The following is a 119,853-nucleotide window of genomic DNA, read 5'->3' on the forward strand; positions in this document are numbered from 1 at the left end:
TCGGAGTAGTATTTTTCTTATAGCCTTCAGGACCTTCTTCGATTCGGTATTTAACTTCACTCGTGTCAAAAGTACGTCCCCGCGTTGGCCTTTTGATTTTGACGAGAAGCCGAATCAGGCGAATACGGTGGTTAAGGACCGATATGAGTCGAGTTATTGGTAAAAAAGACGCGAAGAACCAATGCAGTATGCCAGGACCAAACGCGAGATGACATGTTTGAGACACAAAACATTCTTCAAACATGTTTCGGCTGAGCTAAATTATATTCTAACATTATCAGTGAGGTCTCTAATGTCAATCGGTGACTTTCAAGCATCAAATCCTTGATTTTTGGACGACACTGTCGTCGGTAAAGGTTGACGATCGTCCAGAGTGCGTTCTCCGCCCAAAACTGAACTCGTTGTACAACTTGTAAACGTTGGTTTTTGTGCCATAGTTGAGCACCAAAGACTTTCCCCAACATTTCCAACGTGTCCGCACAAAAATATTTTTTTACAGCAACCAAAATTTGAAGTAAATCCTTTGCTCAACAAAATCAATCCTTGTAAAAATCGAAAATTTATTTTTGATTGTTTGCCAAAACACGTGTAATTCGGAGATAAATAGTTTGACAAGCAGACACTTGACAATTGTTATAGACAATCCTACCAACCTATTGATGCTCGGCAATTTTAAATAAAAATTGCCCTTATTTTCCGATCAGAATAATACATATATTAATTTAAAAAGCAAAATGAATCTATCGGAATTATACGAAGCGCACCTATTAGAGCTGCCTCCGCCACGATGTCAAAATCGTGCTTGGCGGCTTTTACGCCAGGGTGGGCAAGGTATCAACCAGATCGATCATCTTGTGATAGACCAGTGTTCTAGACGTGCGAACGCTCTGAGGTCCTAACGTCGACTCAGATTCGCACCCGCCTCTGTGCATTAAAAAACGGACGTCAACAAACACAAGGAGAGTTAAACGTCGAAAAACTGAAATCACAACAGACAGCAGAACGATTTTCTACTCGACTTGCACTCCTGCCCTCTGAGAGCACTCGTCAACAACTCGTTATAAGAGAACTGTGAGACGGAATTTCAAACTCCTTACGTACAGCTGCAACCGAAACCATTCGTTTTCAGAAAATGCAAAAGAAAGGCTGGTACGATGAGGAGTGCCTTGTCTCAGTGAAGAGACATGGCACAACGTTACGATCGGTCACAACACGTGCGGAATGGGATAGATATCGAGAGTTGAAGAGGGAACCGAGACGCATTTGCAGACAGAAAAAGAGAGAGGCCGCCATGTGTGAGTATGAAGAGCTTGACAAGCTGGCCGACAGGGGTAATGCTCGAAAATTGTACGTAAAGATGCGGCGACTAACAGAAGGTTTCGAGACCGGAGCATACCCTTGTACAAGTGGTGATCTAATGACTAATGCCGAGAATCTGCGCCAACTACCGTAGGATAAGCCTCCTCAACATCGCCTATAATGTTCTACAGATGGTATTGTGTGAAAGTTTAAAGCCCACCGTTAAAAAACTGAGTGGACCAAATCAACAACCGACCAGATATTCGCCATCCGCCAAATCTTGGGAAATACCCGTAAAAAGAGAATCGACACTCACCACCTCTTCGTCCATTTCAAAGCTGCCTTTATGCCGCGATGTCTGAATTTGGTATCCAGCCAAACCAATACGGCTGTGTAAGCTGACGTTGAGCAACAGCAAAAGCTCCGTCAGGATCGGGAAGGACCTCTCCGAGCCGTTCGATACAAAACAAGGTTTCAGACAGCGCGACTTTCTTTCGTGTGACTTCTTCAACCTTCTGCTGGAGAAAATAAATCGAGCTGCAGAACTAAACCGAGAACAACGTCAGCCTCGAAGAAGTAAAGTCCTCTCTCGACGAACAAAACCCAAAACACTATAAGTCACTCATTATTATCGTTATGGTCATTTACGCGTTGGCCACGACGAATATCGCATCCGATCGAACGATGAGCTGTATGAGATATACGACGACATTGACATAATTCAGCGAATTAAAAGACAACGGCTACGCTGGCCAGGCCATTTCGTCCGAATGAACGAAAACACTCCAGCTCTGAATATATTCGACGCAATATCCCCCGGCGGAAGCAGAGGAAGAGGAAGACCTCCACTCCGTTGGAAGGACCAAGTGGAGAAGGGCCAGGCTTCGCTTGGAATTTCCAATTGGCACCACCTTGCGAAAAGAAGAAACGACTGGCGCGCTGTTGTTAACTCGGCTGTAACCGCGTAAGCGGTTTCTACACCAGTAAAGAAGAAGAAGAATTGTACGAGTATTTATAGGCTTAAAAATAAATTATATGCTCAACTCTTATCGATAACATTATGTCAAATATTACAATATGTTTTATTATTCCATAAAAAACAAACGCTTTTTGTTACGTGATTATCTTAAAATTCCACTTCAAGTATTTTGACTGGGATGGTTCATCGATTTCATATCAATTATTTACAAATATTTGTTTTGACTGGAGGAGGGTATTAAACCACAGATATAACACATATAAACTACTGACGTCAGATATCATCATCTACTGTGAACGATAGTTAAAATTCTTTATTTAATTTTGCAAGAACAATTTCTAATTTTACCTTGGTAAAATGTTCGAAGAAAAATCCTATGCATAGCAATATATATTTAGTGTGCTAGTTGATTTCTGACAAGCTGTTATGCATAACATTTTGCAAATGGGTCTAGTAGTTACTGAGGTATATGATTTCAAATCGAAGTGGGCGCTACCACGCCAATATTCCATTTTTACACGGTTTTCTATGAAGCTCTTTCATACCACCTTTGTAAATTATATCTTTGAAATTTTTCTCTAAATAGTTAAATCAATTTCAGTGGTTTCAATATAACTGGTGGGCGGCGGTATCTGCTGATTTCAGCAATTTCCACACAATTTGGGGAGGTGCTGGTAGGATTCGTCCTTGGTAAGTTTGGTTAATATATCTTTATGAGTAGTAGTATGAGAGAGATATGTACATTGAACCTCACAACGGGGTCGGGCCACGTTCATTTTTGTTTGGAATTTTTAAACAGTAATTGACCCTACTGCGATTGCTAGCACCGAATTACAGTTTTGTAAGTATCATAATTTGTATTTAGTTAAACCTTTTTATAGTTTTTTGTTGGTCTTGCTACAGTCTGATTTCGTCAACCTCTTTAGGGTGTCAAGGAACAAGTTATCTTAATTTTTACTCAAGGTATCGTACTTCAACTGCTTTTGACTTTAGATCTGGTGGTCACCTGATTTTTCAGCCGAAGATTGCAGGAAGCTGCTAACTTATATCCGATGATATGTTTCACACAGTTCCGAACTCTTAGATTTATTTCAATCTGCAAAAAATATTTGACTGTCAGTAGCAGTTATCAAGACGAAAGATTTGCGATAAGCCAAAGAGCGCACTGAGCTAATGAAACAAAGTACTTAAGTATACAACATCATAGTTCTTTACAACAGCAATCACAATAACAGTTTTATTACCATTACTTACTATATTTATGTACACACTCTATGTGAATATGTGTATTATACAAGTATTTTTAATCAGTAGTAATTATCAACTAAAACACACGTGGGTGAAATTTGCTAGGTGATTCGAATTATTTCGAAAAAAATTATAGACAAAAGATGCTGCTCGACGATGTTTGACGCTCTCCAACTTTCTGTAAGGTATTCGCAGATCAAGTTCTCCAACTCTGATCACAAACCGTAGTCCAATGGATAGAAATCTGGACTTCCAGAAGGTCAATCATCTGCAGCTATGAAATCTAGAATATTGCTTTAAACTCACTGCTGGGGGTTTTTGCTTTGTTTGTTGGAGCGGAATCTCTCTATCAAAGGATGCTCTCTATGTATAAAATGAAGAATTTGTTAATTGCTTCACCACGGTGTCTAAAGCAGCCTGGTGATACACTTTTGTGACAGTTTTAACCGCTTTTTATAGAAGTTAAGAGGTGCAAAGCATTTATAGGTGACTTACCACCTATTGTATTACACATTGTGACCACATTGTTCTTTTGGAATAACTTATTTTTCGTCTTTGGAAGTTTTTGCGTAGATTTTGTTATTTTACACAAATAAACCACATGTGGATATTATCTCGACTAAGTATTGACATTGACCATGTCCCAACACACATAATGTGCATTATTCTCTGTTTACTAATGAGATTTCTGCGAATGCGTTCGCGTATAGTTTTTATAACTGAATTTATTCGAAACACGCGAGGACGACCACTCCTCGAGCAAGAACACTCTCTAAATTTGCTGCTTACGTCTATAATTTTGTTCGTGTATAAACCTACATAACATATGTGTATTATAAATTGGCTTAAGTACAACACACATATAGACTTACGCATGTCGAGATTTGCATACAGAATATATCTTTATAATTGTTTGTTAATACCACATAGTGTCAAAAGTGTCAGCTAGTCAATTTTGCAAATTGCGGTTGATATAAACACACATACATACATACATACATAAGATGATTTATACAGAGTCAAGTGGCTGATGTGCCACCATGTTCTTAAGTCTAAAAGCTAATAACGTCTAACCATTCCCTGATGCTATTATCAACATTAAATTCATTTCTTTACACTTGATTGTCTTGTTTATGTTTGTTATTGCACGCTTGAGTTTCTCTACAAGCACAACAACAAGCAAGCACACATCTATAAATAAAGTTATTTTGATTAGGGTATATGATTGTATATACATACATACACAGACACACATACAGTCAGTCACACGAAGAATCAACAACATCAAAAATAGATAGTAGAATCAGCTCAGCTGGTCGGTAGCCCTCAACACCCAAGTCTACAGTACTTTCAGCCCTAGCGCGATATCGCTATTTCACTGATTAATCGTCCCCGTGTGCTATCGCCTTTCATATCGTCATCCGCTCCGCGCTCTCTGCTCGACAAAGTAATGAAAACTTGTCTGTCTGTATGCACGTTAGGGAGGAGTAGTAAAAGCCTTATCGCAAAACTGTTGAGTCCCTGTTAGGCCTTTAAGTTAGTTGGTTGGGAAATCTCGCCGACATCGGTTGCGCGTCGCACGTTTAGGATCGTCTTCGGAAAACTACACATAGTTAACGGTATTTCGAAAGATAAACTACAATTAAAAACGCAGAAAGGAGGCTGGTTCAACATGGTGGATAAAGCTCTAATGAAGCGTCCAGCCAAGCCGACGCACACTCCACCCAGTTTGGGTGTATATCATTACTACCACTCGGACTTTTACTACTCCATGCCGAATATAAGCAGTAAGTACGCCTTTCTCTGTTTTGTTTTTTTTTTTTCTTAAGCAGTTCGCAAGTACGCATTTTGTTCTTAAACAACAATAACCAATTTTGCATATTTTCCATGACATGATGTGATAAGTGATTTATAAATTTGTATATGTTTGTATGCTTTAAAAATGCTTTCTTTTAAATCTGCGAGTTAGTAGATAAACAAAGTGTTATTCCAAGTCAAGAACGTCAATCACCTCAGAGTGTTTGATTAAGACTTTTAGGTTTGAAATACAAAAAATATCTTTACCGATCGCTACTATAATCAGATAAATTGATTAATAATCATACAGCCGATATCATAACGGTGTTGTTTAAAACTACCAAACGTACGATCACACTCTTAAGAATAATGCTAAGAACGTAAAAATTATTAGCAACATTGGTGTAGTGTACGAGGGTTGTCTTTTATACTTCGTGATTAGAGTATAAAAACAATTATTAATCATCGAATACAGCTTTATTGTTTTAAAAAATATTCTCCACAAAGATATACTGAACGCTATATAGAGCCTCTTAGTTTATTTTTTACATACGGGAATAAAAGGAAGTCATTGGGTACCAAGTAAGGATTCAACGGTAGATGATTCATCAAATCCTTGTTTTCAGTGCTCAAAAATTCGAAATATTAAACGCAACCTATGCAAACCTTTGTACGAATTCTTCTTCTTCTTAATTGGCGTAGACACCGCTTACGCGATTATAGCCTAGTTAACAACAGCGCGCCAGTCGTTTCTTCTTTTCGCTACGTGGCGCCAATTGGATATTCCAAGCGAAGCCAGGTCCTTCTCCACTTGGTCCTCCCAACGGAGTGGAGGTCTTCCTCTTCCTCTGCTTCCCCCGGCGGGTACTGCGTCGAATACTTTCAGAGCTGGAGTGTTTTCATCCATCCGGACAACATGACCTAGCCAGCGTACCCGCTGTCTTTTAATTCGCTGAACTATGTTAATGTCGTCGTATATCTCGTACAGCTCATCGTTCCATCGAATGCGATATTCGCCGTGGCCAATGCGCAAAAGACCATAAATCTTTCGCAGAATTTTTCTCTCGAAAACTCGTAACGTCGACTCATCGGTTGCTGTCATCGCCCAAGCCTCCGCACCATATAGCAGGACGGGAATTATGAGCGACTTATAGAGTTTAGCTATTGTTCGTCGAGAGAGGACTTTACTTTTCAATTGCCTACTCAGTCCGAAGTAGCACCTGTTGGCAAGAGTTATCTTGCGTTGGATTTCCAGGCTGACATTGTTGGTGGTGTTTACGCTGGTTCCAAGATAGACGAAATTATCTACAACTTCAAAGTTATGACTGTCAACAGTGACGTGAGTGCCAAGTCGCGAGTGCGACGACTGTTTGTTTGATGACAGGAGATATTTCGTTTTGCCCTCGTTCACTACCAGACCCATTTTCTGTGCTTCCTTGTCCAGCCTGGAGAAAGCAGAACTAACGGCGCGGGTGTTGAGGCCGATGATATCAATATCATCAACATACGCCAGCAGCTGTACACTCTTATAGAAGATGGTACCTTCTCTTCTTAGTTCTGCAGCTCGAACTATTTTCTCCAGAAGCAGGTTGAAGAAGTCGCACGATAGGGAGTCGCCTTGTCTGAAACCTCGTTTGGTATCGAACGGCTCGGAGAGGTCCTTCCCGATCCTGACGGAGCTTTTGGTGTTACTCAACGTCAGTTTACACAGCCGTATTAGTTTTGCGGGGATACCAAATTCAGACATCGCGGCATAAAGACAGCTTCTTTTCGTGCTGTCGAAAGCAGCTTTGAAATCGACGAAGAGGTGGAGTGTGTCGATTCTTCTTTCACGAGTCTTTTCCAAGACTTGGCGCACGGTGAATATCTGTTCGGTTGTTGATTTTCCAGGTCTGAAGCCACACTGATAAGGTCCAATCAGTTTGTTGACGGTGGCCTTTAATCTTTCATACAATACGCTCGATAGAACCTTATATGCGATGTTGAGGAGGCTAATCCAACGGTAGTTGGCGCAGATTGTGGGGTCTCCTTTTTTATGGATTGGGCATAGCACACTTAAATTCCAATCGTTGGGCATGCTTTCGTCCGACCATATTTTACAAAGAAGCTGATGCATGCTCCTTATAAGTTCTTCGCCGCCGTGTTTGAATAGCTCGGCCGGCAATCCATGGGCCCCCGCCGTTTTGTTGTTTTTCAGGCGGGTAATTGCTATTCGAACTTCTTCATGGTCGGGCAATGGAACGTCTACTTTATCGTCATCGATTGGGGAATCGGGTTCGTCTCTCCTGGCGTTGTGCATTCACTGTCATTCAGCAGGCTGGAGAAGTAAGTGTTCCCTTCTTAATTTAAGTATGCTCTGGGCATCAGTGACTAGATCACCTTTGAGGGTTCTACAAGAGTATGCTCCGGTCTTGAAACCTTCTGTAAGCCGCCGCATTTTTTCGTAGAATTTTCGAGCATTACCCCTGTCGGCCAGCTTATCCAGCTCTTCATACTGACGCATTTCGGCCTCTTTCTTCTTCTGTCTACAAATGCGTCTCGCTTCCCTCTTCAACTCTCGGTACCTATCCCATCCCGCACGTGTAGTGGTCGATCGTAACGTTGCGAGGTAGGCAGCCTGTTTTCTCTCCGCTGCGACACGGCACTCCTCGTCGTACCAGCTGTTCTTTTGCACTTTCCGAAAACCAATGGTTTCGGTTGCAGCTGTACGTAAGGAGTTTGAAATTCCGTCCCACAGTTCCCTTATACCGAGTTGTTGACGAGTGCTCTCAGAGAGCAGGAGTACAAGCCGAGTAGAGAATCGTTCGGTTGTCTGTTGTTATTGCAGCTTCTTGACGTCGAACCTTCCTTGTGTTTGTTGGCGTGCGTTTTTTGCTGCACAGAGGCGGGTGCGAATCTTGGCTGCAACAAGATAGTGGTCCGAGTCGATGTTAGGACCTCGGAGCGCACGCACAACTAAAACACTGGAGACGTGTCTTCCGTCTATCACAACATGATCGATCTGGTTGGTAGTTTTTCGATCCGGAGACAGCCAGGTAGCTTGATGAATTTTTTATGCTGGAATCTAGTACTACAGATAACCATATTTCGGGCCCCGGCGAAGTCAATCAGCCTCAACCCATTAGGGGATGTTTCGTCGAGGAGGCTGAATTTACCGACCGTAGTGCCAAAGATACCTTCTTTACTCACCCTGGCGTTAAAGTCGCCAAGCACGATTTTGACATCGTGGCGGGGGCAGCTCTCATAAGTGCGCTCCAAGCACTCATAAAAGACATCTTTGGTCACATCGTCCTTCTCTTCCGTCGGGGCGTGGGCGCAAATCAGCGATATGTTGAAGAACTTCGCTTTGATGCGGATTGTGGCTAGACGTTCATTCACCGGAGTGAATGATAGTACTCGGCGACGGAGTCTCTCTCCCACCACGAATCCAACACCAAACTTGCGCTCCTTTATATGGCCACTGTAGTAAATGTCACAAGGACCTACTCGTCTCTGTCCTTGGCCCGTCCATCGCATTTCTTGGACGGCGGTGATGTCGGCCTTAATTTTCGCGAGGACATCAACCAGATGGGCAGCGGCACCTTCCCAATTAAGGGTCCGGACATTCCAGGTGCATGCCCTCAAATCGTAGTCCTGATTTCGTTTGCCTTGGTCGTCATCAAAAGGGGGGTCTCTCGATCCGAGGCTGTCGTTTAGATTTCATTGGTATTGTTTTTTACGCGGAGGGTCCCAAACCCAGCGCACAACCCTATATAGGGGATGTTTCGCCTTCGAACGGATGTTCTTAGGCTACCCAGAGGTTACTTGGTCAAAGACCGGAAGTAGTGAGCTCACCATGTGTAAAAGAATCGTTTCTAGCCACTCCCAATTGAATGGCGATCAGAGAACTTTCCTCACTTGCGTGAACTTCTACACATGACTCCATCCTCCGATTTACTCAATTTACTATCAATTTCCTCAAAAACCGTATTGTGAGAATTTTGGAACTTCAGAATTTGCATGGCTTCTAGTTCCTGAATTTTATATACTTAATATCGAAGATATTTTGTAAAAATTCACTTTTGTTCGAACCACCTCTTGAGACTTGTAGGTAGGTAGATAAAGGGGGGCGGCAGAACATCCTTGGCCCCGGGCGCCCGAAGTTGTAGCTACGCCACTGCCAGTATGTACATATAGTTGACTTTGTACCTCAAAATCAGTCAATGTTCGAGATATAGTGTTCATATGTATATGAAATTCAGGGATAATTTTTCGGCCAACATGTGAGTTATGTGAATGAAATTGTGAGTTCATGGTTTACTGATAACAGTGAATCCTTTCTGGATAAAATTGGTCGAAAACTTCACCTAGCCCTCGTATAACAAACATATAACATCCGGGTGACTTTACTCCATATGAGTGGTAATGGTACCTTAATGAACCCCAGGAAATATTTTATTAGTGTGTGACATATTAATAGAAGGTAGTATTGGCAAAAATAGATTACATCGTGTCGATATTAATTTCAGCTCCCATATATTACATACATACATATGTACTATATAATGATTTTTGTTTTTCTAACAAACCTTTTGCCGAATATGTCGGTCGGAGTATTTTTTATGTAACTACATATGTATGTATGTATACTTCCAGTCGAACTTCTATAACTCGAACTCTTGAATTGGCAATAGAAGTCAAATTTCATACAAATTTCCTTCCATAACTCGAAGTTCCTCTAACTCAATGTTTTTTTGGATTATGGTGATTTGAGTTACGGAAGTTCAACTGTATATGGATTCCGATCCTCTGGTTGACGGTTTGCATCTTAAGGCATTTCCCTGGCTTTGATTATTGCAGCTTGCAAGAGTATAAAATGTTCGGTTGCACCCGAGCATAACTCTTCTTTACTTGTTTTTAATTATATTTATTATTTTTATTTTTTGATTTTCGACAACGAATTTCTTGTAAACGATTATCTTAATAGAAAAATTATAAAATATCATTTTGTAGAGCTGTGAAATACCTAGAGCTTATTCTTGCAAGAAATCTTTGGAGGCCAAACATTGAGGAGAGAGTAAGGAAGGCTCTACGAAACACTAATCAAGCCAGTAATGTTCTTGGGTTCAGCAGACTACACCAACAACATTTTTAAACTAAGCACCCGTTTACTCTGCCGCCACGGGCGTCGCAGAAGCCACTCGTGGCGATTTTTTCTCTGCCCACATATTACACATTCGAGGGATTTGTTGATGGAGAAAAGTCGCGGGTGAAGAGGCGAAGTGAGCTTTTTCATGGATGTGTCGAAGCTAGGAGGGAAGACTGAAGGGGGAGTTTTCTGTAAGGAGCTCTCCGTGAATCTTAGGTCTAATCTACTGGACCAATGTGGTATTTTCAGGAAGAAGTGGCAGCAATTAAAGTGGCGGTAGACGTATTTCTACGAAGGGGTGCCTATTTCAGGAAGAGGAGCATTCACTCCGACAGCACGGCGATAATACTAGCGCTAATCCCACCAACTGTGCGCTTAAAGATAGTTAAGTCTGTTCTAGAAATAGGATCAAGCTAATTCATCTTGAGACTCGTCTGGGTGACTGGTCACAGCGGAATCTCCGGAAATTGCAAAGCCGAGAAGCTAGCTCGAAGGACCACCCTTGTTTCGCTCACATTTGTATGTGAGTGGGATCTCCATTGACATCTTGAGTTCTAGCACTGGGCATTGCACTTCGCGACACGCTGATATGCAAGATCCTTTTGTCCTAGAGTGGAATACAGGAGATCTTCTAAATTACTTTACCGTAGCATAGTTCATCTTGTCTTACTGCATATCTTCCATGCAGCAAGATTAAAAATCTTGACGGATGTAAGTTATCAAAGTTGTATTGAGGATGGTCTGGTGGAAACATCCAGACACTTTCTCCTCCATTGCCCAGCATTTTCAAGATGAAACATCAGCCGTAGCTGACATTGGCTGAATCCCAACTCGGGATTAATACAGAGCGAACACTTTCAATGTTATTCTTGACTTGTTAAGTGACCTAAAAGAAAGTTGTTTGGTATACGAGGTAATAGACGTATCTACAATTTGGTTCTAGAGTCCCCATTAGACGGGCATGTCATCAACAAATTGACACCTTTACATCTTCCTTTGTCAGTAAATCAGAAAATCTACTAAATAGTCCAACTGATTTATGTCCAGAGCAGGAAATTCTGATGCATTAGAGTGTAAGGACATAATCAGTTAATTCGCTGCAGCATAATCAGACTGCAAACCATTTTAATCCGACACTGCTCAGGACATCTCTATTCGGGTAGAAAATGGTAGAGTCTGAGCAGCATATTAAAGATCTTTGAAATCTTGCTGATTACGTTTTCAGGTAACGATTTAAGGACTAGCGCATTAATTAACTCTGTCATGGCGTGGTCATTTATTGTTTGCCAACGCTTGGATCTCCTCCTAAACCACCTATTTCGGCAATCGGTAGCTCTATTTGAGGAGCAACGTACAAAAATTTGCTTAATTTTGCGCTGCTGAATCACTAAACTTGTTAGGAGTAAATTTATTGTGGAAGTGTGCGGCAAACTCATAAGCTTTCTTTTCATTGGTTTAGCACCAGAGGCCTCTGCGGTTCATAATTAATGGATATCTGAATTTCGGATATTTGCATAGTCGGGTTTCAAAGATTCTCCGCATGGTTTTAGGAATTTGTTGCGCACATTCGAGAGAACCTCCGTCAGTTTCTTTCTGGAACAGCGCAGTAGATCTTTGTCGTCAGAATTCCATCTTTTCCTGATAACACTACTTTCGTCAGCCACAATTTTTCTTCCGACTGATTTTATACCGCATATATCGATCATTATTTAAGATATCTTAAATAAAGTATGCGTAGAAAATCGGGTCAATACTTCCCCTAGCTAAGTTATTTTGTTTGATGACAACAGCTGATCTTATTGAATATTTTCGCAGCCAACTTCACACTTAACCGTTTTACCGTTACATATATGTGATTGGCTGATATAATAAGGCTTGTTTGTACAAAATTTTCTTAAGTTATAGTAGAAATAGTTTTTGTTTGGTGCCTAATTGAAGATGGAAGATCGAAAACGGCATTTTTGACATATTTTACAGCTTTACTATCTAAAAGGCAATAAATGCAGTTCAAGCAAGCCGAATATTTTGAAGTGTATGAAAGGATGTGTTAACCGAACGCCAAAGCAAAAATTGGTTTAAAAAATTTGGTTCTTGGAAGACCTTTCGAAGCCGATGTGGATAAAACAAAGTTGCTGGTTGATGCAAATCGTCTAATAACAATTCGACAGATTGCTGAAAGATTAAACTTGTCTAAAGCGACCGTTCACAAGCACATAAAGCACAAAAGTCAAAGTAGGGATCCATTCGTGTTGCGCGTTTTTAGTGGTGACGAAAAGTGGGTTACGTACAAGAAAATAAAGCGCAAGAAATGGTGAACCAGCTCAAAGCACTTCGAAGGCCGTTGTTAACCAAACAAAGGTTCTGTCAAAAGCTTTTGTACTACTACGACCACCAAGTCTAGATAATGGACTTGGCACCTTCGAACCATTACTTCTTCCAGTCTACCCAGAATTTTTTGGATGGTACCTAAAAATCTGGACAACTTGGACCAGTTTTTTGCCTGCAATGATAAAAAATTGTATGAACGCGGATTCAATCTTTTGCAAGAAGACAGCAAAAAATAAAGGGTTGAAATGAAGAATATATAATTTCAATAAAACTGCGGTTAAATTGAACTAAAAAATCGAAATTACTTAGTGAACGACCCAATACATATCCAAATGTAGACCAACCATTTCTATTAGTGCCATACCGTTTTCACGAAATCGAAACCCAATTACAATGAATTTTTTAATTTAATGATTTCTTTGGACTCATTTATACAGCATTTTTCCATTTATATACCCTTGACAGGGTATATTAAGTTCGCAATGATGGTTGTAAGAGCCAGAAGGAAACGTCAGATACCCTATAAAATATGGCACATATCTAAATGATTAGCGCGACAAGCTGAGTCGATTAAGCCGTCTCCAACCGTCTATATATACGGAACTATTTCTTCAGTTTCTAAGATATCGATTAGAAGTTTTGCACACGTTCCTTTCTCCTCATGAAGTTGCGCATTTGTGGGAGCCATCAATATCGGACCATTATAGCAATAGCTACCCCAAACACAGAACGATTGGAATCAAGTCCTTGTATAGAAAACTTTTTCACCCCAGTATTTATTGTTGTCTTTTGATCTAACATATCAGTAAATTTTTTGGATATTCAATTGAAATCTTTCCTGACAATAGTTATTCTGTGTAACAAAAATGAGTTGAATCGGGTCAACACCTCCCTGAGCCCCCATTTACCTAATGTGAAGATTTTCGAACATCCTGGTGACTTTATACTGCATATATCGGCCAATATTTAAGATACCTCAAAGAAAATTACTTAACGTATTTTGCTCATAACATGTATATTTGTGCCTAAAATAGATAAATTTGGACGGAAGCTTGACCTAGCACCCATATAACTAATATCAGGATTTTCAAACATCGGGCTGACTTTATAGGTAGGTAGGTAGGAGTGCAGCCCTATCGGGCTCAATTAACACTTGATGTGCCATTTTGATGCACTGTTCGTAGAACCTCCTGTATCTGCTATTACGTTTCATCTTCTCTCTCAAACCATTTTGAGGTTTCGATGAAACTACTTATGTCCGATATGCTTTTGGTGGAAATCCATTCAAGATTTGGTGCTTGGTGGATTCCGAGTGTTTTGTGTCGGATCTGTGCTAGAGCTGGGCATTCGCAGAGAAAATGGAAGATTGTTTCCTTGTTCCCTGCTACTCCGCAACCACGGCAGATGTCGTTGTAGGGCATACCCATTTTGGATGCGTGTTCCCCAAATGGCCAGTGCCCTGTTGTGGTAGCTGTTACTCTGTAAATACTTTTTCTTGACCTATTTAGTAAGTCGTTGGTTCTTTTCCTGTCATATGTTGGCCATAATTGTTTAGTTATGACGCATTTTGTGATGTTTTTCCAATTGTTATTTACAATTTGTTGAAATTGTCTATTGATCTCTCCTGTGATTGATCCTAGCGGACTTGGTATTATCTCCGCCTCGGATTCGTGGAGGAAAGCTCCTGCCTTTGCCAACTCGTCTGCTTTTTCGTTACCGAAAATCTTCCTGTGGCCGGGAAGCCAGATTAAGTTTAGTTGGAGCTTGTCTTTTATTGAGCTTAGTGCTATCTTGCAGTTGTGTACTGTGCTGGAGTTTGTCATGGGTGAAGACAAGGCCAGGAGCGCCGCCTGGCTATCCGTAAATATAGTTGCTTTAATTATATTCCCGTGGTTTTTTAATAGAGCTTCGCAGGCTTTTTCTATGCCTAGTACTTCTGCTTGGAAGATGCTAGCCGAGTTTGGTAGACGTATAGAGAGAGATATGCCAAGATCAGCGGAGAATACCCCCGTGCCTACTCCGCAGTCCATTTTGGACCCGTCGGTATAGACTGAGATGGTATCCTCCTCTTCTATTGAGCCTCTTCTCCATTCTCGTCTTGAAGGTATCCTTACTTGGAAGTGTCTATTGAAGTCGAGCTTTGGGAGAATGCAGTCTGATTTATTAATGGTGAGCTTGTTTATGATTACACTATGTCCATAGTTCTGCTGGTTCCAACTTCCCAATTCTTTTATTATTGTCGCCGCAATAGCTGCTGTTTTTTGAATAAAAATGTCTATTGATAGTTGATGCAGGATCATGTTGGCGCATCAGTTGGACATGACCTGATTGCCCCAGTAACACCCTCAGATGCTGCTCTTTGTATACCATTTAATTTTTTGATGTTGTATTGTTTGTTTACCGCTGGCCACCATACCAGAGCTCCATATGTAAGTATAGGTCTTATGACCGCCGTATACATCCACATGACTATACTTGGTTTGAGGCCCCAATTCTTGTTGACGATTCTCTTACAAGTATAGTAAGCCATGTATGCTTTGTTTATTCTTTTTTCTATATTTATTTTCCAGGACAATTTGGTGTCAATCTCCACCCCCAAGTATTTAGCTGTGGGGGATAAAGTGAGTGTTGTACCGTTTAGTACCGGAAGTTGAAACTGAGGTATTTTGGTTGTGCTTGTGAATAGCATCAGTTCTGTTTTGTTCGGGTTAACTCCTAGGCCATTATTTTTAGCCCATAGGTTTAACCTTCGAAGTGCTCTTTCCATAATCTCGCTGACTGTTGAAGGAAACATGCCTGACACCAACAACACTATATCGTCTGCATACGTCACTTTAGTTGGAGGAGTATTTCGTTCAGCGCTACAACCCATAGGAGCGGAGAGAGGACCCCTCCTTGAGGCGTCCCTCTACTCACATAGCTTGTTTGTGTTGCAGCGCCGTTTGAAGCTATAATCTTCCTATTCTCAAGCATCGATAGTATCCATCTGCACAGTGTCATCTATGCCACCATGTGCCAGAGAGTTAATTATCGCATTTACTTCTATGTTATTGAAGGCGCCCTTTATGTCTAGAAAAGCAGCCATGGTGTATTGTTTGTGGTGTAGTGATTTTTCAATTACACTTATCACCTCGTGAAGGGCATTTTCGGTTGATCGGCCCTTTATGTACGCATGTTGGGACTTCGATAACTTCTCCGCCATTATTGTTCTTACGTGTAGATCTATTAGTCTTTCCAGTACCTTCAGCATAAAGGAGGTGAGACTTATAGGTCTAAAGTCCTTGGCATTTTCGTGTGTTCTTCTGCCAGGTTTTGGAAGGAACACAACTTTACTTCTTTTCCAACTTCTTGGGATGTAGGATAATAGAATGCTAGCTTTGTATTTATTTTCAAGTCTTTGAACCATTGGTTCTACCAGTTTTTGCAACATTATGGGCATAATCCCCCCAGGACCTGCCGCTTTAAATGGTGCAAAACTATTTATGGCATACTTGCTTTTGCTTTTGTCTATTATTTGGCTTTGATAATCAGCTGCGTTCAACGGTGGTTCTGGTTGAACCCTCATTGAAGGTGTTTGCTGACTCCCGGGGAAGTGTGTTGTAATTAGTACCTCCAGAGACTCTTTTGCCGAGGAGGTCCAATCACTTCCCTCCGTCCTAATGTAGGCAGTGTTAATATGATCTTTGGATAGCATTTTGTTCAGCCTAGCGGTTTCTCTGCAACTTTCAATCGATGTGCAGAAAGATCGCCTAGAGTCGTTTTTTGCTTTCCTGACTGCTTTTATATGGCTGCCATATTTTGGTTCTAAAACTCTCATTGAAACCTTTCCTTAGTTGTGTTCTGAAATTCTTGAGTTCACTGTTCCACCAAGGGGGAGACTTTCTCTTTTTCAAAACTGTTAGCGGAGTAGATTTATTGAAAGTTGTGGTTAAGATTTTTTCCAACTTCTCTACTTCTGAATCTAGTTCTTGAGGATTTCTGATACTCTTATTGCCTCCCTTTTCGAGGCCTTTTGTTGCTATTCTGGTATATTTTTCCCATGCTGTTCTTCTAGGGTTCCGGTATGTGAGAGGAGCACTGTACTTCCCGCGGATGCTGAAGAGTATCCAGGAGTGATCCGACATGGAAGGCTCATCTGATACCCTCCAGTTATCCACAACGAGACTGTCTGTGTCTGTTGATAGCGTGAGGACAAGCACTTCCTCCCACCCGGGAAACCTATCAGAGATTGGTAAAATAAAAGTTGGCTTATCAACCTTGTTGCATATACTACTTAGATTACTATTTAGAATATACTGCAAGAGTGACTCACCTCTGGTGTTTATGCTGGAGCTACCCCATACGGTGTGCCTTGCGTTTGCATCACACCCTATTAGGACATCTTCCTTCCTGTTCTCCTCTACTAGTCTGGTGAGCGGGGTCGGTGGTATGTCTTCGTCATGGGCCAAGTAGGCCGAGACTAAGAAGAAGGGCTTTTCCTTCTGTTCCACCTTTACCACTATGATATCTGCTGTGCTGTAATTAGGACAAAGAAATGCATTTATACTTTTATTGATAAGAATGCATGCCCTAGGTTTATCTTTGTTCCGTGTGTAAAACAGGTTATAGTTGCTGCTGTTTAGCCCTTTAATGGTGTCTTCTTTGACCCAGGGCTCCTGTATTAGGCTGATGTCGATGCTCCCCTTGTTCATAAGGGTTATCAGATTCGCTGTAGCACTCTTCGAGTGCTGCAGGTTTATCTGTACGCATCTAAGGTTGTTATTGGGCATCTCGGGTTTCTTCGATGCCCACATTCCTTAGCAACTGGCTGGCGTCGTCGACCTCTTCCGTGTCGTCTTCGTCAGCCGCTTTGTCGCCTTGGAAGATTTTCAACCTGGCCTTTCGAATTCCGAAGCTGATTTTGTAGTCAGTCTTCTTGAGAGCCTCAATGGACTCATCGCAAATGGCCACTAGTATCGGTCTGCTAGTTTTGTTTGGTTTTTCTTCCTTTATCAGCTGCCACTCATCTATACCAGGTATAGATTTGTTCTGCAGCTTGATACACCTCAGGTGTTTTTTGCCTGGCTCCTCTAGTGGGGGTAACAAAATGCGAGCACGAGGTCTCTTTGGAATGTCCCTGGCGGGTATAAGCCTCAATTGGAGGCCTACAAAGGCGTTGCTGATTTTAGAAACACTATCCATCAGGAAATCTAGGGAGGTCTGGTCCGCGCACTTGATGACCCTGTAGCCCCTGAGGGTTTCAGAGGAGTCAAACTCCGGGTGAGGACCCGCTGGATTGTCGAATACATAGCTTAGCACCATACTCGACAATCTGACGTCGATCTCCACCCATCTTTCCTGTACCGTGCTCGGTGAGGAGGAATTCCCATCTACCATGGCCACTTGCAGGCTATCTCCGGCTACATCGCAGAAATGCCTTCACTCCGCCTCGGTTTTTTAGGCAGAGTTTCGGGTGTTTCTGTAGTAGAGCAATTCTTTTTTTGTGAAGTGCTCTCCTGTTTGTTCTCTACTAGAGGTTCTGATTGCTTCCTTTTCAGGTAGCTTTCATATTCCTCCACTATTGCTTTGAGGCGCTTTGTTTCTGCCTCATCAACTGGGGTGCCGGCTGCCTGGTCTTTGGCTATCTTCCCTAGAATGAAGACTGCCCTCTGGTACCGGTTTTTCCTCAGCTGATTCTGGGATTTTTTGCGCTTCTTTTTGATTTCCCCTTTGGCCGCCAGTGCACTTTGGTTGGTGCTCATGGCAGCTTTGGAGGTGGACGCTTCCTCCCTTACGTTCGCTGTTATCACTGCTGTATCTGACGGTATACTTAGGTTGGTATGTCCGGCAGTACCTTTACTCGTCTCCTGGCTGGAGGCGAGTAATTCGTCTTCGTCGGATTCCGTAATGGGAATCCTGTAACTCGTCTGTTGTCGTCAAATTGGTTGCTGTAGTTGTTGTTGTTTTGTTATTTCCGTTCATTTGTTGGTCCCACGAGTAAGCCGGAAAGGGTTGGTCACTCGTCCGCAGAGCCGGTATGCGGAGAGAAAGCTTTTATACCTCCGACCTCGCCCGGGCATCGGAGGGTACCGTTCGTGATCAGCTATTTATTACCCCCCCCCCTGACCATTGGCTTAGGGTGGTTTGACTTTATTCCCAGGGAACATTTTTTAGTATGTGGCATAATAATGGTCAATAGATAAAATTGGATCGATTTTCGTTTTTCTAACAAGCCTTATCCTGTTGGTCAGTATTTAAGTTCTATATAGTGTATCCCTTGAGCCATTTGCCTGGCTTTGATTGATGCAAGTTGCAAGAGTATAAAATGTTCGGCTACTTTTTATACCCTGAACAGGTTATATTAAGTTTGTCACGAAGTTTGTAACACTCAGATAACAAACCGAGCGTCGGAGACCCTATAAAGTATATATATGTATAAATGATCAGTATGTTGAGCTGATCCGTCAGTCTGAATATATACGAACTAGTCCCTCAGCTTTCAAGATTTCGTTTTGAAATTTTGCAAACGTCATTTACTCTTCAAGAAGCTGCTCATTTGTCGGAACTGCCGATATCGGATCACTATAACATATAGCTGCCATACAAACTGAACGATCGGAATCAAGTTCTTGTATGGAAAACTTTCACATTTGACAATGTATCTTCACAAAAGTTGGCATAGGTTATTTTCTAAGATAATAATGTAATATACGAAGAAATTGTTCATCTCGGCTTACTATAGCGTATAGCTTCCATACAAACTGAACACATAGTTACTAAAAGAAATGCACCTGTGAAGGGTATATTAGCTTCGGTGCAGCCGAAGTTGTCGTTTTTTCTTGTTTTATATTTATGTATATTTGTTTTGCTTTCTGATGATTAAATACTTATGTATAAAGTTTCCCGAGTTTCATTACAAAATGAATTGATGGAACTCAGTATATTCGTCAAATGGATCCTAAGGAAGATAGAAAATATAATATTAATTATTTGTTATTGTCGATTATTTTCATTCACTTTTTTGGCCGTTTCCTTAAGAATAAATTTTATTCATATTATTGCTCCATTTTTGTTTTTTAAATTCATCTCATTAGAGGGTTAAAGGTTACAGTTGGACCGGTAGCTCAGCTGAAGAAACGCAGCCAACATCAATACGTTGATTTCGGTTTGTTTTCTATTAACGTCAATTGTTTATTTGACATTACGCTTTATTGTTTTCTTCGTTATTCGGTTTGTTATGATTTTTCACGAGCAACACAAAAACAAAAGAGCAAGAGCGGAGTACGCCTACAGTGGATGATTTTTGTTTTTGAGCGCGACGGAAGCAAATAACACTATTGTTTCTAAACATTTTGAGTTTGTAGTTTGCTGAGTGCGTCGTGGTGTTTTCAATAATTTTAGTATTTTTTCTAGGCACGTGTAAGCATGTGTGTATGTAAATCCATATGTAGTAAGTAGTACTTTTACGAAAAGAGAGAATTTTCTGCCGTCTGCATTGCATGCATTTGGTCTGAGCATATGTATGATAAAAAATTACGAACAGTTGTTGTGTTTTTATGGCTGTGAACAGGTCATGTTTGCACATTATCTCGTTGGGGGAAACGGTGGACTTTTAACACAATGCAGTGCGGATGCATTGAGGTGTAAGGAAGCAAATTGAATTTTCACGCCATTAAATTGAGTTCAATGTAGTGTGATAGAAAGTGAAGTGAAATATGATAATTTCGTATGAAAAGTGTGATTAAAATTCTTGTAACGTAATATCAAATCGTTTGCCAACCCCTGAGTTTTATTAGAAAAAACGAAACGTTATTAGTGAAGCTGCAATTAAGAGCAGTGGTGTACGTGAGTGGACCAACTTCCGTGTCAACTAGACATTTGGTTTGCTATCTGTACAAAATTATGAATTATAAATGAGTATTAAATGATTGTTGACAGAACTAAATGTAATGAAATCAGCGCACATTACACCCTTGTCTCCACAGTATTCATGCAAATGCATACACACATATGTATGTATGTATGTATATATGGCATGTCATGAAAGCACTGCAATGCATTGTGGCAGATGAGACAAAAGCGAAGTTGATTGCATAGAATATTTAAAAAATTATTTTATATTTATGTATAACTGTGAAGAGTCTAGTGTTTTTCCATGCCATGCACTGCAGTCGTGTCTTAACTACAACCCGCCATGCTGACCCTCAACACACAACTCTTTACTTGAAATTTTAAAATAATAAATTGAAAATGTGCTTTTTAAACTTAAAAAGAAATAAAATATTCAAAAAAAAGTCTTTTGACTCTTACAAATCTAATTTTTAAAATACCTCATTCATTTCACTGCTAAAATAAAACACTGGATAATTGTGAAACTAAGCATAACCACACTTTCAGTCCGCCAAAAAAAAAAAATAATAAATAAATACGAAAATAACCAAACAAAATAGAATCGTTGCGCCATAACTTAGCCACCCAGCCATCCATATGTATTGCTTATATGGCCGACGACTTGTACGCAACAAAAACATCAAGAAATATTGCGATAACAGAAAATTAGCGATAACACAAGCAAAAACCACAACGAGGGCGACAACAACAATAGCTCGATTTAGTGACAATCGTTGTACTTAGTTCTAAAGCAACGACAGCAAAAACATTGTAAGTATTAAGCACCTAAGTTACATCAAATGATGTGTATAATATTTACTAAGTCGCTAATGATAACAAGCAAAAACAAAAGTCTTCATTAGAAAACACCCTTGCGTTTTCATTTCACAACACCAACCGCTGTTTAGGCACCATTTGAAATTCATAACACACTATCGGTGACTTAACATTTTGTGTAATGAAAATTAAAGGCGTTACACTTATAAGTGTGCACCTGTCCATTAGGGTGGGGCCAATATTTTTATTGTATTTTATATGGTTTTCGATATCGGCGCTGCCGACAAATGAGCAGCTTCTTTGGGGATAAGGACATTTGCAAAAGTTCAGACCATAACCCCTAAACCTTGGAGAAACGGGCAGACATGACAAAATTGACTCAGCTCGTCGTGCTGATCATTTGCATATACTATATATTATGTATGTACATTTTATAGGGTTTCCGGCGTTTTAATCTGTTATTTTCAATGCTACTAAATAAAAGAAAGTTATTGTTAATTATATTTGTTTACTGCAAAAATAAGTTCTTCTATGATAAAATAGGGTTTTATTGACATACATAAATAATCGGGAATTGTGAACCGAAAAGACTCGAACCTAGAAGTGTTAAAGATTGTTTATTTAGAAATACACTTGTGGTCAATAAAAACGCACCACCACTTTTGTAGACTATATAACGGTAAATTAAAAACAAAATCTGTTAGATCTAGCAGGCAATGGAAAATAAATTATTTCTTATGAAATTGGGTTTCATACTGTTCAGTTATAGTCACGTTTTGATTGTGTATTTGAAAAGTTGTTCAAAATGTCAAATTATCAGAAGAAATTATCGCGTGACCAAAAACAATCGTATATTGGCATTAGATGTCAGCTAATAGGGTGATCCATTTCGAAATACCCTACATTTTTAAAGAAAACACACAAAAACTTTAAATTTAATGAGGTATGTTTATTATCATTCGAAAGCACATTCTTTAGGATTTTTTTTGAAGATTATCTCTCTCGGACGGTTATATCAATCGACCGGCTCAAAACGTGAAATTATCTGCTTACCGAAGTGTTCTCTCAATAAATTCATTCATGGATGCGATGTGTGGGAATTGGCGCCGTCTTGTTGAAATAAAATGTCGCTGAAATCACGAACTTCAATTTGAGGCATCGAACAGTTGGTTGCCACAATAACGGTTGCCATTGACGGTTCTCACCGGCATCATTTTTCTGTATGAAATGACAGCTCTTGAACCTCTTCAGTTTGCTCTTCGTCCTAAATGCGGCAACTTTGCTTGTTTACATACACAGAAATGGGACTTATCACTTAAGAAAATTTGGCTTTTTAAGAGCCCATAGACCGATGCGATGTTGCTTGGGAAAGGCGAGTGGCTTCTGTACTTCTACAACCTGTATTTTGCACGCTTTCAATTTAAGAACTGGACGTAAGATGCGCCAACTCATTCCATACGTCAGTCCGAGTTGCTGCGCACGGCGCCTAATCAATTCTCCACGTTGATTATTATCCAATAATGAATACTGGGTCTCAAAATGGGTGATGGTGTTGCGAATAGTACGCAGAGTAGTCGGATTATGTGGACCAAAAGTTGAGCGAAATGCACGAAACCCATTCTTAACCGAACGTGAATTTTCGTAATAAACTTAAACGATTTGTAAACGTAGATCATACATTTCCATAGTGAAATGCCAAACAACACTGTACAAAACTAACAAGACAGATTGACACAACTCACGAGTGAATTGTCAAAGAAAGGAAAAAAGGTATTGAAAAAATACCTCTACCTAGATCACCCGTTAAAATTGGTTGTAGCCATTCAACTATTGTTCGTCTTTTCCAAAAAAAATACATAGTGATGTGTTGGAGCATGAAAATGGTTTAAGTCGTCCCCGAAAGTCAACTGAAAGGACAGAGAACTGACTGCAGCGGTTAAATTATAGTGTACTTTCTAAAAGGGTGGATATGCAAATCTTTCACCAAGTGAATTTAAGTATCGAATTCATACGCCGATGGCTTAGAGATTTGGGTTTATATGGAACACGCCTTGACAAAAATTACACAATAATTAATACAAAAAAAGAAGACTGCACAAATTTATTGGACTAGAAAGTATCAGAATTGGAATTTATATGATTGGCAACAGATTATGTGGTCTGACGAGAGCAAATTTAGTTTACTTAGGGGCGAATTCGCAGTTATTAGTTAACCGTTGGTAAACTAAAATGTTAACTAGTACTTTGTATTCACAGTGTAGAGTTTAACTAATACTTATCTTAATGGAAATATATGGATTTCAATGTTGCTACCACTATATAAAATTATATATAGATTTTATATTTATGTAAAATTTAACCAAGTTGTTATACATAATATATGTACATATACATGTACATAACCAAGTTGTCATACATTGGAAAAAATTTGGACGATTACTAATTTTTTTTGCGAGGATCTATAATTTTATTCCAATTGTCATCGATGTCAATATTGCTTTGAATGTCAGATTCAATATTATATTCGCAAGCCATTTCAACAAATTATCAGTGAAAGCAATTATACTTGTACATCATCAGCTGTTATTTGACTAGTAGTTAACCAATCTCTGTTGGGGGCTTAACTGATAGCTAACTAAGCATTGTTAATAAAAAATTGGTGGTTAAGCCGTTAGTGTTGGTTAACTAATCACTGTGAATTCGACCCTAAGTTAAATTTGCGTTTACGTGCGCCATTCAGGTGGTGAGAGGTTCCATGATAACTGTGTAGGTAAGTAGGAGTGCAGCCCCATAGGGCTCAATTAGCACTTGATGTGCCATTTCGATAGGATAACTGTGTAGTAAAGAAAGTTAAGTTTCCTCAAAGTCAATTGATTTGGGACCTCTTAACCTTGATGAATGCACTAAAATATTACCCTTTTTTATTATCCGCATTTGAAGAGCATTATTTTTGTACGGAACACCTATTCTTCCATGATGAGCGCCATGCCACAGTGCAAAAGGAGTAAGTTTTGATTAGAAATAATTTTTGTATAAAACAAGTATACAAAATTGGTGTATATGATCCTATTCAGCTCGAATATTTATTTTTTTAGTTGGTTACATTGGCCTGGAAATTCGATAGTTTTAAACCCAATTGAACACTTATGACAAATAATGAAATATGGAGTTGCTAAACAGAACCAAACAAATAAAAATGGCCCTATTATTCTAATTTTATTCAAAAAATTAATCAGCTGATCTTATTTCAATTATATTTGGTGGTGCGGATTAATTGACCGCAAGTGTATGTATCAATCCTCTATAAATAAATACAAATTATCTCTATTTCAAACTATTTTTCTACATTGGTCTTTTCTTTAATTTTTGTCTATTTCCAAATCCATATATTTACCTTGGAACATGCGTTTATTCTCAGTTCCTTATTCATCCTTATCGGGATATTTCTCATCATATTGGAATTTTTAACATTGCTATAGGTTATACCTACCCTTTATTAGTAAGATTTCAATTATATGATTTCCAAAATTTTTCTGTGTTTGTAGCATAATATTTTCCGTTCAAATGTTGCACCCTAATGTTTTTTTATTTGTTTGATCAGTTGGTGGTTTGTCTAATTAGGTTGGTTTCATGCTTACACACCTATTAATGTCTATATAAATTACAAGTATTTTCGCAATTTATCGACAATTTAGTGACGCAAGGCGTGTGCTCTATAAATATAAATATATATGTATATACATATATACATATACATATACTCTATGGACATGTAACAAATGAACAATGACTCGCTAACACGTTAGAGTGAAATGTCACACATCGCAAATAATCAGGTTTTTACTTATGTAGGAAAAGGGCAAGTTAACCTTGAATGCGTTACTTTGTGGGTGTACTTCTTACAGTCATTGTGTTAATTATGAGATAGATGACAGTTGAAATGGAAGCGTTAATCTGAATATAACCAAAAAACCAGTCGATAATTTAAAGTTTTAAACTCACTCAAAAAGTATCAATGAAGGTCCAGCACTCTGCTTAGCTGAAAGAATCATTAAGAGATATGCCAAAAATGTTTAAACAAAAATTATGTTGCAGCGGTTATGTATAAACATTTTATGCAACTTAAGTAAATTTTTATAACCTGAGCAGGGTATATTAAGTTTGCCACGAAGTTTGTAACACAAAGAAGGAAGCGTCGGAGACCCTATGATGTATATACATATATAAATGATTAGTATGTTGAGCTGAGTCGATTTAGCCATGTCCATCTGTATGTCTGTCCGTCTATATATATACGAAGTAGTCCCTCAGTTTTTAAGATATCGCTTTGAAATTTTGCAAACGTCATTTTCTCTTCAAGAAGCTGCTCATTTGTCGGAACTGCCATACAAACTGATGATCGGAATCAAATGATTCCTCATTTGACGATATATCTTTACGAAATTTGGTATGAGTTATTGTTCATAGAAATAATGTAATATCGGAAGAAATTGTTCAGATCGGCTCACTATAGCATATAGCTGCCATACAAACTGAACACATAGTTACTAAAAGAAATGCACCTGTGAAGGGTATATTAGCTTCGGGGCAGCCGAAGCTAACGTTTTTTCTTGTTTTCTATAACATTTACAATGACGGAATTAACCGAACCGGAGGTTAGTTAAATAATCCTTTTGCAAACAAAATTGTTATTCCATGTTATGGTAAAGTTATCTTTGGTTATAATTTACGATATCAAAAGAAAACTGCTCTAAAGCGCTCCTTTTTCTATATTCCACGAGTTTATTTTAGATTTATTATCGTCTAACGATTTACCGACGATTATGCTGTTGTTATCGGTTCCTTGATTTGTAAAATCGATAGCTAAAGAGTAATGAAACAACCACCAGATTGCTTTTCCTGCACTGATTAGGGTTTTTCTTTTTGTATTAGTTGCAATTATTAATCTGTAAACACCACCTTGAACTCATGTTTAACTTTATATAAAGATGAGTGCTTTTGATAAGTTCCTCTTAAAATAAATTTCATATTCAAAACTTAATTAATTAACAGTATTATTATTATTCGCTGGGAATATATAGATACTTAACTCTTTAGTGGCTGCTGAATCACTCAATAACACTTAAGAATAAATAAAGCGAAGTGGAATGCAATATAATTACGGTTACACAATATTAATTTAATTGTGTGATTAAACCTGGAGATTTATTGAATATGACGAAAACAAACTCTTAATATACGTAAGGGGCCGGTTTCGCGGTTACCAAACGGAACCAGTTTGAGGTTTCACTTGAACTGTACTTACTTTGCATATCTACATAATGAAAAGTGCATTCAGTAAATTGATTTGCGTAAGTTTGGTGTTAAGCTTTTCAAGTGTTATTGGTTTCATTCATCTTTTAGACTGTGCTCATTACATAATACTCGTATCGACATGCTTGAAAGTAAAGATGTGTTCACATTACACTCAAAATTACTTTGTAAACAAGGAAAAATGTGAACTTCAGTTTCACCGAAGCTACAATACCGTTCTCAAATATTGCTCACAGGAACAATAACACATAATTTTGATCGGTTAGTTTGTTGTTGTCAGCTATTGCCTTAGTAGTCCGATCTGAACAATTTCTTAACAGCATCGTTGCCTTGCGCAACAATACAAGCCAAATTTGGTGAAGATATCTCGTCAAACGAAAAAGTTTACTACATATTCTGTGTTTCAGTTCGTTCAGTTGATTATTTATATAAGTATATTTATTTAATAGGTCGACGTTTCTTTTGGGGTGATACAAACTTCTTGGCTAACTTAGTACACCCTATTCTAGGTATAATAACTTATTAAATAAACAACATTATTTAATTTACATTGGAGCCCTGCAGAATCTATGACGCACTAATTTCGTTGAAGAAATACTCATTTACGCAATACTCGAAATCACAAAAACGACTAACGATGCCACGATCGCATCTTTGTAGTATAATGTATGTACATATGGACATCAAGTAAATCTTTAATTTTGATAGGTTTCGAAATTGTATAGAAGCAAACAGGAAAAAATCACAAAAAAGTAATTGATTAAAAATCGAAATAAGTTGGAAATGAGATAAGAAGTTACCTGAAAGTCTCTCGTTTTCATTCAAAATAGTACATAGTTAAAAATAAGAGGGATGATGAGACAAGTTATGCGAAATATCTCAATGAACGTACAGGGTTTGTCCGGAAAGTAATAGGACTGAGTCGATTAAAAAAAAAATTTTGAACAAATTTTTTAAAAACTTTCAAAATAGGCTCCTTTTGTGTCGATACAGCGCTGCCAGCGCCATTTTCAAGCATTGAAGGCGTCACGGAAGGCATTCTCTGGAATAGCCTTGAGAACCAAGATGCGTGCTGCGTGGAACCCCTCTGCCGGCATGTGCCACTCGGAAGAGTGCCTCTTTGTCTCGAGATCATACTCAAGGATCCATGACTAGTCACCTGTGATTACGTTATTCAAATATTGGAGTTCACTTTCGCACATGTTCAAATTTTCTTGGCAACTTCCACTCGCCGCAATTTCTGGTCGTCAGTGAGCACTTTTGGGATCATATTCGCGCACACCTTGCGCATGTTCAAGAGCTCCGTCACAATGTCATGAATCACAGATTTTGATAAATTTAACTGCTGGTCAATTAAACGCATACTTAGTCGACGGTCTGAGTTCAAAACTTTACGCACACGATTTATATTGTCGGTGTTTGTCGAAGTCGCAGATCTCCCAGAACGGTCTTCATTAGCGACCTCTTCCCAGCCCTCCAAAAAGGCCTGGTGCCATCGAAATACACCACTTCTTGCTAAAGAAACATCTGGGTAAGCCTGCTGGATCATATCAAACGTCTCTGTCGCAGATTTCCCGAGTTTCACATCGAATTTAATCGCGTAACGAACGCTGCATGTTTGCATTTTCGGCTTGCACCACTCACAGAAACACGCCGCGCGAAAACGTTTGTCCTGATTCTCCAGGTGCTCGGAAACAACTGACCAGCCGCTCGTTCATTAGCTAGGAACGCCCTTTACCGAATCCAGTCGGTGCGCGCATACTCCGAAGTACAGTAGCGGCGGAAGAAAATCAGTCTTATTACTTTCCGGACAAACCCTGTATTGTAGATGAACGAAATTGGACTATTGCCACGCCGTTATTGAAAAGTTATAAAGTGTTATAATTAGCCCTAAAATTAAGCTATTCATCTGTAATTTGGTAAAGGAAACCGAAATAAGGGGTTATCTGTGTTTTCCTATGTTTACCCAACTTCCTCAGAACCAATCCCAACCTCCATAGTCTAACGATCTTGTTGAAAATTACAAAAAATGTGTTAACTCACTAAAGAAATACGAATTTCAAAAGCATTTAATTATAAAGTAATGTGGGCACTGATAAGATGTATAGGAATCGGGGAATAAATTGACGATAGGCATCTCCAAGTTTTTCCCGAATTCAAAATTTTAATAACACAATAGACAGATTTCTACCAAATTTTTGGCTTTCGGTGACAATTGCTTGTCGCGAGCAAGAGCAAATGTGTTTCATTGATACAAACTATTCAAAGAAGGCCGAAAACGCGCGAACCACATTTAAGGCGGCCATCAACAACTGATGATCAAAACGTCAATGAAATTGGTGCTTGAGAATCGATGACTAACAGTCAGAGATTTTACTGGCATCGTTGGAATATGTAAAGGATTAGTGGAAACCATTTTGAAAGATAATTTCGGCGTAAGAAAAATTCTAAAATCACTAAGTTTTAAAAATAGTATCGCGTTAACATCTATGAATAAATATTTTCCGGCTACTAGAATATCATGAATGGCGATGAGTCTTGGATCTATGTTTACGACCCGGAAACAGATGACTAATGAGCCAAATATCGTGGTGAGCTGAAGCCGAAAAAGCTACGTCAATGTAGATCAAAAATCATGGTTATGTTGAACGTTTCTTCGATTGTCGACGTATGGTGAACTCCAAATTCCTTCCGACCGGGCAAACTGTCAATAATGAATACTATTTGAGTGGTATGCACTAATATAATATGTGAAATATAATACAAGGTGCGTTTCAAAGTAAACAGGACTTAAAAAAAAAAACCGAACAAATGGGTTTTTCGGCAAAATCAATTTATTTTATTCAAAATAGTCTCCTTCTGCTTCAATATAGCTTTTTGCAAAAAGCATGTCGAACGAGTGTTTTAGCTCGTTGGCCAGTATGCACGGTGCCATATCAGGTGAATACGGGGAGTGGTTAATGGTTAAAATGTGATTTTTGGTTAAATAATCGGTCACAAGCATCGAATCGAAAGTTGGATTCAGAGCAATTTTTGGTCGTCAGTCAATTTGTGCGGAATAAACCGTGCACACACCTTTCGTAAGCCCAAATGTTCGGTCAAAATGCGATAAATCGATGTTTTGGAGATGTTCAATTTCATTTCCATGAATTTCAATGTTGATTTCGGCTGATTTTTGATAAATTCACTCACAGTTTCGATTGGATTTCCGGTAATCACGGAATTTGATTGGCCCACATGTTGATCGTCATTTATGTATGTCCACACGACCACTTTGCAAACGTTGAAACCACTCGTGCACTCTGCTACGGGATAGTCAATCATCGCAATAAACTTGTTTTATCAATTGAAATGTTTCGGTAATAGTTTTACTATTTTTAAAACAAAATTTTATGTTGGCTCTTTGTTCGAGGCTCATTTTCGCACCGATAACATAAACATACTGACACTTAAAATGCAATAACTTCACTTCCAATCAATGAAGTGTCATGAAATTGGACAATCGATAAAGTTAGCAGAGTCGACATATATGTATGTATGTAGATGGCGCCACCAGGGGGCGTTAGATTCAAAAAGTCCTGTTTACTTTGGAATGATCCTTGTAATACTACACATAAATATTAATGACATTCAGAGAGCCTCTTTTTTGCTTACCATAATATGTCTTTGTGCCAAACATGGACAAAAGCGGATCAATACTTCCTTCAGCCCCTATATATGTATGTATACTCGTGGCCACGCAAACCTTACCACTATATTTTCTTAAATTTTTTTTCGGACTTTTTCGTTCGTTCGGGATTTCCTTAAATTTTGTTTTATGTTTTTAGTAAGCATAAGTAAACTAAATTATATTATCCAATTATAATTATAGTTTTTAATTTATTACGGTTAATGAGTAAAACACAACCAGCTTTTCTGTGCTTATACAAAAGCGGTTGATTTTATTGTTTTTAAAGTGATACACCGACTAAACTTCGTGTTTCAATTAAAAAAAATTAAATAAAATATTAATTTCAATTATAGTGTAAATGAAATTAAAGTAAAAAATAAAATGTTTTGATCGCATGTCAGTCTCTTACATTTCGAGCTCATTTTGTAAAGCTCACTATCTTTCAATTGATTTATCTATAGCTGATTGTGTTTTTGTTTTTAAATTTTAATATTTTTGATTAAGAACATGTCTTTAACTTATTTCTAAATAAAAAATATCTATACCGCAAAAGGTACCGCTATAAAGTATGTATAGTCAAATATGCACAATACTTGAAAATTTTTAGTGGTAAGATTTGCGTGGCCACGAGTGTACCTAATATAATGATTTTTGCCCAAGGCAACGCTAAATTTTCGAAGAAGTTTTTAGATCGGACCATTATAACATACATAAATATATGTATCTGCCATACAAGCTGACCCATCAAAAGCAAGTTTTTGTATGGAAAACTTTTTTTATTTGTGAAGGGTGTGATAGTTGAGTTAATGCTGTTTTTTTTCCTTAATATTCATTTTGTCTTATCAATTTATTTTGATTAAATGATTTAAACACGTGACAGCCCTCAAAAATAATTTTAACTCTATATTTTCAACGCTCTTTTACTTCCGCACCGTAATTTTACATTGACTTTGAAAAAGATCAATTAACTCGATTAATAATTCAAAGCTTCCGGCAGTAAAATATGCTCTTTATACTTTTCTGGTAAATTTTTTTATCATTTGTGCCCACTCAAACTTAGTTCTTTCTTCATATAAGCAAATGAGTTTACTGAGCGTAGCCACAAACTAGTTTTAGACAGAAAAAATTGCTTGAAACTAAAGGGATAAGTCTCTTAGAAAAGCCGCGCACCTTTTATTTGTTCTTAATTATTTATGTGTCTTTGCCGTTTTTAATTTCTATATAAAAGTGATCACGTTTTTAGCCCGCACACATGCACACACTTAAGTACGTCTTATCAGTTTCGGAGGTCGTAATTTAAAAACACAAGTTTTATTATACTTGTACCATACATATACAGTTATTGTCCAATTTCAGAAACGTTTTGCAATAAACAGGCATTGATCGCGTGAACTCGTGTTTTGCTGACCATAAATTGTATTTTTTATTTCTAATTATACTTATTGTTTTTGTTGCTTGATAAGGTATTTATAAACATCTCAGCTCTTAGTTTCAACCAAACTACTCTATTTCGCGCTGCTGATTAAGTGTCAGCCAGTTTTTTCCACTGAGTGAGATCTCAATATTAAATTAAAGCAAACATATCTACACATATGTGTGTGTATGCTTGTAAGAATGTATGTATATGTGCAGGTGCTTATAAATGTGCCAATGCTGAGGTAAACAAACGGATGTGTGTTTGCTCTAAAATTATTCATAGAATTCTAACTTGTTAATTATAAAGTAAATATTGTCAAAGAGCGAAAACGAATATTATCAGTGCCAGCCTTAACTAAGCACAAGTACACGCAGTTGTTTTTGCTCTGTTTTTTTTTATTTGCGAGACAATTTTGATTTGATTAAAGGGAAGAATTTGATGAAGCTGCGCAAAAATGCTATGTATTTAAATGTGTACGTATGTATATATGTATGTATGTATGAATAGGTGAAATGTTTGCAAACAAGAGCAATAGATAAGGCACTCACGTTTTGCCTCTCAAGAGATAATCTATGCGGACGGAAAACGTCATCTTTATACATACTTATGTTTGTATAACAAATTATAATAATTATTATTATATTTATATGCCTGTATGTAATATAGATAAAATTGTCTCAGCTTGATAGGAAAACATAAGAAACGAACTGAGCTGAAATTCAAGAAAGGGGGCCGTCGCCTCGGGCGCAACGTCTTGGGGGCGGCAAAATGGTATTTAAAAACTCCAATTCAGGCAAAAATTCCTGCAAATTGTGTCAAAAGCGTACAAGATATAGGAAGAAAATGGGTTTTTTCTATGGCTTTTCATAAGATGTCTTGTAAATTTACTATCAATTTCCTCAAAAACCGTATTGTGAGAATTGTGGAACTTCAGAATTAGCGTGGCTTCTAGTTCCTAAGTTTTATATACTTAATATCGAAGGTATTTTGTAAAAATTCACTTCTGTTCGAACCACCTCATGAAACTTGTAGGTAGGTATATAAAGGGGGGCGGCAAAACATCCTTGGCCCCGGGCGCCCGAAGTTGTAGCTACGCCACTGATGTATACACAGATATCCGGATTGAGGGACACGGTCGTCACACTGATGACTTTACAAACTTCGAGGGAAATTTAATATACCCTGTTCAGGCTGTTGTACCCTGATTCTCATTTTATAAACAAATTATTTAACAATACTCCTTAATAATTTTCTACAGTGGACAGTGGAGGAGAAAATTCTTAGTTGTTTCTACCTTGCTTTATTTCCAACGCACTAACAGCGAACTCAAGGCCATCCATGGCTAACTGTGTCATCATTAAAATCACAAATAATGTCGGGAAAATACTAAATATTGAGTAGTCGAAAAAGTCTTTTCGTATTTCTAATCTTCGACATATTTTTTTTATATTTACACCAATAAATAAATGAACAAATATGCACTATTTTGGTCGACCACTTTTTGCCGTTTTCCCGCTAGAGACATTATTCCTTCAGTGTAAAACTTTCATCAGTGTAAGTCGAACTTTCGAAATTTCCAGAACGGAAGCGAGCGAACCATTGTTGTGCTGCACGAACTGATACAACATCGTCTCCGTAAACTTTATAAATTTCGTTTGTGGCTTGCGTGCCATTCTTCCATTTTTTATACAAAAATTTCAAAATATTTCGAATTTCTTCATTATTTTCATTCATTTTTGCACAGCTGTAACTTCTTCTGAACTTTCTCGATTTTTATTTTTATTTTTTGGTTAAATGAAACTTAAACTCTCACTTTTCTAACGACTGCAACGACATCTATTGACGAAACACGAAAAGACTTTTTCGACTACGCAATATAAAACGAAATAATTGAAATAAATAGTATAAAATAAGTAAGCTATAAGTTTTTTATTACAATACATATGTATGTATAGTTTTTCTCCATACTTTTAAATTTCTGTTAAAAACGTCTAATTGTTCAAATAATACATTTGCTGACCATCTCACTAGATTTAGAAAGAAGTTTTGGTTTCAAACATATGTTATTAAGTCCCCTATTAAACCCACATATAGATTTGGGACCTTACATTACACACACTCTTTCACATGATCCATCGAAAATTCGCTGTCAAGCAAAAAATTTGCAGCGCATTTCTTCGTTTGGCATTGCCGGGTCTCCTTTAGGCGTATAATGACATTAGCCGAGCCTGTGTTTATAACGCCTTTGATTTTTTAAATGAAATACATACCTGTGATCTTATTAACATACATAGACACATTCCTCGTAACTCACAGCCCGTGTTTACTTACTTATGTGTGTGTGCACGATTTGCTGCTTAAGAGGTATGCCTGTTTGTAGAGATCTACGGTGTGAACTAACTTCTATACCCTCTCAGTGGTAAACAAAAGTTGTTGCTGGTTTCTTTGTTGTTGTAGTTGTTTTTGTTGTTGTTGCTGTTGTTGTTGTTGTTTTCAGACTGATATAGTTCATAATTTGATAACTCTTTATACTTGGTTAGTACTAATCGGACTTTTGATGATAGTCGGCGGAACTTTGCCGAACAACGCACGCTACGGTTCGCAAAGGAAAGAAAATCATTGCTTTCGTGCAAAAAAAAAATAAAAATATATTGAAATTTGTAAAAAATTGCTCAACAGTTAATTTCGTTTGGTTTCTGTTTTGTGACTTACAAGCATCAAAATGCAGATTAACGAATATTACTTTGAAGGTAAACAAAATATGGGTGAAAAAGAAATTATTTGTGAAGATAATTGCAAAGTTTTACTTGTCAAAAAGAAAAATCTGTGTTCTAAATTTTATTTAGGTTTCTTAAGACAACTTAGTAGGCCTACAGCAGCTTGAAACCCACCCAAAATAAACAAATAAGATAGAGCAAATAACTCAAAAAGTTTTTTCAGTTGTTTGTATATATGTTACTAAGTAAATAAATACAAATATTTAAAATATATTAATATTATTTACGAAGTCAATGTTAGACGGATGTGTTACGGATGTTGGTATACAAAAAAAATCATAAATATTAAATTATGAATATGAAGCTCGTTGATACTGCAATAATTCGTTTAATTTCGTGAAGCTTCATAAACTGATGCCGAAATTTAGTTAGATATCAGTTTAACAGCGGCCACGCCCATTTCTTTATCTATATAGCGTTTTGTCACTTATTTCTAATCTATATTACTGTGGGTCGCTATTTGAAACTTGGATGAATTCTTTGTGGAAATCTTACTTAAAGGATCCGAGAACAGCGAGCAAATTCGAAAAAACCTGTTTCGGGCCCACAACTGGCGGCTCTATGTAATCGGAACAGATCCAAAACTAATTGGAGACAATTTTCTGTCGCTACAAAACAATGCAAAGTTACACAGGAAATTCCTAGTTTACAAGCATACATATATTTCTACGACAATATGCTTAAAGTCGCCTTAATGAATTTAAGCGAATAAGGATGATTTAGATTACTATATGTGACCATATTATTCGAAACTCGACGTTCCGTTTTCTTATAAATATCGTACAGTTTTAACTATAAATAAAACTAACTTAAATCAACTTAAACTACTTTAAAATTAGAGTTATATATAATTTTCTGTTAGGGGTTGCATGACTTCGAAAAATTGAAAATCTTACCATAGGAATACTGTACTAGCGTACAGAACCAATTATTTTTCGGCTGGTATCCCCACACCTAACTCTGTTCGTCGCGACGCTCGCTGCCTACTCAGATGATATTCAAGCAATTCCAGATTAAGATACGATAAGATACGGTTAACACTGTATCACAAAATGGAAAAAGAATTATTGAAGCACACGAATTGCAATGTCATTTTCCAATAAATATATCATATAAGCCCCTCACACCGACGGAATTTTAAATGCCGATTCCCATAGAAATTTCCTCGCTTTGATTGACAATTCATACTTTAACAACGAAGCGAAGAAAGCAAAGGGTATGTCAGAATACTGAACTGGGACTTATTGCAAAGCATCTATGTGACGCATCATGAGTAATCAGTTTAGCCCCTAATTTACACCTTTGGTTTGAGATTTATGTATATCCAATACATACTAATGTGCCCAACATTGGGTGACATTGTATTTATTTTGAAACTTCTTTATTTATTCTTCCAAATCAATTTCATCCCCTTCAAAGTAGTCCCCTCCCGATGCAATGCACTTATGCCAACGGATTTTCTAATCTTCGAAACACTGGTTGCAGTCACTTTCCGGGATGGCCTTCAGTTCCGTCTTCGCTGCGGCTTGAATCTCCTCTATCGTATAAAAACGGTGTGCCCGAAGCTTCGTGAACAGCCAGAAGTCGCACGGCGCCAGATCAGGTGAATACGGTGGTTGCGGAACGATATGGGTTGAGTTTTTGGCGAAATGATCACGAATTACGAGGGCAGTATGGTGCATTATCGTGGTGTAAGAACCAAGAATTATCTTTCCACAATTCCGGCCTTTTTAGGCGGATAGCGTTACGCAAACAACGCATAACGTTCAAATAATATTCCTTGTTTACTGTTTGACCGGTTGGAAGGAATTCATAATGCACAACACCACGATAATCGAAGAAAACAGTCAACATGACCTTGATTTTTGTGCGACTTTGGCGCGATTTTTTTAGTCTCGGCTCTCTTTTGGCACGATATTCGCTCGATTGATCGGTTGTTTCGGAGTCGTAAGCATAGATCTAAGTCTCATCGCCAGTTATAATGCGTTTCATGACACCCTGGTAGTCGGAAAACATCGTTTCACACACTTCAACGCGACGCGTTTTTTCCAAAAAAATTCAATGTTTTCGGTACCAGTCGAGATTTGACGCGCTTGAGGCCCAAAACATCCTTCAAAATGGTATTGGCTGAGCCTTTCGATATGCCAACTTTATCAGCAAGGTCTCTAATTGTTAATCGACGGTTTTTCAACACCAAATCTTTGATGTGTTGAACGTGGACTTCGTCGGTTGAGGTTGATGGCCGCCCTGGACGCTCTTCGTCTTCGACACGTTCACGGCCGGCTTGGAACTCACTATACCACTTGTAAAAATTTTTTTTAGACATAGCCTCATCACCAAAGGCTTTCTGCACCATCCTCAACGTATCCGCAGCAGAAAATTGATTCCGTAAACAAAATTTAATGCAAATTCTTTGCTCAACAAATTTCGACATCGCAAAAAACGAAAAACTCACTTTTAGCAGCTCACAAAACGACACGTATCTCAAACACTAATGAATATTTTGACATGAAATGTGACTGACAGTGACTGACTGATGTGACTGACAGTACTACCAACCTAAACAAACAATTATTTTTTGGGCACAGTAGTATAACACCAATCAGAACCAAGACAATGGCAAATTTACTTGATAGTTTTGCGACTTTTGGTCACATTTAAGTTTTTTCCGCTGACTGAGGGTGAATATCGCTTAATGGTATTCCGGAAATGCTTTAAGATTCACCTGCTAACCTAAGTTAGAAAATATGTATAAAATAAGTCTTTTCAAACTCAAGACGAGATGGTTATTAAGCAAGCTAGTAAAATATAAAAACTGGCTTTGTAATCATCTGAGAACTGTTATCGTTTTTGCTTCCAAATAGTAGTTTTAATTTAAATTTGAGTTGAAGTTGTTTATTAAAGATTTTTTGTCATGCGTAGTGTTATTTATTGGTCTCGAGATGATTTTGATTGTTACCAATCAGCTACCCATAACTGAATTTGTTTAATCAATTTTGGAAAATTTTCCCATCTGCTTTACTCTAATCGCATAGCTAAACAAAACTTCATCATTGTTATTTTTTAAATAAATATTTTCATCAGTCAAATTTCATTATCTAATTTTATCTCTCTTCTCTCCCGCCATACATAGAGACTGACAAAATGCAAGGGGTGAAGCGGGTGATAGTCTTCTGCATACTGATAGTCATACTGCCGTCCGCATTGATAATCATACCGCTCTACCTACGCCGCACCGCCTTTGCTGACGTTATTTATCCCGTCGCCGAATCGGATATAATTGAGATACGAGATGGCATATCTTCGATATTCTGTCAACAACATTCGCTACGCATGAATTCCAACTTCAATGCATTTCAGTTGCGCAGCAAGCCCGAAGTCTCCACAAATCGTAAACACATACGTCTAAAGAAATCTATGACGCTGCCCGATGATACATTAGAATATTGGGGCTTCTATCTGTTGAAAGGCGCTAAAGTGCACCTGAAATTTTGTTCACGCTACGACGGCTCGCGTATATTGGTGGTTAAAGGACAACGTGACCTGAACACCTGCGGTCTACTCGATCACAATCAAAATAAATTGGGTGCGAACTTTGCGCATGGTCATGAGCAGGTGAAGGTATTCTTTGAGGATATACGAGAAATGGGCGACACGGTGCCGGTCGATGAGGTGGCGGCTGAAAAGAAAACAGTCGACACTAATATGGAAGAGGAGAATCACGGCGGTGAGGATTCGAGCGAAGACGCGGAGGAAGAAGCATTCCAGCGTGCTAAAAATGCAGCTGCGGTAGAAGCTGCGGCTGCAGCACTGGCCGTGCCGCCACAAAAACTGGAAAGTAATAGCACACAACCAACTACAGTGAAGTCGTCTAAAATACGCGGCAAGAAATTGAAAAAGGGCTCCGTGAGCTCGCTACGTAATCGTAGATTACTGACTAATGCACCCGCCACTGCGTCCACACACAGGCTAACAAAGCGCGAGAATTCACCAAAAGCGCATCAAACCGCCACAAACGCTTCAGATGGAGCATTTCTGCAGCGCCATCAAGCGGCGGCGGCACAAAGGAAACAGGAGGTATATGATCAACTGTACAAGCTGCGCCGCCGCAGCAAACGTGAACATGTTTACGATCGCAAATATAGTCATGGCGGCAATGCGATAAATTTCACCATCACTGACGAATCCAACTCGGTGTCAAGCTTCGAAACGGGTCTGTTCAACTGCTTCAACGGCACCATATTACTGGCGGAGGGTTTCGCACCCTCAGCCGAGTGCGTTAATGCGCATTTTCTTGAAAATGGCTCACAACGTATGCTCTCCAAGCATGAGATCACCGAGGACGGTTATTACTATTATATATTCTACAGCGACAACGATTTGGTGCGCAATGACATACACGCCATATTCGACATTTACAAGCCGACATTTCAATACTCCAATATAAGCGATTCGCAGGGTTGTTTAAATGTGACGAACTGCACCTTTCCCATCGGCTTTATGTCCGACGAAATGGTCATCGTGGAGGTGCCGACGCGCGATGGCATCGAACACGAAGAGGACGACATCACCTACCTGATCTCAACTTGCCATCCGCGCACGGCCGTCTATGCGATTTTCCCCATCGCGGTGCTAATACTGATATTAAGTTGCTCATTTTTATAGAAGCGACGTGGCGCGGCTAAGGCCGCCAACCCAACAACATGCTTAATTTTAATTTAGCTAATTTTTTTCTAATTAATACTTAAGTATAGAAATTACATAATGATACGGGACTAAATAATTTTTAATTGTATACAATCAGAAATTTAGCATAAAATAGAAATGTAATGAAGAGATCATCATTAACCTAAGCGCTTACAAATTGGCCATAAAACCACGGAAATGTCTAACTGTGTCACAAACTAAGTAAATAACTGAACAAATGACTATTTTAGAACATAAAAAACATATTTAGTAGTATGTGAGTAAAATGAAATTGAATGTATTTTTCGAACAATTTTAAAAAATATTTTATAAAAAAGTGTGCATTGTATTTTATAACTGTTTTTGTATATTGCCAGCACACATACATATATGTAATATTGACGATAATAAATCAATTAGTAATAGGGCGAAACGCTTTTAATATGGAAAAAACAATTTAATTGAATTTTTATTTTGTTGCTCTCAAAAAATATAATTTCATAAGCGGAAGCGCAACCCACCCTTTTCTACCGGGTTGCGCTGTGATTTTGACGTCCAGCCAAGCGTTACCGTTTTTGTCATACTTTTTTGACCACACATGAATTAGTTCTTCTCGCATTCAATGCATAAATAGCTTTCCAAAAGCTAGAACTGATTTCTATCATTGTCATTACTGCTAGCTATTCCCAACAACAACAGTAAACGGGCAAAGCATGAACTTTAAATAAATATCTACCCAGCTTAGCGTGGAATTTTACATTTTTTTTTTTCAAAAAACACCAAAAAAATTGCTCTCATTATTAGAGTGTCTAAAATCATTATGCGCATTCTAAAATATTTTAAATTTATTTTTATCATCAGTTTTGTCAGCCACCTCGAAACTCGCGCATCTAAAACTAAGTAAACAAATAAAAGTGTGAATTATATCCAATAGAGAGGACTATAACGATGACTTGTATTTCCATATTTAACTAAGAAGGCGTATGGAGAGCAAAGTCAAGGGTAAGTACATAGTAAATGGTGCGAATGGTTTTTGTTTACACATAGCTTTAATAAAATTGCACTTTAAATTTAAATTAAATATAAATAAGGAAACCAATATAACAATAGCGTATGTGCTCATACGCCATTATTTTTTTATTGCATATTTAGAATCTCCATCATTGATTCTATGTCTGGTCAAAATTTCGTCAAATTCTACTTCCACAAAGTGGGTCAAAATGTCATTGGAAAAAATGGTGTATAATTTCATGTTCAGAAATTTCTTTCAATAAGTGTATAAGCTCATATGCGCTATTTTGCTTGAAATTGCTACTGCAAAGTTGTTGAAAGAATAATAGTGTATGCGAATTATACTCCATTTTAGCCTGTAGAAATAAATACAATTTTTCAAAACTTTAACTCATTAAAAAGCTTATAATAATATACACTATTGTTTGAGAAATAGTTTTATTCCGACCATTTCTATACTCCACATAAGCTGTTTAATTTTCAATACAAATTCGAAAGTTTTATCAGAAATTTACAAGAATAGTGGCCTATGCGATTTTTACGTTGTTTTGACTACATGAATGCCAAGGAAATATTGTAGTCATTTGAAATTTCAGCTTGCAAATTCATTTCGCAGAGAAAGTTTGTGCATTAAAAATATGGATTTTAAAAATCTGAGTGAGTATCGTCTTTTATATAATGTAAGTGAAGTAAGTAAGGTAAATATCAAGAGGCTGTGACACGAAACCACCAGTCGTTGTGGAAATTGCTCCAAAGACTGATGAATTTGATTTCGCTGTGGGATTGCCGGACATAGAGATACCTCAAAAAGAGGTGTTCAACTTTTTGTTTACTGGCAAATACAATAAAGAGCTGCCAATTTGTAATCGAAAGCTACATGATCTTCAAAATTTGTGCAGAAAGAGTGTAATTTCTCGCGGCTCGCAGTCATTTTTTTTTAACTTACGAGGTGGAAACAAGCGAAATTGTTTAGATGAGCCAGATGTAGTAGAGGAAAAGAATGAAGACGAATGAATTTCTAGTTATTTTTGATTTACGCAATGTATACCTTCATTTGTCATAATTTTTTGTTTATAATAACCCAAATTGGAAAGTAATGAATAAATGCCACTGAATTAACAAAACTATGAATTAATTACTGTTTTATAATGTTACAAATTGATGTTTTTGAGATCAAATATTTTAATAAAAATACCGTAAAATTATTGAATAAAACAGCGTATACCATACAAAACAAAATAGTGTATCAGATACATCATACGAACTCCTTAAAAAATAAAATGGCCTATATGGAGGACTTGCGCTTTGAATAACATAATTATGGTCTTAAAGGATGCGTAGAATAAATAAACTTGGTAAATTTAAAGACAAGAAACGGTATAATGTACTCATCAAAAAATCCACTATGAAGAACTTTTATTTACCGCGATATTGAGGTTTTAATAGACATTTGATTTGACAAAAACTTTAAACTCGATTTTCTCAAAACCCAAAAAATATTATACGCTATTGTTATATTGAGGGGACGATGTGTAGTATACCTTACACCAAGCAAGCTGAAAATTTCGTATTGCTTCTATCAGAAGGCATCGCTAGAATTGATGCCATATATTTTGTTATTTCAAAATGCTTGCGTATAAATATCAAATCCATCGACGCAAGCTTTACTAATTAAGTAAAAATAAGTCGTGTAAATACTTTAAGTTCGGCTGCATCGAAGCTACCAGTAAGTGAATTTCATGACATTTCATCGATTGGAAGTAAAGTTATTGTGTTTTAAGTGTCAGTATGTTTGTGTTATCGGTGCGAAAATGAGCTTCGAACAAAGAGCCAACTTTAAATTTTGTTTTAAAATTGGTAAAATTTTTACCGAAACGTTTCAATTGATGAAACAAGTTTATAGCGATGATTGCCTATCCCGTAGCAGTGTGCACGAAAGGATTCAACGTTTCCAAAGTGGTCGTGAGGACATAAATGACGATCAACATGTGGGACAATTAAAATCCGTGATTACCGGAAATTCCATCGAAACTGTGCGTGAATTCACCAAAAATGAGCCAAAATTACCATTGAAATTCATGGAAATGGAATTGAACATCTCCAAAACATCGATTTATCGCATTTTGATCGAACATTTGGGCTTACGAAAGGTGTATGCACGGTTTGTTCCACCGTGACATGTGACGCACAATATTGTGACTGGTTACGAAACCTGGTGTTTCCAATATGATGCCGAAACGAAACGCCAGAGTGCTGAATGGAAGCAATCGGGACCGGACGAGCCGAAACCCAAAAAAATGGAGAAGTCAAAAATGAAGACAATGTTGATTTGTTTTTATGATTCCAAGGGTATTGTCCACAAAGAATTTGTTCCACCCGGCCAAAACGTTAATGCGGTATTCTACCTGGGAGTTTTGTAGCGTTTGGTGCGCCGTATTCGACGTGTTCGGCCCGAATATCGCGAAGATGAAAGTGCGCGTTTGTTGCACGATAATGCGCTGTCTCATCGATCGACGCTTGTGACCAATTATTTGACCAAAAATCACATTTTATCATCCATTAACCACTCCCCGTATTCACCTGATATGGCACCGTGCGACTTCAGTATGTTCAGTTGAGTCTATTTGGTCATGTCCGTCTCTCTGTCCGTATGTCTGTATATATACGAACCAGTTCCTCAGTTTTTAAGATATCGTTCTGCTGGAATGAGAATTAAAATCATGACATATATGGTGGAATTTGTTCTAGAAGATTTTAAAGTTAAGGGTCTAAACTGCCATTCATTAGTTTTACAAGAAATATTATACCAAGCACCTCCCTACGACTAGCGAGTGACGGGAGATTTATAAGTTTTAAACGGTTAGTGTAAGGCGGATGATTTAAACTGGAATCCCAATGCAAATGATTTAAGGCAAAAAGTAAAAATTGTTTTTGAACGAACTCTAACTTATCCGAATGAACTTGGTAACTAGGGTTCCAAACCACAGAAGCATACACTAATATAGGCCTCACCAGAGATGTAAAAAGAATTTTTGAGGTAAGCGGATCTCTAAATTCTTTAGACCAATGTTTAACAAAACTAAGAGCGCCTTTAGCTTGAAAAACCGTACTCCCAAACAAAACTCCATACTTGCTCCAACCTAAAGTTTTGTATTGCGTATGAAGTAGGGTCTACAGATCTAAGTACGTGAAAAGCATATCGTTTTACATTTTTAAGGTTCAATGGCATGTCATTTCTATCACACCAAGAAACTAGGTTGTTTAAGTCTGTTTGCAACTGACATCTTTTGCTGTTTAAAGTATATGTTTTAAAAAGTTGTACATCGTCAGCATATAATAAAACTCTTGAATACATAACAACAGATTATATGTCATTAAAAATAACAAGAACAGAATTGGACCAAGATGTCTACCTTGAGGAACGCCTGAAGGAACATTAATTATGTCAGAAAAGTATCGTTAAATATGACTTGTTGAATTCTACTACTAAGATAAGAAGCAACCCATTTTAGAAATATTGATTGAAAACCAAGAAGATCAAGTTTATTCAAAAGAATTGAATGGTTTACTTTAGCAAAAGCTTTACTAAAATCTGTGTATACTCGTATAACATCAGTATTCTTATTCTCCCTAAAGCCCGCTGATACATGTGATACAAATTCAAGCAAAGTTTTATATAGTTTTCAATAGATGACCTAAATCCACTCTTATTTAAAGGAATTATGAATGACTTTTTCCATACGGATGGAAATAAGCCCTGCATAAAAGATGAATTAAATAGTTTTGTTAGGGGTTGGTATATATATTTGGCGCATTTCTTAAGAAAGCATGAGGAAATCATATCTGGGCCATAATTATATGATTGTTTTAACATATTTAACTGATATAAGACGTCTGCTTCGGAAATGGTAGGTGCATTAATAGCAGAAATCGCACATAACTTGTGCTGATGCGGAACATTTTTTGGAGATTTTGGTGAGTAATTGGACCTAAAGAATTCAGCGAACATATTAGAAATGGTGTGATTGTCACTAGACATACTAGACTTATATTTCATAACGGGCGGAAAATTAGAAATTCTGCGTTTGGAGTTGACGAAACCATAAAACAGTTTTGGATTACGTATAATATTGTTTTTTACTTTGTTTATATAATTATTATAACATATTTTGTTAAGTTCAGCAAATTGTCGACGCAATTTAGAATATTTTGAATAGTCAGCAACTAAACCAATTTTTTGTTTTTAAGTTTAAAAGCACGAGATTTTCTATTTTTTAATTTTCATAATTCTTTCGAAAACCATAAATTAGAACTCATTTTTTGAGTAACAACACACTTCGGAACATATTTTTCAAATAAATTTGAAATAGCTTCATTAAAAATAGAAATAATGTAATCTCCGGAAAACTATTCAGATCAGTTAACTATAGCATATAGCTGCCATACAAACCGAAGGATCGGAATCAAATGCTTGCATGGGAAACTTTTGCATTTGACGTGGTATCTTCACAAAATTTGACATGGATTAGTGTCTAAGGTAATAATATAATCTCCGAAAAAATCGGATTACTATAGGGTATAGCTTCTAAACAAACTGAACACATAGTTACTAAAAGAAATGCACCTGTGAAGGGTATGTTAGCTTCGGCGCGACCGAAGTTAACGTTTTTTCTTGTTTTTATTGACTTCGTAAATCACTTAAGGAATAGTCCATACATACATTTGGTGTAACAACATCTTCACAGTCTCTGCATCTGCATCGTATATCGATGCTCATCTCAAATTATGATTCAACATTTTCTTATTCAGTTACAACTATCACTATAATTCATATACATATGTATATGAGTATGTAAACAAAAACCACGAATCCTTGGCAGTAGATGTGTTTTATTATTATTTTATATTTTTGAAGTAAAAAAATACTCAAATCATTCTTACATGAATATTGAACACATGCTTATGTTTTGAAATATACATATTTTCATTTTGTTTATGAATTGTTTTGGCTTTTAACATAAAACGATAGAAAGTAGCCTATGCCCGTCCCGAGGTTCCATCATCGCCAATTTTCTGACAAATCGGTGCAGCCGTTCCTGAGTTATAAATATAGACATAAACTGCGAAATCGAGGGTGATTTTGCAAAAAAGGACCTTCTCCAGGACTAAAGGAATACCCGTGCAGGTTTTCACGTCTTTCCGTGCAGTGGTTCGGAATGAAATGCGCGGACATACAAAAAATGCGCTTCATTTTTATATGCATACATACGTATAAGATAAAAATATTGAGTTATTTAAATATGTTCATCACGTGTCACAATAAAACCGCAAATTATCATAAAATAATATATTTGTATAACTTCCAGTCATTCATACATATATATTTGCACTGTAGCGTAGCGTTGTTATAATTATTCAAATTAATTAATCGACATAACTTTATTATTCTTTTAAAAATAAAAAAATTTCTTTAAAAAAAATTATTATCAGGGTCGCGGTAGCGTTTTTGTGTTGCTTACCATTATGTATGTGCAATTTTCAAGTGCATTTTTGAAAAAAAAAATATGTTCTTCATCAGACGTTCGATGACTTCGAACGATAATCGGTCGTTCCAACATTAACGCAAGAATGGAATTAAGTAGAATGCATTGTAATTTTGTTATTGAATCACAAAGTACAGAGGATAGAGCACATGAAGCACATATGGCAAATGGCCTTCACGACTTTTCATACTCATACGCACTCGTTTGTCCAAATTTTCCATGTACCAAGTATTCTCTGGGTAGCCTAAGAACATCCGTTTGAAAGTGAGCTAAAGTGAGCACGCGAAACATCCCCTCCGCAGGGTTGTGCGCTGGGTTTGGGACCCGCTACGTAAAAAACACCCCCAATGAAAAGTAGCACACAGCCTCGGATGAGAGTCCTCCCTTTTGATGACGGCCAATGCAAAAAATAAGGACTACGAATTGAGGGCATGCACCTGGAATGTCCGGTCCCTTAATTGGGAAGGTGCCGCTCCCAGCTGGTTGATATCTTCGTGCAAATAAAGGCTGACATCACCGCCGTCCAAGAAATGCGATGGACGGGACAAGGACAGAGACGAGTAGGTCCTTATGGCATTTACCACAGTGGCCATATAAAGGAGCGCAAGTTTGGTGTGGAATTCGTGGTGGGAGAGAGACTCCGAGTACAATCATTCACTTCGGTGAATGAACGTCTAGCCACAATCCGCATCAAAGCGAAGTTTTTCAACATATCGCTGATTTGCGCCCACGCCCCAACGGAAGAGAAGGACGATGTGACCAAAGATGCCTTCTATGAGCGCTTGGAGCACACTTATGAGCGCTGCCCCCGCCACGATGTCAAAATCGTGCTTGGCAACTTGACGCCAGGGTGAACAAAGTATCTTTGGCACTACGGTCGGTAAATTCAGCCTCCACGACGAAACATCCCCTAATGGGTTGAGGCCGATCGACTTCACCGGGGCCCGAAATATGGTTCTCTGTAATACTAGATTCCAGCACAAGAAAATACATCAAGCCAGATCGATCATGTTGTGATAGACGGAAGACACGTCTCCAGTGTTCTAGACGTGCGTACGCTCCGAGGTCCTAACATCGACTCGGACCACTATCTTGTTGCAACCAAGATTCGCACCTGCCTCTGTACAGCTAAAAACGCACGTCAACAAACACAAGGAGGGTTCGACGTCGAGAAGCTGCAATCACAACAGACAACCGAACGATTTTCTACTCGGCTTGTACTCCTGCTCTCTGAGAGCACTCGTCAACAACTCGGTATAAGGGAACTGTGGGGCAGCATTTCAAACTCCTTCTGTACAGCTGCAACCGAAACCATTGGTTTTCAGAAAATGCAAAAGAACAGCTGATACGACGATGAGCGCCGTGTCGCAGCGGAGAGAAAACAGACTGCCTTCCTTGCAACGTTACGATCGACCACAACACGTGAGGGATGGGATAGATATCGAGAGTTGAAGAGGGAAGCGAGACGCATTTGCAGACAGAAAAATAAAGATGTCTAAATGCGAAAATTCTCCGAAAAAATGGGGAAGCTTACAGAAGGTTTCAAGACCGGAGCAGACTCTTGTAGAAGCCCTAAAGGTGATCTAGTCACCGGTGCCCAGAGCATACTTAAATTCTGGAGGGAACACTTCTGCAGCCTGCTGATTGGCAGTGAACGCACAACGCCAGGAGCAGGCGAACCCGATTCCCCATTCGATGACGATGGAGCAAACTTTCCATTGCCCGACCATGAAGAAGTTCGAGTAGCAATTACCCGCCTGAAGAACAGCAAAGCGGCGAGGGCCGATGAGTTGCCGGCCGAGCTTTTCAAACACGGCGGCGAAGAACTGATAAGGAGCATGCATCGCTTCTTTGTAAAATATGGTCGGACGAAAACACGCCTAACGATTGGAATTTAAGTGTGCTATGCCCAACCCATAAAAAGGGAGACTCCACAATCTGCGCCAACTACCGTGGGATAACCCTCTTATACATCACGTCTAAATTCTATCGAGCGTACTGTGTGAAAGATTAAAGCCCACCGTCAACAAACTGATTGGACCTTATCAGTGTGGCTTTAGACCTGACAAATCAACAACCGATCAAATATTCACCATGCGCCAAATCTTGGAAAAGACACGTGAAAGGAGAATCGACACACACCACCTCTTCGTCGATTTCAAAGCTACTTTCGACAGCACGAAAAGGGGCTGCCTCTATGCCGCGATGTCTGAATTGGTATCCCCGCAAAACTAATACGGCTGTGTAAACTGACGTTGAGGAACACGAAAAGCTCGAGGAACACGAAAAGCTCCGTCAGGATCGGGAAGGACCTCTCCGAGCCGTTCGATACCAAACGAGGTTTCAGACAAGGCGACTCCCTATCGTGCGACTTCTTCAACCTGCTGCTGGAGAAAATAATTCGAGCTGCAGAATTTAACCGAGCACGTACAATCTTTTATAACAGTGTACAGCTGCTGGTGTATGTTCATGATATTAATATCTTTGACCTTAACAACCGCCACGTAGGTTATGCCTGCTCCAGAATGGATAAGGCAGCGAAGCAAATGGGTCTGGTGGTGAAAGAGGGCAAGACGAAATATCTCCTGTCATCAATCAAACAGTCGTCACACTCGCAACTTTGCTCTCACGTCACTGTTGACAGTCATAACTTTGAAGTCGTAGATAATTTCGTCTATCTTAGAACCAGCGTAAAAACCACCAACAATATCAACCTGGAAATCCAACGCAGGATAACTCTTGCCAACAGTTGCTACTTCGGACTGAGTAGGCAATTGAGAAGTAAAGTCCTCTCTTGACGAAGAAAAACCAAACTCTATAAGTCACTCATAATTCCGGTCCTGCTATATGGTGCAGATGCCTGGACGATGACAACAACTGATGAGTCGACGTTGCGAGTTTTAGAGAGAAAAGTTCTGCAAAATTTTAGTCCTTTGCGCGTTGGCCACGGCAAATATCGCATTTGATGGAACAATGAGCTATATGTGATATATGATGACATTGACATACATACATAGTTGAGCGAATTAAAAGACAGCAGCTACGCTGGCTAGATCATGTTGTCCAAATTGACGAAAACACTCCAGCTGTGAAAGTATTCGACGCAGTACCCGTCGGGGGAAGCAGAGGAAGAGGAAGACCTCCACTCCGTTGGAAGGACCAATTGGAAAAGGACCTGCCTTCACTTGGAATAGCCAATTGGCGCCACGTAGCGAAAAGAAAAAACGACTGGCGCGCTGTTGTTAACTCGACTATAATCGCGTAAGCGGCGTCTACGCCAATAAAGAAGAAGAAGAAGATAGTGCGAGTACTGAGCCTTTATATACCTAATATAAAGATTTTGGACCTACCGGGAGACTTTATATTGCATAAATCGGCCAATATACTTGTATAATAGACTGAGTTTTGTTCATAACAGTATATCATTATGCCTAAAATGGATAAAATTGGACGAAAACATGACCTAGCCCCCATATATGTAACTATTATCAGGATTTTCGAACATCCGGCTGACTTTACTCCATATCATTGGTGATTGTACATATGTGAGGTACTTTAATGAAACCCAGGTAACAGTTTTTTTAAGTATGTGGCATGATAATACAAGGTGTAAACAGGACTTTTTGAATCTAGCGCCTCCTGGTAGCGCCATCTATAAGTCGACTGGTGCGTTAGAATCTGCAAATTTTATCGATTGTACAGTGAGAAGTGAAGTTATTGCGTTTTAAGTGTCAGTATGTTTGTGTTATCAGTGAGAAAATGAGTTTCGAACAAAGAGCCAACATTAAAGAGGAAGGAAATTGGTAAAACTTTTACCGAAACGTTTCAATTGATGAAACAAGTTGATGGCGATGATTGCCTATCCCGTAGCAGAGTGCACGAGTGGTTTCAACGTTTTCAAAGCGGTCCTGAGGACATATATGACGATCAACATGTGGGCCAATCAAAATCCGTGATCACCGGAAATTCCACCGAAACTGTTCGTGAATTCGTCAAAAATCAGCCGAAATCATCACTGAAATTCATGGAAATGGAATTGAACATCGATTTATCGCATTTTGACCGAACATTTGGGTTTACGAAAGGTGTGTGCACGGTTTGTTCCGCACAAATTGACTAACGACCAAAAATTGCTCAGAATTCAACGTTCGAATGACATCATTAAAGAGATTATTTGACCAAAAATCACAATTTAACCATTAACCACTCCCCGTATTCACCTGATATGCCGCCGTGCGACTTCTTCCTTTTCGGAAAAATGCATTTGTCCATGAAAGGAAAGCGTTATGCAGACGTAGAGGCCAGTCAAAAGGCTTGCACCGGCATTAGATTCCGATTCTCTGGTTGCGTTTTACATCTTAAGGTATTTCCCTGGTCGTAATTCTTACAAGTTGTGAGAGTATAAAATAAATAATAATTATAAGTTTTTAACCATACATTTAAAATGACCAGAAGTACACAAAAATATAATTAAATTTTAAATAATTATTGTTTCTTTGTATGACGGTTTATATAAACGCTTAAGTTTTATTAGTATAGTTCTTACATATGTATGGGCATTGAGAGGCAGGAATGCTAAAATGGTGGTGCGCGTTAAGTCGCCAAGTACCAAACGGGTAGTAGTATCGAAGCGGTCAATGGCGCCATCCATTAGACGATATTGATCGGTAGAGAATGAAGGTAAGGTCACATTCATTATGTCGTTCGCGATTTTTATATAAGAGATTGGAACCGGTATGACTCAGAAGATCTGAGCGGAGGTTTAGTTTGGATTCTTAACCCCATCCATCCTTCCCTCCTAATAAAATATCGATTATCTCCTCGATCTTGCTCTAAAGGCCGTTGCAGTTGAATTGTAGGAGTTTGATGTGCCGCCGTAGAATTGGCCATACATGACACACATGTGCGTTCGATCTGTATGTGTTTTATCGCGATTTGCTCGTGTATGGGTTTGTGCGCATACCAATCCATGTTTGCGAAAATGTTTGATTTTTTACGATCGGTGTTTACACATGTACACATGTATGTCGTGTATGGCACTGTGTGCACACAAAATCTCATTTTCCTCGTGTCGCCAAATGGGAAAGACCGTGGACAAACAATTTTCCCCCTTGTTTGTCGCACATATTCACTGTTTGAAGAACGAACGCAAAATGGATTTGTATGTCGTGTATGGCGAAACGAATTAATACAGATCGAACGCACATGTGTGTCGTGTATGCCCACTTTAAAGTAGTAGGAACCCTTGGAGTGCGAGGGTGATATACAGGTGGTGGTTGTTGCGGCTGCAGAACCCGCGGACGCGACTAGTGTTATTGGGGCAGCTTCCATATGGTCGCCTGGATGCAGTGGCACGCAGATGAGGAAACTACAGACCTGTCAAAACACTGCACTCCGGACCACTACAGGATGTCTTTTGATGTCTCCCGTTGAACACCTCCACAGTGAGATGCTTATGCTCCCTGTTAAGAAGCATAATCAACTCCTCTCCAAGCAGTTCCTGCTGGGATGCTTTCGCAGAAATCACCCTTGCAGCCATCTGCTTGAAGCGGAACCGCCTCCTAGGAGCATCAAAAGGTCATTCCTGGATTACGTCGACGACGTCGTACAGTACGCCGACCGGACTTCGGACGCAACTAACTTTCGACAGGTACTGATCGCCATTCACAGCGGAGCCATCAACACCTTCACCGACTCCCTTCCCGTGAATGGCGTTCTTGGAGTCAAACCACCACCCATCGCAGACGAAGAGCTCCAGCTGCCACGAGAAACGCGTGTGACCCTTGCGCAACTTCGTTCTGGATACTGTAGCAGGTTAAACTCCTACTTATCCAGAATAGACCCTGACATACCCAATGTATGTCCTGCTTGCAACGAGTCTCCGCATGACACTGACCATCTCTTTGCATGCCCTACAGACCCTACCCATCTAACACCTTCCTCCCTTTGGTTCGACCCCGTCGAAACAGCACGTTTCTTGGGCCTACCGTTAGATGACATCGACGACAACACAAATGACATTTGCCATCCCAACGGGGATTGAATTTCCGTTAAAACAAGAACAACTAGTGTTATTGGGCGACGTCATTGTTAGGCAATATCCTGCAGCAAGGGGCAACGTGTGAAGTTACAATAACAACAATGCACTCCACTTCCTGGTAGTGCGCAAGTCGGAACAAGTCTGAAAATGACACCAGACGGAGCTTGAATTTCACCTGACTGAGTGAGGTGAACGGGGCGTGGGACTGATGCAACTGGGAATCATGATGTTTAGTTCCGATTCTTTTTCCATTGTTGGCCAATCGACTAGAGCGAGAACGCTTTAGTTGCTCGGCCGTAGAGCCTGTGAGTTGGCCGCTTGAAGCCACATAACTTGTGGTCTACTCCATATGTTCCTAAGTCCAGAATCGGTCTTAAGATGGCTCCATCCATTGCATGTGGTGGAATTTGAATGTAGCCTTTTAGCACATATTTTCAGGGCCCGTGTTGGACTCAATGCCAGTATAAATCATACATGGCCGCTAGGGGTTATCTAGTGATAACAAGATATAGTTTTTGCTTGCCGATTCAAACAGACTTGGTTCTCGAAATAAAATACTCATTACTTAAAGTCTTGTTTCGACCCCTAAAAGTAACTAGGGAGATATAATAGGTTAATTTCGCGCAAAAATCATCAAAGATAATTGTTTTTTCAAATAACTTCATTTAGTTTTTTATAATGCGAAGCATGAGATTTCTCAATTTATTAAAACAAAATTCAGTAATTTTTTAATTCAACATTAATAATATAATACAGAGTATTTGAGGGTTCTTTTTTTTAAACGTTAAAATTTCAATGTATGTTTGTAAAACCCCTACATTGCTAAACTAAATAACTTTTTTTTCTTGGTGCTGAACCAATGATTAAAATCTAATCGCAAGAGTAACTGCGACAATGGAGTTGTAGTCGGGTTTGTTTTCAAACCTATTAGATAATTAATTAATTGATCCATCAGCATACTAAATCGTTCATCTTGTTGATCAATATAATCTTTAATTACCATCCCACACAAGTCTTGTCTCAAAACGTTACTTAAGTTGTCGCACACACTGAATATATCGATTAAGATATTATAAATCGGATTATTTGATTGTGAGACTATAAACTGATTGATATTTAGCTTATTACTCTCTTCGTTAGTCAGTAAAAAGCAGAGTGAAAGTATATTGGCCAGAAATATGCTGTGCGCTTTTTGAATTTCCTCAAAATCCGCTTTATTTTGTATGGTATTCAAAAGTATGCTGAATTGGCTCTCCAACACATCGACTTGTATATAATACTGTAGATTATCTATGAAAAAAATCAATTGGTTTAAGAGGCTTGTCAGTTTGAATTTTTCACGTGAGCATAATTTGGTGCGTCGCACCTTATTGCACCACATCATATGTAGCTCGAATTGCATTTTCTTGATTAAAAGTAGAAAACGGAAAAGAATATTATAGTTGTCGATCACTTTCGGCGAGAACAGCAAATGCAATGGCCAATTAATTTTGTAATTTAGCTGCATGTAATGCAAATAGTTGTGTTCTAATTCTTTTGGATTACTACTGTGCAATAGTGGTTTGGCGATACTTAGTGAGAAACGTTCCAAGTCTTCAGAAACACCAACTCCATGTGCGGCAGATTCGAAAGCTTTTACGAAATCATGCACTTTATTTTCATTGTACTTGTCTTTGCCGATTTCATATGTGAGACGTAAAAATTCTAAGAACAATTCACCGCGGCCCAGTAAAAAATATTCTTTTATTAATTTCAGTTGCTGTACCAAATCCGCTTGATTAATTGCTATTTCAGACAAACGTGTTGTTAAATATGCCTTAATTTCATTAACGATGCTCTCGTAGTGTTGCACGTTCAGCTCCTCATCGTTTTGTAGCATTTGTATCTTTCCAAAGTAAATATGCTCCTTCTCATTGCTTAAAGAGCTCTCATCTTCCAAGTCGGTGTGTTCCGTTTTACTCCAGTTTTGTGTGAGAATCTTGTGTTTATTAGCATCTGCTTTAAATATGAGTATTGTTTGGCCAATGAAAAGTACCTTTTCGGCCCAACCAGTGGGTAAATAATGAGGTAAAACTTCATAGCATATTTCATAACGCCAAATGTCAGCGTACGTACTTGCCACTTTAGACAATGTGGTTATTGTACTAGCTTGTTTGCCACTTTCCGTGCTGGCACATTTGCTGGTGTCACTCTCAGCGGCACTATTGATATTACCCTCTGAGCATTGTATGAAGAACTCGCCGTATGTATCAATTATTTTGGCATAAAGTATCCAATGCGTAAGTTGTTTGAAAAATACTACGTTCACTGCAAGTTGCAAGGTTTTAATAGCGGCGCGTATTTTCTGATCACCATGTTCTGCATTTTGGTGCAAAAACTGCATAATTTCACAGCCATGTAATTTTTGACTTCGAATTACACGAATTAACTTTCGCAAATATAGCGCTAACGGTTCATATGTCTTTAAATTTCGATATATAAAAAGCAGTGAAAAATTTGTTGGATTTTTCAAGTATTTTTGTTCAAGAGCAGTAATGTTGTCAAAATAATCCTTTAAAACAGTGTCTATACCGTTTGCGAAGGCCTTCAAATAAAGACCCTTTTGCAGCGGCTCATCTGTATCGAATATTACTACATTTCTATTGACACTGTTGTTGCTGCCGCATACTTTGGCAAATTTTTCAATGTCACGTAACAAGTTAATGATAGTTATAATGTCCTGTAGAACTAGCTTTTCACAAGGATGCAAGAAAGTCGAGACATCTGTTGCGGTAAAGTCTTCCAAGGATAAATATTTCGATTGCAAATTCAAGCAAGATAGCAGCACTTCATGTATCATTTTGATGGCTATCTTTCAAAGTGAAAGAATCATTGAAAGTACTTATTGGCTATTTGAACTGCTGCAAATAAAACTATTTGATTATTTTATAAACAAATTATTGTCGCGGGGTGTTTGTTGAAATGGTCGAACAGCCGATTGGCAAACGTCAGTTTAATTATTACAGCTGTCACATAACCAATGTTGCCACTTGCAGATATTGCCATTAAATGGGGAATTCACACAATCGCTTGTAATTATGTAGTCTTATAAGAATTATTTACTCTAATAACGCGAATGATAAATATTATTTAAATAATTTAATAATAAAAATATAGTTACTATTGCGGTGTTAAATTACATAATATTTTAACTTCAAACTCTCACATCGCACTGGAAAGCAATTGACTTTGGTATGTGTTTAAACAATGCAAATATTTTTGGGAAATGATTATAAATTATTTATATAGAAGTAATATATTTTTAATTCGTTAAGCAATAATTTCGTCTTTATTGTAAATCGTACATTGCGGCGCTAGTTTATTTTAATGTTTCCAAACATTTAAATCTTTCGGAACTTATTATAATGCACACTGCAAAATATCGCAGGAACCGCAAATGCATATTGAAAGAATAACCTAAAAACATACGTAAATAATAGGTATACTTTTATTAGAAAAATAAAGGCGAATGAAGATCCGGAGTTTATCACAAGTTAAAAAGTAATTTTAACAACTAAATTAATTTTTAATGGGAGAAATCGTAGCGCCTAAAATTATACTTTTTCAATGAACATGTAGTATATCTCAGTTCTTGTAATTAGAATGGTATTTAGTTTTTGTTTTGAAAGAATATTTTTTGAATTATTATTAAATAACAAAATCTTTATTTTTGCGCTCGGGTAAATATATTGGTATATGATATACAATGATATAAATAAATTTATATACATATGTTCAATAGAGAGCAGGATGCCAAAGCTACACAAACATAATGACGATGATATACTTACATATATATGTATATAAGTATATTTCTAGAAAAATACAACATAGGGAGAGCATAAAATATTACGCCGGTTGAAAAGAGAACATAACTTATTCATGCAAACGACAGATGGGAAGAGCTATTAGGAATATAAGCACTCACACACAGTTGGTTCGAATAGGGAATATTGATGAAATATTATTTATTAACAATTTCAGAGCAATTTTTGTTTCTATTAAATAAATTAAAGCAAGTAGTGTGTTGATCAAATTGATTATGATTAAAATAATGCATGCTCTCTGTTTTTGAGATTCCCTATATCTTCTCTACCACAAAATTCGTACTCTATGTAATCTCTGCAAACATGATAACGGGGCATCTCGACAGGATAAAAATTATAGCATACTAACTGTCAAACGCATTGCTATTGCCATTGCCAAATCTGTATATGGGCATTTGCTATCATAATATAGTATAATCATTTGCCCAAAGGCGTAGGGTAGGTAGGTTCGATCTGATGTAGCGCACGTTTTGAGCTCTTGAACCCCTTAAATCTTTTATGTGGAAAATAAAAAAAGGATAAAGATATTTTTTTCACAAATGTATTTCTGGGAAAAATAAGAAGTCATATTTTTGAACTACTATATAATAATTGCTATTGTACTATTAAATAATAAATTTAAAGTGAGCAATAATATCTTGACTTATGCTTTCATAAGTTTATTAAATACAAGACTTCGCTCATTCCCAACCCAATTTGCATAATTTTTCTGTAAATTAAAAATATTAAACTAAATATTAATTTTTTGGAAAAATGTTGTTTTGAAAATGTACTTTATTTTTATAATATAACACAGCCGTCTTAATACTTGCTCTTCTAAATTTCATATTACCGAAAAGAAAATGCCGACGGCATATGTGCAAATGGAATATGTTACCTCTTCGAAATTTTCATAGAAATGAAAACTGCGCTGTCAAACTGCTGAAGTGACAGCTTATAGCTTACAATATATGGCAAACTAATTAGTATTCCATATACAGTAAGCAATAAGAATGTGGAGTCTCCACAGGCAATAGGCACGGCAATACAGTTAGTATACTATAAATTTTATCCTGTCGAGATGCCCCGTAAGTATGAAATACGGACATCTAGATAGCCGAAAGAGAATATATGAATACACGAATATTATTCGATAAGATAAGGAATGTCATTGAAGATTGATATAGAGTATTATTTTGAGTAATTTCTGCTGAGGCCTAACTTAAGACCTAACGCCTTAGCATATATTATATACAGAAGTTATCAGTAGCACAATAGAGTAAGATGAGAAGAAAACTCTATGGTGTACTTTTCATATATGTGTGTATGTATGTACATATATTGTTTACGGGCCTGGATTTAGATAAGATGATGATGATAGTCGGCAACATAAGAAAACATTAACTATGTCATGTCTTTGGGCGCTACAGCATCAAGAGTACTATATTTAGCCATATCCGTCTGTCCGTATATACGCGAATTAGTCCCTCAGTTTTGCGGTATCGATCTGAAAATTTTCGTACACGCTATTATCTCCTCAAGAGGGTGCTGATTTGTAGGAACCACTCTTATTGGACCACTAAAGTATATTGCTGTCATACAAACTGCACAATCCAATTCCAGTCCTTGTATGAGAGCTTTTTTATTTAGCTGGATATTTTCTCAAATTTTGACTTCAATTACCGCCCTACGATGCACGTTACTATTCTCCGAAAATTGCTCAGATCGGACCACTATTGCATAGCTGCCATACAAACTGTAGGATCAAAACCTTGTATGGCAAGCTGTTTTGTTTGACGAGATATCTTCAGTGGCACAATCTCCGAAAAAATTGTTCACATCGGTCTACTGTATATATGTATATGTATGTATATTTACAAAATGACCGATCAAAATCAAAATTAAGTTCTCTTTATACCCTTTTATGCCATAAGAAATGCTCCTATCAAGGGTGAAGTTAACGTTTTTTCTTGCTTTTCATACAAATCTGTAGCTCATCTTCGCGTCGGGCAAGATGACTTCTATCAAACGCACCCGTTTTTATTTTTTATATACTTACATGTACATATATGTTTGGTTATGTATATATAATTGATGTAGGTGTTGTTGTTGTTATATGCAAGGGAGAATACTCGTGCATGCTACTGATTCAGCAGCTGTTTTTATTGTGTCAGTGTCTTCTATTGTTAATCACACGTAATTTTAGTGCTATTTAAACTTCAGTAATAGGCAAGCTTTTATTAAAAATCGTTCAATGAAAACGGCAGTCTCGTGTTGTGCAGCGAAAACGAAAGTTAATATTTAATGCCTGTACATAAAACTATAATTGGAATTGCAAATTCTAACGTAAAATTTAATTCCAAATAAAAAAGTACGCAAAATGTGCCTTCGAACAAATACAAAAAAAAAAACAAAACAAACCACCATAGGTCGCCCATAAGTCAACCCCTCTATGCATGATAAACAAACCCCTAAATGGATTTAGAAAAATACTCACAGTGTGCTCTCGGCGCTCTATCGCGACAAATAGCGTCGTTAGTGATGACTCTTTACAGGGAGGTACTCAATCGCTTGACAACCCCAGCAAACACATAGCCACCAGCGAAAGCATTGTGAGCGCGTCCAAATAGTACATTCGTTCCTGTCGCAGCTGCTGAATGTGCATGCAGGGCCAAGTAGGCTACTAAACTCTGCCGGTGCTACTGCCGGTTGTGTGCTGAGGCTCGTTAGCGGCGGCCAACGCGAATGCGGGCGTGAGCAAAAGCGAATTGCCGAGTGAATAGTGCACATTAACGGTGTGCGCTTTTTGTTTTTATTTTAATCCCCAACTTTGCATGCAGGGCCAATGCGGTGCTAAACGCGATCATTCGTTCTTCTGTGACTAAGCAAGAGGAATTGATTAATTTGTTGCCTTTTTTCGCTACATTATTTTCTAAACAATAATGCTATTTGAGTTAAGTTGAAATATCGATGAAGTGGAAAGTGGCAGCTAAAGTGAATTCGAATGAAAATATTTGTGTATGCAAGATTAATAGGTGATAGTGGTGGCTGAAAATTATGAAACGTGTGTGGCGTATACACACATACATACATCCATAAATATGCATGTATATATTTTCATAAATTATATGCACTAGAAGTGTAGGAAATGCAATGAAACAGTCAACTGCAGAAACGTGTTAAAAATAAGTGCGTTCGGAGTTTATCGACATACATACATACATATGTATGTACAAATCTACATGTATGTGTGATATGTATGTATGAATGCAAATATTTCTATATAGTGAGTTGTAAAAAAAATGCAAATAAGCAAATATTGCGTGAGAAAAGTGCCAGTGGACTTTGAGTATAACGCGCTCTTAACGGTACCGTGAAAGTGTTGTGAAGGTGAATGAAAAGATTTACTTAGCTTTCCAGGAATTTATAAATATTGCAGATAAGGTGAGTTCTAATCGCAATAACAAAAATACACGTGTGCATAAAGAAGTCTTTCATAATTTTTGCTAATATCAAAAAGCATGGCATTAAATGCAGTGAGTAAGCATTTTTGCAAACTCAAAAATTCTTCGAAAAGTCGGAAAATTATTTGCAGACAAAACAATAACAATAACGTACATATGTGGTTGCTATACCAATCGCTCTCTTTACTCTTTCTACTCCTTGCCAAAGTTAATATTAGATTCTCTCACAACTATTACCCTGCTCTCTTCACTCTATTGTTTGTATGTGTGATGTGCTGTCAAATTGGTTTTCTCAATTGAGTGTCAAATTATTTGTTGTGTTTACAGTTTATAGAGAAACTGAGTTTAACGCAGTTTATAAGTAATAAAAAAATTATCAAAAACCATACGAAAAAGGAGACCCTAGCTCACGTTATGGTGACTCAACTGTCGATAAAAGTCAATTTGTGAGACATCGGTATATGTACATCTTAGAACAATAATAATAATCGATTAAAACAATTGATAAGAAAATAAAAATGAAGGGTTTTACCCATCGGCTGAATAAAAGAAAAACAAAAACATGTGCTTGCGGCGAAACTATAATACCCTTTACAAATACAAAAGATTCTATAGAAGAACTTGATTTTGACCCTATAATACCCTTTACAAATACAAAAGATTCTATAGAAGAACTTGATTTTGACCGATCAGTTTGGTTGGAAACTTAATACCATGTTCAGACCGAAAATTGAAAAGATTAGAGTATATTTAAGCATTTCATGACTTAACAGTGTTCTCACTGCCGTTAGAAAAAACAGCTGTTATTGTCATTCAAGAATTCACATCGCTTAATATTTATCAAAAGAAAAGATTGTCATATAGTATTTTGAAATAAAAAGACGGTTTTTTTAATATTTTCCATATAATAGAAATAATGGATGCATTTTTTCATTTGTTAAGTCGATTTTCAGATGAAATTTGGTTCATTGCTTTAAAAAAAATTTGTTTGTTTACATTTTTTTCCTTTTGTAGTGTCTAAATCAGCTGTGATAATGTAACAGATTTCCAGTGCTGACAAGTAGATTGCGCAAAATCAGAGTCGCACAGAGAGATTTAACGTGGATCAGTTTCAAATCATTTCATTGAAGTGATTTGGAACTGTCATTTTTGTATGGCGAAATCTTGATAAATTTTTAAGATTAGTGAGATAATCCATTTAACAGCCGAAATCGTGTGATTAAGTGTCGGTCTGAACATGGTATTACTCTACCATAAAGTGATCCGATCTTCGAGGGTTGTATAGTTGCCTTGAATAACAATCTTTGTCAAATTTCATGATATATTTTATAGGGCCTCCGACGATTCTTTGTGAGTGTTAAAAATTTTTGTGGCTAAGTTAATATACCCTGTTCAGGGTAAAATAGATAAAATTTGCTGACCAACAAATTCAGGTAAAACGCTATCAACGTTATATACATATGTACATACATATGTACATACGTTAAATATTGTAGTCCATATACAGTTTAATATCATAAATTCAAATTGACCTTCTAATATAAAATCTTCATACTCTATGTATAATACTGTAGTCTGTTCGTGTATTGAATAGAAAAATTTTACAAATTAAACGATGTGGGCCAAGTTTTGAGAATCTTTCGAGAACTTCTTCTACATTGACTTCAATGTCATGATGCGTGTACAGCAACGCCAGACCGATCAATCAATTTTAAAGCATGTTCGTCCTCAGCCATGTTTTCATGCGGCGAAGTGGCGAAAAAAAGGGTTCAAAGCTCGCATTCGTTACAGGAAGTGTGCGAAGAAAACTATGAATTATGGGGTATAGGTCTACATCGCAGTTCTTCAACGTTTCCAATGCAGTAGCCGCTAAATTTTTGCCTTTTGACTTTTGCTTCTGCCGCCAATGGCACTGCCAGTGATCAAGTTCACCTTTGACCTTCAAAAGTCAAACGACGTTGTCATTATCCAAAAGGCCTTTGAATCTATCTAAAGAGCAAGCAATAACATTTTCCATTCCTTTAGTTTTCAAAGCAAATAGAAGCAAACTCACTTGAAATTCATCCAATACTTCTCTAGAAAAGCGCGTCTTCAAATCTTCGCCGATTGTTTGCAATAGAGGAATGTACACTGAGAGCCTGTAGTATTCTTCGCAAGTTCTTACGCAGAAATTTTCGCGTTTTGTTTTCCCCATTTTCCCCCTCTTTCCGCCATGGTTGCCATACAAACTGAAAGATCATGTGAAATGAAGTTCTTGTATGGAAAAACGAGTAATCTTCATGAAATTTGACATCGATAAGGCTACCAAAGCAAACTATATCCGAACATATTATTCAGATCGGACTACATATAAACAGGCGGATCCAAATCTAGTTTTTGTATGGAAAACTGTTTTATTTGTGAAGGGTATTATAGCATCAGTACAACCAAAGTTAATGTTTTTTTCTTGTTTTTCAAATTATCATATTCGGCTAGCTCAATATGGTATATACATACATACACACATACTTGTATATACCATACACTAACAAGAAGTACTGCAATATAGCATTTCAACGCCTTAGAAATATTTTCACTCGATTGCTATAATTTAGTTGCGAATTGTTGACGTAAACAAAGTAAAACAATGTACCTACTATTTTCATAACAAAATGTATCAAACTGTTTTCTAAAATTAGTTTCAATTATTTCGTAACTATAAATGTACATATGTATATAACATACAGTCTATCTATGAATGTTATTTATAACAAAACAAAAATAAACAAAATAATTAAATATACATATGTATTTTATAAGTAAATATGTATGTACAGATTTCATATACATATAAAGGAAATATAGCTAAAAATTACTGATAATTTGGTTTAATCAAATACTTTTTTGCAAATGTGTGAGTGATGACATAAGTATGTATGTGGGTACATACAAGAGTACCTGAGCGGCTAAGGCATCATCTAGTTCTTATCAACGTGTCATATTTATACATTATCAATGTCATTTTGATGATTAATTAACTTAAGTTTAAAAATACTTATCTATAGGTACATAGACATATGTATATATGTACATAATTCTACATAGGGACGTTTATATACATTTTGATAGATATCTGGTTCATATTCTGTTCACATTTTAATTAAAAATTCAAACATATGTATCTCTTATTTATACTACATACATACATATATCGGTAGGTATGTAAGTAAAGTGAGTGTCTGACGACAGACCTAGGCCAATTATGAAACTACTAGGACTAAAATCCTTTTACACCGTTATGTCTTCTCTGAATCATCTTGGGCTTCTGATGAAGTTCATCATTACAAAAAGTCTCATCTGTGTAATCTCCGAAACATCGTCAAAAAACGTTCGACCGATAGTGCGATTCTTTTCCTATATAAAGTTTTGTATTCGCCTAGAAGATATTTTATAGTCTCCTCTTCTTTTACCTCTTGACAGATGTAGTCATTGTACGGTGTTCCCAGTCATGTCTGCCAATTAGGCAGTAGCCTGTAAGTACTATTACTAGAGTCATTCCTATTGAATATTAATAGTCGGCAAACGCGGCCCATATTTCATTCTTACCACGTTTACCTGCTTGTTGAACAAGCTAGGGACTGATTCCACCGAGACTCAGATGTATTTATAACATGTCTGTCTATTAATCATCTACAAACCTATTCAAATACATCTAAATTTCCTTTTTTCAGAGTCTAATTGTAGGGCGGTGCCTGCTCTAGCTAGTTCAACTACTTCACCAATGAGCTGTGAAATAGGATGATAGATCCGCCAAGAAAGCAAGGCGTTCTTTCACTATCTTTAATTAAACTCTGAAAGACTTTAGTGATTTCAAAGCCGTTTAGCTACTTGTATACCATATACTAACATATATGTAAATATATTTCTTATTGTGAGCGCACTCTTTGTCAGAACAATAAGGCTTTCTTTTATTGCTGTGATCTGCACTTGGAAGACACTGTAGTGGTCTGTTAGTCGGAAGGCGTTTTTCTAAATTTACTGAAAGACACCACCTCCCACTCAATTATCTAGTTTGGTTCTATCTTTATATAGAAAATTATTCCTGTGTCCCATTCTTCTCTGGAAGGAAAGGCAATATTAGGGTGGGTACCGATTTCAAAAATCATTGGGAAAAAACTTACTAAGTATCTTATGGTATGGTAAGATTATTATTGTATTCTTGGCATTTTCCATTACTAAAAATAATTTGTGACCATATTTTTCTAGAATAGATCTTTTCTCAAGATAGTACTAAATCGGTAGAGGGCAACGTTGAAGAGTGTATTATCATAAATACCTGTCTCATCAGTATACGATTTCTCTTTCATAAATCTCGGTTTGTTTCGAAAATCAATTTAGTAAAGACAAAACTCACAGTTTGATTGCTTGCACTCATTGAGTTCGTAGATGGGCGTAATCGGACCACTGCCATGCTCACAAATCGCCATTAACCGAAAACATATGTATAAAGTGCCATAACTAAGCACTGAATTAAGATATCAAGCTGTAATTTCGTACGGAGGATCGCAGTAGCAAGGGGCACCTGTGGACAACAATTTTCGAAAAAGAAGGCGTGGCCTCGCCCTCTAACATTTTTAATCTGCCACAGGCATTAAACTTTACTACCGAGATGGTATAAGAGAGCTTTATGGGAGCCGGTGTGAAAAATGGACAATGGGGGTGGCACCGCCCACTTTTTGTTGAAATCTACTCTGCACCCGACCAACCGATTTCAATTTTTAAAATTTTGTACGTGGCATTCTTCTTATATTCTTATCTCACATTGTGAAAATGGACGAAATCCGACAACAACCACGCCTACTCCCCATATACATACATATGTAAGACAATTCTAAATTCCACTTGATTCGTTCAGTTTCCAGTACACAAATCAAGAAACAATTAATATAACGGCATAAAACTTTGCACGTATTATGTATTAAGTGTGTTCCACCTCATGACCAAAAATTGTTTAAATCCATTAAAAACTGTTCAAGCCCTTAAGCACTGAACATTTAGACTCCGATGCCTATTCTTGATTTTTGTTCGAAAACGTGGGTCAATGTGTGATATAAGTATATACTGAAATTAAGGGATAATCCTTCTCTTATAATTGAATGTCTTTATGTCAAAAATGGTTTGAATCGGACCAATACTTCCCTTAGCCTTCGTATACTTAATATAAAGATTTTTGAACTTCGAGGTTACTTTGTACCACATATGTATATCGGCCAATATGTGAGTTATTCCAATGAAAATATGAGAACGTGTTTTACTCATAATGGTGTATCTTTGTGCCTAAAATAGATAAATTAAAGCGAGAACTTGGCCTAGCCCCTATGTAGCTAATATAAGGATTTTCGAACATTCGGCTGACTTTATTCTATATGATTGGTTTTACACCTTGCATTATTTCCCTGGCTTTGATTCTTGCAAGTTACAAGAGTATAAAATGTTCGGTTGCACCCGAACTTAGCCCTACCTTACTTGTTGACGTTTACGATTTTTTATAGAGATATTAGGTGTGAGTTGTACTTATTGTGTAAACAAGTCAATGGTAGTTAACCTTAATATCACCATGATTAGGACCTTCTGTAAGAGTGGGTCGAAACCGTGATGGCATTTAATTCAAATCGAAATCAGAGTATTTTAACAATTTTAAGGTAACAATACGTCGAAATTACGTACTCATTTTAGTTTACACTCTCAGACTTTCATTTGAATTCAAAGTTCAAACTTCGAACGCGCATTTGCTCAGTCAGTCTTTATGTCTTTACTTAATATGTACCTCGTAAGGCTAAAAATGAATGAAATAAACAATCTGAGTTCAAAATACATTTCGACGTAACGCCATATTTCCAGTGCTATAAAATAGCGTTATCTTTCTAGGGTTAAATAACGCTATATTATTTACGTTACTTTGATGTTTATTTCGTAGTTGTGTGACTCCACTAATTGCGCTTAATCGACCAAATACAATATATACAATTTGCGGCTGAAAATACTATTGGTTTCAAATTTCTAATCACTTTTTTTTTTAATTTTTCTGATTCAATGTGCAGTCAAACGAAATTTTATAGCGCCTTAATTTGTTTGCTGATTCAAATATCAAATTAAACACGCGAGCAACGAAGCTTCTATGTGCACATGTATGTACATTAGGGTGTGTCAAAAGAAATCTTTTTTTTTAGTGGTATTCGGAAAAAGAGAGAGAGAGACACCTCTAAAATAGTCTGCCCATAAATCCGTTATATGTCCATTTTTGTAGAGCAGTAAATTTCCCACAAAACTATTTTCGGAATTCTGTACCTTGATACAATAACAATCGTTGTGATTTACGTGAGTACCTGCCGTCGACGGCCTAAGCTTAAGGTGCTTTGTTTAAAGCACCTAGATCAAAACAATGCGTTGATCAGCGCCCTAAATAATATATGGTTTTTGCAATTGCTCAGGTGGAAGGGACACCTTTTCCACTTTGGTCGGGTTCGAGGCCGATTTAATACTTCTGCCGTGCTGTGGATCCGGCACCCGGCCGCTGTGCGACTGCACACTGTATCGAGTTCCTCAATTCTATCTGCCTTTATTTTAAAAACATAGCCACCACGAATCTTCCGAAAGGACCAAACTCAATGAGCAGATTGGAGCGAACTCCTATGGCGCACTGCCCCGTGGTACCTGATTTAAGTCTCCGGTCAGACTTTGTTTCTTATGCTACTACCAGTTGAGCACCCATCAAACTCAATGACTGGTGACATTTGTCGCTTGAACTTCAAATGTCTTTTCAGTGGAAGGAAACTCATTCAAAGTCTAGCTGAGTATTATAGCCACTATTTCTGTTAAGACTATGCTGAAATTTCAAAGCAAGTCAAAAAGACAGGCATAGTGCATATTGGATTTTAGTCGCCTCTTACGATAGGCAAACCTTACCGCGGGCAAATACTACCGCCTGCCAGCTGGGGGATGTACTTTAATACAATCATAGGTTTCTAAATTGGAGATTTTAAATTATAGACGATTTTTGTGGATTGATCTCTTTATTTGAAAATGAATAGATCTAATAAGCTGTCACATGTCATGTTGAAAATAAAATATTTTTAAAATGAAATTGGTTTATTTTTAGCTTTTTCGTCTTTAAGTTGCTTACAAAATATAAAAAAGGCAATCGATTAATATCTATGATGATAATAGGATAGATATAAGTCTGTATATTTAAGAGGTCTGTTTAGTTTTGTGACCTGCTAACTATCAGGTGACTAATTTGAGACAATATTTTTTGACTAAAGATTATAGATTGTATTGTAAATAGTCAGAAATTGAGACTTTACTTTAAAAAGTTTCAAATAGTGACTAGTGCTTACTGAATTGCTTTCAGCAAATTAAAATGAACTTTTTTCGTTGAACTATAAAAGTTTTTAACAAATATTTGCCTTAAAATAATTAAACTTTAACCGTTAATATTTTTTAAACGACTATGACACGAGATATTTTTTTGGTAGTTAGAAGTGAGATTTGAATTTTGCTTCCTGATAATGTGGAAAAAATATAAAACTTCAATGACGACCTTCCCGTTACATTTAATAGCTCATACTTGGAGGGACTTTCCTAAGGAAGATATCTTTAAAGATGTCTAAGTAGCTATTTATCAGATTACCAAGCGAACAAAATATTGGTTTTTGACCCACTTTAATGTACATATTTTTATGTAGGTAGGTAGGTATGGTACATTAGAGCAGAACTTTCGGAACGAAGTTTTTAACTATTGTGGAACTCACATATATATTTAACTATTTAAAAGAATAAAAAACTATATTATAACATATCGTAGGCATAGTCGATTCAGGGTTATTAGCTTCCAAAACGAACATGTTTGAACTTTGTATAAATAAGTAATATTCTCTTGTTTTTGGGTAAGTGGTTACATGGGTTTACGGGTTCCAAGAAATCAAACTTTTTTATTATATTATTAAATTATACAACACCTCTAGAGTATTGACCTAAATTTTGAAGTTGATCCAAGTAATAGTTTCGTAGATACAGCCTCGAGAACTTGTGCGCTCGAGGCGAGCTAGACTAAGTGCGCCGTCTTTAAATGCGTTTTTCTCGAAACTGTGTTTTTGAAGTCGTTTGGCAAGATAGACAATCATGAAATTTTACACAAGTCCTTGAGATAGAAATTTTAAAGACTTGGAAAGGACTTTTTTTCGAACACAGCTATTTGGATTTTTTTATCCTAGGAAACCCATGTAACCCCTTAAGCTGATCGGCTGTCTCGAAGTCGATCACGATCTACATATTATTTTACGTCACGTAGTCTAAAAATAGCTGCCCTCAATTCCTCATAATTTACAAAGTGGCAAACCGAACAAATAGCTGTATAAAACACATAAAATAAAGATAAAATAGCAGTTTTATAACTTTAATACGAAATATACTTATGTAGACTCCTTTACCGAATTTAACTAACTGTTGTTTTTTTTTTTACAAAAATTTAACCAGGAAGTAGAGCTCTTCCTTCATTAGCGAAGTTGGAGAAGTACTTAGTCGAAGTCGGCTCTTGTATACTTTCAACTAAGGAAAAGTAAGTTTACCGAATCGAACCAAATAACGAATGGTATTTGCCGAAGTTCCTACAGTAGATTAAACTTGAATGTCAAAATAAGTAATATAATACGTATAATTTGACCAAGAAATTTCAAACATTTAAAAACACCCTGTACTAAATCATTCTCCGAAACTTATGTCGGAATCTAAAAGTTTATATATATTCCATCTAGATCTTAATCATAGTTGGAAGTAACGGTGTAATATTTTGATAATTAGAACCTCTAACTTATAATGTATCTACATGTATGTAGAATGTACCTATTTCGAGCAAAAATTTTAATTAAAATTTACTGAAAACTACTGGATATACATACTTATGTGTATGGTACATCTACTATGTATGTAGTCCAAAAGAAACATTATTAAGTGGACTTCCCAAATAAATTAAAGATGTTAAGAATGGGAAGCTTTGGTTTCTTTTTTTAAGTTTTTGGGATGTTGATCTGCAATTTCGCACACGTTTTTTCCTCTCAAAGTTGCTGCTCAATTGTCGGAACGTCCAATATCGGAGCATTATATCGATGAGTTATAATCGATAAAAATTAAGTTCTGGCATCTGGCCAATGTTATGCGGTTAAAAAGTCAAAATCAAAACCGAAACGGTCTGGCGAAAGAGTCTAGAAGAGAACAACTGGTTCGCTAGTGGAATCGAAATTCTCGCCTTAGAAGTTCAACAAAAATCGCTTTACGACCTGGAGAAAGTTATGAGTTTTGGGAGCAATAATAATACTACGTATAATATATAGCAAGAATGAAATTCATAAATTCATGAAAGAAGTGTTCTTATAGTTTGAACCCACTTCGTACACATTCATTTGAACATAATCTCTCACTTTTGTCGGCCGGAAGTTTGGTGGCTGCTTACGTTTATCATTTTAAATATAGAGCGAAAATCATAAACGTACTTGTAGAGAAAAAATCGCAACACATGAATTGAATTAATATGTAGATTAAAATAAAATTACTCACATTCAAGTATAACGCTACAATTAAAGCACGTATTAAATAAAGCGCACAATTAGCTGCTAAGTATCTACATAAAGAAATATATGCTGGTATGTATGTATGTGCGGATATAAATAATAACCACAAGTAAGGTAAGCTGAAGCTCGGATGGAACCTCACACCATACTATATTCACTGGTATGTTCAGTATGGGTATGAATATGAGAGACACGCAGTTGATGCAAAGTTCGAAGATTTCTAATTATGTAATTAGATGCCAATTGAGATATACTCGTATATACGTGTTTTTGGGTGAATCAGAATTCAACAAATCACAGATTATCCAAGTACAGCCGGTCTGGAGTTATAAATGGATATATATGTAGATATAGACACAAATGCATCGAGGCTAATGATGTACGGCTGTCATCTGAAAACCTGATCGACATTGGTGAACCCATGCATTGTCTGTAAGACCACCTGAACGGGTGTATAGACAGGAAAATCAAAACTCAATGTAACGATTTACCGGGGAAAAATTGTAAAAGTCATGTAAACAGCGGTAGATCAGAAATGCACAAAGCTCCTGCTGGCAGTCGAGAGAAGGAACTGTAGTAACATAGTTGGAAAGCTCACTGGTCACAGTCTGGTGGTGGCGTACGTCTGTAGAATGGGTTTAACATATCGAGAAGGCTGCAGGAAATATCAAGAGCAAGGTACCAGTAAAAGAATGAAGCACATCTTGTTTACTTGGCACACTTCTTCTTCTTCTTCTTTACTGGCGTAGACACCGCTTACGCGATTATAGGCGAGTTAACAACAGCGCGCCAGCCGTTTCTTCTTTTCGCTACGTGGCGCCAATTGGATTTTCCAAGCGAAGCCAGGCTCTTCTCCACTTGGTCCTTCCAACGGAGTGGAGGTCTTCCTCTTTCTCTGTTTCCCCCGGCGGGTACTGCGTCGAATACCTTCAGAGCTGGAGTGTTTTCGTCCATTCGGACAACATGACCTAGCGAGCGTAGCCGCTGTTTTTAATTCGCTGAACTATGTCAATGTCCTCATATATCTCATACAGCTCTTCGTTCCATCGAATGCGATATTCGCCGTGGCCAACGCGCAAAAGACCATAAATCTTTCGCAGAACTTTTCTCTCGAAAACGCGCAACGTCGACTCATCAGTTGTTGTCATCGTCCATGCCTCTGCACCATATAGCATGACAGGAATTATGAGTGACTTATAGAGTTTGGTTTTTGTTCATCGAGAGAGGACTTTGCTTCTCAATTGCCTACTCAGTCCGAAGTAGCACCTGTTGGCAAGAGTTATCTTGCGTTGGATTTCCAGGCTGACATTGTTGGTGGTGTTTACACTGGTTCCAAGGTATATAAAATTATCTACAACTTCAAAGTTATGACTGTCAACAGTGACGTGAGAGCCAAGTCCCGAGTGCGACAACTGTTTGTTTGATGACAGGAGATAGTTCGTCTTGCCCACGTTCACTGCCAGACCCATTTGGTTTGCTTCCAGTTTGGAGAAAGCAGAACTAACGGCGCGGGTGTTGAGGCCGATGATATCAATATCATCGGCATACGCCAGCAGCTGTACACTCTCATAAAAGTTTGTTCCTGCTCGATTAAGTTCTGCAGCTCGAATTATTTTCTCCATCAACAGGTTGAAGAAGTCGCACGATAAGGAGTCGCCTTGTCTGAAACCTCGTTTGGTATCGAACGGCTCGGGGAGGTCCTTCCCGATTCTGACGGAGCGTTTGGTGTTGCTCAACGTCAGTTTACACAGCCGTATTAGTTTTGCGGGGATACCAAATTCAGACATCACGGCATAAAGGCAGCTCCTTTTCGTGCTGTCGAAAGCAGCTTTGAAATCGACGAAGAGGTGGTGTGTGTCGATTCTCCTTTCACGGGTCTTTTCCAAGATTTAGCGCATGGAGAATATCTGGTCGGTTGTTGATTTACGAGTTCTGGAGCCACACTGATAAGGTCCAATTAGTTTGTTGACGGTGGGCTTTAATATTTCACACAATACGTTCGATAGAACCTTATATGCGATGTTGAGGAGGCTTATCCCACGGTAGTTGGCGCAGATTGTGGGGTCTCCCTTTTTATGGATTGGGCAAAACACACTTAAATTCCAATCGTTGGGCGTGCTTTCGTCCGACCATATTTTACAAAGAAGCTGATGCATGATCCTTATCAGTTCTTCGCCGCCGTGTTTGAATAGCTCGGCTGGCAATCCATCAGCCCCCTCCGCTTTGTTGTTCTTCGGGCTGGTAATTGCTATTCGAACTTCTTCATGGTCGGGCAATGGAACGTCTGCTCCATCGTCATGGATTGGGGAATCAGGTTCGCCTTCTCCTGGCGTTGTACGTTCATTGTCATTCAGCAGGCAGGAGAAGTGTTCCCTCCATTATTTAAGTATGCTCTGGGCATCGGTGACTAGATCACCTTTGGGGGTTCTACAATAGTCTGCTCCGGTTTTAAAACCTTCTGTAAGCCGCCGCATTTTTTCGTAAAATTTTCGAGCATTAACCTACAAGATTAACGTAATCTAATCTAACAGATGTAGAAGAAATTCGTCCTTGTCTTCAATACAAACTCGCAATCATTATTCGGCACATTCCGAGTACAGCTGAGCAGACGACGGGAATTTATATTTTGAGATATGGAATGTAGGCGTGGTCATGACTCATTTTTGACCTGTGAAACTTTAGTACTATTTACAGATTTAAAGACTTATTTCACTTTTAATGATTGGGAAATCGTTTCGTAAGAGGATCTTAGAGGAAAAAGCTTCAGGGTGTCTGCAGAGCGGATGCTTCAAGCCGAGCCCAGCGCATTTTCCCAATTACACAACACGCTAATTTCCGCTCGGCTCGGCTTTAAGCGTTCACTCTGCTGGCACCCTTAGTTTGTTTGGAACCTTATCTGGCTTTCAAACATCCTCTATTCTCAGAGATAGATGGATAGACATTGCCGAAAGAATCCCTCTATGCATGTGATATAGTTTGTTATAATCCTTTATCTAATCCATTAGATAAACACAACTGTTATACCCATTGTAAAATGTACGTAGGGCATAAAAGCAGCAATAATTCAATTTAAGCTTTTTATTGCCCAACGCGATTGATAAAAAGTATAGTTTATTCAAATATGTATATATGTACCAATCAGTATGTTGCTTTATTTTGCGAAAATTATCTTATAAGAAGAGAAATGCGAACATACAGAGAAACAGCGGAATCTCGTCTCCTCATACTTATGTCCAATGCTTAATGGACAAAAAGTTAGCGTCGTTAGCGATCAGCCGTTCTCAGTCAAGTACACACGTATGTATATCTACATAAATATATGTGTTTAAGAAATGCGGATGTCTGTCTGTATGTGATGGACTCGCTGACAATCCCATTGAGATTCCACTTTGCGCGCTAAGCATTATTCATTTTCGTTGCGATTTGTATGCGATTCGTCGCCGACACTAATCTAGCATAGCTGACAGACAATGGGCCGCTTCATTGCTTTATCAGTGGCTTTTTGTCGAGGGAGCAATTGTTTGAGCCTACACACAGCATTCTTTTGAGGCAGCAATGTGTCTGATACATATATATGTTGTTACCCAGTATACCAAAAATGTTGTATCTACTACAGAATTCTTTTAAGCTAAAATCGATTACTTTTCGTAGCTGATACTTTCGATCGGAATATGGGCACATGGGTCTGTTCCAAAGTAAACAGGACTTATAAAAAAAAAGAACAAATGGTTTTTCGGCAAAATCAATTTATTTTATTCAAAATAGCCTCCTTCTGTTTCAATACAGCTTTTTGCACGGTCCAAAAACATGTCGAACGAGTATTTTAGCTTGTTGGCCGGTATGACCGCCAGTATGCCGGTGCAAGCCTTTTGAATGACTTCTACGTCTGCATAATGCTTTCCTTTCATGGGCAAATGAATTTTTCCGAAAAGGAAGAAGTCGCACGGTGGTCAGGTGAATACGGGGAGTGGTCAAATAATCGGTCACAAAGCGTCGATCGATGAGACGGCGCATTATCTTCGCTATATTCGGCCCGAAAACGTCGAATACGGCGCACCAAACTCTTCAGAACTCCACCCGGATGAAACAAATCCTTTGTGGACAATACGCTTGGAATCATAACAACAAATCAGCATTGTCTTCACTTTTGATTTCTCCATGATTTTTTGAGTTTCGGCTCGTCCGGTGCCTTCCATTCAGCACTCTGCCGTTTCGTTTCGAGATCATATTGGAAACACCACGTTTCGTCACCAGTCACAACAGTGTAAATTAAGTTTTTGTCCTTCTTGACCTCTTTAACGATGTCCTTCAAATGTTGGATTCTGAGCAATTTTTGGTCGTCAGTCAATTTGTGCGGAACTCACCTTTCGTTAGCCCAAATGTTGGGTCAAAATGCGATAAATCGATGTTTTGGAGATGTTCAATTCCATTTCCATAAATTTCAATGATGATTTCGGCTCATTTTTGATGAATTCACTCACAGTTTCAATGGAATTTCCGGTGATCACGGATTTTGATTGGCCCACATGTTGATCGTCATGTATGTCCTCACGACCACTTTGAAAACGTTGAAACTACTCGTGCACTCTGCTACGGGATAGGCAAACATCGCCATAAACTTGCTTCATTAATTGAAACGCTTCGGAAAAAGTTTTACCAATTTTAAAACAAAATTTAATGTTGGCTCTTGGATCGAAGCTCATTTTCGCACCGATAACTCAAACATACTGACACTTAAAACGCAATAACTTCTCTTCCAATCAATGAAATGTCATGAAATTCTCACTGGACAATCGATAAAGATAACAGATTCTAACGCACGAATCGACATATAGGTGGCGCCATCAGGGGGCGCAAGATCCTGTTTACTTTGGTACGCATCTTGTATTTGTCTAATGTTTATTGAATTTCTATACCCTGAACAGGGTATATTAAGTTTTTCACGAAGTTTGTAACAAACGGAAGGAAGCGTCGGAGACCCTATAAAGTATATATATATAAATGATCAGTATGTTGAGCTGAGTCGATTTAGCCATGTCCGTCTGTCTGTCTGTCCGTCCGTCTGTCTGTATATATACGAACTAGTCTCTCAGTTTTTAAGATATCCTTTTGAAATTTTGGAAACGTCATTTTCTCTTCAAGAAGCTGCTCATTTGTCGGAACGGCCGATATCGGACCACTATAACATATAGCTGCCATATAAACTGAACGATCGGAATCAAGTTCTTGTATGGAAAACTTTCACATTTGACAAGATATACTTATTTACGAAATTTGGTATAAATTATTTCCTAAGGCACCAATGTAATCTGTGAAGGGTATATTAGCTTCGGTGCAGCCGAAGTTAACGTTTTTTCTTGTTTAATGGTTTTGGTTTGCTGGGAGTCGTGTGCATTTATATTTATTATTCTGGATACGTGAGTATTATGGATAAGTGCATATGTGGGTATCTGAACATTTATGTATGTAATGACATATGCATGGATGTAAATATACTTAAGTTATGAATGCATATAATTTTATTCGTGCTTGCTTTTCAAATGCAACTGGGTGGAATGCCAATTTGAAATAAATCACAATTTGAAGGTTGTCGTTATCAACAATACAAATACATACATATGTATGTACTTATAAACATATTTGAATATACATATGTACATATGTATATATAAAAGTGCATACATTTCGTTGTTCAAAATCAAAAATAACTTTACTTTTATTGCGTGTTTTCAGTTAATTCCATTAAGTATTTTGTTGGCATGCCCTTAAGTGGGAGTCCCTCATCGGCATGGTCTTTGCGGCGTTCCACTGATAATTGCCTGCAAATTCTTATTGCTTGTTAAATGAAGTGTTGAATTCCAACTCTTCTTCTTTATTTTGTAACTACATGCTGTATGATTTTAATTGAATAATTGCTAATTGCAAATACATATGTATGTATGTATTCATATGTATAAATATATGTATGTGTATTTTATAATGCGTGATATATGTATGTTCTGAGCATATACATACATACATACTTACATCTACATATATGAATTATATATTAATTATACACCAACGACTGTGTTTTCCGGGAAACTTTACACATACAATGATGGGTGTGTATGGGCTTGTACTGATGATGTTTATGTATTGTTTATAAAGATTACTGTTAGTGTTCACTCAGCTGAGTTTAATTTAATTCCATCGTCATTTAATGTTCGTTTATTTCCTTTATTTATTGATCTGATTAGTGAGTAAGCAACTAATATCATTCTCGTACATTTCCAGCTGTAACTTATTGGTGTACCTAAATAAAAGCGTATGGCGGCGCGCTAACGCCGAAATCCGAAAATAATTTGAATTTTTTTCGTTAATTACAACCACCTGTTTTGAGTCAACTGTTTTCTTACTGCAAATTACTGAAACGGTTAAAATGAAATCTTGCCAAAATAATAATTGAAATAGTTCAAAGCATATAGAGATTATTAACGGCATCACGTAAGATCACAAATAAAAATTGTAAACCATTGGTTCTGCGATCCTCAGCGTGGCGGTATTACTTTTATATTTAAAATTTTGCAAACATCTATTATTTGAAATTCGAAAAGTTAGGTTAATGATCCATTTCCTTAATTTAAAAAAAAAACACAGAAATTCGAAAGAACATTATTTGGCATTTATTTTTTGATGATTATCTCTTTCAAATGCTGGCGGCGGCTACGTCTCAGATTATCCATCCGTTGAGTCCAATTTTCATTTACTTGTTCGCGCATTTTGACTGTTAACTGGCGAATGACACGCGTGATGTTAGACTTTCAGGAATCAGATAGTGGGTTATAATGTCGCGATAACGGACGCCATTGAAGGTTACGTTCTTACCGGCATCATCTTTGAAGAAATATGGACCGTTGGTTCCACCGGCCCACAAACCACACCAAACCGTTGATTTTTTCTGGATGAAATGGCAGCTCTTGAATAACTTCAGGTTGCTCTTCGTCCAAAATGTGACAATTTTGCTTATTTACATAACCAGTGAAACAGAAATGGGCCCCACGCTGAATAAAATGTTGCTCGAAAACATCAGATCTTCTGGAAACTTTTAAAAAACTCATTTAAGCGAAGCGATGTCGCTTGGGAAGGTCAGTTCTTGTACAAGCTGTACGCTGAACGCTTTCAATTTAAGATCTCGATTATCCAATAATGAATGCTGGGTCTAAAGATGGGTTATGGTGCTGCGAATAGTACACTCAGTACGCCGATTACAGAACGTGACTTTTCGTAATAAAGTTGAACGATTTGTAAACGTTGTGCAGGCGTTAGTCTTTCCATGTTTAAACACCAAACGATATTAAGCAAAAACAAGAAAAACGTTAACTTCGGTTGCACCGAAGCTAAATACCCTTCACAGATTACATTGGTGCCTTAGAAAATAATTTATACCAAATTTCGTAAATATATCTTGTCAAATGTGAAAGTTTTCCATACAAGCATTTGATTCCGATCGTTCAGTTTGTATGGCAGCTATATGTTATAGTGACCCGATATCGGCCGTTCCGACAAATGAGCAGCTTCTTGAAGAGAAAATGACGTTTGCAAAATTTCAAAACGATATCTTAAAAACTGAGGCACTAGTTCGTATATATACAGACAGACGGACAGACGGACAGACGGACGGACATGGCTAAATCGACTCAGCTCAACATACTGATCATTTATATATATATACTTTATAGGGTCTCCGACGCTTCCTTCCGTTTGTTACAAACTTCGTGACAAACTTAATATACCCTGTTCAGGGTATAATAACATGACCGTGGTTTAGCTCGTTGGCCGGTATGGCCGCCAGTATGCCGGTGCAAGACTTTTGAATGGCCTCTACGTCTGCATAACGCTTTCCTTAAATGGGAAAATGCATTTTTCCGAAAAGGAAGGAGTCGGTCGGTGCCATATCAGGTGAATACGAGGAGTGGTTAATGGTTAAAATGGGATCTTTGGTCAAATAATCGTCTTTCGAATGTTGGATACTGAGCAATTTTTGATAGTCAGTCAATTTGTGCGGAACAAACCGTGCACACACCTTTCGTAAGCCCAAATGTTCGGCCAAAATGCGATAAATCGATGTTTTGGAGATGTTCAATTCCATTTACATGAATGTCAATGATGATTTCGGCTGATTTTTGTTGAATTCACGCACAGTTTCGATGGAATTTCCGGTGATCAAGGATTTTGATTGACCCACATATTGATCGTCATTTATGTCCTCAAGGCCACTTTGAAAACGTTGAAACCACTCGTGCACTATGCTACGAGATAGGCAATTATCGCTATAAACTTGTTTCATCAATTGAAACGTTTCGGTAAAAGTTTTACCAATTTCAAAACAAAATTTAATGTTAACTCTTTGTTCGAAGCTCATTTTCGCACCGATAACTCAAACATACTGACACTTAAAACGCAATAACTTCTCTTCCAATCAATGAAATGTCATGTCACTGGACAATCGATAGAGATAGCAGATTCTAAGGCACCATTCAAAAAGTTCTGTTTACTTTGGAACGCACGTTGTACATGTTGAAAAAGTATAAAAATTTAACTTTTGTTTAAGCTATTTAAATATTTTAGTAAATTGCGGTTTACAACTTTAGTAATTTGTGTGGCTTTTACGAATGTACTAATATACGATATTTATTATTCGAACTCATTTAAAGTGTAATTGCAATTTTTAGATTGCTGATGTGAGCATAACCGTATGTATTTTTACAGTTGTTCGGAAATTAACAGCAATGACAAAGAAATTTTCACTAAATTCAAAAACATATTTTATAATTAAAAGTTTAAATACTGATGCTAATGGCAAAGAAAACATAGAAGGAAGAAAGGAGAATAGCTAATGCCATAGAAGGTTTTACGGAAATTTCAAAATCCTAATCACTGAAAGACACATGGTTACTGGCTAATGTTTGAATGCCTGAAAGTAAATTATTAGAACTGAGTTTTCTACTCATCATCTGAAGCAAACTGCCCAAAAAAATTTTACTGGAATGATTTTCTGAATAAGTGCACGTGATTGGTTTTCAATGAAGTTGCAGACCATTCAACATGTCCTAGCAAACTGAAATCGTACACCATAACTCTTTCACAGTATTAAATTCATTTTGACGTCAATCTACATCAATGAACTCAAGCAAAACGATGACTAATTCCGAAAATACTTGCCATCAAAAAAGCCCGATAAGATGTGCCAAATACTCGCCATTTTGGCGTATGCGAAAAATAAAAAAAAAACGAAAAATTGATATTTTAGGACAGTTCCTAATGTAAAGCTAGTGAAATATCACGGCGTAAGCATAATTGCTCAAAAAAGTAACGCGCCTGCTTTATGCCCCAACTTGTACATGGAAAGTTAAGAAAAATATTGCCTTCTGAGAGAGCAAGTGTAGTGAGTGATTTTATTATAGAGAGTTCAATATTTTAGCTTTGGCAAAAAAGTTGTTGCACTAAATTTTTGCACTGAAAATTCTTCTTTTTTATTTCCCTGAACAAAGTATTTAAAGTTTGCCACGATGTATGTAACACCTAACGGGAACGTCAGAGACCCTACAAGGTATATACATATATATATATATATATTAGGGTGTTTTGTTTAACTATAAATATTTTTCAATCCCGTCCTGAAATTTCCTTGGAAAAAATTTCCTGAAAATTTGAGCCCTTAATATTTTTTATCTTAGAATTTTTATAGATGGTATGTATTAAAAAATCTATGAAAATTCCAAACATCTATTCAAATCTCAATATCTATTAAAATCTATTACCTATATCTATTAAAAATCTCAATATCTCGAGAGGTAGTAATGACAGCGATTTTGCCCTCGGACCTTTTTTGTATCACAAAAAAATTTCCTACAAGATTGTCATTTAGATTTTTTCGATAGCTCTTGTTATTTACGAGATATATACAAAGAAAATGCGAAATTAGTGGAAAAATCAGGTTTAGACCCCCGTACTACCACGCCTGTGTGAGTTTCGACTTTGTCGCAATAGGTACTTTTGTAGAGTGTTCAATTCTGAGGAATATGTGTCAAAGTCAAAGCGATGCCATAAAATGCCCCTGAGCTATAGATATTTAAAAATGCAAAATCACGACTGTCGTGTATTTTCGATGGAAAATTTTTACATGCCTTGGTCCAGTTCTTAATGTTAATATTAAGGGCTCAAATTTTCAGGGAATTTTTGTAGGGTATTTCCAAGGAAATTTCATGACGGGATTGACAAAAATTAATAGTTTAAAAAAAACACCCTAATATATATATATATGTATAACAAGTAAGGAAGGGCTAAGTTCGGGTGTCACCGAACATTTTATACCCTCGCATGATAAAGTGATAATCGAGATTTCATTATCCGCATTTATATATTTTTCAACTACCATATTTGTGTAAAGTTTTATTCCGCTATCATCATAGGTTCCTAATGTATACATTTTACAGAGAAGGCATCAGATGGAATTCAAAATAGCGTTATATTGGAAGAAGGCGTCGTTGTGAACCGATTTCACCCATATTTCGGGTGTTAAGAAAATATTATATACCGAATTTCATTGAAATCGGTCTAGTAGTTCCTGAAATATGGTTTTTGGTCCATAAGTGGGCGACGCAACGCCCATTTTCAATTTAAAAAACAAGCCTGGGTGCAGCTTCCTTCTGCCATTTCTTCCGTAAAATTTAGTGTTTCTGACGTTTTTTGTTAGTCGGTTAATGCACTTTTAGTGATTTTCAACATAACCTTTGTATGGGAGGTGGGCGTGGTTATTATCCGATTTCTTCCATTTTTGAACTGTATATGGAAATGCCTGAAGGAAACGACTCGGTAAAGTTTGGTTGACATAGCTATAGTAGTTTCTGAGATATGTACAAAAAACTTAGTGGGGGCGGAGCCACGCCCATTTTTCCAAAAAAATTACTTCCAAATATGCCCCTCCCTAATGCGATCCTTTGTGCCAAATTTCACTTTAATATCTTTATTTATGGCTTTGTTATGACACTTTATAGGTTTTCGGTTTTCGCCATTTTGTGGGCGTGGCAGTGGGCCGATTTTGCCCATCTTCGAACTTAACCTTCTTATGGAGCCAATAAATACGTATACCAAGTTTCATCACGATAACTCAACTTTTACTTAAGTTACAGCTTGTACGGACGGACAGACGGACGGACGGACAGACAGACAGACATCCGTATTTCAACTCTTCTCGTCACCCTGATCACTTTGGTATATATAACCCTATATCTGACTCTTTTAGTTTTAGGACTTACAAACAACCGTTATGTGAACAAAACTATAATACTCTCCTTAGCAACATTGTTGCGAGAGTATAAAAATTATCAGCATGATGAGCTGAGTCAATTTAGTCATGTCTTTCTGTCCAGCCATCTCTCTATATATATGCGAACTAGTCGCTCAGTTTTTGAGAAAATGATTCAAAATTTTGCATTCTTCCTTTTCTCACCAAGAAGTTGCTTTTTTTGTCTGATATCGAGCCCCTATAGCGTATAGCTAGCATAAAAATTGAACGATCGGAATCAAGGGCAAATTTGCGATGAATTATTGTCCAAAGCAACGCTGCACTTTCTGAAGATATTTTTCAGATCAAGTCATTATGTAGATAACCGATTGCAGTTCTTATAAAGAATCTTTTGTATTTGTTAAGATTATTTTATTATTATCGTTTGCACAAACGGTCGAAGAGCTCTCACAGGCAATGCTTAGCACAAAATCGTCTTCACACACCAACGAGCAATTTGAGAACCTTTCTGAACAATTTGAAGAATTCAAACTGATAGCACATCAAACACTAACCCGTATGCATGCCTATGTAATTAGCTATGTTTTAGGGAGTTCTCAATGTTTAATGGTTTGCCGGCGCTCAGACACGAGAGCATTAGTTACGAACTTCTTATCACTAATAGCTGCAGTCAAAAAGTCGACAGCGTGGAGTGTTGGTGCTCGCAGGAGATATCGCAATAAGTCCTCAGGCATGGAAGTGATAACGACAGTTCTGCGCCATCAACACCGCTGTTGGGGAGAGTGGGGGCAAACGGCGCTGCTTTTCAAACTCAAAGTATATGACTTTGTTGTATAGTTTATCGCATATAAAGCGGGTATGAGTATGTAGCAAATACGTGGGTAACCACTTATGTATAAAATTACTTTTGTCTGGGAAATTTATTGTACTGTTGGAAATAGGTCTAAAGACTTCTTGCCAAATTGGATGATCATTCAGAATTCAGTTGCATGTCATACAGCTACTATATATACATACTTATATATAGCCGGACAAAGATTTGAATTGATCGGAAAACGTTTTACTAGTTCATTCTAAGCACTTTGTTAAATATAAACAACATAAAAGTCGAATTAAGGCTACTTAATAAAGAAAATATATCTCTCTTTTTCGACCTGATCAGTTTATGCGGAAAGTTCTTATATCGAAACTTCTTTTATTTGACAAATTATCTGTAACATGTTGTTGTTTAAAGCAAGGATCAAGGTATGATAGATAATTTGTCAAATAAAAGAAGTTCCTACATAAGAACTTGAATTTGATCGTTAAGATTGTATGTGATAATTATATGCTATAGCATTTAGGACGATATTGGCGGTTTGAACAGTGAATAAATTCTTGAGGAGCAAAAGACATGTGGAAAATTCCAAATCCATATTTCAAAAACTAAAGCATTAGATCGCATATCTGCTGAGAGGTTAGAAACTTCGTTGCAAACTTCAGATAACTTCAGATCTTATTTACGCTCTGTAAGTTTCAAAGAAATTCTACTTATCGAAACCCTAAATTTAAGTGATTACCCTCGTAAAGATTTGTTTTTTTTATTAACGGAATTTGAAAGCGAAAATAGAACTTACACATGTTTTTCAGTTCGTCCATAAAACACGATAAAGTGTGGCGTTATTTACTCGAGTTGTACGGCTAATCATTAGTTCGCTTTAGGGCTTCCCTCAGTTTGTTTTAGGCAACCGCAAGTTATCGGCTGTATTGTGTGAAACAAAAGTTACTTACTAGCACCAAAATAGTTACTAATGGAGTTATATAGTTCTATATAAAATTTGTGTATTATATTTGTATGTCTTGAAACATACATACATATGCCACATTGCATATCGTTTTGTCGTTTTGTAAGAGAAGAAACATGATTAAAATTGAAAGATAGTGTCATTGCAATAATATCTATCTTACTTGGTTTTTTTGCTTACCATTTTTTATGGAAAATACGTGTGTTTACCTATATATTTATTAGTCAGCGTCTCATTCAGCAAAATCGCTTCGGGGTGTTGAGAACTGCGTTTTTCGCAAAGTGATTCTTTTTTCGAGTGAATAACAAGTGAATTTAGTGCAATGCACGAAATATAAAGTTATGCTATGCACTTTTATTGTTTATATAAGTAATTGCATACATTTTTATAAGAATAAAGTGACAAATTATGAATAAAACGTGGCGTTTGGCTAATTAATTGACAGAGAAGGAATAATTATACGAGTGCAACTGAAAAGCAAGTAAGTTCAAATGTGAGATTTCCGTAAAATACAATAACAAGAATAAACGCTACCTCCGTCTGCACTGAAGCTACGCAGGTTCAAGTTTTTCTTAAAAGAACTAGTTTGGATTGGTCAGTTTGTATGGCAGTTATATAATAAAGTCGTAAATGCTATCACGATCCGATATCGTGCGAACACGTGAAAATGAAATAAAAAAAAAACAAGAAAAAATGTTAACCTCGGCTGTAACGAAGCTGATATACCCTTCACAGGTGCATTTCTTTTAGCAACTATCTGTTCAGTTTATATGGCAGCTATATGCTGTAGTTAACTGATCTGAACAATTTCTTCGGAGATTACATTGTTGCCCTAAAAAATAATCTGTGCCAATTTACATTGTCAAATGTGAAAGCTTTCCATACAAGAACTTGATTTCGATAGTTCAGTTTGTATAGCACCTACATATGTATATGGTATAGTCCGATATCGGCAGTTCCGACAAATGAGCAGCTTCTTGAAGAGAAAATGATGTTTGCAAAATTTCAAAACGATATCTTAAAAACTGAGGGACTAGTTCGTATATATACAGACAGACGGACGGATGGATAGACATACTGACATGGCTAAATCGACTCAGCTCAACATACTCATTTATATACATTCATACATATATACTTTATAGGGTCAACGACGCTTCCTTCTGGGTGTTACAAACTAGGTGACAAACTTAATATACCCTGTGCAGGGTATAAAAACAAATATTTTTGTATTATTAGTTCTCACGTCTGGGTCCTACGAATAACCTTCTGTACGTCTGACTCTCCACTGGTTTTTCTAAAATGGTGGGATGATGCAAGTCATGAAATCAAACGGATTTGGATAATATCTATAGAATCGTTAGGCCTCAATGTCCATTGTTCCGTTGTTCCTTGAAATAAGAATATTTCAATACGGAAATATGAAATGTGAATAATTTCTAGAACTAAAAATTAAAAAAAATCTTCATTCTTGCCGTGTTGTGGTCGGAAATATAGCCAATCTATGTGTCGTATATACATACCTATATTTCTGAAATACAGAGATAGTTATTGCAACCAGCCAAGATACTAAAATTCCATATATGTACGAGTATAAGTTTGCTTCTGAAACTCAGTGTCTTCTCAAGGTGGATCATCTTTTATGGCATACATTGCACCATCGAAATTTGATTCCGGATATCATATTCCCTGTCAGTCATTCGTGCAGCTATTTGAATATTTTCCTAGAGACGTGGTGATCATACGTTACTCTTTTGTAACAAAGTACTAAAACCTTTTATTATATGCTAACGACATGCAATTTTTTAAATCGTATGCTTTAACTAATTAAAGGTGTATGTTGCGAATAGACTAAAATAATTTGGTTGCTATGTGTGAAGTGAAATGATTTCCATTTGAATCTCAAAAAATTTAAGTCGGTGTGCTTTAAAACGGGTGATCCAAATAGCGATACTTTTTTAAATAGCATTTTTTGACAGATCTCCCGTGAGTCGTGTCAAGCTGTCATGTTATTTTTGTTCAGCATTGTTTGGTATTTCATCATGGAAAGATTTACGCTGAACAGTTTTTACAAATCATTCTACTTTATTACGAAAATTCACCTTCTCTAAAGAGTGTGTTTCGCGCGCTTCACACAATTTGTGGTCAAGATAATCGGCATGCTGAGCGCACTATACGCAACACCATCACCCAGCTTGAGATCCAGCATTCATTATTGGATAATTACCGACCGAGAAGACGACGTCCAGCACGCTGTGAAGAAAATTAAGCCGCCGTAGCTGAGAGGGTACACTAAGGCCCCGGAGAGTCGATTCGGCGCGGTTCGCATCAACTCGGACTGACGTATGGAATGACTGGCGCATTTGGCACGAAGAGAAACCTGAAGAGCTGCTATTGCGTCCAGAAAAAACAACGGTTTGGTGTGGGCCATTGGAATCATCGGTAAACATTTCTTCAAAAATGATGACGGTGGGATTGTAACCGTCAATGACGACCACCGTTATCGCGTCATTTATGCCAGAAATTAAAGATCATGAGCTCGGCGACATTTGGTTTTAACTAGACGGCCTCACTTTCGCCACATTGCACCAATCAATGGATTTGTTGAGAGAACAGTTCGGTGAGCAGATAATTTCACGTTTTGGGCCGGTCTATTATCCGCCAAGATCGTGTGATATGCAAAGTCTAAAGTCTATGGGGACAATCTAGTTTCAATTTAGGCCAAGACATAACGTGTGTCATTCGCCATTTACCAGTCGAAATGTTCGAAGGAGTCATCCAAAATTGGGCTCAATGGATGGACCATCTGGGACGTAGCCGCGGCCAACATTTGAATAAGATAATCTTCAAAAAATAAATGCCAAAGAATTTCCTCGAATGATAATAAACATTCTCCATTAAATTTGAAGTTTCTTTACTCTTTCTATGAAAAAGTAGGGAACCTCGAAATGAATCACCCTTTAATAAAAAAACTCTAGAGAAAGTTTTTAAGGGGGTATTCTACTCAAGAAACATGAATTTCAGGTAATTTTTAAAGTGTCGTAAAAAAAGGCAATTAATATTTTTACTATCCATTTTTTTATGGTGTTTTTATTGATATCTTAAGAATACAGAAAAAAAATTTACAAAAAAATATTAAAAATTAAAATAATTACAAGGGGGGAGAGGCAGGTGTAAAAAAAAAATGGCGCATCCTGGTGACATTGATCCTGACTCTCCTGGTGGTCTGAAAAAAATCAAAAGAAAGTCTTAATCAGTAGGGATGCTGTAATAGGGACTATTTTCAGGGAACACGAAAAAATTTTTTTTTGAAAAATGGCGACTGCCTGAAAATAAAAATCATTTTTTACCCTTTTTTTTTTGAAATTCCTGAATTTCTTTAAAATATTAAAAACAAAAATTTTGAAACGATGCTGGTAGGAACGATAAAGGATTATATAAAGAAGGTTCACACAAAATTTCAAGTAAATCGGTTGTATAGAACTTGAGATAATGCCGGTACCGTGTGGAAAAAAGTAGTTTCGAGAAAAACGCGTTTAAAAAATTCGATACGGCCGAACCGGGCTAGGTACTGCGTCACTAAAGTAACTGTAGCTCTTAAAATAATTTTGATTTTTAAAAATCCTTTGGAGGGTATGTTCTTAAGGGTCTAAACTTTAAATATATGAAAAAAATCGAATTTTTCAAAATTATAGAGTAGAATATCCCCTTAACTTTGTGGATTTCGGATTTACTATGGACTCTAAGTTTAAGTTAAGTCTCCAATATTCGAATATGGCTCTGTGGTATGGAACATAGTTGCCAAATTCATTCTGGCAAGTTAAAGTCCGTTCGAAAACAATTTATCCTTTTCGTAATAACCCTAACCTCAGGGGCTAATAGTTTGGTTCTGATTATTATTATTGTAAATTGATGTTTTCAAAGCATTTCAAACCAACTCATTATGTTTAATGTTTATGTACTGACATAAAGGTTTATGTATAACAATATTTTCTACAAAGTCAATATTGTTTCAAGAAATCGTTTAGTCGCAATTATATTTACGCAACAACTCTTCCCAGACCCCTTCACAAGTGTAATCTCAACAAATCTCAGTGCTCATTTTTGGTTCTTTATTATTCTAGTAACACATCTTCACCGTAATTTTAATAGCATCATAAAAAGATGTCATAATTGGTTTGTTTTGTTTGTTCCAAGAAATAATAAATTTCTTTACCGAAAAAAGAAGACAAAAGAATTCTTAACTAACAAGTTAGCGATCTATTTATCAAATTATTGTATTTTAGCCTTATCGGAAATTTTCGCCCTGATTGGCTTTCGCTGCATTTCAGCGTGCGAAGTGGCAAAGTTATATTTTTTACCAACGGAAGTGTTTAAGAAACGATCGTATCATCACATGTACGTACATGTGTTCACCGATATTTGTACGTGTTAAAAATAATCAAATTATAAAGAGGTGTATGACTGTCGGAAGGAAATGGATTGTTGTTTTTTATTTGAAGGCGATAAGTTTTTTTCTGATAAGAATGTTTCAAGTCTGCAGAACGCTTTGCTTAACATCTTTACGACTGTGTACTCCATTAAAACTTGCCATTTATGTGACAAAGTTGCAATAAAACTTGATAAAGTAAATGTTATTTGTATATATGTATTCTTATCTCGCATGCAATTAAAAGATTTACGCGTTAGGAAATACTATTCCTATTCCGCAATATGGAAATAAAATAATTTATAGCGCTTTTTATGCGGAAAGAAACTAAAATATGCGTTTGAGAAAGCTGGAAAACTCTTACTTGAAGGTGAAATTGTGTTATGAAGAAGTTAATGATTATGTTGATCTCTACAAAAGCCTTTGACTTTGAAAGTAGAATAGACTGCACAGTAGATGAGACAGAATGGGAGCGATTTTAACGTTAATGTTAAATTTATAAAAGTAATAGACTAGAGGCGCGAAATTGCCTTAAATAATAATCGAAGAAAGAACTATTATAGTTATAAATTAATAAATAATATAAAAACAAGAAAAAATGTTAACTTCGGCTGCACCGAAGCTAATATACCCTTCACAGGTGCATTTCTTTTAGTAACTATGTGTTCAGTTTGTATGGAAGCTATATGCTATAGTAATCCGATCTAAACAATTTTTTGGAGATTATATTACTACCTTAAGCAGTAATCCATGTCAAATTTCGTGAAGATACCACGTCAAATGCGATAGTTTTCCATACAAGCCCTTGATTCCGATCGTTCGGTTTGTATGGCAGCTATATGCTATAGTGAGCCAATCTGAACAATTTCTTCCGATATTACATTATTATCTCCGAAAAAAACCTGTGCCAACTTTTGTGAAGATACATTGTCAAATGTGAAAGTTTTTCATACAAGAACTTGATTCCGATCGTTCAGTTTGTATGGCAGCTTTATGTTATAGTGGTCCGATGTCGGCAGTTGCGACAAATGAGCAGCTTCTTGAAGGAAAAACGAACGATATCTTAAAAACTGAGAGACTAGTTCGTATATATACAGACAGACGGACGGACGGCTAAATCGACTTAGCTCAACACACTGATCATTTATATATATACTTTATAGGGTCTCCGACGCTTCCTTCTGGGTGTTACATTTAAGTGAATCAACTATATCGGGACGAGTCGAGCAAGAACACGTTTCATACCCAAAATATCCACCAAAATCAATCGAATGGACTCGCGAGAGATGCCGAGCTCTCTTGCCATCTCTCTAACACTTGCCTGTCAATGTTTACCTTCACTTCTTTAATATTTTCATTAGTTGAAGATCGTCCCGAACTAGACATGTCTTCAAAGATTTCTCGGGCGTTTTTGAAAGCTTTGTATCACTCGTAGGCTTGTGTTTTTGATAAAACTGAATCGCCGTAAGCCTGTATCCACCTTTAATAACTATTCCGCTCACGAGATTTGATTTCTCTTCTTCTTAATTGGCGTAGACACCGCTTCCGCGATTATAGCCGAGTTAACAACAGCGCGCCAGTCGTTTCTTCTTTCCGCTACGTGGCGCCAATTGCATATTCCAAGCGAAGCCAGGTGCTTCTCTACTTGGTTCTTCCAACGGAGTGGAGGTCTTCCTCTTCCTTTGCTTCCCCCGGCGGGTATTGCGTTGAATAGTTTCAGAGCTGGAGTGTTTTCGTTCATCCGGACAACATGACCTAGCCAGCGTAGCCGCTGTCTTTTAATTCGCTGAACTATGTCAATGTCGTCATATATCTCGTACAGCTCATCGTTCCATCGAATTCCATCGAATATTCGCCGTGGCCAACGCGCAAAGGACCATAAATCTTTCGCAGAATTTTTCTCTCGAAAACTCGAAATGTCGACTCATCCGGTGTTGACATCGTCCAAGCCTCTGCACCATATAGCAGGACGGGAATTATGAGCGACTTATAGAGTTTGATTTTTGTTTGTCAGAGAGAGGACTTTGCTTCTCAATTGCCTACTCAGTCCGAAGTAGCACCTGTTGGGTTGATCAATTGCCTTGCGCACTCAGTCACTCTTAAATAAATAGCACCTGTCTGGTTCTGAAGTTTGAACTATTTTCTCCAGAAGCAGGTTGAAGAAGTCGCACGATAGGGAGTCGCCTTGTCTGAAATCTCGTTGGGTAACGCACGGCTCGGAGAGGTCCTTCCCGATTCTGACGGAGCTTTTGGTGTTGCTCAACGACAGCCGTATCAGTTTTGCGGGGATACCAAATTCAGACATCGCGGCATAAAGGCAGCTCCGATTTGATTAGAAATACAAAATTTGAGACAAATTCTTTGTTCGATATTTTTATTCATTGTAAAAATCGCAACGCACTACTGAAGTATTGGCACTAAAAGCTCGGTATTTAAATTTTGTTTTGTGGTTTAGTAAAGCTTAACTAGTCTATTGACAGAATGTAAATAAATGTTATCTCATATTTGACACCTTTGATCTATATACTTGTCTGTTACCGTTCAGTATTTTATCAGAAAGCATTTGTTAACACTTGAGCTACACCCGAGATAACCTTAGATAACTTAACAATCCCGTTAGTTTTTTAACGCTTATCGTTATTTATTTATATATATAATACATACATTTTTATTTAGCTCACAATACTTACAAGAGCTAAGAGTCGACTTTCACGAATTCATTGATAATAAATTTTGTTTGCAAACTTACATATATGTACTAGATACGTTATATGTAAGTAGTTCAATGTTTCATGCAATATCAGGCTATACAGTAAGAGAGTATATTGGTGACAAGTTTCTTGTATGTATCCATAGGATTTAATGGGTTTCAAAGTTTACCTTCAAAGACGTGTCTTCAACGAAAGAGCTTTATCAGAGACACATATTGATTTAGTTCAAAGCTCTAACTGTAATGTACAATCATAAATAAATACAGAAATATTTCTGGTTACGAAATTTGTATTGAAATCTATTTAATTTAATATTGTATGATATTTTATATATTTCCAAAAATATATGTCATGGCTAACATAAAGATTCTTGACCTAACCAAAGTTCAAACCCCCAGTAAGTAATTCCGCTTATTTTGACAAGTATATACCGGGCTTTCCTATAGGGATGATAAGATTTCTAAGTATATCATTGTATTCAGTAATGTTTACAATTTCATCATGGAAAGATATACACAAGAATAACGTTTTCAAATTACTCAATTTTTAGTATCAAAATAATCGTCCTCCAATTGCAACTTTTCGTTCGCTTTTGTCATTTTATAGTCGTAATAATTATCCACCTATGCTCGATATTCATCGAATTGCTATAAATATTGACCGTACATTTTCTTAACACAATGTTCTGTTGCCAATAAGACAAAGAACTGTTCGAAGTCGATTCCAAGATGCGGGAAATACACAAACTTAATTTTCTCATGCGAAAAAAAGAAGTTGACTTTGACAACATCTGGTTCCAATAAGACGTGGCTACGTGCCACAAAACACTTGCACCAACCGAATTATTGCGAGAAAATTTTGAAGATTCATTCGATTATTTCAAGAAATTGTGGTATCGAATGGCCTCCAACAAGTTGTGATTTAACATCATTAGACTATTTATTGTGGGGTTATTTGAAGTCATTGGCCTTAAGCAATAAACCAGACCCTCTTTAAGCTCTAGAAGTGAATATTGAACGTGCTATTCATGACATACGACTTGATTTAGTACGAGTAGAAGAAGTACTCGAAAATTGCGATTATCAAATTCGTTCCTGCAAAAGTAGTCATGGAGGCCATTTGATTGTGGCCGAGCTATTACTTGTACTTCACAAAAAAAAAAGTTTGAAATTCCTTAACAATTATTGGTTTGTTTTTTTAAGAAATCATATCAGTCTAAGTGGAAAACCCGATATTTATACACTTTACAGCTGAAATTTGCTGAATATCGAAAAACGACATTTTGGCTTTTTGAGTGAAATTGCAACATTTAAAAAACGATCGAGCGATGCAGTAACTAGCCAACATTTCCGAACAGAATTCCAGCATGAAATTTTTCACATTACTGACAAATTGTTAAAAATTGAAAGCATTAGAAAGGAAAATGTATAGATATTTACAGGTTTCCTTGATTTCAGTGGTGTAAAAGAACAATAATATTGATTCGATTTTTGAAACAGCTTTTAAAGGCTGTTTAATAAATTAATACAAAGTCTTATCAAAATTACTGAAAATATATGCTTAACAACAGACCTTAGTGTTTTTGCAGCTTATTTTGTAAATTATTTTTATACAAATCTCGCGTCTATTACGAGTTGAGTAATGCAATAACAGCACAAAATATACGACCAACTGAATCAGTCGATGTCAACATGAAGTTTCTGATATTTTATTTGTAGACAGGGTCACTGTTGTTATTGGCTCTGCGTATTCCTGGTGTTCTGGTGCACCGTGATAGTTTCGTCTAGATATGGTTAATCTTCAATGCTAGTAATTTTCATAATTGTGTGCTCTTTAGATATTCCAACTTGCTATCTAGAACCCGATCTGGGTAGGTCTGGATTGGATTGCAGAGGTAGCATCAGGTGGTACATACTTCAATAGTAGTAATCATCGTTATGAAAACTTCTATTGCTTTGGTTGTGGCGGAGGTGCAAACCAGTGTTGTACGTGGGAAGCTTGTCGGCGACATTGCGGTGGCTTATCTTGAATACGCAAATTCGTTGCTTTCTTGAGACTACTTAAAAAAAAAATAATAAAATGAATATTTTAAGGCAATTTGGTCCAAAAACAGTTTTTTTATAGCTCAAGATTATATAAACAACTAAATTTATTAAAAACAATGGTTGGGGAAAAATGTTTTTTTTTTTTTGAGAAAACCTAAACATATTAATTTAGTTCTTTTTGGTATATTTCGTAGTGTTAAAGTACACTAGTCCCCTCTAAGTGGTTAATATGAGGACGAATTTTCGCCGCAAATCTTAATTATTGTGAGATCTTAATTATTTTAGAGTACATTCAATTGTTAGTATTACTTCATAATCAATACAATGCATCATTAACTATGTTTATCAAATTTACTGTTCGTAAAGGCATCTGCAACAAAATGAAAATATTTAATAACTAAAAAATATAATAATTGTATTACAGCCTTTATAGTGTTTATTTGCTTGTTGGATTTAGTAAATATTTATCACTTTATTAACGCAATTTGCTTACATTTGAGTACAGATGGTTGATAAGTTATCAATTTCATTAATTTTCAGACAATTCACCATGATTTACTTTTGCTCTTATTCGATTTCATGTATGTATGTACATATATGTATGTATTTGCGCTACCTCAGTCGAACGAAGACTAACTACTGACAAACTTCTAAAGTACTCGTATAGCCAAGATGTCCATGGCAATTATGTAATAGAAAAAGCTCAACAAATTATTTGGTAAAGGCAATCAATGTAAAATCTAGCGCTACAAAATGAAGTTGTAGATCGAAGTACACTTTTAGACTTTTGCATTATATTGCTATAGGTTTTTTCACCTAACCATAGTATACATATATGTATATACTATATGCGTATATATTAGGGTGTGTCATTCTGAGTCAACCTTTTTTTCGATTGAAAAACAGGCTAAAAACTTTCGAAAATGTGAACAAGAAAGTCACTCAAAAGATGAGCTCATAATATTAATATTAAGAGGTGCCTATTTCAAATTCCAATATTTATATTTATATTCCATATAAATAACATAGAAAAAAAATCATTTTTTTGTGGTGGTTATTGTGCGGAGGTTATTATACATATGTGCACGCGATGGCTGCCAGCAGGGATGGTAAACTCGATTTCGATTCTACTCGAGCATCGAGTTTTCTCGTAAAATAATCGATTTTTCGGAATCGATCTTCAGTAGTCGAAGTCGATTAAGAATCGATTCTTGACATTGAGGTTGACTCAGAATGACACACCCTAACATATATGTGTGTACAGCTGTTGACAGCTAATTCTTCTTCTTAATTGGCGTAGACACCGCTTACGCGATTATAGCCGAGTTAACAACAGCGCGCCAGTCGTTTCTTCTTTTCGCTACGTGGCGCCAATTGGATATTCCAAGCGAAGCCAGGTCCTTCTCCACTTGGTCCTTCCAACGGAGTGGAGGTTTTCTTCCTCTGCTCCCCCCAGCTAATTAGAAACGCTTTATATTTTGAAGTAAATGATGTTATTTTCCAATAAATCACGTATTTATACTGCGTTTTCATTATTTTATTAAAACCTATGTCAAAATTAAACTCTAATCGGCATAATTTTGTTTAAAATTCGTTTTTGTTATGAAGATTTTAAGTAAAACAATTGGAATCAATGATTTGAGTGCGACAACTAATTGGAAACGAAAATATTTTATAAGCAAAAAAGAATGATATTACAAAAATGTGCTTACTTTCAGCTAGTATTTTGTTGCTTAACCTTTATACTATAATATGACTCCACATCCAGTGCGAATTGGCGTTATTAGACTCTGACAGCATACCGCTGGTGTTCTTTGCTATGCCGCCCTTATTTTATCAAAAAGAACATTAATATTTGGGATATTTTTGGTACTAATGGTTTTTTAACATCACGCCAGAAGTGTTCCAAGTCTGGGCTGGACGATGGCAACTCCAAAACATTGATGGAATATTCATCAAAACACTTTTGTGTCAACTTCGCCGTATACTTTGGATCGTTGTCTTGTTGGAATTTCCATATAACAGGCAAATTTTCCTCAGCTCTTGGCATCATGACATTTTTCAGGATGACGACGTATTTCCCCTGGTTTAAAATTCCATCAATTTCATAGAGTGTACCAACACAACATCAGGTAAAACATCCCCACACAACATGAAAGATCCTCCACCATACTTCACTTCGCGTGAAAGATAGCGTGGATCAAATTCTTGATTGATTGGACAGCGAACATACCTTCGACCATCAAAACGTTTGCCACTAATTTTTGTTACATCGCTCCAAATGGCATAACTCCATTGATTTGTTGTTCAAGACCAATTAGAGTTGGCAAAGTCTACGCGCCGTTTCCAATGAATTTTAGTCAGAAGTGGTTTCATGCGTGCTGCTCTTCCGTGAAGTCCAGATACGACCACACACCGGGAAATTGTTTTCTTGGATATTTGGACATTGTATGCATTCGTCTTGAATTTCTAATGGAATGTCAGTGCAACTCTTTTTTTGGGTCTCCTCGGGATATAGTAGTAATTCTGCGATATATTTCTGTTGAAGTTCTTTGAGTTTTTTCTTTGCGTGTAATATTGAAATAGTTTTAAAGTTCTGTATATGCTTAAGGACATTCAAAACAATTTTTTATTGAGCCTTTGACGAAATTTCTTTGGACATCTTTCCCCATCGACAAAGGTCAAAAATGTAGGTGTACAGCTGCAGCTTTTCCTCATAAAAAAACTTGAATAATACCTTTTACTATATTTTAAACCATAACTTTGAAACACACGCTTACTATAAATCAGTAATATTATTAATAAAATTTAACATCTTGAGGAAGTTTAATTCTTTAAACAACTATTTCTAATTAGCTGTCGCTCTTAATTCAACTTCTATATCTTAACGCATTTACTATTTAGGAAAAAATTTACAGAACTTCAATTGCCCAACTACAAAACAGAGTGAATTTAGTAGTAAATAGAGTAACACAAACAATGCAAGGTTTTTTGGAATATAAATAACGGTATATAAAAACATTTTAACATTATACTTATCAGCATCTTATAAAAAGGAAGCGTTTCTAATTAGCTGTCAACAGCTGTATATATATTAGGTTATCCTTTTTGTCTTTTAAATTTCGCGACTATGTATAAAGCGCTACAGAGTTCGTATCTGGCAATACTTAAGACTGAAAGGTCTTGACATAACCTACAAAACGACGCTATGCATGATTAGTCTGGATATTGAGTTCAACAGTTATAGACGTGCAAACATGGAGTTCACTAACGCCGAAATTCGCGCTATTTTAAAGTTTTCCCTCGTTAAAGGCAAATCCGCTAGAGTAACGTTCCGTGAGATTAATGGTGTCTATCACTTCGAACTGCGATAGAATGGTTTCGACTATTCAGAGCAGGTGAAAACGACAGCATAGATAAGCCAGCCGGCGGAAGACCTGTGACGACGAATACCAATCAAATCGTGCAAAACATCGAGTTAGACCGGCATGTGACATCTTGTGACATCGCCCAGAAGATGGGAGTTAGTCATGGTTTCGACTATTCAGAGCAGGTGAAAACGACAGCATAGATAAGCCAGCCGGCGGAAGACCTGTGACGACGAATACCAATCAAATCGTGCAAAACATCGAGTTAGACCGGCATGTGACATCTTGTGACATCGCCCAGAAGATGGGAGTTAGTCACCAAACCATTTTAAAGCATCTGCAGAAGGCTGGATACACAAACATGCTTGATGTTTGGGTGCCGCATGATTTGACGCAAAAAACCTTCTGGACCAAACCAACGCCTGCGATATGCTGCTGGAACGGAACGAACTCGACCCATTTCAATATCAAGCGAAAATGGTCTTGATCGAAGGCCGGTGAATCGTCTCAAATATTGGCCAAGCCGGGATTGGCGGCCATTAAGGTTTGGCTGTGTGTTTGGTGGGATTGGAAGGGAATCATCCATATGAGCTTCTTCCATATGGTCAGACGCTTAATTCTACCATCTACTGCGAACAACTGGACCGCTTAAAGCAGGCGATCGACCAGAAGCGTCCAGAATCGGCCAACAGGAAGGGTGCAGTGTTCCACCAGGACAACGCCAGACCACACTCCGTTGATGACTCGTCAAAAGTTACGGGAGCTCGGATGAGAGGTTTTATCGCATCCACCATATAGCCCGGACATAGCGTCAAGTGATTACCACCTGTTCCTGTCCATGGCGAACGTCCTTGTTGTTGTAAAGTAGAACTCAAAAGAGGCTTGTGAAAAGTGGCTGTCCGAGTTCTTCGCAAATAAGGAGGGGGTCTTCTACGAGGGGGGTATTACGAAGTTACCGTCTAGATGGAAACATACTATCGAACGAACCGGCGCATATTTGAACTAAATCCGATCACTGTAACACTTTTTATAAAGCATTGAATAATGACACACACTTCTATTGTTTGCCGCAACTCAACCATTGTCTTGGATTTCTCTTTGCGCATTCTATTGTTTATTAGGGCATTCTGTAATGTATTGAGAGCCGACGCATAATCGCCAATCCAATGAAGTAATACCTAAATTTTCCTGTATTTTACAATCTCAAATGCCAAAATTAACGAATTAACTTAATAAAATGATGGGAGTGAAAAATATTCATTATCTAACTACCGAGCAGAATTAACCTAAAAAATTTGGCCATTTTTATACTTCTCATCCATCTAATATTAAAATTGATTCGGATTTGTACTTGGAAATGCATCCCCATACCATTACATGGTATAGGGCGAATGTTTCACAGTAGGAAGAATGCAATTTCCTGCGGATCGTTCACCACGCATGCTTGATAACCATCAGGTCCAATAAAGTTAAACTTTGACTTGTCAGAAAACATTACATATTTCCCTTTGGTTTGCAACTAATTAGGTTTATTTTTGACCTTACTTGACCACTTTTCTTTAATTTTTCTGGTCACGAGTGTTGTTGTTTATAGATTATGTTCTTAGTATTCCCATCTCGTTAAGCCGAAGCTAGTGTTTCTTTTTCGTCCTGAATCTCTCTTTCTCTCTAGTTCCTCAGTTTTACGATGTTTTTTAAAAAATACCTAATACCGTTTGCAAGAAATTTATAAAAAAAACCGTGCTGCGGCTTTTTTTGTTTCGTTGGGTGTATATTCGAGACTTTATTGCTTGCTGAAAAGGGGATCATGTTGGGTATAAATTCCTTGCTTGCTTGGAATGACCGATGTATTTGGGCATTATAAATATCGGTGGTGTGGTGTTTAATTGAGCAGAGTGACTGACTATGTTGAGAACCCGACTAGTCAGTATCTAAAACCAAAATAGCCACTCAACTTCATAGAGATGTCTCACATATTGTCCCATATATGTATGTATATACCGATGTAAATCAAAAGAAATGGAGAACGGAACTATATTAGGTATGTGAGAGTTGTTGACCAGATTTATGTAAGATTGTAAGTGCTCGCTATTTTAATAATTATACTCTCGCAACAAAGTTGCTAAGGAGAGTATTATAGAGTTGTTCACATAACGGTTGTTTGTAAGTCCTAAAACTAAAAGAGTCAGACATAGGGTTATATATATCAAAGGGTGTCTGTCTGTCCGTCCGTCCGTCCGTGCAAGCTGTAACTTGAGTAAAAATTGAGATATCATGATGAAACTTGGTACACGTATTTCTTGGCTCCATAAGAAAGTTAAGTTCGAAGATGGGCAAAATCGGCCCACTGCCATGCCCACAAAATGGCGGAAACCGAAAACCTATAAAGTGTCATAACTAAGCCATAAATAAAGATATTAAAGTGAAATTTGGGATAATTTTTTTTGGAAAAGTGGGCGTGGCTCCGCCCCTACTAAGTTTTTTGTACATATCTCAGAAACTACTATAGCTATGTCAATCAAACTTTACCGAGTCGTTTCCTTCAGGCATTTCCATATACAGTTCAAAAATGGAAGAAATCGGATAATAACCACGCCCACCTCCCATACAAAGGTTATGTTGAAAATCACTAAAAGTGCGTTAACCGACTAACAAAAAACGTCAGAAACACTAAATTTTACGGAAGAAATGGCAGAAGGAAGCTGCACCCAGGCTTTGTTTAAAAATTGAAAATGGGCGTGGCGCGGCCACTTATGGACCAAAAACCATATCTCAGGAACTACTCAACCGATTTCAATGAAATTCGATACATAATATTTTCTTAACACCCTGATGACATGTACGAAATATGGGTGAAATCGGTTCACAACCACTCCTTCTTCCAATATAACGCTATTTTGAATTCCAGCTGATGCCTTCTCTGTACTATACATTGAGAAATGAAAATACAATTCAATGCTCAAAGTACACAAATTGATCTAATCTAATTAATTTTACAGCAAAATAAAAAAATATGTAAATGTCGGATAATGAAATCTAGATTATCACTTTATCATGCGAGAGTATAAAATGTTCGGTGACACCCGAACTTAGCCTTCCTTACTTGTTTTTGAGTTATCTTTGTAAGCGACAATACCTGTATGCATAAGAAAACTGTGTTTATGCGAAGTGGATTAGGTTGTGGTTCGAATTAGTTCGTTTTCAAACTACTCGTATGCCTTACGAATCAAACTAGAATATTAAGAGTCAGATGCACCGAAGCTAATATACCCTTCACAGGTGCATTTCTTTTAGGAACTAGGTGTTCAGTTTGTATGGAAGCTATATGCTATAGTAATCCGATCTAAACCATTTTTTGGAGATTATATTGTTATCTTAAGCAGTAATCCATGTCAAATTTCGTGAAGATATCTGGTCAAATGCAACAGTTTTCCATACAAGAACTTTTTTCCGATCGTTCAGTTTGTATGGCCGCTATATGCTATAGTTAACCGATCTGAACAATTTCTTCGGAGATTACATTACTGCCTTAGAAAATAACATATACCAAATTTTGTGAATATATCTTGTCAAATGTGGAAGTTGTCCATACAAGAACTTGATTCCCATCGTTCAGATTGTATGGCAGCTATATGTTATAGTGACGCGATATCGGCCGTTCCGACAAATGAGCAGCTTCTTGAAGAGAAAATGACGTTTGCAAAATTTCAAAAGGATATCTTAAAAACTGAAGGACTAGTTCGTATATATTCAGACAGAAAGACAGACGGACATGGCTAAATCGACTGAGCTCAACATACTGATCATTTATGTATATACTTTATAGGATATCCGACGCTTCCTTCTGGGTGTTACAAACTTCGTGATAAACTTAATATACCCTGTTCAGGACATAAAAATACATACGTGTAGCTCTTCACAAATACAAAAGATTCCTTACAAGAACTTTACTCCGTCAGTTTGTATGGCAGCTATATGCCATTTGAACAATTTCTTAGTAGATTGCGCCGTTGTCTTGGACAATAATCCGATCTGAACAATTTCTTTCGAGATCACATTGTTGGCTTAGGCAGTAATACATTTCGAAATTCGTGAAAATATCTCGTTAAAAAGAGTTCTACATGCAATCACCCGATTCCGATAGTTCAGTGTGTATGGTAGCCATATGCTATATTAATCAGTTGTCCATTTCGAGAAATGAGTGGCTACTCAGGTGGGAAAGGAAGTGCGCAAAATTTCAGATCGATATCTCAAAAGCTTAGAGACTAGTTCGCATATAAACAGACAGACGTGGCTAAACCGAATCAACTCGTCACGCTGATCATTTATATACTCTCTGACATTTCCTTTTGTGTGTTACAATTATCGTGGTAAATTTAATAATTATAGACGTGATGCTGCCTCAATATTTATTTCAATTTCCCAACAAGTTGTAGTGTAACATTCATTGCCATTTTTGTTGTGGCACGTACTTTCGTGTTATTTTAAAACAGTTTTTGTAAATTCAGCATTATGCATGTAATAACGGTTCTGCTGTTTTAGAACCACTTTGTCACGATTTGAGTTTAAATAAGCGTTATTACAACAACCTTCATCACAAAATAGTAACCTTGCTTAAGTAAATGTTTGTAAAAAATGTAATTTGACATTCAAACAAACTTGGCTGCCAAGGTCTGTGACCATATTTTTGTTTTCTGACTTTTTAGAGAAGTTATTCAATTTACGTCCGATTCGAATCGATTTACTGCTATTAACATACATAATTAGACATATGTATTCGTAGACACGAGAGTCTGTTAAGCGGCAGTTAATATTTGTTAAACCTCGTTGCTTTTGATAAATAAAGATAATGTTGAAAGTCTGTGTTGGTAAATTCGGTTTCCGGTTTTCCGTGTTGATATTTATGATACAATATATGAATCTATGTATATGTCCAATGGTTCCAAGCCTTTGAATCTGGCTCCATAAATAATATGAAATAATACCTTATTCACAATATGCTTGAAAACATTAAAACTTTTTTGACATATACAACATACAGTCTGTCAAGTAAGAGAGAGAGTTTTGCCGTTAATTTTGCTTGTCCTTGCCGCAGTGTTAAAGCAGGATTCGCGAAAACAGATTCACTATTCTTTTTTCATCTTTTTTGTTCACATTTTCTATCGAACCACGTTCTGGTAAATCATCGACATTTTTAGCCTCTATACATATGTATATCGCTGTATCCACTTCTGTACAAATGATTTCGCCGCTGATTGCGACATTTTGGGACCTTTCGGTTGAATGCAAAGGAACACAGCTTCGTAGCGCGACAAGTACTTAGCACTCATTGCGTTTAACGTGATTCTCTTTCAAAAGATTAACGACAACTGAACCTTTGTTGACGATGCATCAAGGACAAAACTTCCCTCTATCAGTTCGCGAAGGAATTAGAGCGAAATCTTTCATTAACTGTCGGTAAAGTCGACCACGCTCTTACTTGACAGACTGTACATAATCTATATTTCTATTTAAATTACTAGAAATTTTTGGGATTTTTAATACTGTATAATTCTAAATGCCGTTTTTTTATTATTTTCAGATAATGTGAACGCTTGAAACAGTATGTAGTCCACACAACCTAACCAAAGAGCCTACAAGTCGTTATTTATTAAGAAATCGTCGTGATACTTTTAGAATATAAGGGTACGCCGAAAATAAGCCGTATACATATATTATAGTTAAGGAAACACATTTTTAAGTCAAACAAATGACTGTCAACGGGCTGCTAGGACGCTCAGTGCTAACTGATGGTAAGCAAATTCTAATAAAATAAGAATGAACGATAACTTCGGCTGCACCGAAGCTCAATATCTTTGACAGATACTTTTTTGTAGCATAAAAGGGTATAAAAATATCTAAATCTTAATTTTGATCGGTCAGTTTGTATGACAGTTATACTCGTATGCTACCTTGTTTTTTAACTGACAAATTCTTCTTCTTAATTGGCGTAGACACCGCTTACGCGATTATAGCCGAGTTAAGAACTTCTTTTCGCTACGTGGCGCCAATTGGATATTCCAAGCGAAGCCAGGTCCTTCTCCACTTGGTCCTTCCAACGGAGTGGAGGTCTTCCTCTTCCTCTGCTTCCACCGGCGGGTACTGCGTCGAATACTTTCAGAGCTGGAGTGTTTTCGTCCATCCGGACAACATGACCTAGCCAGACTAGCCGCTGTCTTTTAATTCGCTGAACTATGTCAATGTCGTCGTATATCTCGAACAGCTCATCGTTCCATCGAATGCGATATTCGCCGTGGCCAAATGACTGACAAATTATCTTCACTAAATTTGGCACGGATTGTTCTGCTCAAGACACTAGCAGTTTTCTACAATATCCGAATATCCAGATAAAATATCGTTTTTTGTTAATAAATAACCAAAATTCACCCGGAAAATTGTTTATAACAAAAAAAATATAGTTTCAAAGAACTAGCAAAAGGTCGGTTACGATATAAGATAAATATCTCCCTTCCGCTTTTTGCTCTTTATTCAATGCTTTAAAAAAGGATTACAGTGATCGGGTTTAGTTCAAATATGCGCGGTTTGCTCGATAATCTGTTTCCATCAAGACGGCGACTTCATAATACCCCTGTCGTAGAAGCCCCCTCCTTACTTACGAAGAACTCGGACAGCCGCTTTTCACATGCCTCTTTTGAGTTCAACTTTACACCAACAAGGACGTTCGCCATGGACATGAACATGGTGGTAATCACTTGGCGCTACATCCGTTCTATATGGCGGATGCGATAAAATCTCTCATCCGAGCCCCATTAGCTTCTGACGAGTCATCAAAGTAGTTTGTGGTCTGGCGATGTCCTGGTGGAACACTACACCCTTCCTGATGGCGAATTCTGGACGCATCTGGTCAATCGCCTGCTTCATGCGTTCCAGTTGTTCGCAGTAAATGGTAGAATTAGGCGTTTGACCTTATGGGAGCAGCTGGATGAGTCCCTTCCAATCCCACCAAACACACATCAAAACCTTCCTGGCCGCCAATCCCGGCTTGGCCACTGTTTGGGACGATTCACCGGCCATCGACCACGACTGTTTTGTCGTATAGTATGTGATCCATTCGTCGCCAGTAACCATCCGCTTCAAAAATGGGTCGACTTCGTTCCGTTTCAGCAGCATATCGCAGGCGTTGATTCGGTGATTTTTTGTCTCAAATCATGCGGCATCCAAACATCAAGCTTTTTGTGTATCCAGTCTTCTGCAGATGGTTTAAAATGGTTTGGTGACTAACTTCCATCTTTTGGGCGATGTCACGAGATGCCACATAGCGGTATAACTCGATGTTTTCCATGATTTGATCGGTATTCGTCGTCGTTACCCATGGTGTCGTTTTCACCCGCTCTGAGTCGTCGAAACCATTGCTCCGCAGTTCGAAGTGATAGAATACCATCCCCCAAAACACCATTAATCTCACGGAGTGTTTCTCTAGCGGATTTGCCTTTAACGAAGGTAAACTTTAAAATAGCATAAATTTCGGCGTTAGTGAACTCCATGTTTACACGTCTATAACTGTTGAACGCAATATCCAAACTAATCATGCATAGCGTCGTTTTGTAGGTTATGTTATGACCTTTCAAAGATGTATAGTACTGCCAGGTACGAGCGGTGTAGCGTATGTATAAAGATAAATAGCCGCGAAATTCAAAAGACAAAACGGCCGAACGGAGATATTTGACTACCTAATAGTTGCTATAAGAAATCCTACAGTGAATGGTATTATAGCTTCGGTGCAGCCAAAGTTAAAGTTTTTTGTTTTCCATATTTTGAAACATAATCTAATAAACGGTCTATAATTTCAATTTTCTCCGAAACAACAATATGATATTGTAATACGTTAGCGCATTTTTATAAGGTACTTTTTAGAGGTAGCAATGCGGAACAGCTGTCAAAACAACTGTCGACAAAAATAATGGTTTAAACATTTATGCTAATTATAACGACGATGATTTCTCGACTCCTATTAAGAGAGGCTAGTACAGTTTAAATTTAATGCTTCTCAAGTCAATAAAGTCTAAATGTCAAATAGTTCTAATCTGATGATAACACGTCATACAGCGGTTCAAGGCCCAATTATATTTCATGAAATCGGCCTGTTAAAGGTTTGTAATTCAAAGTTGGCTACAATTGACCAGTTAGAAACGAATATTCGGTGTTTTGTGGAAGAACTAAGGTTTGCTATGCTGAAAGAATTTATGCGAAATTTAACCGATACATTTGTATAAAAAATTCTTCATATGACCAGTTTCGTGGGTCGTGTACCTGATACTAAAATACTTGTTATTTCTCTCCTTAAGTATCTGTGCTTATTTAAAATAAAAGTTAAATATGGATATTCTAAAAATAGCCCGTATATATGCTCATTAGAACCAGGTCAATTTGTTTTTGCATTATTGCGATAAATTCAAATAAATATATACTTCTCTCACCCAAACAAATTTGCAAATTAGAGATCACTTTTCAAAATACGTAAATTATGTGCTATTTGGGTCAAAACACTCTTACGTTTTTATTTTGTGCAAACAAATGTTCGTATTTATTTAATTTTATCTCGACAAAGACATCATATTTGTTGAAATTGTGCCGTCTGAGAATAACGTAACTAAACCGTACATCAATTTGGATTTGCATTCAATCCAACCTTTTTTATTTTTTTCAAGTGAAACTTCTAAGATGTGTATATTCAATATAATCACTAAAACTATTCTTTAAAATGACGTGTAAATTTAAAATATAAATATTTCGATTTTTTAGTTCCGAAATTTTTGGAGATCTCATTATGGAATACCTATAACCCAGTACTATTTAAGGGTTTCTATATTCTTTGTTATATCCGGAAATACTTGTATGGGTGTTATTTGAAAAACCTTACTGAGTTTCTACTATTCAAATAATGTAAATAGCTTAACAAATTATTATCTTGATAAAAGTACGTCGTATAGTCTTATTTTTAAGTCGCTTATTGCCGAAGTATAAAATCAGCTTCCTAATATCTCTGGATGTTTTCACGACCGATTAATAAATGATATTTGAGAAACTATGCGGTGGTGTGCTAGAGCAAAAATATATTTTTGGCTAATAATAAAAAACAACGTTCTCCAAGAAGAAACTAGTATTACCAGGATACCTAAAAAGTTTCTGTAAATCGTTAAATTTGGCTATACCCCTTTGATTTTCCATCCTTCAGCGTCGACTCCAAGATACGCTCTTTTTTTATGGGATCCTGCTTATGGCAGGAAAAAGCTCCCGCCTTTGGCACTGCCGTCGTAAGGCGACGGAAATGCTAAGGGAAAACATTATTTTATCGGCAAAATAATTTGCTACGTGCGAATTTAGTCCGCTCTTATCTGTCACTTATGACTTTATTGTTTAATTGTCTGTTATTTAATGTCTAATAAAATGAAATATGTTTTTAACAAACCGTTTTTGGATTGCACTATTTTTTTGGCTGTGGACACAAGTGTTAACACGCTTTTTTATATAATTGTTTATTTGATATACTAGCATTATTTGCCTTATACAATATTTCTTATTTAAACGTTTAATAGACCACTGAATAATCTGGGAATTCGTTTTCAAAAAGTTTTATTACCAATTTGGCATTTGCTAGAACATGTCACAGATATGAAAACAATTTGAAGTTAAAATAAAATTTTCGTTTGTGCCATGAATTCGACAGTTGGTAAAATATATTTTAAGGAATAGCTGAAAAATACACTTAAATAAACATTTCTATTTATTTGAACTCTTTTCAATAGGATCTCGATCGAATCGACGCTCCTTGGTTTCCCTCATCGTGGGCCTTGTCGTTGGTTTTTGTCTCGCTGAAATGTTTATACTATCGACACCGGCACGCCACGACTATCTGCCATATGCGGGTCATCAGCATGGCGATGCCAACGATGCACACAACAGCCACGACATGCTTGGCGCGGAGGGGCCGGAAGCGGATATTGGCGCACACCAACATGCATATGAAAATTCAAGCATAGCGATGAAAATGCACAATGAGGTGCGTGTATTATGTTGGATTATGACAAACCCGAAGAATCACAAAGCAAAAGCGCGTCATGTAAAACGAACATGGGGCAAACGCTGCAATAAGCTGGTGTTTATGAGCTCTGAGAAGGATGAAGAATTGGGTTCGGTGGCGTTGCCAGTGCAGGAGGGACGCAACAATTTGTGGGCGAAAACAAAGGAGGCATTCAAATATATTCATGCTCATCATTTGGACGATGCGGATTGGTTCTTCAAAGCAGACGATGACACGTAAGTACGATTTTGGAGTTGGCTTTATAATAAAAAAATATATTGGTTTGGTATTTTTATGCTTTGCAGCTATGCTGTTATGGAAAATATGCGGTATATGCTGTATCCTTACTCACCGGAGACACCCATATACTTTGGCTGCAAATTCAAACCATTTGTGAAACAGGTAAGAATACCAATAAATCAGTATGAATCGGTTTAAGTCGTTAGTCGTTGGATCTCGTGCCGTCGTTATCAAGTTCCTGTTTTACCAAATCTTATAGTGGTAGTTGAATTTATGTTTATCTACAAGTGTTCTAAAGCGCCCATAAGATCTATATTGTTCATATAGTTTTTAAATGATCCACTTAAGAAAATTTTGTAGACCTTAGACTTTTTCGAGTTGTCCCTTCATTGTGAATCTCGTGAATTATTCGTTTACTGACAATATATTATTATTAAATTCAAGCCAATATCTATGTCTAGAAGTTTTTTGATATCGACCTCCCAACATAGCTCTAAATAACTTAGTGGTAGATCGTAGAGTTGATATTGGCCCTAAAAGTGACACAGGAGCTTTGAGACTACCACAAGTTTGTTAAGGTGCCTAATATCAATTCCAGCAACTTCGCCAGATCCGCGAAAATGTAAATAATGAAATGATTTTAAGCTCAGTCTAGCCAAAGCTGGACAATTGATAAGAAGGATCCATATGGTTCCTTGTCATCTTCTCCCATACGGCTTTGGCAATTCGCGTCCAACAAGATATGTAACCTCATCGTATGTTAGCTTATTGAACAGTGTCCGGTCACAATTCCTTTCATGACGGCGATATGAGCTTGGCTAAGAACAAGTAGTTCAGAGCACCTCTTTTGTGAGACTTTGGGCAGAAGAAACTTGCAGCTGCACAATTCTTTGTTATTGATCAGTATTTCACACTCGGAAAGTCCATGGTTCCAGCACTAGAGCGCAAGAAGACAACGGAGTACAAACTAGTTGCTAATCTGATGAAATAGGGGTAAGGGTACCCTATCAAGCATGCTTATGTAGTAGTACCAAGTTATCATGGATGCAATCGAATATTTCAGAATATCTCTTCTTCAGCTTCCCTGAGTTTTATGGGAGCCTTAGGCACATTACACCTGCCAGAAATATCTACAGTGGAAGTTTGTTGGTTTTGTCTTCAATGCATCATACAATACATACCAATGAGAGATGCTCTTTAAACACATTCCAGTTGCTTACCACTTTAGGTAAGAGACCACACGTCATTTCATTTGCTTATCTTCAGCAATATAAGGCTATCGATGCCTTCCTCACTCTTTCCTCTATTTTTCGTCTCCACGAAGGCGTCCTATTCAGGATAAGCCTTAAAAAGTTCTCCTTGTGGCATACTAAATCTTTATTTAATAAAGGTTTGTCACCGAATGTGGTATTCAAAAATAGTATTAATATTGCAGAATCTTTGTGTGGACACAAGCTTTTGAGAAGAATTTTCTAATACCGGAGCCTTACCTCGAAGGAGTGGTGTGTTATTCTGCTATGAAAAATCTTCTTATAAATAAGATTCTGCTGAAATGGTTCAAAACTTTCTAGATTTTGGTGCTTCGATGAAAAGTCTCTGTCAAATATTAAGAGAAGCTGTAGTTCAAAATGTTCAAAAATATCGACCCTACATAGATCAATGTCAACGTCTAAATATACAATATACATACATATAACAATTTGCCGAAAACAAAAAGATCTTCGCGAGGAGTAAAACTCGAATAGATCGCATTGAGTGGCGAGAGGCGACATGAAATGAAACACCTATGAAAGAGTGAAATCAGTTTTGTTCTCTTTGAAAGCCGAGTGATCTAAGTATAGTTATGTATTTTCAGGGAAATGTCTTTTCAGTTGAGTTTCCTTATGGGGCGCTCGCACTTCACCTAGTTTCATATGTTAAACCTCTGATAATCGTTTCGGCATGGAAAATTATCAAATAGAATACCATTACCAATTTAAAGAGGTTAGGGAGTCATGTGCTAGAACACTCTATTTCCAGATAAGAACAAGGCAACCGTTATTTAATATACATACATATAATCATTGTTAACTGTCCTCCAGGGTTATATGTCCGGTGGCGCTGGCTACGTACTCAGTAAGGAGGCGGTTCGCCGATTTGTCGAGAAAGCCATACCGAATAAGGATTTCTGCAAACAGGACAACACCGGCGCTGAAGATGCTGAAATCGGCAAATGCTTGGCGAAGGTAGACGTAATCGCTGGCGATTCACGTGACGAACACGCGCGTGGCCGTTTCTTCCCATTTGTGCCAGAGCATCATTTAATACCATCACATACGAATAAAGATTTCTGGTACTGGCGTTATATCTACTACAAAACTGATGAGGTGACACCACAGTTATCTATTATCGTCTATTTTTTTTATTTCTAATATTTGATCATCTTTTTCTTCGTGTACAGGGTTTAGATTGCTGTTCTGATAGGGCGATATCCTTCCATTACGTATCGCCAAATCAAATGTACGTTTTGGACTATTTGATCTATCATTTACGACCGTACGGTATTATCAACACGCCCGAATCGCTGCCCGAACGTCTGAAAGTGGGCGAGACGATGCCTCCGCCAGTGGAGCAGACAACCGCCGCTATTGAAGCTGAGAAGGCGAGCGAGGCCACAACATGAGCGAGCGTTTAGTTAGGTATTGGTATATAAATATGGAAGGAATATGTATATTTACAGTTATGTTGACAGCTTTGTAAATATTGGTTTCCCCTCTGTGTTTACTAATTCAAGTATCTACGTAAGTACGTATTTGCCATAGCCAATAGCTGCTACATTAATATTTTTTGCCAAAAACATATGCGTTGCTATGCGTTCGATCTGTACAAAGGAAAGAACTCTCAAAAGAATTCCAAGTTGTATTATTTAGGTAGATTTGCGATAAAATTAAGTCTGTATAAGTAAAATAGTTTTATTATTATTAATTTTTATAAGAATATACTATACTATTTTATAAAATATTTATAAACAATGGCTTTATAAAATATGCATTTCATAATAGTACTGAAAATATTGTAGTTAAAACATAAATATTTAAATAAGAAATATGCGGGTTGAATAGAGAAATCTTAAACCTTAAGAAAAGGTTGGCAAAAATGTTTAAGTTTAATTTTAAGTTTACATATTTGAATTGCATTTCCAAATACGTCAAGTGTTTTAGAAAACATATGCTCAGACCATGATTAAAACAGAAGTGTTAAATTGAAAAAAAGTGTATATAATTTCAGTTGATATACATACATACATATGTATATCTGAAAGGAATTTTCGCTAGAAAATAAACAGAAAGCTCAAAATACAAAAAAGGCAAACAAATACATATATTAATATTAAAATAGAAATACATCTCTGAACTGTAGGGCAAAAAACCAAAGAATGTATGTATGTATCATTAAAAAGAATACGTATTAGAAACAACTAAATGTAAAATACTACTTAGCGCCCACAAAAAAAAAAAAATAATTTAATTAATAACTTGAAAATTATAATTATTTTTGTTATTTTTTACAATAATTTTATTTTTTCTTTCATAATTTTACAAAAACTATTCCTGGTAAAATGTGGGCAAATTTTTAAATACTACTTATACATAAGTAAATCTTAAATAGTTGCCATTTTCATATACTTAATATTGGTATAAATGAAATGCGAGCGAAAAGACAAGCACAAAATGCGCAAACACTAAATTAATATAGTGAAATTGAAAACCTATTAAAATAAACGGAGATATGAATATATTAAAAGACTCTCTATTTGTTATGAGGGGTAAATTAAAGAAACAGGTTATATCCGACGATTCTCATGAGAAACGTCAGATTACAATCGAGAAAACGTTGGTCCTCGGAACAACATCACGAATAGAACACGCATCACAAATATTCTTTGTGGTAGTTTGAATGTTTGATACTTGAAAAGCCTCCTTCCAGCTGTGATCCCACCTTACTACAACTAGATAAGAATGTAATCAGCAGAATGCAGATGTATGAGAACGCTGAAATGCTACATCACTACCGAAAACAAATTGATCTAAATTAGCCATTTGTTGAAGGTGCGAGAGCAAAAAGAGCTGGGAAATTACTAATGAGTTAGACCAGTCTAGTATTTTCAAAATCAGCTTTTTTTACCATAATAGTATAAATTATGGTCATAAAAATATTAAGTATTTGGAATAGTCTCCTTCACCATGTACGAGTACAACTTTAAACGCGTTTTTTTGGAAACTATAATTTTCCAATCTGGCGATGATGATGCTCGGAGATTGTTAAGCGTATCACATTGAAATTATAACTTTAGCTTCTTTAGATTCTCAGAGACCACTAAATTATATGTACATACACATATATAGGTTGTCAAAAAAGTCGTGCGGTATTTTCGCTAGTTGGCGCTGAAAGCGCGTAGTTCTAGTTTTATTGGTCGCATCGGGTAATCCTTATCAAATTTGGCATGTATTATTTTTTAAGGTAACAGTACAATCTTCGAAGAAATTTTTCAGATCGTGTAACTATAGCTTATAGCCTCCGTACAAACGGATCGATCAAAGTTTTTTACGTGATTGGTTGTATTTGCGAAAGGTATTATAGGGTTGTTATAGGAAGTTAACATTTTTTCATGTGCCAAGATAGACGAAATTATCTACGACTTCGAAGTTATGACTGTCAACAGTGACCTGGAAGCCTAGTCGCGAGTGCGACGACTGTTTGTTTGATGATAGTAGATACTTCGTCTTGCTTTTCACTCTAAATCATGTAACGCACTGGAAATTTGTTTCTGGTTATCACATTATCACAATACTTTTGAGCAATTCTTCCTGTGGTCACCTCCGAACGTACTGGTTTTCATCGAACTGATTCACATTTATTTCCATTCTTCAATGAAGATACAATTTTTTCAATCATTTAGATGTTCTCGGTAGAAAATCAGGCGTGCCGTGTGCATTTTTAGCTTTAGAAGACATTTTTTCCTAGAACTATTCTCTTTGAGGCCCATATTTTAGAGCCCTCTGTGAAGTGCTTAACACATAAAAAGAACAAAAACTTGTAAATATTTAAATTAAAGTGTAAATGGAATACAATTACAATTACAAAAATACAATTTTCAGTTGTGGTAACATTTATTGGCCATTTAACATTTATTGCCCACTTGGATAAATAGGTGTTTGTTCTAATACATTTGATATACATAGGTAAAAGTCTGTAAATTTTGAAACAATAAGTAATTGCTTTATTGGAATGGTTATGTAAGTTGTCAAATATCTCCCTTCCGCCTTTTTGTCTATTGAAATTCGCGGCGATTTTAAGAGCTTGATAACTTTTTTTAAAAAAAAACGCATAAAATTTGCAAAATCTCATCAGTTCTTTATTTGAAACGTTAGATTGGTTCATGACATTTACTTTTTGAAGATAATTTCATTTAAATGTTGACCGCGGCTGCGTCTTAGGTGGTCCATTCGGAAAGTCCAATTTTGGGCAACTTTTTCGAGCATTTCGGCCGGAATAGCCCGAATTTCTTCGGAAATGTTGTCTTCAAAGCTGGAATAGTTGCTGGCTTATTTCTGTAGACTTTAGACTTGACGTAGCCCCACAAAAAATAGTCTAAAGGCGTTAAATCGCATGATCTTGGTGGCCAACTTACGGGTCCATTTCTTGAGATGAATTGTTCTCCGAAGTTTTCCCTCAAAATGGCCATAGAATCGCGAGCTGTGTGGCATGTAGCGCCATCTTGTTGAAACCACATGTCAACCAAGTTCAGTTCTTCCATTTTTGGCAACAAAAAGTTTGTTAGCATCGAACGATAGCGATCGCCATTCACCGTAACGTTGCGTCCAACAGCATCTTTGAAAAAATACGGTCAATGATTCCACCAGCGTACAAACCACACCAAACAGTGCATTTTTCGGGATGCATGGGCGGTTCTTGAACGGCTTCTGGTTGCTCTTCACCCCAAATGCGGCAATTTTGCTTATTTACGTAGCCATTCAACCAGAAATGAGCCTCATCGCTGAACAAAATTTGTCGATAAAAAGCGCGAAACACATTTCGAACCGAACACTGATTTTGGTAATAAAATTCAATGATTTGCAAGCGTTGCTCGTTAGTAAGTCTATTCATGATGAAATGTCAAAGCATACTGAGCATCTTTCTCTTCGACACCATGTCTGAAATCCCACGTGATCTGTCAAATACTAATGCATGAAAATCCTAACCTCAAAAAAATCACCCGATATAAAGCGCTACAGAGCTCGTATCTGGCAATACTATACATCTTTGAAAGGCCTTGACACAACATTTTTGAAGCGGATGATGACTGGCGACGAAAAATGGATCACATACGACAATATCAAGCGAAATGGTCGAAGGCCGGTGAATCGTCTCAAACAGTGGCCAAGCCAGGATTGACGGCCAGGAAGGTTTTGCTGTGTGTTTGGTGGGATTGAAAGGGAATCATCCACTATGAGCTGCTCATATGCCCAGCTAATTAATTGTACCATCTACTGCGAACAACTGGACCACTTGAAGCAGTCGATTGACCAGAAGCGTTCAGAATTGGCCAACAGGAAGGGTGTAGTGTTCCACAAGGATAACGTCAGACCCCACACTTCGTTGATGACTCGTCAGAAGCTACGGGAGCTCGAATGGGAGGTTTTATTGCATCCACCATATAGCCCGGACATACGGACATAGCGCTAAGTGATTACCACCTGTTCCTGTTCATGGCGAACGCCCTTGTTTGTGTAAAGTTGAACTCAAAAGGGGCTTGTGAAAAGTGGCTGCCCGAGTTCTTCGCAAATATGGTTATGTTATATGCGTCGAAGAAGGTCGCTGTCTTTCAAAAAGTTGTAGATTTTCGAAATGTTGTTGCTTGAGGGATCCATCAATAAAATTATTGGATCAGTATTATTGAAGTTTGACAGTCTATGAGTTTGAAGTGCTGGACAATGTTGCAGAAGATGCAATAGATTTAAATCTGAATCACAAAATGGGCATTGGTTGATCTGAGTGCCATTTAGTATGTGAGCGTGTGTGATAATGGAGTGGCCAATGCGAAGTCTGATATATGGAATGATATAATTAGATGAAAGCGATGACGGAAAGGATGGTTTGATACGATTTGAATTTATTCTAGAGTAGTGGTGTCTGTAATTCATCCAATCAAGCGCCAATTTAGTGGATCTTTGTTGAATAATAAGCCGTTTTATATCACTCTTAACAAACAAGGCAGATGTAGTTGTTGGAGTGATGCACACCTCCTTAGCCACCGAGTCCGCAAAGTATTTCCAATGATTCCAGAGTGACCGGGTATCCACATTATTTTTAGTCTATGTGCTAACGAAAACAACAGCGATCTAATGCCAATAATGACGTCATTGTAGTTACTGCGGTTTTTTAAAGCTTGAAAACACGATAGACTATCTGTACAGATGATGAATTTACCAAGGTTTTGTTGGGCATACTGGACAGCTTTGAGAATACCGTAGCTTCAGCGGTAAAAATGAACAAAATGGGAAATAATAAACCATACGATATTCTTTGTTGGTTATCATCAACTACAGCAAAAGATGTATGCGACGATTTAACCATCAGTATATATAAACTGCCAACCAAAAGATTTGAAGTGCGCAGATAATTCCAAAATCGAGATTTATACACAGTGCTTGGAGTGATGGATTTGCGAAGAAAAGTAAGATCACTAATGAAAGAAGATTCATTTACTTTCCACGGTGGAATATATTTACTGCAAGGCAGCAATATTTTAAGCGGCAACTCATTGGTTTTAGCAAACAAAGCACTTTTAAAAATAGAAGACGGTATTTTAGGAGACCTCTTTCTGCAAAGTGATGATTGAAAGTGCTTTTTTATAGTAAAATTCTTGCTGAGTATGAGTTTTGAATAAAGCTTATTTAAGCTATCTTCCACTGCATCTTTTAGAGAAGGTAGGCCAGCTTCCGTCAGTATGTTTTTAATTGGCGATGTTGGAAACACTCGAAGAGAACAACGAATTGAAGAATGATAGGGCGCAGCAAGCATCTTTAGATGATTCTTAGAATGATGTCCATAAATTTCCAAGCCATAATTAATTACAGATGAGATGAGGGCTTTAGTGACGTTATTACAGAGTAAAAGCCGAGCCGATGAGTGAGCGCTTACATGAGAGGTATTTAATAATATTTAAATTAACAAAAAGTCTTTTTCTTATATACTGACAATGTTTCTTAAATGTATACTTAGAATCTAATACAATACCAAGGAACTTAATACTATCTGTACACAAAATGTTTGTATTATCAAATGTGAGCGTTGGGATAGTACATTGATGTTTTTTACAAATATGAAAAAGTTTCGATTTAGGAAAAGATATTGATGTGCCTGAAGTAGAGGACCAACGAGAAAAGACGCAATAAAATTTCAGAAGAAAGTAATTGTTACTGAAGTCAAATTTGAAGTTTTTGAGAATAAAATTAAATCATCAGCATAAATCTGATGCCGGATAGTAACAAAATCTGATAGAATGGTACTGATTTCATCAAATGCAATAGTAAATAGGATCACCGAGGCAGTGACCCTTGTGAAATACCATTATCTAATGGTAGAACAGAGGATGAAACATTGGATATGATAACACTTAATTTACGGTTGGATAGGAAAAGATTTGACAAAGTTAAAAATACGAGAACCCACTCTCCACCTACTAAGCTGTCTTAACACTACATGAATCCCAATCCTGTCAAATGCTTTTAGGAAATCTAAAGAAAGAATAGAAACATGATTTTTGTGGGACAGAGTATCAGAGATAAAGTGATCAAGGTGCAGGAGAGCATCCAACGTACCCTGCCCCCTCTTGAACGCAACTTGGTTGTGCGAAATGAGATTATTAGATTGAGCATACCAGGCGAGTCTAGTAGCAATAATCTTTTCAATCAATTTACCAAGGCAAGGAAGAAGGGAAATGGGACGATAACTGCTGACCACACCAGGAGGTTTACCAGGTTTTAAAATAGGAATAATCGCGCTAGTCTTCCAGAGGACAGGGTAGTTGCCACTGAGAAAAATACTATTGTAAAGTTTGACTAGACGGGATATAAGGAATGGAGGAAGGTGCTTGATGATAAGGTAAGAGATTTTATCAATGCCAGGAGTTTTGCCCTTGACTGACGAGAGGGCTAAATTAAAATCAAGTTCAGATATATCGGCATCTAAATATTCAGCTGATTGAGATAAGGTGGAAGGAGGAAGGTAAGGAGAGCAAAGAGAAGAAAGTTTACTAGAGGAAAAATCAGAAGAGAAATTGGAGTCCAAAGAAATATTGGAAAAGTGGGTGGCAAACTCTAAGGCTATATCTTTGGGATATAGTAGAGTGCCCCGAGGAGTATTTAAATAAGTGATAGGAGAAGAAGGTGATAAACCAGCCAGTCTTTTCATATCAGTCCAGATTTTTCTAGAATCCGAGGAAGAAGTGATATTATTCGTAAATTCTTGGAAACACTGAACCTTAGCAGCCTTAGCTTTATGGCGAAAAAGTGCATTGGATTTTTTGTAAGCTATTAAGTTTGCACTAGAACGTAAACGTTTAAATTGATACCATGCGATCTGTTTCAGATTTCTTAGTGCAGAAAGCTCATTATTCCACCAAAGAGGAGCAAGCTCGACTGGTTTAGAAGAAGAAAGGGGAAAAGAATAGTTAGAAGCAGAACGTATAATTTTTTGGATTCTAGAAGCCTCTTGCTTTATATTGGAAGAAAAGGGGAAATAACGTGAATGCGAAAAACAGGCTTCTTCAAACCTATCCCAATCAGCCGAATCAGTTTTAAACCGAATCCTGGGCTTAAAAAATGAATGAGAGCGAGAAGTAGATATTTTGGAAAGGATGGGAAAATGATCACTGCCATGGAGATCATCAATGCAACACCAGGATATTTTTGAGGAGAGGAAGGCAGAACATATGGAAAGATCAATATTAGTGAAGGTAGAGTGAGTGGAAAAATGGGTGGGGGAACCATCATTTAAAACAATGCAGTTGGATCTTAGTAAGGCATCCTCAATGCTACGTCCCTTGGAGTTAGCCGAAGCAGAGCCCCAAAGGGGACTCCAAGCATTGAAGTCACTACACAAGATAAAAGGATTTGAACCGAAGGAATAAGATTTGGCAATTCAGTAAAAAATGATTGATCAGGAGGGGAATAAGCAATAGACAGATTTAAAACTTGTGAGAAGAGGATCTTCAACAGCTACAGAAGAAAAAAATTGAAAGGGGAATATGGGAAGTAATAACGTGGAGTAGACTTTCTTCTTTAACTATGATGGCAACTCCTGCTTGTTGGAAAAAAGTCATGTGTGGGAGATTAATAAAATATCCCACATAAGCCCTAGGGGTAAAAGCTGAGGCATTATAAGATAGGTGAGTTTCATTCAACAGGATAATAGATGGATTGTACGATCCCATAAGTAACTCTAAGTTAATATAATTATTAACATAACCGTTAATGTTCCATTGAAGAAGTGTAATCATATCATATGTAAACTTATAAAAGAAAAAAGTTAAGCTACGAATATTTTATTTAAACTAAATGTCTTCATTGTAAGAAGGAAAATTGGGTAATGCAAGAGGATCTTGCGAGCAGGAGGGGGTGGGGGAGGGTGTGATAGGACAGGAGGAAAGGATATTGAGAGGAGAGTCAGAGATGGATAAAGGGGAAAAGAGAGGGGAAGGAGAAGTGACAGAAGAGGAGGTAGGATGGGTTGGAAGTTGTTTAGATGAATTGATGTCTGTAGTTGTTGTTAGATTAGTTTTGGTAGGATTGTTGGATTTGTTATTAGGTGTTGTTTCATTATTGATTTGATTAGTATTGTTAGAAATTTTAGCTATAGAGGCAAAAGAGTTTGCATTAGAAGTTGTATGAGAAAATTGAATTTTATACTTGGTAACAGCTTCACGCATACTACATTTATAAATAGTTTTAATTTTTAATATTTCTTTGGATTGTTGATATTTAGGGCAAGTATTAGATGATGCCGGGTGGTCGCCCGAGCAATTTGCACACATTATTCTCTTACATTCAGTAGGTGGGGTATGATCGGAAGGGAGGTTGCATGAGACACAAGAAGGTGAATTACGGCAGTATTTTGCTGTGTGGCCAATTAATTGACATTGCTTACAACGCATAGGATTAGGGTAATACGGACGGACAGTGAGGTTCCTCCAGGCAACATCAATTCTTTCAGGAAGTTTGTATTTATCAAAAGTTAATAAAACTACTTCCCGTAGGATTACGGGAGCCGTCAGCAATTCGTGAAAACTTATGTACAGCAGAAACACCCTGCTCCTTAAGACCATCAACAATATCTTCTTCTGATAAGTTATTCAGGAATGGGGCGTATATGGTGCCTTTAACCGTATTCAAAGTATTATGAAGCTTGACATTGATATGACCTCCACCAGGTAAAATTTTTGCAGAAAGAAATTTGCTAGCTGTTTTGTTGTTATTTACAAAGAGCAGTAGGCTACCATCACGTAGCTCAGTAACTTTACTTACTTCCTTACTGATTGCTTGAATACCTTTATACGTAGCGAAGCATGATGACGAATTAAGTGGCTTGTTGTCGTCCAGCGATGACATGACCAAAAATTTTGGATCATCCGTGTTTGAGACTGGTAATTCTGGAAATTGGTCTAACGGGATCGGATTTGGTTTTTTTCTTTTCTTTTTCATTATTGGAGATAATAGGGAAAACCTATTATCCCCTAATTTGGTGGCCCCAGGGGCCATAGTAAACGCGAATTTTAGTTTAACAAATTAAGAAATTAAGTGATTGAAAAGATATAAAACGATAAAAAATTAATTCACAAACAAAGCACGAGCGTAATATAAACGCAGAACAAACCGTTATACCGTTTTAACAAACTCAATAAGCACAGAGCGAAAAGCAACCGGTTACGATGACAGTTCGACGGTGAATGTCTTCGCAAATAAGGAGGGGGGCTTCTACGAAGTTGGTATTATGAAGTTGTCGTCTAGATGGAAACAGATTCTCGTACAAAACGGCGCATATTTGAACTAAATCCGATCACTGCAACGCTTTTTTACATTGAATAAAGAGCAAAAAGGCGGAAGGGAGATATTTGACAACCTAATATATAATAGAACATACGAGTATGAAAAGGGACATTTTTTAAAGCTTTTAAGAGATGCAGGTATGTTCACAAATTTACGTCATAAGAGTATGACACTCATATTATAATTATTATATCTTAAAATATTAACAAAATAATGTGCAAGCCAGATGATGTAACAATCTGACAAAATAGGTCAAAGTCGGCTGAGTAAACAAGTTTGACATCAAATTTGCCCTATGTATGTGTTTTTAGACAGGAATTTTTAAAGTATACAACGGATATTATATAATTTTAAGCCCCTATTACGGCTTTTAATCCAACTTCATTTTGGTTGAAGTTTAGAAATTCGGCATTATCAATATCAACTCAATCCGTCCAAAAAAAAATTCGGAGGAAGTGTTGTTAAACTGAAACTTTTTGAAGTGTCACTGATTACAACTCTGTGTTAGTGGGCTTGACTAGAGTAGAGAAATTTCAACTAATAAGTACTAGCTGTTGTAGTTACTGCATTTATGTACTATGTAAAAAAAAAATTATGAGAAAATAGAAAACAGGTAGAAAACTAATTTAATCAGTTTTTTTGTAAAACTACATAGTAAGATATACAAATTGTTGAGCCGAAACTGGAAGAGGCAAGCTACAATTTTGAAACAGTTCAAATAAAATTAAGGGATCGTGGAAAGTGTTTCCAACAAATAGTCTATACAACCTATTATTCCTAGGAATATACTTTTTGTGTAAAAATAATATAAAATGACAAATGTGGTGTTCATAATATTGAAACCTCCTTAACAACCTTAGATATCGTAGTGTTTGAAAGCCTGACGTTAAAATTATTTTAACTGAATTTGTGATAAGAACCTTCATCTCTTTTTGTGAAAAACAAAATGATTCCTTACTTTAACCCTTCTGTTACCTTAAGGTCATTTCGTGACCTTTTTATATAATTTTGCTTATATTTTCATAAAAGACACAAAATTTTGGGATTTCCTTTTACGAATTCCTGCATTGAAATGAAACGTAACCGAGCATCGGTAGGTATTTTGATTGAATTCGATGGAATATTATCTGATTCAGCAAATTTGTCGCCTGATAGAAACCCAAATACAGACAATAATGGAAGACATTGTGAATATTGATAAGTATAGTGATTTTGAGGACGATGCGAATGTATTGGAAGAATTACCAGATGGCGAATCTTCTGAAAAGTATGGTACATTACTAGTGACGATGAAGACAGTACTGCTGAAGCTGATATAAGTAACATTGCCGTGTACTTTTCACCTACAGCAACTAATAGCACTAGACCCAGAACAGAAAATATATTTCGACGACACCCCGGTTACAGTATATTCAGTTCACCGAATATCAAATAAAAAAGGAACATTTGACCTGTGCTAGAGTTCACAAACATCGAGGGCGCTAAAAAATTGGAAAAAATATAAAGCAATTGATTAAATAGAATTTAATGGATTTTTGGGTATTTTGATATTAAGAGGTACTTCAAGTGGCATATTTATACAATATGTACTTGCTAAAATACATATGATTTAGAAACAGGCGTTTATCGGTCGTACGGAATAAGTCTCCGCAGTCTTAGAGATGAAGTTCACTTACAAGGTTTTTGGAAGTAACTTGTGTGCTGAGGTTCGTTAACAGAGATAATCGCAGAGCGAGAGTATATGACAAACTTGCTCCAATTCGGGATTTTTAAGAGAAAAGGGTAGCTAACGTACCACTACTGTTTGTTCCCTATGAAAAACTAGCAGTCGATGAGCGTTTAATTTCTTCTAGAGGCAGATGCTCATTCTTAGCTTACATGCCAAGCAAGCCAAGTAAATATGGGATATGCGAACAAAATTTTGCATAAATTTTCAAATATATTTGGGAAAAGATTCGGCAGAACCGGAACGAAACCAAGACCAACGGGTAGGGTTGGATCTAGTAAGTGGGTATGAATGACGGAATATAACAAAAAGATAACTTTTTTACAATGCGAGATTTGGCATTACTTTTACTGAATATAATATGACATTGATGGGCACTATGAGAAATAATAAGACAATTGCCACTACTAAACAGTCGTTTCTTTTTTGATGGTTATCATCATCGTTCAATACATTCCTTAGAGTATACATATAAGTAATGGTTAGTCTTCATAACAAAAATCTTTTTGAAAACCATCCCAAGAAGTTGCCGGAAATAAAAGATTTTTAGAATGCCACAAAATCTGGAGTAGACACAATTGACCAGTTAATAGAAACATATACGTGCAAAAGACAAACCAATCGTTGGCCAGCTGTCTTCTCGAATATTGTGGATGTTTCGACGCTAAATGCTTAGGTTTCATAGACAGAAATTCACTCTAATTGGAATGTGTCAATAACATATAAGCGCAAGATTTTCTCGAAAAACTTGGCTTATACCTTGTTCAGGGTGAAATAACTCGTAGAAAACGTGTACCTAAAAAACAGTTGTCGGCTGGTATTGTCAGGAATGTCCAGGCAGAAGCAGAATAGAGAAGTTCTTCGGCGGATGTTGCTCTAAAAAAAGAAAAACAATTCAGCGAGCCACCTGCGCATTCATTTGTATTCAAAAAATCTGAGAAATGTTAAGAACAAAATAATAGTGTAATCAATAAAATTATGAAATGTTAAATTCAAACTTAATTTGCAGTCAGTACATAAAATTAAGAAATATTAGAAAAAAACTAAAATCATAAGGTTTTTATAGGATACCCTCACAAAACTCCGACCAGGTCATTCCGTGACCTTAACATCACATGTGCAACTTTTTATTAACATAGCAGAAGGGTTAACGAAAATAACTTAATACAAGGTGCTTTCCATAGTAAACAGGACTTTTTGAATCTAGCGCCCCTGGTGGCGCTATCTACATATATGTCGACTGGAGCGTTAGAATCTGCTATCTTTATCGATAGTCCAGTGAGTGAATTTCATG

General features: G+C 37.1%; 3 protein-coding genes across 6 annotated transcripts; 2 read left to right on the forward strand and 1 right to left on the reverse strand.

Annotated features, from left to right (window-relative positions):
• The first annotated feature begins 5,068 nt into the window (after nucleotides 1-5,068).
• On the forward strand, nucleotides 5,069-39,744 carry LOC120768453. 3 transcript variants are annotated; one of them, XM_040095151.1, is made up of 2 exons: nucleotides 5,069-5,313; nucleotides 37,736-39,744. In XM_040095151.1, the coding sequence occupies exons 1-2, from the start codon at nucleotides 5,199-5,201 to the stop codon at nucleotides 39,265-39,267; spliced, it is 1,647 nt and encodes a 548-aa protein (XP_039951085.1). In that variant the 5' UTR covers nucleotides 5,069-5,198; the 3' UTR covers nucleotides 39,268-39,744. The 3 variants fall into 3 exon arrangements, with proteins under 3 accessions (XP_039951085.1, XP_039951087.1, XP_039951086.1); XM_040095153.1 differs by lacking the exon at nucleotides 5,069-5,313 and adding an exon at nucleotides 21,020-21,419; XM_040095152.1 differs by lacking the exon at nucleotides 5,069-5,313 and adding an exon at nucleotides 34,449-34,575.
• A 12,906-nt stretch (nucleotides 39,745-52,650) lies between these two features.
• LOC120767467 (gamma-tubulin complex component 4 homolog) lies at nucleotides 52,651-54,867 on the reverse strand. The gene has a single exon (XM_040093555.1). The coding sequence runs from the start codon at nucleotides 54,719-54,721 to the stop codon at nucleotides 52,697-52,699; it is 2,025 nt and encodes a 674-aa protein (XP_039949489.1). The 5' UTR covers nucleotides 54,722-54,867; the 3' UTR covers nucleotides 52,651-52,696.
• Nucleotides 54,868-57,972: 3,105 nt separating this feature from the next.
• On the forward strand, nucleotides 57,973-108,243 carry LOC120767468 (glycoprotein-N-acetylgalactosamine 3-beta-galactosyltransferase 1). Of its 2 annotated transcripts, none has more exons than XM_040093556.1 (6): nucleotides 57,973-59,171; nucleotides 100,005-100,215; nucleotides 104,230-104,740; nucleotides 104,810-104,906; nucleotides 106,826-107,110; nucleotides 107,185-108,243. In XM_040093556.1, exons 2-6 carry the CDS (start codon nucleotides 100,173-100,175, stop codon nucleotides 107,404-107,406), a joined length of 1,158 nt encoding a protein of 385 aa, XP_039949490.1. In that variant the 5' UTR covers nucleotides 57,973-59,171; nucleotides 100,005-100,172; the 3' UTR covers nucleotides 107,407-108,243. The 2 variants fall into 2 exon arrangements, with proteins under 2 accessions (XP_039949490.1, XP_039949492.1); XM_040093558.1 differs by lacking the exon at nucleotides 57,973-59,171 and adding an exon at nucleotides 81,890-82,351.
• Nucleotides 108,244-119,853: the final 11,610 nt, after the last annotated feature.

This window comes from Bactrocera tryoni, chromosome 2 (assembly GCF_016617805.1).
Source record: "Bactrocera tryoni isolate S06 chromosome 2, CSIRO_BtryS06_freeze2, whole genome shotgun sequence".
Taxonomy (NCBI): Eukaryota; Metazoa; Arthropoda; class Insecta; order Diptera; family Tephritidae; genus Bactrocera; species Bactrocera tryoni.

What these genes read in the sequence shown, in the direction of transcription:
- LOC120767468 (XM_040093556.1), top strand. Translation starts at nt 100,173, where the DNA reads ATGACTGTCAACGGGCTGCTAGGACGCTCAGTGCTAACTGATG. An exon ending in TCAAACCATTTGTGAAACAG is followed by an intron (nt 104,907 to 106,825) that starts GTAAGAATACCA and finishes ACTGTCCTCCAG; the next exon opens with GGTTATATGTCCGGTGGCGC. An exon ending in TCTACTACAAAACTGATGAG is followed by an intron (nt 107,111 to 107,184) that starts GTGACACCACAG and finishes CTTCGTGTACAG; the next exon opens with GGTTTAGATTGCTGTTCTGA.
- LOC120767467 (XM_040093555.1), bottom strand. Translation starts at nt 54,721, where the DNA reads ATGATACATGAAGTGCTGCTATCTTGCTTGAATTTGCAATCGAAATAT.
- LOC120768453 (XM_040095151.1), top strand. Translation starts at nt 5,199, where the DNA reads ATGGTGGATAAAGCTCTAATGAAGCGTCCAGCCAAGCCGACGCACACT. An exon ending in CTCCATGCCGAATATAAGCA is followed by an intron (nt 5,314 to 37,735) that starts GTAAGTACGCCT and finishes CGCCATACATAG; the next exon opens with AGACTGACAAAATGCAAGGG.